This window comes from Chaetodon trifascialis, chromosome 10 (assembly GCF_039877785.1).
Source record: "Chaetodon trifascialis isolate fChaTrf1 chromosome 10, fChaTrf1.hap1, whole genome shotgun sequence".
Taxonomy (NCBI): Eukaryota; Metazoa; Chordata; class Actinopteri; order Chaetodontiformes; family Chaetodontidae; genus Chaetodon; species Chaetodon trifascialis.
In genome coordinates, this window is record NC_092065.1 from 22713480 (window position 1) to 22835375 (window position 121896).

Consider the following 121896-nt stretch of genomic DNA (forward strand, 5'->3'; position numbering starts at 1 on the left):
AATACCAAATTTCAATACTACACCCTTGTCTTTGGGGTCTGTAACTAGTTGATATTATGGACACACTTCCTCATTCCTCAGAGTGTATTTAGATGATATACCCAGCCCTGTAAAGAACTCAATATTTCTCCACCAGAATTTCAAGCAGCATTTAGACTTTCAGGTTAGAACATAAAATGGAAAGATGACCTCAGAGTTTCTGAGATCCTGGCTACGGTCCTGACAGAGGTACAGTAGATAGAAAGTCACCGACAACATCATGAGAACAGATGCTAGATAACAAATAAACAGATAATAAAAAGACTGAGATACAAAACTAAAACTTTCTGTCTGCAATATTAAAAGAAGGCGATGGGGAGAAAAAGCTGACAGGTAGACAGCAGGTAGATTGAGTTATAAGCTGACAGTTAAGATGGACTGAATGGCATACCAACAGAGTGTCAGCCAAACATAGTGACAATGACAAATGCGACCAAGTTTGGACCAACTTCTGTCCAATGACAACACTGGAAAGTGGGAGGACAAGCAGAGGTGAGAAAGCACTATTTTAGACACCCTTAAGTAGAAGAAACAAGTTACTCCAGTGATAAACCACTTTAGTAGAAGTGAATAAGAAACCACTCTGGTGATGAAGTACTTAAGAACTCCTTAGGCAGTGCAGTGTGGGTAGATGTTAATTCATTAGCTTTCAGCTTAGGAGACAGGAGTAGAAAGGCAGGCACAGAGGGATCCACAGGCAGACAGAGATAAATAGAGCAGACGGGTTTCACAAACCACAGCCACAGCTGGGGAGAAAGACCACATTTACTCTACTACCGCTTTAATGTACAAATCTGAGCATTTCATATGAGCTCCACAGCAGGTAAAAGCATTTTGATTCACTGCTCTCAGAGCATTACTTTTGCCCAGCAATTTGAATCTCCATGGTGTGTTTGAGAGGGCTGCAGACCTCTGAGATATTGTGTGATTCCTGGAGCACTGCAAAGACAGCAATAACCCAAGAAAGACCAAAAGGTCAGGCCTGGCAGGATGTTTTGAACGTCTCCCAGCCATCAATATTTCTCTTTTCTTACTGTTTGTCAGCTGAGGTGGTAGATGAGACTCTGAAAGCCAACATCTGTCCCCCTCAAACCACTGAAACAACCCACTGAGTTGAATCATGTCTGGTTTTCAGAGCTCACGTTCAAACCACACTCAGGTCCTGTATAGTCTTCAAGCTGGTATCAGCGATGTCTTTGTGTTGCATTCTGTGGCACCTTTGTTTACAGTATTTGTTTGGGAGGAAATTCTTCAGAAGTACTGAAGACTTCACCATGACAAGAAATCAAGGCATTCATGCCATTGAAGAGGGTTCCTTTAAAACTGGAAATGGCATCTTGCTAAGGTTTGCCAAACCAAATGGCCGTGAACCCTCTATAATAGTAAGAGGTGCAAAATGAGGCACAAGACATAAAAGAGCTGTCAGCTCCAGTGCCCAGTGGACTCTCCTGTCCTGCATACAGTGCACCAGATGACTTATGACTTTTATGGAGGCTCATGAAAGCAGCAAGGACGGAACAAATAAGTCAGGTGGACGCCAACATGAACACTAATACTGAATGCAGTATGCCTGCAGAGGTGTGGCAGCTCATGTGCCTTTTATATATACAAAGACCCATAAAAGATGAGGGCAGCAGCAGGGGGCTGCACCAGTTGCGTAACTTCAAATTCAGTCTAGTTTGAATGTCATTTCTAACTTTATATCCTAATGACATTTTAAGGGTTGCACCACTTCAGGAACAACTGGAATGCAAATGAATTGGTTTGACCAGGCGTCACTGGCTAATGGGAGGCACGTGACAAGCTTATTGCGCGTTTGCGATGATGAAATGAGGAGGGGGGTCACCTACCAAAACTTGCCTATATAACACTGTTTCTGTCAGAATGTGGTCTTGTAGAGCTGCTTGTTGGGCGTCCAGACTCTGCTGAACATTATCCAGCAGCATCTCTCCTTGCAGCTCATCCAGTTTACCACGTTTGTAGTTGTAATGGAAAAGATAGATATAATATCATTGCAACATGCTTGTATTCCACTTGGAATAACATGTTAGTGTACTATTTTATGCCTACAAAGTGGTGTCAGTGACAAAGAGCTGAAATTGAAGACATTTGCTGATGTCCCTGTTACCACGGAAACACACACACAGAGTCCAGGCACGCAGTCAGTGTCAGAGAGAGCCAGTGGCGCTGCTTTACGTTACAGAATCTGACATGTTGGCGAGACAGCGTAAAACAAATGCAGAGTCACATAACAGAGTTGGTTCTAACTACATCATGCATCAGCTGATTGCACCAGATCAGATAATACAAAGAGCTCCCTTACTAAAGTTCACGTGATTTAAAACTTTACACAGCTCTGTATGACATGTCAAACTTGATTAACCTGATCATAATATAACCAGTCAGTAGCTAGTTTCATGGCTGTGGGGAGCTTTGAACACAGCTTCATCGTGACTAAAGTACACATGGCTGTACTGGCCCCACCAGATTTCCGATGTCTGGAGCTGTCATATTTTTTATTTTATTTTATTTTGTATTTCTTCATAATGTGTAGCTACAATTATTTATGAGCCAAGCATTCTATCTATGTCGTAGAGCATACCTCAAAAAGTCACACACACCCTTTCCCGATGGTATTATTTTTTCCCCGAAAGAAGCAGAATGAAATCAGTTCAACAGCAGGTATGCTCACACACACACACACACACACACACACACACACACACACACACACACACACACACACACACACACACACACACACACACACACAGAGCGAGCACTCTGTTGTACATCAGTGCTGGAGCAGATGTAGTCTACATCTTAGCAGTGTGTTGCTGAAGCGGTTAGTGATGTTCTCTAAATAATTTGCATCATTAATATACTGTAGCCTTTTTATAACACTGTTCTCTGTTTATACTATAACAGCGAAAATAAAGGACATGAAAATTGTGTCATTATTTTCCTTTTTCTTCTAAGGATGGATCCCATGCCTCTTGCTCTAACGGTGGCCCCTCAGAATTTTGGCTCTTACATGCCTGCATTCTCCACCAAAACTATGTGGGAAAAATTCAGCTGTATTAGAAGAAAATGCCATTAATAAGATTATTACATGCAACACTGCAATTATTCTCCCAGTGAAGGTTGCTGGCAGCATAATGAAAGCGTACTCTTCTTGATCAGGCGAGAGTATTTAACACACAAATGAACTGTGAAGGCCCTCTGGTAGCTCACCTGGTAGAGCACATTATGTATTAAGGCTGAGTCCTTACCACAGCAGTCTGAGTCTGATTCCAGCCTGGTCCCTTTGCTGCATGTCATCCCATCTCTCCCCTGCCTTTCCTGTCTCTGTCCAGCTGTCACTCTCTAAATAAAGCAGAAATGCAAAACAAACAGACATTGAAAAAGAATTAGCTAAAATTCAGCAGAAAAAAATTATAATTATAATTATAAATGCACCCAGTTAGCAGAAGAGGAAAATGCTACTTGCATGGCTGGAGATGGTGGTGGTTTCTGGTGTTTCAGGTCCAGTTTTGGTTCTGTTACAGCAGTAATGTTGCAGTATGTCTCCTTTGAGAAATCTTCCACTGTTCCATCTCAGAAATCCCATGGAGGAGAGTCCTGGTTGTGAGGCATCAGGTACATCAGGGGTCCCGATCTCAGCGAGTCCTGTGCAGCTTCAAACAGGGTCACTAATTGCTAATCAGTCCTGTCTTCTGTCTCCTCCAGGTGAGCTTTGATCTTCCTAAATGTAAATGCCAGTTGTGGTGCCTGGTAAGAGCTGACCAAATGGTCTCTTACAGCCATAAGACTGGAACTAGCGTCCTTGTTCTGGAGGGGGGTTTAACTTTTAGGCATGTCACATTAAACAGTGCCTGGTTTCTACTCAATGACATATCCACAGACGTCATTAAAAACCTGGTTTAAGTCTGTTTCCAAGTCATACAAGTTGAATTCTCGTTGTATGCATTATATGGTAAAACCAAACAGTTTGGCTCTAATAGAGAGGAGGGGGTGGGGGAAAGAGGGCAGGAATAGTCATGAAAAGACAGGTGGAACTGTAAGAAAAAAGCATTATTTTTGTGGGATGATGATGATGATGCATTTTTGAAATTATCCAACTGTTGCTGATAGTTATGTGAGAATAGGACGTTGAATAGCTTCCTCAACCCAGCAGAAAGTCTGAAAACTGAAAGAGGAGAGGATTTTAGAGAAAACACAGAGTGCACGCAGAGGTCAGTGTTATATTACAGAATGATTATGTCATTTGTTTGGAAATGGCTCACATTTTCTCTTTGGAGTATAATCTTTGAGTTACCTGAGTGTAAATGAGCGGAGAGATTTAAATGAGCTGATGTTTGATTGTGATTGAGTGGAAATCAAACAGTTCAGCACGATCTGTACTCACAGAGGGTGATGCGGATTTTGATCCATTAAAGGGTTAACCGGCATAAGACAAAGCAGCACCATTTAAAAAGAGGAAGTGGGTGCAGGATCACTACTAGGAAGACACAGCAGTGTAGCAGTGAGGATGCAGAGCTCAGACTGACTGAGCCCCAAGTATTTCTTTGCTTAACTGGAGGAATTATGGAATATCTGACTGTAAAATGACAGAAATATAACTTCCAAAATAACTTCTAAGCCATGTTTGATTGATGCCTTCTAAAACTACCCATATTACCATTACCCACATAGTTCATATAAGCATTTTCTGGTGTCTCTCTGGTTCAGGTCTGATTAAATTAGGTGAACTAAAACTACTCAAAAACCTTGTACATCAAATCTTCTTCTCCCAGCTCCTCAAAAGATGCAGCACTTTAGTCCAACAATGTCAAGATACATCTGCTTCTGCTTCTCGGAGTCATGATTTTTTTTTGTGTGAGGTTGCTTGTCTGGAAAACAGGTTGTTTTGGAGGAATAGTACAGATTTGACCAGAGTTAGACGAGAATATTGGCACAACATGCATTTTTCTGTTGCAAAAATGCGTAGCTGGAGGCAGCTGCCTAACTCTGTACAGAGACTGGAAACAGGAATCAGCTCACCTGATCGGTCCAAAGGTAAACAATATCAACCCTCTAGCAAGTCTCAAAAGCACTAATTAACAGGCAATATCTTGTTGGATTCAGTACAAGAACTGAAGTGTAAAAACAACTTTGTTTGGCCAATTAGTCCAGCATGCAGCCTCCCCTAAAATCACAAATCGTCATATTTATTCTTCAGTTTGCGTATGGATTAAACAAATAAGGTATTACAGCCGATGATGAGTTAGTGAGCTTTCAAGGAGCTGATCGATCTTTTCACCTATTTCTCGGCAGGAATGTAAATAAACGTATCCCTCAAAATGTCAAATCATCCCCAGTGTTTTAAGAAATGACCAGCACGCTGGATGTTTGTGGAGAGGACAGTCTCTTGTTGACTTCCCACATGGCTCATGTTCAGTCAGTGCAATATATAACTTGTCATGTGCTGGCAGAGCTGTAAAGCCTTTGACAGCAGCACACGACAACATATAAATGAAAGTGAATTATTCTGCCCCTAAGAGAGCAAACCTGACTGTCGAATGAGGAGTGTTACTGCGTAAGTACATGTCCGGACAGTCATGGTAAACCAGCAATCGGGGAATACTGGTAGATGTAGGCCAGTATATTCTCAGCAAAGACAGTTAGCACCAGTTTAACATTTGACCTAGTATCCTGGCGCAATACTCAGAGGAGTGTTTATTTTCTAGGGCTGTCTGTGCCATGAGAAGATGTATGAGAAGAGGCACGAGAAAGGAAGATGCTTTGGTTCAGCTAGCTATTGGATGAACATAATGTTCAAGGTTTCTTCCATTTTTTCCTGTTTAAAGAGTTTTTTGGGGAAAAACAATCAAGGGTCTGAGGACAGAGGGTGTCGTGTGCTGTACAGATTGTAAAGCCCCTTGAGGCAAATTGTGATACTGGGCTACATAAATAAAATTAATTTGACTTCACTTGAAAAGCCAGTGTAAATCGTATTTTGTGGTGTGCCTTCGTAGCCATATTCCCACCTACGTAAACGAGGGAGTGGAGTATTTGTGGTCCAGGCATCCTCTGAAGGAGCCACCATCCAACATGAGGAGGTGTCAGGTGCATAATTTGGTCAAGCATTTGTCATGAAGTTCCAGGAATAAAGCACTGACTTACCTGTGCTCACCACTCCCTTCAATGTGCCGGCTAATTTTAAAGCGTACCTAATCTCCCCACGGCGAGAAGCGAAGTTTCTGTGGAGCGCTAACAACAGAGCACCATACCTCATGTCCTGTATTTTGGTAAATGTCTGTGCCCGACTCGTCTAAGCACTGGTCATTAGACATTAAAAGCAGCTTATGGGTTCATTACAGGCACAATGATCATGACATAATAATCTTCTGTGCAATTTGCCCAGTGTCTAAAACCTTGAGGCAGCGAGTAGCTTCTGAAGGAAGTGTGTGGGTAACACCCTCATAACACAGTCATTACAGACCCATAATGGATTATGTGATGATGGATTGTATGCATCTTTCAAATGAAATAATGATTAAAGCACAACAGTGCAGTAATAATAAACCAAGGACTTCAGGTCATAGAGGAATATGCAGGTCGCCATAAAGAACTGCTGTTTGGTCAAACACATTTCACTCAACAGGGCAATGATGTGGATTAATTACATCCATGTCACAGAGCATTATGTCCATTAAATGGCAGAAATCCCGATCAGACAGCTCATTTTCCATACACTACATAGGCACATTCACTTACAGCACAATCTACAACTCCAAATGTACATATTTTATAGAGAAGAACATCATGGTTATCAGGTAGGGATATGAAAAATACATAAATTAGGCCTTGTGCTACGATGAAATATGTATAAAAGGTATGTCAGCTATGCTCATGTCAGTGTGTGTTTGCCTGTGTAGTTTGAAATGAAGGAGATGTTGCATGCATTAAAGTACACCCACACATAACTGATCCACACATTAAAAAGTCTTTACAGTAAGCATAATTAGTCTCACACCATTTTCTATAGTCTTTGATGTTATGCCATATTTTCATCTCTGTGTTATGACAGTTTCCTTCATCCACTTAGATTAAAACAGGATCAGTTCTACACAATGATGGAAGGAATGAATACATCCTTTACTTAAGTACAAGTAGCAATACCACAATATAAACATACTCCATTGCAAGTTGTGTTGTGCAATGTACTGAAAATTTACAATTTGTTACAGTTACTTCTCTCAAAAGTAATTGAATTACCTTACTGATTAGAGAATAGAAAAGTAATTTGCTACAAGGGAAAGCAGCTTTTGCATTACTCCTAAATGTCACTTTTCTTATTAATGCATGCATAGTTTTCTTATTTTAGTGTTGATGTGACACAGTGAGTCAACTTTGATCTATCATTGTTCCCATTATCACTACACCAACTACATTAAAGCTCTTAGCCACCAGAGAGCAGAGTAACAGAGTAATAATATTCCCAGTTTGATACTGGTCATGTAAACAGCACATTGCGGTTAGATTTTCAGAATTGGGTCTGATTCTGAATGGAGCATTGTTTGATTAAGTATGCAGATATCATTTAGGTTCTGGGAATTCTTTGGACATGCATAAAGCATGTTTGCAATATACATCTTACACAGCCACAACACAACAAACGAACCAAGTAGCCAACAGTTTGCAAGGCTGGGGGAGAGATACATGCACAAACAAGGGGCCATATTTCTGAATGGAAGGAGAAACAAGCCTACTTTTAATCATTATGGATGGACTATCAGCATGTTTGTGGATATGCACAAATATGGCAAGGAATAACAAAATACATCATTAGAGAAGAAGAGACATACTTTCACTTCACACTTCCACATGCCTTACATGCACATGCCATGCTTCTGTGAAATTAATTCCTCCGCGTTTGACCCATCCTGGTAAGTCCTTCCTCCGCGGCAGACCAGGAGCGGTGGGCTGCCAGCTGACAGCGGCGCCCGGGGACCCAGTTCCTTCCTGTCACCATTGGTCAGGTGGTGATCTTCTTGCATGTTTTTAGTGTTTTTTTTTTATGGAGGATAGCTCAGGTGAACACGGGGAGAACATGCAAACTCCACACAGAAAGGCCCCTTTCCTTGAGCAGCAAGCACTGAGAGCACGGTGGTGGACATGCCCACAGCGCCCCAGATGGGAATCGAACCTGGGACCTTCTAGCTGTGAGGCGACAGTGTTACCCCTGGTCACCAAATGATAAACAATAAAAAATAAATTACATAGAATAATTAGAAATATAATTCCTCCATTGCATTTTCCATAAAAGTGCCTCAGAAGTGTTCTTAAGTACAATAGATGAGTTAATGTGCTTAGCTACTTTCCACCATTAGCAATGTTGGAAATTAGCTTTACTTCCAGATTTAGTTCCATGATTTATTTTCAAATTAGTCATGAATTTAATTCCAAGTTAGAACTAAAAATGTCTTTCACACAAGTACTAAATTTGGCTTTCTGAGACCAGAAGCTTTCAGTCGCTGCATCACACACTGTTTAATTTGCCACTAATTGCATCCAGGGGAGAAGCGAAAGGAAAAATCTGAATATGTGACGGCTGCAGATTCTTTCATATAGGCTATGAATGCATCATGTCAGTACTTGCCTGACCTTTGCTCTCTGTGGTGAATTAGTTCCAGGGTTGATGTTCGCTTCCAGTTAAGCTACACCTGAGACGGTTTGGGTAGCTGCTGGTATTGAGGCAACCTGGAGATTTATGTTTCCAAACAGACACGACCCAGCTGACACACTGGTCCAGCAATAAGAGAGAGCACACGCTGGGGATGGATGAGCAGTGTAACTGTGAATTTTCCAGAAGGGAAAACATGTTGTGACTTTCACTCTTCCCTCCATCCATCAGCAGACGTTCTTCTCTTTCTCCCTCTCTCAAATTTCTCACACTCCTCCTCTACCTCCCTGCTCCCCACCATCTTTCCATAACTTCCTTCCTGCCTTCCCTTGCTCTCCTTCTACCTCTTCACACCGCAGCCCTCTCTCCCCACCTCTCTCTATCTCTCTCACCATCACCCCCTCCTCCCCCTCCCTTTCTATGGATAATTCATCAGTGTTTCTCAGAGCTGCTGTCTGCCTGCCTGCCTACTGTGATTTCCACTGGGACTCTTTCAGGGACCATTCCCACCTCATCCGGGAATTAGAGCCACGGCTATGGAGGGAAATTAATCACAGCCACCTTAGACTAACCCATATACACAAATACATGCACACACATGAAAACACGCACACCCACACAGGAGAATGCTTTTAAATTTTCTTTTTTTCCCTTATCCTTTTGTGCACACACGCGCATGCACGCACACACACTCACACTGCTTTGTAAATTGTCTCTTTTTTCATTCACACATGCTCTTTGGCTTTTTGTTCCCTCTGTCACTTAAAACTGTCACACACACACACTTACGGAGATGCACATATAACCATGCACAGCTTCTCGAACACACATTTCTTTGTTTTACACACTCGTAATCTCAAACACACACAGTCTTTTATCAGTTGTGTCCCCTGTGGTTGAGAAGTATACCTGGACTGTAGCAGTGATCATGAAAACCGTTTTATAATGTCGAATAAATGGCGAATGCTGCCACCTACGGTTCTCCAAGCACAGGAGTGAACACACATACACGCAGCAAGAACACACACACAGACATACTTTCAGACTGAAAGAAGGATGTTCCATTTGACGTGCAGCTATTAGGTCTTTCTTACCAGAACATTTTTGTTCTGCCAGTCATCTATTGATATGATGAAGGGAAAGGGGAGAAAAGGAAGGTGGAGACATTGAGGAGAGGACAGAAAGAGCTGTTAAGATAAAAGAGAAGACAGAGGAGGGACTGAGGCAGAGGGGAACGGAAGGGTTTCACACTTTCACCATTGCAGCTAGATACAGCAGAGTTCAGTGTGTGTGTGTGTGTGTGTGTGTGTGTGTGTGTGTGTGTGTGTGTGTGTGTGTGTGTGTGTGTGTGTGTGTGTGTGTGTGTGTGTATCGGTTTATCGATCAGGGATTGAGTGGCTCCCAGTGCGAGCACCAGAAGAGGTATTGGGAGCACAGTGAATGTCACCACACACACTCATAGCACTAATGTGTGTGTGTGTGTGTGTGTGTGTGTGTGTGTGTAATGCTAAGAGAGAGGTGGGGGGACTAACTACAATGCAGAGCTTTAAGAGAAAGTCTGCTGAGATTTCACTACTTTATACATTTATAGAGCAGCCTGCAACTAAAGCATTGGTTCCCAAACTGGGGGTCATGACCCTCACTAGGGGCCACCAAAGCATTGCAGTGGGTCGTGAGGCCTTTTTGATTTTAAAGGGGGTAAGAAACCCTTTTTTAATACGATACCCAATGACTATATCTCAGCATTTCATTCATTTCTGTGAAGAAAACTAATTAAATTCATTTTCATTTATATAGCACCAGTTCACAACAAAAGTTGTCTCAGGACACTTTGCATATAGAGCAGGTCCAGACCAGACTCTTTAATATGCAGAGACCCAACAATTCCCCCATGAGCAAGCAATGGCAGCGAGCAAACAGTAACAGACAAATAATAATACATGATGGTAGGTAGATAGAAGTATATGGTATGCACATGATAGTATATATATATATATATATATATATGACAGCATATTCATATCTGATATGTATGTACACAATAATAATAACTGGTATACTAATAATAATAGCAGTGGTAGTGTCACGGAGCGGGTTTCGGGCCCTAGTGCAGAACCACCACAACACGAGTAAAGCTTTTATCCACTTTTTAACTCTACGGCAAACAATGTCCAGTAAACCGAAGGCAAGACTCGTGGTCAGGGACAAAAGGCTAAGGCAGTTACTGGGGAACAGGAGAACAGACGTGGTCAGAGACGCGCAGGGCCAGCAACAGGAGCTCAGTCCGAGATTCAGCTGGAGAGTCTTGCATGAGGACAATGACAATCTGGCACCCAGTGAGTGTGCCAGAGCAGCTTATATAGTGCACTGATTGCAATGAGTCTCAGGTATGTGATCAGGTGAGCAGGCAGGTGGGTGCGGCTGAGAGTGGAAAAGTACTGAGGGCACTGGTGAGCAGATGAGGAAACAATGGCAGCAGGTAAGAGCTGTGACAGGTAGTGGGCACAAGCATGATCCACAATCCAGGTTCAGCCTGTAGCAGCATTACAACAAGCTGGCCAACGCAAACCTGAGCCAGACCTAACTGTAAGCTTTATCAAAAAGTAAAGTTTTAAGCTTAGTCTTAAATGTAGAGAGGGTGTCAGCCCCCTGGACCAAGACTGAAGATGGTTTCACAGGAGAGGAGCTTGATAGCTGAAGGTCTCCCATTGTGCTGCTGGAGACTTTAGGAATCAGAGTTAAGCCTGTGTGCTGGGAGCGCAATGTTCTAGTGGGGTAATAGCATCATCACTGACCATTTAGACCTTTGTTGGTATGGAGAAGTATTTTAAGGTCTATTCTAGATTTTACAGGGAGCCAGTGCAGAGAGGATAATATGGGAGAAATATAAAGCTAAATTCAATTGTTACTTTTTAAGTCTAGATGATTATTTAAGATATAAAGGGAATGGTGAAGACCTGAACACAAACTATATTCACAGTCATCACTCTCTGCTAGACAGCCTCATCCTGCATTAGAAAAGTACACAGTTCACAGAAATAAAGAGCCAATAGAACAATAAACAAGTGTCAGGGAGAAGAACTGAATTTGTCAAAAAAGAAGCTTATCAAGTATGTGTGATAAAACACATAATACAGAGAATTGCGTAAAATGGTACTGAAAATATAAAAAATATCACCTCTGATCAAATCCTTCCTCCACACTGCTTTTTTTTTTACACAAGTTATTGTGTTCGCTTGTATTAATTGTACAGTTTATCACTTCTTTTGTACTGTTATTGGTATAAACATAATATGACATATCCATGAGTGTGTCAAGGGTCGTATTCTCATGCACATTTTTAGCAGTTCAACAAAAAGATGAGGCGTATTGTTAAAAGCAAAATGTGCCAAAGTGTAATGGAAACATACTTGGTGAATAAATCATGATTCTTACTTTTAGCCTGTGATAAGCTTCTGCTCCACTGATGAGATGAGCAGCACAGACAGAAACATCAGATAGTGTAATGCTGAACAGACTGTAAACTTCCTGAAATGAATACATGTAACAAACATAAATGCCATATTTCCATCACATTCCCGTCTTTTTCTGTCTCAATGGTTTAATTGAACCTGGCTGGAGATTTAGTGCGACACCACTAGCTGTTTATCTCAATGCACACAGCTCGTTAGCAGTAGTGGGTGGAAATGTACATTAATTGGTTTGGTTCTGAAAGGAAAATCTAATCTAATCTTGGCTGTCGCTCCATTGTTAATGCACAGGCTCATCTAATTCCCTCAGGTGTAGCTGTTCTGGCCCCCATGGGGTCGCCGGACCTGTTCACAGCCATTCTAGACAACGATTATGAATCCACCAGGCGTGCCGCGGCACGTTTCCAAAGTGTCCCAGAGACAGCTCTCCAGAGAATACCTACCTACTCTATTACTGACAGACGTCACATCAAGCTGCACAGAGCAGAGTGAGCCAGGCAGGAAGTCAGACACTGGAACATTATCAAGAATCGGATACATTTTCAAAATAAAACCGCATGTGAATTAACAGTAAACCCAATTAAAACACGTAGCCTACTTACTTACCCATGGAAGAAGCACAGTCACCAAGAAAAAATGACCAAATCAGCAAAATCTGAGCAAGTCAGCAAAGCCAGGCAGGCAATGCTCTGCTTCTGAAGTGCTGTTTGAAACCTGTGGCAGACAGAACAAAATCATGTTGCAGCTGGAAGATGTGCCCGATCGGGTCAAATAACTCTCAGAGGTGAATAAGTGTAAAGGTCTTGTCTCGATATTTTGTAGGTTTTTGGGAAATCTGTGAGGCTTGATGGCTACATGGTGAGCTACGATAGCTGGTGAGCTAATTATGACCTCTCTAGGCAGCCAAGAACATGCTGCTGCATGTCAATCACAAATAGCCCCCCACACTTCTCTGTACTCTGTAGCTTCACCCCCTGCATTTTGTTCTCAGGATTGTACATGATTTCATTCAATTAACAGTTTTATTGGAGACAAACAAGTGCTTTGCTTGGTTGCTAACGGAGCAATGAGCTCAAACTGTATTTAAAAGTTAAACATAACATCGACTCTGTCATCCACGTTGGCTTCAAAGTTAAGCTTGATGAATAGCATGTGAGCCCCAAACAAGCGAGTAACTGGACCTGGAGTTGAGATTGGTTTGTGAAGTGAGTTTAGGATTTTGCAAGGACAAAAATTGAGAATAACGCGAACGAGGCTCTCATGAAAAAACAACCTTTCTTTTGCGCCGCAATTAGTGTCACTGCCTTTCAAAGAGAAGGAATGTGAACTCATTTACCCACGGGGATATAACAAGGTTTAGAGAATAACAAAATACTGGCACAAAAGCTCCACTTGGAAAAGAACGAGCTCTCTCTTCACTACTTTACTGCATCTCAGCACTTTAGCTCCAGAGCTGTTGAGGATTCAAAGTAGTACAGTGCATCTGCTGCAATCACATTCAAGCATCGGTGTATTAATGTGCGTGTGATTAATGGAGTTGTCCGGGTTTTGGAACAGGAATACTGCTCACTGCACTGATGGATGTTGAATTAAGCGGTGTCCCACTTTAAAGGCTTGATTGGAACATGCAGGGAGTGAAGAGGAACATCATCCCCCCTTTAGAGAAGCTTGATAGAAAGGTTAGAGCTCAATTGATTAGAGTCAATTAGTGCAAAGACTGGCCGCAGCTGGGGCAGTGAGGCCACTGTCACTGGGATTACTGCCGCGATAACGCTGCAGAAACAAAGCGCACACGCGCACACACACACACACACACACACACACACACACACACACACACACACACACACACACACACACACACACACACACACACACACACACACACGTTAGTGCTATGTACACCCAAATAGAGACAAAGGAACAGAACTTACATGACCATGACACTCTGTTCAAGCTGAGAAAGCCAACGCCAACACACACACACACACACACACACACACACACACACACACACACACACACACACACACACACACACACAAGACCTGCTGTTTATCTGATTGCTGTTCTGAACATTGGATCAATCCTCCTTATGTGTAATGAGTCTCGTAGACAATTTACTACTCTGTTAGATCACTGACACTGAATATGTGTGCGTGTGTGTGTGTGTGTGTGCGTGTGTGTGTGTGTGTGTGTGTGTGTGTGTGTGTGTGTGTTTCTGCACTTTTGTAAAACGCCTTGAATTACATGTAGCTTCGGATTTGGTCGCTCAAGGTCACACACACACACACACACACACACACACACACACACACACACACACACACACACACAGACCTTCCTTTTTTCTTATAACAAATCGTCTTTCTTTTAACATCCCTTGACACCTGCACATTCTCTTCCTAACCTTCCTCTCCTCTCGTCTTAGCTTTCTTCTCTCTCCTCCTCCTCTTTCTGTCCCCCAGTATAACCATTCATTAGTATAACCTTCACTTTCTTTCTGTTCTTTCTCTCTTTCCCCCGTGTTCACTCCTCCCTTGCATATATCTTCAACATCTGTCCTTCAAGTCCTCGTATCCCCTCAGTATGTCTCCTTCTTGCTCTCCCAGTTTTTCCTTCGCTCTCTTCATCATCACAATCCCCCGTCCGTTCATTCTTCCTTCACTCTCTCTGCTCTACGCACATTCAAACAATAATGTTTTGAAAGCAAATAAACTGAGAGGAATAGGGAAGTTTACAGATTATTCTTATTGATTGTGATTATTTCTACTTCACAGCTGTCTCTTCACTATTTTACTTGCAGTGCTGATGACCAGAGTGATGAAGGTCTTTCTGGAACAATCTGAAGAGATTCCCTTTAAGTTATTGATGTATTAACATGAAAGCAGCCACTGCTTCATATGCTTTTGGGAAGTTTCAAACAAGACTATGTCGAGACTATGAACAAGGAAACTAAAGATGGTTTGATGATCTCAAGGTCGGTGCCTGACTGATACAATGACCCTTGAAACTGTCCATTAAACAAATAAGTGTTAAACAAAGAAAATATTTTTTAAAAGAGTGCCGATATACTTCAGAAATGTACTTAAAACCGTTTTAATCAATATTATTATGCAAACACTGAGTCAGATGTCTGAGTGTCAAGTGAAAGCGGTCAGTCGTGACAAACCTACAGTTAATTATCAGCCAACTTTGCAGCTCCGCAGAGGCTGTCAGCAGGAAGTCGATAGCGTCACAACCGTGCACGATGCAGCTGTGAACGTTTACCGGTGTGTGACATCAACATGAAGGCTGCAGTGTGAGATGGGTGTGGTCTGACCCATAGGTACCACTGACTACACACAGGTGAGACCGTTAAGGTGTTGATGGGTGCTGTGCTGCAGTTTGTGCGATCTCATCACAAGACTGTCTCTAGCTTTTATTTATTACTGCTGTTATTACCTTTTAGACATATGTTAGGTTGGTGATACTCCTTATCAGTCTTATTTTACTTTAATTGTGTGATTGCCATTGTAATTACAGCAGTGAGCATATAAGCAGCAGTGTTAAAAATAGTATTTATATTAATGTGTGTGTGTTGAATAGAAGTAGTTGCACTACCTGTTTCAGTGCTTTGCTTTTACATATATGCACAAGCTCATTCTCATTTTTATAAAAAACAAGGGAGCATTTTATCTAAATTTTGAGGACAATAGCATCTTTGTCTTTTATGAATCACCTGTTGTTTTGTGAACAAAACAGCAGAACAGAGAGGTTCCTCCTGTACACCACGCTATTAATACATTCAACCACTAATTTCTTGGTAACGATCAGATACGTCATGAAGCCTAATAGACCTTTGTGTAATTAGATAAGTTAATTTCATTATCAGATATCCATCAAATCTATACATATATGACTACCATCATCTTACAAAATAATTTTGCATGAAATTGTGAGTAAATTAAAGAAATGTTGTAAGGGTAATTAGTTAGCTTCTTATTTAATGAGTTAATGGTCAAAAATAAATCAAGACGTTTGTGGGTTTGAATCTGTTCGCTGGCTCTTACTTTTTCATGTAGACTTCTAGAGGCAAATAAACATATGGATGAATACCTCAGATTGAAATCCTCTAATTAAATCCCCAGACAGCACATATATATGTACCAAGACCGTTCTTAATTAAAAACTAAATTTATCAATATGAGAAACTGAAATTTTCATCAGATCGATGAGTTTCATCGTGAAGCAGGGGCCTCATTAATGAGAACGGAAGATTTTATATTTAACTACATTTCCTGATCATTCTTTAAACTTGACCGCACAACTAATTCACAAGAAAGGGCAGCGCAGAACGAAGATACTCTGCACTTCATCGTTTACAATACAGGAGTCTGAGTGCGCCTGAACTTGCTTTTAAACCCTCGCAATTAATTGCTGTTACAAAACCGAGTGCTGCATCTTATGTTGGTTTTCATGGTAGGTAATCATGCGCTTCACAGCTGTCTCGTACACATGCAGCAGAGTGTGTTGAACACCTTTGCAGCTCAAGGTTAAGATGAATAAGTAACGCACTTTAACACAGATTTCTACCCACAGTTTTCAGAGCACTAACCTGAGAAGAAGCTTTCTTTATAATTGAGGCCACTGGAGCTGGAGGTTTGCTGCTCGTTGCCTGTTGGAAGCACGGAGCACACCTCAGGAAGGAAAAGGACCTTTGAAGCGGATTGCTGAGTCCAAACCAATATTCTATCACCTGCATACTGTCTGTGTGTGCAGATACAGTTTTTGAATCAGCTTGTATTTGTGTCACTGTCCCGGACCAGCGGAGTGTGTGTTTACACGTGCCTCTGCACTTACTGTGTAAACCCAATGAGGTTTGGGACTTCATCTTCACTCTATAAACTGCTGCTGCTTCTCTGTTTACTGAGGCATCCGGCAGTGATAAAATATTCATCTGCAAAAACCATCCAAATAACTGGGAGCAACTTCTGCATAACATACATGCTTTTCACCTGAGACTCTCGCTCTCGCTCTCTCACACCATACTGTGATGATGGAGTGCAGTGTGGGCAGTGAGGGGCCCCCCTGGAAATAATGTGCAAATATGGATTTCAAATAAGTTAACATGTAGCACATGTACGCTTTGTACATTTTGATAAAAATACACCCATATATTAATGTAAAATGTATGTGTAAAAACAGTAATTTTATGAAATTATGTTATTATATCTAGTATCTATCTATGGTTTGTGTGACACAGAGGTAAAGATAATGCTTTTTTTTTTTTTAGGAAACTGCTGTTTTTTGAATAAAAAGTCATGTATTAAAAGCCACATTTGAAGACAATATAATGCAGCTTTAAATGCATATATTAGCATTTTGGGATATTTGTCTCCTCACATCCTGGTTTTAATGTATGAGCAAGCTGTGTGAATGGTGGGACAGTGGAAACACTGGCGCCTCACAGCTAGAAGGTCCCAGGTTCGATTCCCACCTGGGACACTGTGGGCGCTGGGGGGCGTGTCCTCCACCATGCCTTTGGTGCCTGCTGCCCCTTATCTCGAGGAAAGGGACCTTTCTGTGTGGAGTTTGCATGTTGCATGTTCTCCTCCTCTAAAAAACATGGCAGCCCACCGCTCCTGGTCTGCTGCGGAGGAAGGACTTACCAGGATGGGTTAAAAACGTGGCGTGTGTGTGCATGTGCATGTGGTGTGACTCATAAAGGATGTCTTTCTTTCCAAACAATATACAAATACCTCATATATCAGCATTTATGTTCTGAAAATATACACCTGTATAACTGTAATGTATTATGTGAAATATACGGTATATATGTGTACATATATGCATATTGGTGAAAGATGTGCATGTACACTGCTTGAATTTCTATATGCCCATCCATCAGATTTATGTATGGGTTACAGTATAATCCACATCTTTGGCTCATTGTATGCGAAGAGCAGCTAAAGGTCAGGAGGCAGTGTGCCCAGTGTAGAACTCTTGCCACATTCACACAGGAGATATTTTCTGAGGCCCTGAGGGTAAAGCTATCCCTGTTGTGGCTTTGCATGAACATGAGTCGAGGCAGTGTGAAGCACCCCGAATCATATTTCATATAATGGCCATAATGTGCAAAAATATTGTTCCTGGAATCCACTCCGAAGCACTAACCCGAGGGAAACACGGTAAAACTATGAGTTATTTTCATGAAAAAAGCCCATGTCGTCTTTATGTTGACAGAGAGAAAGCTCACAAAAGGAGCCGGAGAGACAATTCAATCATACTAAAAACAGCTTTTGTAGTCAAATTCAGCTGCAATACAGAAAACAACACAATGTTTCCCCCAAAATTTCATTTGGTGGTGCTCATTACTGGCACATGCTGGAGGTTCACTTCATTCGCTTAATTCCCGACATGTTCAGCCAGAACTCCTTGATGGTGTTTGGTGAAGTAAGACCTCAAAACTCAACTACAAATTATCTGCAAAAACTATTCATCCAAAAAACGTTATCACTACTTGACACAATATCACATGAAAAATGTAGCATGTTTAGAAGAATTAATCATGAAGTGCAGCTGCAACAAAGAAGCAGGTCCGATCTTTATAAATTGTAGCAGGTTCTCCCTGTCTGACTACATAAAATTCTACTATTGGACATGTTGACTTTTCCGGCCACAGGAAATGAAGTCTCAAAATATAAGAGTGAAATTCAACCTGACTCCCACACAGCAGAAAGAGGAGCACTGCGTCCAGAAAAAACTATACTCAGCAATGTAAGACCTTTCCCAGCTTCATTACTTTACTCTCCTTTCGTATAATGCATCACACACAAGATACTGTTCTGCTCACTGATGTCACCTTAGATGATTTCTGATATTGAAGTTCAGGTTGCTCAAACATTTATCTCTTGCAGTCATTTGGAGCTGCAAACATGCCGGATTACCTGGCGATGCTTTAATCTAGAGTCATGAAACTCTTTAGGGATGTCCAAGTCTCAAATCTGTGTTTCAAAATGATGACACAGCAACAGTGTGCATCAGAGCAGTGGGTGAACATTTTTGGGAATATGCTGATTTGCTTTCTTGCTGATAGTCAGTTGAGAAGATTGATATGACTCTCTGTCCATTAAAGTTGGGATCTGCAGTCTCCCTTCTCTTGCCTCCTGTCCTCCTGTGTTTCCCTCCCCTCTGTCTCTCTGGCCCTCATGTGCTCTTGTGATTGGACCTCTCAGACTTGACTGTTAAACGTTATTGGAAAGAACATTGCACTTCTTAACTTTTCCTCCACTCTCTCTCTGTGTCTGACTTACAGCGTTTGGGTCCGCATTCTTGTCAAAACTTAACAATTAACACAACAACTGCAGCTGGTTAAGTAAACATAAAGACTGGAAATGGGGAAATGATTTGCCTGACAATGAAAAAAAATCAACAAAAAGTTAAAAAATGACATGTCACAGTTTTATGAAAGGTTATGTGCTCTGTAACATGCAAATGATTGACTATATGTAAACTGGGTTGTAGATTTTTTTACCCTCTGACAGAGCCTCGCTGTTTCCCTGTTTCCAGTCTATATGCTAAGCTAAGAAAAGCCTATATTAACAGACAGATATGAGTCATATTGATCTTCTGATGTGACTCTTGGCAAGAAAACAAATAAGTGTATTTTCTATTTTTTCTCCCACTGCTGCTTTAACTATGGTAATTTACTGTATGTGAGCCTATTTATCACAAATCCAGTGGGAGAAAGCAGATTCAATGCACTTGCTAACCAGAGATACGCCTACATCTGTCTTTATTTGTGCATTCATTATATAATTTTGGCTGTGTCTATACAGTAGACAAATAAGAAGGTGAATGGCCAATGATAGGAAGTAGTATAATATTATGTAAAGATGGAAACATAACGCCAAAGCACGGCAGGATTAGAAACATGATCAGTGAGATGATTGGAGAGGTTCAAACAAGCCATCAGTTCAGCCAGACTGTCTAAAGCACTTTATTTGGAAGTGAAACTGAGAGCGAGTGCATCCATGACTTTGGTGTTAGTCCCTCATTTCACATTGATTAACTGCGATGGATGTTTAAAACATACTCTTTGGGTAATTATTTTAATTTTACCATTTGTTTTTGTCTATAAGTAAGTCTGGCTACCTTCGGGGCTTCGTTTAAAACCTGCCTGGTTTTCTGTGTTTCTTGGCTGGCTGATTTCTGTTTAGTTATGGCAACGCATTGCCAGATCACGGCAATTAACCAGGTGAGTTTAATGTTATTACCAAAATGATGACCAAAACTATAAACACAGAACCAGATGTTGTGATAAATCAGAATAATCCTTCGAACAGATCGCTGTCACTTTTTATTAAGGTCAAATCCAAAGACTCTGACTCTTCTTAATTTGCATACAAGCAAGGCAGACTGCTTCAGCGCGAGCACACAGCCTTGAAGATACTGAAGGAATCTGCACTGCATCAGTCGTAAATGTAACAACACAATTCTTCATCCAGGCTTAAAACTTGTACTGAAGTCTGAATTTCTGCCCCACTTCCTCTTAAAACTCGTCCTTGCTCTCCAGTGTTAACTTGCAGATGATTTCTGTTTAAGTTTTTCTTGTGCTCTTTAAACAGTTTGCTTGTCAGTGACCTTCCATACTTGGCTTTGTTAGCCAAGTTTTTGATTGTGAGCAAAAATATGAACACTCATGGAAGTAACGTCTGTAGAAAGGATTTAGTCAACACACTTCATACACCTCCAAAATCTCACCACTCCTAATACAACTCAGAAACCTCAGTCACAAACTACTTTGATTTTCAATCCTCTGTTGAGCATTTTTATGAGATGGAATAGAGTTTTTCTTTTTGCAGTGTAACTAACCTTGTTATCACCCTAAGCACTTAATCCCCTACCCAGAAACATTCATTTTATTATTAGCAAGCAATTTGAAGACACGCAATTAGTCAGTCCATCAGTAAGCACCAGTTTAATGATTTTCTATAAAGGTAGCAAAACCTACTACGTATGGATGGATAGAAGGATGGAGGGACAGAAAAACACCTGTAAGAGGAGCAGATTGATGGGACATGAAGGGTGAAGACAGGAGGGAGGAGGAAGAGGAGGGAGACAAGCGGATCGAATGAAAAAGAGCAAAGGACAATTCCAGAAATTCTTCACAAAGTTCTTTTGAAAAGCAGAAAATACTGATGTTTGCACCATTGGAAAAGACTCTTGGCTTAATGTACTAATGTACAACACAGAGCTTTTGTTTCTGTCTGCAGGAAAATGCAGCTATGTGATCTGTATGTGCTTCTGTTGTGCAGCTTCCTGCTTTCATCCCTGGAAAAGTCCATCCTTCATCCATCATCCCAGATGTTTGGATCTTCATTCTGTTTGATGGGAAGCCCAAAGCAGCAACAGCAGGGCCACTTTAAAGCCAGTCCAGACTTTTTTTTTTTAATCTCTCAGCCTCAACACACCTGTTATTCTGTTTCTCGCACATACAAATGCAAAGAAAGCTCAGCACTGCATGCTTTTTCTACAAACAATGTTAGCGAGCGACATTTGGATCGCGGATCGCAGCAGAAAAGCAGTTTAATGAAATGTACAACGTGTTGTGTGAATGGATGATTAATTCAACAAGCTAATTTACACCGCAGTGAGATATTTAATCTCCTGTCTCACACACACGCTTGCACACAACCTTGAACATGGAAAACAATCAGCATCTGCAGCACAAAGACGACAATATAGTGAGAAAAGGACAAACAATCTAGTTACATATCACCATAGACTTTCTGTTGAGTTTCCTTTTTTACAGTTTACTGTGCATTTGGCTGAAGGTGACAGGATTTTGACTTGCTTTAAGACTAGTCATTTAAACAACACAGTACTTGTATGCTGCTGCTTCAGCTATTTACCTTATTCCGAGCCCCATGGTACCATGTGTGGATTATGGAGAACCAATGTGATGTCCTGTCTGGTCTAGGTATCTGTATCATAGTTATTTGATTGTATTCATATCCCAAAAATTAACCAAAACTCTTGATAAATGGATCTTTCCAATTTTTTTGTTGTTATTGCTGCTACCCCTCGACTCACCCATGGCGTTTGATGGTGGTAATAGTGTTTGTTAAATGCCGCCAAAAAAACAGGAATAAAGGCTCTCTTCAAAGGCTGAAGCTTTAATTATGAGTGTAGTTATTGGGATTTTGAATGAGGTTTTCCTACTTCTGGAAAAGAAACAGGAAGTTATGGTATCACATCATCTCTCTATAGGATCAGAATTTAGTTTAGATTTAGTTGGTGCAGCCACGAACAGGGGCGGGGCTTGTGGACAGGCAAGCCAGGCAGTTGCTTGGAGCCCCCGTCCACTAGGGGGGCCCCGGCCACTTATTTACAACAATGTTTATTGATAGGCCTGAGCTTCCAGGGACCCCTGTTGATCCCTGGACCTCACTTTGAGAACCGCTAATCTATTTTTTTCAGCATTCATCTCAAATGTCCCAGAAATTGTGCATTTATGTGTGCAAAAAACAAATTTTTGCCACGTGCACAGGTGGGGTGGGGGCCCCAGGGAGTTCTTGCTTGGAACCCCAAGAGACCCGAGCAACGCCACTGGCCATGAACAGTGCAATTTGTCCCCGAAATCTGTAAAATTTTCTTCAGGTCGTCTTCCCATCCCAGTAGAAGGCAGCTCACAATATTTAATGGATGCATTGCCACATCATTATTTCTCAAAAAGCTCTAGGACAAGAGAAGACACCTGTAGCGCATCACTAGCTCTCACAGACCCTGGCTCAGCAAAAGGAATAACAGCATGTTGTGGCCATAATTCATGCAGGATATCACGGCTTATGGATGGCATGAATAAGGCGTAACACACGACTAATAGAAAATGTTAAAGCTTCAAAAATAGCACTTGCAGGGCAAATATGACATTGTCTATACACATATGAATATATATTACTGCTATATACACTGGTATTCATTGAGCTGTAATTATTCACACTGTACACAGTGATGCCACCTAATCCATTGTCAGGCTGTATGTTTCTTGTCATAAAACATAAAGTGATTTGACTTTCTATATTTAGAAATAGCTGTTTCAATATATTTGAGTGATGTGTGTGTGTGTGTTTGTGTGTGCATGTCACTGAGACAGGAGGCATTTAGATGTACTTAATTATCCTCTCTTTCTTCCATATTAGCAGCAAAGTTCAGATTTCTGTTCTGTCTTCGTCTTATCAGTAACTAAAACTGGGAGGCGTCAGGTTTAAGCTTGGAGTCTGAAAATACAGCTTTGCTTGCAGCCACTTGCTGAAGGCAAGCATATAAAGCTGCTTCCCAGGTCAGAGTTTGTCTGTCTGGCTTGTCTGATCTGTTCCACTTAAACCTCTTGTCAAAATGTCATGCATTTTTCACTATTGCCATCTGCCATGTCTGTCCCAGCCTAAGGTGTGTGTGTGTGTGTGTGTGTGTGTGTGTGTGTGTGTGTGTGTGTGTGTGTGTGTGTGTGTGTTCACAATCAAAGCTGTTGGCTGAAAGTGTTGCGGAGTCCATAAATGGGCAGAATGTTTGATGCCCTCTCGGTGCTTCTTCTTCTCTCTGTTGGTCTGACCACTGCATTAGGGTGTTACGTTCTTTACAGTAAGTGTGCATCAGCTTCAGAAATCTTATTTGCTGTCTTTTTGAGAGCTGGATGAGAAAATCGATAGCTCTCTCACTGCATTCATTAGGTATGAAGGTAACTTATTTTTGATGAGGGGCACAAATGAAACTGCAAGTTGAGCAAGACCGCCAAGTCGTCACGAACTGTGTCATGCTGAATTTCAGGAGTTGTCTTTGGTAAAGGATTTGAAAGGGTTTGAATTCAATAAAATGCAATCAAACCCTCAACTCTAAACATAGCCATCCTCTCCAGTAGAGGAGAAGCAAATGGAGAGTCTTGCGGAGGAGGGAGATACTGGAAGTTGCACAAGGTCTATGTAAAATGTTGTCTTCATGTAAAGAACCATTAGCACTAATTAAACCGCATGAGAATCATCTTTGCCATTTGTTCTCAGTAATAACACCAAATATACTGGACCGTTAATGTGACAATAATGTATAGGTGTTTAAGTATGTTTCCCTTTATCTTGTCCTTTCAGAGTACCGAGCTGTTGCCGGAGGCGAAGAGATGTACAATTCCCTGCTCTGCTCTGGCCAATAACGTCGCATTACCCTGTGGTTTTATTGAAAACCACTCCCAAATTGCATTTGTCCACCTGCCTTACATGAAACTTATCTTCTCATAAAAGATTCTATAAGTGTTTTCGTGTTTTCGAGCACCTCTGCGCAAAGCAGACTTTCTAAAATCTAATCTGAAGCAGTTATTCTCCTGTTAAACAAAGCTATCGGTGAGGTTGTGATGACTGAACTCACTGCAGGCCTGTATTCATACAAACACATCCAGTCTGATTTTCCTATGTATGCCTTAAATTTATGGTTTACTCAGATTTTGCCTCCAGTGACAACATCTTATCTGAGCTCCGTGGAGATGGTTTTCAAATTGCTGCACCTTGGTGAATCAGCCATTGAGGCCTCTAATTGCTAATTCTGTCAGTTTAATTAAAGTTAAAAACTACATCAGCCTCTCGAAACCATCCAAGCATATCTCTGGGCTAAGTCCCTTATGTAAAAAAATAGCTGTGGGCTGATTGGAGTTTTTTCATTCTGAGTGCTCTCTCCATTTCTGCTCGGTCTCTTTAGCCTTAGATTTAGCTCGCAGTGTTTCCCACTGATGGGGTCAATAGCTACCGGGTTTATTCTCTACATTCCGGTGATTTAGATCCAAGGTTAAGATGCAAAATCGGGCAAAGGTTTATTCCTGTTCTAGCTTCTGTGTGGCAAGAGTAAGAAAGTATTTAAATGAAAAGTCTACTTTTGACATTGACATCACAAACACACAAGAAAAAAGTGTCACTATTGTATTTTTTGTGAAGAAAAAGAGACTCTCAACCTAAAGTCTCTTGTGTAAAACACACTGGTGCCAGACAGGTGGATTCAGTCCTCAACAAGGCAGAACAGTGTTTGCTCTCAAGGTGTACTCATCTCTCTGTCTGTGTCTAATCTGATAGTATTTCTGATCCTGGGCCAGACAGAAACAACTGTTACCCACAGTCACTTAGAATAAGAAGCAGCTTCAGCAGGCCTGCAGGGCCAGACTACGACTCTTGGAGCATGAAATACACTTGGCATGCAAGAGGATTGTGATTCTGACTGGAGAACATATTGGTCCCTCACTATACAGTACAGTACGGGATGCCAAGCAGCAGCCCCGGAGGATTTCATACCTGGGCAGGCACCAAATAAAAACAACTCCAGCACACTTCGCTTTAACTTCAGCTCATCGTTTTGCTGCAGCAGCTGCAGAGGAACTTGTCATGCTTCTTGGGCAAATAAGAAATCCGTGACATTTTGTGTCATGTTGATTTTCAAAATAAACAATGTTGCAAAATGTTGCGTTCATTGTTGTTATTTTGTCTCTCAGCAAATATATTTCTAATTGAAATCAACTTTATTTGTGTATATGCCATTGCCTCGTATGGAGTCTAATTTTATAGTGTAAAAGACTTCAGAGAATTTCTTTCCAGTACTGCAGGTGAGACAAATGTTCTTTCATCATCTTTAATTTATCACATTTTTGTGGTCCTATACGATCCTATAGGGCGACAGTACATGTTCAGTATGAAGACAAATTGCTAGTGCCATTATTCCCAGTTTGATCACATTGGTATTTCACATTCCCTAAGATGATTTTGTTTCTCAAAGGCAGCTAAAAAACAATCAGTTTTTCATACCATCCACAACAATGTTACTGTGTCCCAAAGCATTTACAGACAAATCTGTACACCCAAAGCCAATAAATGCTGTGCGTGCCTTAGCTAAGAGCTTGCACTTAGGGAAACATTTAGGACTTTCTGAGCACCCAATAGTTCTTTTATTTGGAAGAGAGTTTTCTGTACTGGCAGTAGTCCTTCTCCATTTTTGTTTCAGGGCCTTGAGCTTCTTCTAGTGACTCCCCGAACGACAAAACTATTTGAACACTATATTGAGCCAGGATTCTTGAGAGAGACTAAATTTAGTTTATATGAATCCTTGAAGGGAGAATTAAAAAAACCTCTGGACTGAGCTCCACAGTCAATTTCTGCTCAGCAAGCGAACAAAGAAAGGTCTCAAAGAACCTTTATTGGTTGTTTAAATCTCATAAACCAATCAAATTCTTTAAGCACACGTCTGAAATGTCAGGAAAAGCATCGTAAGCCTCTGTGCTGTGATGTCCTGTAGTTCTGACTTAAATGAGATGTGCAGGTAGGTCAGGAGGGAGGGAGGGATTTGGAAAAGTGAGAGAGAGTGCTGTTAGCCTTCACCCGCAATTTACTAATCCCTGTTGTTAGATCAGGAAGAGGAGAACAAGGGAGAAATGAATAATTTTCACTGCATCCACACAATTTGGAAATATAAACTTAAATGTTTTTACCAAGCACACACTCCTGCTAACGACTAGGCTCGAGTCATGATGGAAGGGGCTAGCTAACATCCCAAAGCCTGAATTTTTTATTTTTGTATATTTGACAGATTTACAAGAGGAAACTGTAGAGTTAATGCAGGACGATGGAATGAAAAGTTTGAAAATGTATTTGCATTTGACTTTGTCTTTAATTGTGTTCACTTACTGTGTGTATTTGAGGAAAATTTTGCTGCGATTTTAGTTTTAAATTCTCGGAACATTTTCCACAAACATCTGTAAAGCAATCCACAAAATATTTTCCCCTTTGAGCATCCATGTTTTGAGCTCATCGCTGTTGTTGGTCACAGGAGTGACTTCGACAGAGGCGGCTCTGAGAGACCAGAGGAGACAGAAATGAAAGGTTATCCAACAGAGACTTATCGCAGCACTACACAGCCGCTGAAACAGACTGCAAGGTAGCAATCCAGATTCGTCAGATTTACATAATTAACAAATGCTTCACACTATAAAGCTGATGAATGAATGTGTTTAGCTAGCTGTGGCAGCTGGCCTCTTCATCACTTAGTTTCCAGGTTTATTATGTAGGACGTTATTGTTTCTCTCTTACTAAACTCAGGAGGACAGACTCCGCCTGGAACCATCATATATGAGCTCAGACTAACTAAATGTAGAGCGACAGGGGATCAAGCCAGATGACACAAGGCTGCCATACGCATCTCTTTAACTATGTATGTGTTTGCAGGCCGTTTGTACTGTGGTTGTGTATCTCGGTTGAATTTTGTGTGTATTTCCAACTAAGAGACTAATTAAAAGGCAGAGAATATGCATGAAACAGCGCAGGCAGTTTAAAGATACATTATCAAAAAGACTGCTGGGCCTCTGAACATGCAGTTTAGAAATATTCAACCCCTGGCAAAGCAGAGGGGAAAAAAAAACTGTGGAAAGTCTATGGACTCGTGAAAGAAAAAATACACAAAGTTTATATCTATTCACACTAGTCCCATTTCTTTGGGGTATTTATATCCAAAACACCAACAGAAGCAGAGGAGACAGTAGCATGAGAAGGTGGCGGCAGCCTGCCAGATGATCAGCGGCCCCTCGTAGAGACTCCTGGTTGATTTCTTCCTGGTTGGGGGAGCCGTGCGGGGAAACTGTGGCGACCGGGTGGTTGTCGCGGTTGGAGCACATGTCGTACAGGTTCCCGGAGAACTGCATCTTCTTGGACTCCTGGCGGAGAGATTCCCAGACAGCCGCTGCTTCCTCTGGACAGCCGGCCATTGCCACGTTGGCGCAGTCATGGAACTCATCCCACGACCTGAAGAAAAGGAGGAGGATGAGACTGATGAAGAGACATGAGGACACATACCCGAACCAGTAATCTCCTAGAAACACATGACTGAACTATGAATATCTCAGCAGACAGCTCTGAAAATGACAGATCACGAGGTGACAGTGAAGCATCTGTGCTTTCATTGAGAAAATCAGATTCAATCTATTTGTTTGCCCCCTTGACTTGTTTTTGCAGTTGCCAGGAGACCATCTGCTGATCTTCAATGCTCTGAGAGCAAAGGTTGCCCTGTGGGTTAGACTGGAACGTGGAAAAACCTTCATTAGTTCAAGGAATGGGAAAGCTGTCATGAACTGGGTGTTGGTTGAATCACTGCTGTGTTCTATCCATCAGGGGCGAAACGGACTTTTGAAACACTTCCTGAGACCTGACAAGAGTAACAATGAGGACAACAACAAGAAAAGAGTAAAGAAGTGGAGGGAGGGATGATGAAGAGGAGGCAGAATGAAGTAATCTCACAGAGGTCTCTTGGATATAAAGATATTTTTTCCAGCTAAACGAAACATTAAACTTTATTCCAATAACCTTCAAGCTACACACCCAAAGCTGAGTCTGAGTGTCTGACTGTAATTGGCTGCTAATTCTTTCTCTCATCATGAATGTGTTGGCTAAGTTGTCTCTGAGGAAATACTGGCTGAGCGTTAACTAGAAGAGAGATCGCGGGATGGTGGAGAAAGCAGAGTCAGGTGGCTCTGTTTAACATTTATTGACATGAAGAACTTACTTAACACATAAAAAATAAAAGTTCATAGAATCAATACCACACTGAGCCGCGTGCCGCAGAGGAGCCACGCACGCATGTCATCCTGATAGGACACAGCAGGCCTGTATCTTGTACTTGTGAGTATTCTCATTAGAGGAACAGCCTGGCGTACTCTTGTTTGCAGTCTCGCGTCTTGGGACAAACTGCCCATCAGGTCACAGAACCTCTTGCCTTTCATTTCAGCGGCCATGTTTACAGGTTAGAGCAGCCACTTAGCCAACGTGAGCACCGCGGCTGCAGCAGTGTGCCAACCAGAGATTTGCCGTGTCACCTATTTGTCCCATGTGACCCGAGCTGTTCTCAGCAAAAACACCGTGAAAATGATGTGTTGATGAGTTGCACTGACATCATACCAGCAACATTACACCTTTCGCTACAGGTTCAATGTCTGCATCTGTAGAAAAACATCACAGATGTGTTAAACTTAGCACTTCCTGTATTTCTGATTAAGCTAAATATAAATAAAATTTATAATGAAATGAAATGAAACATTTGATGTTTAAATGCACAATGATAAGGAACAGTGGTAACACTGTCGCCTCACAGCCAGAAGGTCCCAGGTACGATTCCCGCCTGGGGCGCTGTGGGCGCTGTGGGGCGTGTGTGCCCTGTCTTGAGGAAAGGGGCCTTTCTGTGTGGAGTTTGCATGTTCTCCCCGTGTTCACCTGGGGTACCCTCCACAAAAAACACTAAAAACATGCAAGAAGATCACCACCTGACTGAATGGTGAATGGTGACCTGTCGGCTGGCAGCCCACCGCTCGTGGTCTGCCGCGGAGGAAGGACTTAACAGGATGGGTCAAATGCGGGGGAACAATTTCACCAAAAAGCATGATATGTTATGTGAGTTGTATTCACCGAAGCGTGGCATGTGATTAATAAAGTATGTATCGTATCTAGGGATGTCCCGATCACGTTTTTTTTTGCCATTTGAGTCATTTGATTTTGAGTATCTGCCGATACCGAGTCCCGATCCGATACTTCTATAAAACATTATGAAACGAACCAGGTAGCTTGAATTACAGTCTCAAGTCAGAACAGAACACAGAAATAAAATAAAATTTTCTTCACATTGGGAATAGTGCAACATTAAGTAAGGGATAATGCCCGACGAGGTGTTCTTTATCAGAAATGAATGGACGACGCGGAGGCGTGAACCGTCCGACGCGAATGAATGGACTTCGCTTTCATTTCTGATAATGGACAGCTCGAAGGGCATTATCCCGCTTATACCATGGTCACTTACGAAAGAAACAAACGGTTACCAAGTAGCGTTTGAGCCAGCGCAACTGTTCTCGTCGTTCACTTTGAAATATTTCCACACACTTGACATAGTAGCTGCATATCACGCACCTCATCTTCAAAACTAGCTGCTGCGTGATGCTGAGTTCCGCGCATGCGCTGTTCAGTGGCGTCTGTCACAGACACAGACCCGGCCTGTAAACGTTGCTAGTTAATAAATCCTCGTTTATTTTTAACCACTAGCCAATATGTTGCAAATGTGATTAGAAATACCAATAAATATACATATACATATGTATATATATTATTTATCCAATACCCGATCGGGACATAACGTCCAATCCGATCAGTCTGCAGTCACGTGATTGGCCCCGATTTCAGATCACGTGATCGGCTCGGGAAAACCTTTGAACTCTTTGAAGTTTTCATGATGGTGTTCTTTGATTTCTTTGTGTTAAAAAGATCAAAGAGGAAAGTCCTGTATAGAACCTATATAGAAACCCACGGACTGGTGCTGGAAAAATTCAGAAGGCGCAAAATTGAATCAACATCTATTAATCTTCTCTTGATTTATAGAGTGCTATACCATATTTGACCATTTCTTTCATTAGCGATTTAATCATTTTTGTGTTCTGGACTGTAAAATAATCAGTTTGACTGTAGTAATTTTCAAACTTTGCATTTCTGTTTAGTTTTCTGGGAGGCTATTGTAAACTTTCAAGCATTTGTGTTTGGTGTTTTTCCCCTCTCAAATTAAGGGTCTAATTGCTCCTTTTTGAATAATTAATTCCATAACTTTGACTATTTGTGTTACCTTTTTGCAAGGACTTGAGCTTGAACTAGAGCTGTGAGATTTTTTTTTACTTTTTTACTTTTTTAAGTAATCTGTTAAAATGGGTCCTGGAATGGAAGCAGTGGACATAGCTGTGGTAGCACTGTATTTTATCCTGGTGCTAGTCATTGGCTTTCTTGCCATGTGGAAAGCCAATCGCAGCACTGTGAGTGGCTACTTCCTGGCCGGGCGCTCCATGACATGGATTGTGATAGGTGCATCACTCTTCGTCAGCAACATTGGCAGTGAACATTTCATAGGCCTGGCTGGGTCAGGAGCAGCAGGTGGCTTTGCTGTTGGAGCATGGGAATTTAATGCACTTCTTCTTCTGCAGCTGCTTGGCTGGGTGTTTGTCCCAGTGTATATCCACTCGGGAGTCTACACCATGCCTGAGTACCTGTCGAAACGCTATGGTGGCAACAGGCTAAAGGTGTACTTTGCTTTCTTGTCTCTGTTACTTTACATTTTTACCAAGCTGTCGGTGAATTTATATGCTGGAGCTCTCTTTATTCAGGAGTCCCTGGGGTGGAACCTTTATTTGTCCATCGTCCTGCTCATCAGTATGACTGCACTGCTTACTGTCACTGGTGGATTGGTGGTAGTAATGTACACAGATGCACTTCAGGCGGTGTTGATGATTGGTGGAGCCCTAATCTTAACCACCATCAGCCTAGTCAAAGTTGGTGGGCTAGAAGGTGTCCGAACTAAGTACATGCAGGCAGTTCCCAATGTTTCTGCTATTACTGCTTCTGGAAACTTCACCTATTCTCCTTCCTGCCACATTGAGCCTAAACCAGACTCACTACGCATCCTTCGAGGTCCCCTGGATGAAGACATGCCATGGCCAGGCTTCATTTTTGGCCAGACCCCTGCATCAATTTGGTACTGGTGTGCAGACCAGGTCATTGTTCAGAGAGTACTAGCAGCTAAAAACATTGCTCACGCTAAGTGCTCTACACTTCTGGCTGGATTTCTCAAGATCCTGCCCATGTTTCTAATCGTCATTCCAGGAATGATCTCCCGCATCTTGTTTGCAGACGAGATTGCCTGCATTGGGCCAGAGCACTGTATGGCTGTGTGTGGTTCTCAGGCTGGCTGCTCAAACATTGCCTACCCACGGCTGGTTATGGCATTGATGCCTGTGGGACTCAGGGGTCTGATGATGGCAGTTATGATCGCTGCCCTGATGAGTGATTTAGACTCAATCTTCAACAGTTCAAGCACCATCTTCACACTGGACATCTATCAGACTTTTCGAAGAGAGGCATCTCAGCGCGAACTGCTGATTGTGGGCCGCATATTTGTTGTGTTGATGGTAGGAATCAGCATTGCCTGGGTCCCTGTTATAATTGAAATGCAAGGTGGACAGATATTCCCCTACATCCAGGAAGTTGCTGGCTACCTCACTCCACCAATTGCTGCCCTCTTCCTGCTAGGTGTGTTCTGGAAACGGTGTAATGAGAGAGGCGCATTCTGGGGAGGCATGACAGGTTTCACACTCGGTACAGTACGACTGATCCTAGCTTTCATTTACCGCCAGCCTCGTTGTGACCAGCCAGATGATAGGCCTGGCTTCATCGTTGACGTCCACTACATGTATTTTGCCATGGTGCTGTTCTGGATTTCGGGATTTGTGGCGGTAGTGGTCAGCCTTTGCACCTCTCCACCAGACGAGGAGCAGGTTCGCACCACCACATTCCGGGGACTCCGCAGCATTGAAATAACTCCCATGAAGGACCAAGTGGAAATGCCCCCAGATGTCAAAAAGGAGACGTGTTTGGATCGGGCGGAAGTCAGACTCCTGATCCCATCCACTGACCATGACCCAGCCACCCCTAGTACAGAGACAACCCCTGCCACCAGCCCTGCAGAACAGTTCGGCAATGGAACGATGGAGGTGATCAGAATGGAGGAAGGCTACCATGGTAACGGGGAGACTGGCAGATGTCTGCGTTTAATGGAGTGGTTCTGTGGATATAAGGAGGGCGCGCAGAGTGCACAGCAGAGAGTAGCACAGGAGGATGAAAGAGTCATTGCAGAGATGCTGTACGAGCCACCTAGAGTGAAACTTCTTCTCAACTTGGGTCTGGTATTCGTCTGCGCTGTGGACATCTTCATGTATATTTATTTCTCACTGTAGCTGAACCATGCACTGAACTATCGGGGACTGGAGTTACAGCTTTTATTAAGTTGGAAGGGGGTTTGGGCTGTTACAGTGGAATCTTCAGAGATTTGAAAAGGGGATCTAATCATATTCTAATCATTTTTGAAATTTTTGAAAAGCTTCAGGCTGCACGGTGGCGCAGCAGGTAGTGCGCGTGCCTCACAATTCCCGGGTCGGGCCTTTCTGTGTGAAGTTTGCATGTTCTTCCCGTGCATGCGTGGGTTCTCTCCGGGTACTCCGGCTTCCTCCCACAGACCAAAAACATGCTCATTAGGTTAATCGGTTACTGTAAAATTGCCCCTCGGTGTGAATGGCGACCAATCCAGGGTGTGGGGATAGGGGGTATAGAAAATGGATGGATGGATTAAAGCTTCTCCATATGAGAAAAATTATACTCTTTTATGACTATGAAGCTTATTTGGCACTGGTGTGGCCATTTTGTACAGCGCTTGTTAGCTAATCCTTGTTAGCTAAGCATTTAGAATATCTACTAGGATTTTTAGAATTGTTCTCAAAGTTTATTTAATATTTGCCTTATATATGCAGTTGTCCTTTTTTTGTATGGTGAATACAAAATATTTACAGTCTGTAAATACTATTCCCAGTACAGCCTTTTGTATATACTTTGTGTTAACTGCATGCACTTTGTCTTTTAATATTCTATTCTGTTATTGATGCTGCTGTGAAATTCGGAATTTCCCCTTGAGGGACAAATAAAGGAATATTGAATTGAATTGAATTGAATTGAATATGTATTCTGTGATTTAAGCTTTTTTCCCTCGACTCTTGTTCAAAGTTTGGTTTAGCCTTGTGAAGGTACTGCATTAAAAAAAAAAAAAAAAAAATTTGTCAAGCTTACAGCAAATATTTGGTATTTAGAATATGTACGTGTTTTGCAGCCCCGGAAATGAAGACAAGAAGCACAAGATTCAAAATAGTTTTACATCCTAAAAGAAAAACTCGAATAATAATAATAATAAATAGTATGGTACTCATTCATTTTTTAAACATTGTGTTTACTGTGTTTTTGTTTGGTTAGTTTTTGTGGCTGTATTCTGTGTTTTATCTCAAAACCAACATGCAGCTTTTTATGCACTACTGTTGTAACAAAAAGCCACAATTACCATTGCTCATCATACTGTATCAATTTATAGTTTATGCATATCTCACTATATTGACTATTACTATTAAACTACTACTACTACTACTACTATACTCACTATTAAATAATATTGCAACAGCAGAAACATTCTTTATTTCATCAGCTTTAATGAAAAGAAAAGTGATTTTTATTCAGACCAGAATAGTTGTAGACTCAACTTTGTGGCTATATTGGTGTTGACATTGACTTCATTTCAAATCCTGAATAACTGCATTATTTGTCAGTGATATTTGCAACATGTTCCTGCATGTGAAGATTGATTGCTTTCAAAACTCTGAGCAGATACAGTACGAGGAAGTTCAGACTGGGCTTGGGTAGTAACAAAATTTTCCTCTCCAGTGTTTCCTATATATTTTGGGGCTTTATGTTATTGTTGACCAGGATTACATTAAACCCCAGTAAGGCTTTATTAATCTGCTCAGAGCCAGAAGAGGATTGGATGATTCCAGACTTCTTTACACAAGATTCGACCAATCAAAAAGCCAGGATCAGTGACTTGCAAATCTCTACTTCTTACCAGTTTAGCTCCATACATTCATTCATCCTCTGCTGACCAAACCTCATGCCTCTGTAACATTCTGTAACTAAGTAAGAGTAGGTTGAAAGTTACCTTGTGAAAAGGGTTATAATGTAATGCTATTTGTTAGGAAATACAGAGGCCAACATGCAAAATGCAAGACTAAGCAATATCATAGCGGTTCATATCATATGTTGACTACACTGTTGAATTCTCTTTTTTTAGTCAGAGGCTGGCTTGTCAGAGAACACCATGAAATGTATTCCTATTTAGACAGTAACTCATATTGTTGATGTCCTGTGACTCCCTGTGGCAGCAAGTTAAAATGTAGCAACCACACTCCAAAGAGGGGTGTGTGGGTGGGTGATGAGAAAAGTTTGAGAAAATGACCTACCGTACCTTGACTAAGGACAGCAAATATTTCAACACTTGTAAGGATGACCTTCATGCAACTCCGCTTGAAGAGAGCTGCACCCCGCTCATGCACGTGCTAAATAAATCATTCACTGAATGCCTTGCAATGTTCCTTCTGAGCCAATCAGACAATACTTTCTTTGTCTCTTAAATGTTATTGCTACTGTCTATCAGTGCATTTATTTTCTGTGATTTATATTTAGTACTGTAGTTTAATGTGGAGCCCTAAAACTGACAAAATGAAGCAAAGGGCTTTCTGAGTGAACATATTTTTTTATTTGAGGAGTTATTTTTTGAGTAGAATTAAAAAGGAATATGGAGTAACATAACACTGAAATGTGCTATACTTGAAATAATCATTAATAATACAAGCATTTCAAAAGTATGGAACCCCAAAACTGACAAAATGTAGTAAAAGGTTGTCAGATGAGGCAAAAATAGAACTGGATGCATCAATAAAATATATTGTCATTTAAATAACAAAGACTTTTGGAGTCTATAGCCATGCTCGCAGCTCTGTGAGGCTGCACTTCCACTAAGCACTGCAGTGCTTTGGACTAAATGCGAACAGATTTTATTATGTTAGCATGCTAACATTTGGTAAGTAGCCTTAAACATGAGCTACAGCCTAAGATGATGGACATGTCATTAGTTTTTCAAGTATTTGATTATGAAAAAGTATTGTATCATCAGTGATAACAATTAATTCTGAGGGAAACACGATTTTTTGTACCGTATTTCATGACAATCCATCTGATAATTGTGAAAGTATTTAACAGTGTGTTTGTATAAAATTTTGTGCCAACCTGTCCAGGAGATATTGAAATATTTCACAGGATAAATGACAACTCTGACCTGCTGATGGCACGAAAGGAAAAGTCAGGTATTTACCACTGTTATTCATCCTCTAGGCGTCATGGATATCAGTACCAAATTTGATGACAGTCAATAGAATAGCTGGTTAGAATTGAGTAAGAAATTCCATACTTACATACATAGTTAGTACATAGTTACTAATACTTACTGTGTAACTGTTAATTTAACCTCCAATTAGTTGGAACAACATTTAACTTTATAAGATTTCAAAACTATTATAAAATAAATTTCTCAGTTGTGAAATATGACAGTTTATGACAGTTAAACTTAGCTAAACTCAACCAGCCAATGCATCATGCATCTTCATAATGAGTACTTTTACTTCTGATACTTTAGCACATTTTGTTGATAATACTTGTACTGAAGACTGAAAACAGGACTTGAAATTTTCATGTTTCAAGTTTTTGATTCCTCCAGTGCCTTTAATACCATCCAACCACCTCTCCTGAGTGAGACGCTGCTCAGGGTGGGTGTCAGCACATCTACTGTGTGCTGGATCGCTGATCAACTGTCTGATTGGTCCCAGTTCATGTGCCTGTGCAGCTCCCTGTCTGATGTGGTGGTTTTCAACACAGGAGCACCTCAGGGGGCTGTCCTCCATCTGTACACCTCACATTTTCAGTAGAACGCTGACACCTGCAGATGTTCTCTGATGGCCCTGTGGTGCTGTGTTGTATTAGGGATCAGGGAACAGGGATCTGTTGGCTAACTTCATGGAGTGGTGAATCATCTGCTCCTAAATGCAAACAAGACCAAGGAGATGATGATCAATTTTAAAACTGCGACCAAGCTCATGAACATCATGGCTGAGGAGATTGGGATTGTTGAGCACTACAAGCACTTGGCTGTCTACTGGAACAACAGACTGGACTGGACCAACACCAGCGCTGTGTTCAAGAAGGGCAGAGCAGACTCTATTATTGAAGAATTTTCTTTCAAGTTCTTATGCAACAAGATGCTGGAAATCTTCTCCCAGTCTGTGCTGGTGAGTGGCATTTCCTGTGCTGTGGTCTGCTGGGGAAGCAACATCAAACCCAGAGATGCCAGCAGGATCAGGAGACTCTGGACACAGGCCAAACAACACACACACCCCTCCCAGATGACAAACTACAGAGACATATTTCGTAGGTCTACTCCTCTAACCATTCTTGAAACTGGCATATAAAGTTAAGATAAAGAGCTAAAAGTCTAACAGACATATCAACTACTGCTAGCACAAATACTGGAAGCTGAAAGAGAACATGCATATGTCTGCTACATATTGTGTATATGTATACATAATGTATAATGCTGCATTCACATGTCAGCAGCGCATCAAAAACAGGAAAATTTCCTGTTACTTTAAGGTGACACATTATTCAAAGATGGTTACCCGACTGCTAGCCTGGTAGTCACACGTGACAAATGGTGTGATTGGTCAATGTAACTGCAAAGATAGCATTGCCAACAACAGTGAGCTGACACTTCTGTCGTTCTCTTCGTCGAGTGAAGGATATCCAGGCTGTGAGACATTCCTGATATCTCCCAAATTGAATTTTCAACTAAGAGGCTGACAGGCATTACTGTCCAATCGGCTGCTTGTACTTACAATCTGAAACTAATATCGAACTTCTCATCATAGTCCACGTTTGAGGACAAAGGAAAGGTACGCAAGAGTGACAAAGATCCAATGTATTGTGGGGGAGTCCAGCAACTGTTAGACTGAATGGAGCAGTTTTGATTTATCACTGTAGTTGGTGAGGGATTGATTACCAGACTATAATTCAGACAAATAAGATAAATCATGATGGAATGGGACCCTCTCCTTCATTGCAGTCCTGCGTTGTGATACCCTGAAGGTTTGTATCATTACTAATCTTGCAAACTGTAGCTGTAATTTTCACCTAAACTGAACTGCTGAATCACAACTGTTACAAAATCCCTTAAAGAAGGAAGAAGCGGCAACATTTTCTCATTCTGGAGGACTTTTCTTATCTGTACTGTATGTCACTTTGAGGACATCTGCTACTGATAAATAAATAAAAAAAATACGGAAATGCAGGCACACACACCTTTGAACAGATTCCATCTTTCCTCTTTGCTGTCACATAGTATACACGAATCTAATTTCTTTAGGCCCATCTTTAGCCTCATATTCAATGAATGTTGTGACTGCGTTGACACAGCGAGGAAAACACACTCATGAACACACCCACATGCAGCTTTGTAAAACCTCCCTCCTTCACTGCTGCAGGCCTGGCCTCCCTTGATGACTCTGCATGTGTGTGTCTGTGTGTGTTTGGCCCGTGTCCAGAGCTTAAACACTCCAGTGGTCCACCTCTGACAGGACACTGCTGGAGGAGGACGGCTGCTTACCTGCTGCTGTGGGAGGAGCAGCTGATGGAGGCGAGGAGAGGGGGCTGCTGCGGGCTGCCAGCATCTGGTTATCATCTGTGTACCTGAGTGTGTGTGCAAGTGTGCTTCTAGGAGACAGCAAGAGGATGACAAAGTCATGTTCAGCGGTGCAGAGTTTATAGTATGCAGGGATTTGTGTGTGTGTATGTTTTTGGATGTAGGTGTGTGGGTCTTTGCTCCAGTCACAGGTGGTGCAGAGACAGCAGAAACGCACTGAGGACACTGATAGACAGACCAGCTGCTTTCATAATAATGAAACCTCTTGAGAGTATGTCTGTTCTGCCGCTAACATGCTGCTGCTGACATCGGAAAACCTTCAAACCCCAGTTCTGGGCTTATTTTTCATTGTTTTTTTGATTTGAAATGAACGTGCGCAGCATTATGGCCATATGGGTGTCCACGGCTCTACGTCACAGGCTGCATTTATGGACACAGGGGCCAACATTTAACACATTTAGCTGAACAGTTGTTTCAGGAAAGGTAATGGAGTGCCAGAGAGAGTAGAGTGAAACACAGCAGAGCAGCACAAATGATATTAGGGAAGAGGAGGAGTAAAAAGGTTCAGTATGTTCAACTCCTGTGACACAGTCTGCACCTTGTACATCTGAGAAGAACGAATTAGAGCACAATTTTTCACCTTGGGTTCAAGACTCGACATGGATATTTAAATTCATGACAGGACAGTTTTATTTTGACATTAGTTAGATAAGCTGACAACAGCTTATATGTGTCCTTAAAACAGTAAAGATTTGATCCCTGTCCAGCCCTGAATTATTTAAGACCACTGTCAGAGGTCACTGGGAATTTGAGCCCTCATTGGAGTGTGACAGGAGACACTACAGAGCAGAAAAATACAGCAGAGAATATGACATTGAGTAAATGATAGGAGAAAAGTATAGAGTATAATATTTTTTTAAATTAGATTATTAATTTACAGTAAATGAAATGAGTACATGCCCAATAAATTGAGATATATAAATAAACTGGAGCCAGCAGGTGCTTCACTTAGCTTACTTCATCATAAAGACTGGACGCAGGGTGAGGCAGCGAGCCTGACTCTGTTCAAAGATAACACAATTCACGCCTCAGTACCTCTAAAGTTCACAAGTGAACATGTTATATGTTGTTAAAAACGAAGGTGTTATGGGGGTTATGTGCTGGACTGGGTTACTTTTGGCTGGGAGCACTGTCTTCCTTACACCTTCAGTGTGTGCCTGGAAACCTCAAGGTGACAAGACGGTTTCTCTCCTTTCCTTCTTTTTGTCAACACTATTGAGGATGCAGTTGTCTTGTCTGAATGAACTTCATTAGAATTGTCAATGAGCAAAACCACCAGGGGATCCCTTACTCACAGTAATGTGAGCAGCTAAATTTTCCAGGTTAATAAAAAGGTAAAGCGCCTTTCCTGCACTGAGGTGTTTTAGGACAGACCCAAGCTACCTGTGTCCCCCTGGTCCCAGTCTTTGTGCTAAGCTAAGCTGACTGTCTGCTGGCTCTAGCTTTATACTGAAAGCACAGACATGAGAGTGGTATCGATCTAATTCTCAGCAAGAACATGAACAAGTGTAAGTCCGAAAAATGCTGAACAATTCCTTTACGTTTTTGGTGATTGGGCACTACATTAAAAATATCACCCTCTAGCCCCAGTATGTCAAACCCTGTGGTGCATGTAGTCCTGTTTGCTTCAGTGTGGTTTAAAGAAAAAGGGAACATATTTAACGCTGGTAGCCTGCTGGTTAGGTCAGTAGCCTTGACAAAACAAGTAGATCTTTTTTTATCCTCATTAATTTTACTGCTATTTTATTACACCATCATTTCAACATACAGTTCAGACTTTCAGAATATAAATATATTGACATTTCCACATATCTGAAATCATCTTTTATGTCAGAGCTGGAAATAACACAACTTGGATGTAAAAGTGATTTCATCTGAAGCATCAGTTATGTGGGTCTTTTATCACATCCTACAAAAACCTCAGAAAACATCGTGACTATTCTGCCCAAGGTTGATGTAAAAAAGGTTAAAAAAAAAAAACAAAAAAAACAAGTCGCAGCCTCTAAGCTGCAGTGAGTTGCAAAAAGCAAAGAAATGAAAAAAAAAAAAAATAAATCTGCTTCTTGAGGAACAGACTGACGAAGCTTTCATATTAAAATCATCACACTTCAACTGCAGTGGCCTTCATCAGGGTTACCGGGTTGCCATGCTTCAAGAAGGCTTCCTTCACCTCGTTGAAGTGGAAAAAAATCTTTTTATTTTCCTTTCACACAAGACTTGATCTATATTTTGCAGATGCAGTATCTCAGCACTAAACGCTTAAGTGGTAAATGACTATTTTTATACATGTTAAATAAAATACTTCACGTGGAGGCTTTTACAGATCTATAATCCCACTTTCTTGTATGTGCCATCTTTTTTGGTAGAAACGAAAAAAAAAAAAAAAAAGCCCCTTTAAATAATTTCTAAATCTACACAATAACCAGAAAGACATGCAGAACTTGGGAATATTATGGCGTCTTTGTTTGGCAGCAGTTGAAATCCTAACTGCTGCATCCTAAATGAGCTGCAGAGCTGAAATCGACTTCAAACCGAGGCAGGAATAGGAATAGAGACGCTACAATGAGATGCAATGAAAGCATGAATGGCCTTATCTAAATCTGTAGAGGATAAATATATAAAGGCAAATGGAAAGGCTTCTGTGAAAGAAGAATGGGTGAGGGGGGGGCAGGGGTCTACTGAGGGAAGGGTTGTGCAGCTTTGCTTGAGGGCCCTCTTCCCCAGTCACTGAGTAAGTATTTTTGCTCATTAACACAGCACAGAAATAAAACATTAAAATCCTTGCAGTCTAGCATGTCATTTTTAATATCGCTTTAAAATATTCATATAGTAACTTGTGATTTTGCTCTGCTGTCTTTACACCTCGTGGCATACCCCCACATTTTCTGAGCATTCATTCCTCATATCATGTAAAAACAGATACAGCTCAGCACTGACTTTATGCTGTTTTTCTCATGTGATATTTGTGTAATATTATAAAGTGTCAGTCTGTGGGTCGTGTCCAGATAAGGGGGGAAACATTTGACTGCCAGTCGAAGGTGCTACTGCAGTCCAGACTGAGCACAGTGGGGGGATTATTCATAAAACATTGACTTCTGGATCACCACACTCCGCCCGGTCACTGGCCTTTACGACTAGTTTACCACCTGAATCATTTTCTATTTCCATCCACCTTTTTGAATTGATTTTTTTTTGCCTTTCAAGATGAGCAAGAACATGTTTTAAAGTATTAATCAGAATGAAATCAAAGGAAAATGTATTGGTCCCCTAGAGACTGTGGGCCTTGGACTGGCCCCCCATCAATAGTGGGTTATATCCACTATTGATTGTGAGAGTTTTCTGATGAAACCTGTTTTAGCTATCGTAGACTCCTGCTATCATTTGTGTGACTGTAGCAAAGGAAACAAAGGCCACATTTTTTACCTTTCTCCTCTTTGTACTTTACAATTACTTCAGCTAAAAGGACAGAATGAGGAGTTTTCTCAGTGTTGTGCTTCAACTGCATCCTGTCATTCAGGTAAGACCTCCCTTCAGACTTTGTAAGATTGAACTTTTTTAATGATCAGCACCATGTCCTTTCCAAAGGCTTTTAAGTGTTTTTTTTTCTTTTCATTGCATAGTTTGTGTGTTGTGAAATGATTGATTTTTTTTTTATATGACTACTGTCAGATGGCAAACTTGGATAAGTCTTTAATCCGTCTGTGGTGATTAGGTATCTTTGACTGAGCCCATCCCACTGAGTATCCGCTCACTCACGGTGTTACTAATTTGTCCCCTGTATTACGCCCAGATCTGTTACATTTTAGCTCCCTTGACACTGACATAAAATCTATATGACTGCCAATCAACAATCTCTTCATGCAACTCTCTGTCTCTCTCCACTAGTGTGAACAACACTGCCTGAACTCTTTACATTGCTAATCTGCTAATCCGTCTTCAAAATGCTGAATATCATAAAATCTGAGAGTGGCACCGCAAACCTCTCAACTCCTGTAGGAAGGCGACGTGTGCTGACAGTAAAGTTACAGAAAAGAGCAATCAGCACAGGCCAAGTAATGCTAGCATTAGCACCTAATGCTACTTTCAACTGCCCCCCAACTCCTCGTGGGCACTCAAGTCAGTTATTTACAGGGACACTTGCACCCACGCAGGATTAGAAATTCAGAGGGGTTATTGAAATATTTGTATTGATTTTTGCATATATTATACACTCAGTGAAAAAACTTTAATACAGTAAGTCTGCAGTTAATGAATAAATAAAATAAAATAGAGCAAAGATACAAATGTCAAATAAAAAAATGTAAAAAGGAGTAGAGGGTAGGGAGTTAAGCTATACTGTATTAATGGAAGGAAACTTGATCTCAAAATAGGGCAGAAATGGCAAACCTTACAATATTTCTAGGTGGAGCTTGGAACTACGGAGCCCCTTAAGTGCCACAAAAAAGAAAAAAAACTATATATGCTCATGAGATACTAAATCTAGCGCACAAGATACTAAAATGTGCGCACAAGATGCTAAAACGTGGGCACACTTTCGCTAAATCGTGCGCTCGATTTAATTAACTGGTTCATTTATACAGACAAGTGGCAACGCATCCCATGTCTCAGGGCAAGAGCATTAGCTGAGTTCTCTCCATTGTATCGCATGTGTGACTGTGACTGTATCTCGAGCCCACGTTTTAGTACCTTGTGCACACGATATAGTTTTTTTTTCTTTTCGTGGCACTCTAGGGGCTCTGTATGGAACAATGTATTTAAGATGTTCACATTTAAGATGGGAGCTGGCACAACTTGAAATAATTACACACCAGTAAATACCTACAGAAACCTACCTGGTGATCGCTGAAGTCTTTCCTTAACTGTTAAAAAGAAATAAAGGACCCTGCCAAAACACGTCCAACACACGCTTCATCCCTCTGCTCCGCCATAATTGAGAGAAATGGAGCAAAATTGATGTTTGCCAGAATATGGGAAGTGATATGAGCTCGTTTATGTTCAGAATGGATCTTAACTGAGGCCACATCCTTGGAGAACCATGACTAATTGAGTCAATCATCCAGTTGCATTTATTTAAGGGTAGTGGGGAACAAATTAAAGAGCAACGTGACACTGCTTTACATAAATGCTGCTCCATAACAGCCCAGACGACTCTTCATCAGATAAATCAGAAACCTAAAACATCATCTTGTGGATGCTGGCTGCCCAATAATAATGTCAATAAATGGGTAAAGACAGACCTCCCTCCCCCTTATGTCTTTCAAAATGTTCTTTCCTTAATAGGGGTATGTTTTTATTCCACATAAAACTTGATGTGCACTTCTTTAACTCCTTAAAAACGGAGACTGATTGTTTGAAACAGAAATAAAAATGTAGGTATGACATGTTTACAGAATTGAACCAGCTCCCAGCGACTGACAAAGGCAGGGTTGACCACTTCTCCATGTCCTGTTTGGCCTTTTTAAGCACTGTTTTAAAGTTATTGTTCAACGGACGCTTGTACTTGTAAGTGACACAAACACCCATCTACGTAAAGCTAGCATTGCCAAATGACATATGACATGCTTTGGTGGCACGGTGGAACAGGTGGCAACACTGTTGCCTCACAGCTAGAAGGTCCCGGATTCGATTCCCACCTGTTGCGCTGTGGGAGTTGGGGGTGTGTCTTCCACCATGCCTTCGGTGCCTGCTGCTCAAGAAAAAGGGGCCTTTCTGTGTGGCGTTTGCATGTTCTCCCCGTGTTCACCTGGGGTATCCTCCATAAAACCCCGAATAAAAGCATGCAAGAGGATCACCACCTGACCAATGGTGACGACAGGGAGTTGGGTACCCGGGCGCCGCCGTCGGCTGGCAGCCCACCGCTCTTGGTCTGCCGCGGAGGAAGGACTACCAGGATGGGTCAAAAGCAGAGAAGAATTTCACAAGAAGGATGGCGTGTGCAGTCCCCCCCCCCAACTCTGCATGTTGTGTTGTGACTAATAAAGGATGTCTTCTTATCATTCATGGGGAAAGGTTTTGGATAAACTGAACCTGTATCCTGACCCCTGCCCAAACTCAGTGATAAGGTCTCAAACAATGGTTATAGTAGCATATGGATCTGACGACGAAGATTATCAGCGATTGAAATGATCCATCCATCCATCCATTATCTATACCGCCTATCCCTTTCGGGGTTGCGGGGGGCTGGAGCCTGTCCCAGCTACAATGGGCGAGAGGCGGGGTACACCCTGAACCGGTCGCCAGCCGATTGCAGGGCCACATGCAAGGACAAACAACCATTCACACTCACACTCACACCTACGGACAATTTAGAGTCACCAATTAACCTAATGAGCATGTTTTTGGTCTGTGGGAGGAAGCCGGAGTACCCGGAGAGAACCCACGCATGCACGGGAAGAACATGCAAACTTCACACAGAAAGGCCCCGTCTGACCCGGGGATCGAACCGGCAACCTTCGTGCTGTGAGGCACGCGCACTACCTGCTGCGCCACCGTGCAGCCGCGATTGAAATGATCTTTTATTTAATTGTTCCCCATTTGCACTCTAACCACACCAGAGTTCCCTCTTAACATCATCTTAGGGGTTCGATGGTGATGTGGAACACGTGAGGGCTCATTGGACACCCTTGTCTCGTGCTGCAGAGAAGCAGACGACCACAAATAGAAAGTACGACCAAAACCAAACTTGTTGAGCGCAGTGAACAGGTTCTTATATTTAATCCTGTCGAATGCTTTTGTGCATCTAAGGAAATCATAATCTCTGGCTCCACATTGTTGTATTGATAGATAACCCTGAAAAGCAGCAAAGATTTCTTTGATAATTGTCTGCCTACAATGGAACCCGTCTCATCTTGATGTATCGTTGCAGACATAATTTTCTGAATAAGATCAGCCATAACCTTGGTCAAAATTTTATAGTCGCAATATAATAGATTAGCCGTGCAATGGGATTCACAAAACAGCTGATCTTTATTCATTTTGAGTAACAATGCGATAAAAGCCTGTGTAGGTGGAGGAAGAGCCTTTTTCTCCAGGACCTCTTCAAATACCTTCGCTGATAATGGCAGTAATTTGGGAGCAAATGTTTTAAAAAGTTCTGCTGGGCACCGATCACAGCCTGGTGCCTTTCCCGACTTCAGTTTTTTAATTGCACTATCAATCTCTGTTAAAGTTCTATGTCTTTCTAAACCAGACTTGTCTGATTCATCCAAGGAGGCCATGTTTTACTTCACTAAAGAAGTCCTCTACTAATTCTTTGTTACTCACTCCTTAAGTATATAAGTTTTCATAGAAAGACTTAAATTGTGTGTTAATGTCCCTTTGGTCTCTAACAGTATTACCATCCCCACCTGTTACTGCAGATATGAGCTGAAGAGCTTAAAGGCATGCTCCTCACATTCATAGAATTAATGACATAATAATTTCAAATGAAGATCTATAACATTATCTATAGTCAGGGAATCAAACTCTGCCTGGAGCGAAGTGCTCGTATACATTCTCAGTGTAATTGGTCAAGCACTTTAATCCAGTCAATCAACTCTTCAGCCCGGGTATTTCCCCCAGCATTACGGGATGTCACGTCCCCTCACATACGCTTTCGTGATTTCCCATAACAAGCAATAACTGATCTCAGGGGACTCATTAGATTTGAGAAATATGTTGATGTGTGTTCATAAAGTCAACAAGTTTTGTTCTAAAAGTAGTCTTAGGTTAAGGTGTCATTTGTGTCAGGGAAGCATATTTTCTGGAAGCATGTAAAAGTACTAGAAATAGTTTTTGAGCTATTAAAAGGTAGTCAATTGTCGGGGAGGTTTGATGTACTGGGAAAAACACGGACACTGTTTGGATGTAGATTATTTGAATCTCCAGGGGCCGATTGCTCCACAGGCTTTAAGAAATGCTCCAGTGCAGCATCCAGATTTACAACGTGTGATGACCTTTGAGCTGCATCAATCAAGAGCGAATCTAAGACACAGCTTAAATCATCCCCTAATATTAAATCATGCAAATCCAGGTCTGGTAAAAGCCAAGACTGGAGGCACACACATTTGCAAGCATTACCAGCCTATTAAACAATTCCCATTGAATGTTTATGTGGTGACTTTTTTCCCTTGTGATGTTAGACTCTCCAAACTGTGCATCTTGGTGCAGGAGAAAAGCCCCCCCCCCTTCGCTTTTAAAGTCAGAGAGGGACACTTACATAAATCCTCTCACGAGTTTTGATTGGTCTTTACTTAATAAATTACTTTCCTGTAAATACACTATTTCAGTTTTTAATTTGCTTAGGTGATTAAATACCCTGCTCCATTTAACCGGATGATTCAATGACCTTACATTCCAGCCCACCAATGTGTTGTCAGCCCTGCCTATATCCTCCAGCGCCATCAAGGCGACCTCTCAAATGATGCCACCGCCTGATCTCTCTTGTTGCCAGTGGTTCTGAAAAGACTGCGCTGGTAATAGAGTTGTAGCCTTAAAAGTAGAAAAAAACATGACATGACGTTGCCTGTTGCTCTTCCAGTCGACCTCTTCTCCCAACATTAACCATGTGAGCTCCACACAGGGATACAGGAAAAATACTGCCCAGTGTAACTCTTATCTCTTCAATTGATCTGGTAATGCTGAATATATTGACGTACATTTCACACTGTGTCTTTAAGTGTCTCGTCTAAGTGTAAGATGACTGTTTCAACTGTTTTAAACATGTTATGCAGCAATACAAACACCTGACCCATTTATTTTCATGCATATTTGTTCATAGCGTAGCTTCCCTCAACTCTATTTTCACTCTTCTTTTGCATGCATTGCCATCAGGAGAACCAGACATATTTCAAATCAACAGTCCTGAACATGTTACAGTACAACAAAATAAATAATACTGTAATGTCCCATGTATTCACACACTTATAATGTCCTTGGGGTAGCTTGCCTCAGTGCTTTCCCACTCTTCTTTGTGCAGGCGTAACAAGAACATCAAAAATATTTCAAATGGACGATTAAACATTCCCGAGCACGTCATAGTACAATGAGATGAAATGTCCCATATATTCATACGCCCACACTGTCTGTGGTACAGCTTGCCTCATTTCTTCTCCAGTCTTCTTTGTGCATTTAAGTGCTGCAGCAAGAATAACAAGTCAAATGGGAAATGCAAGCAAATCTGAACACGTTGTAGTGAAAGAAAAGAAAATCTGCTCTATATATACCCACACATATTGTTCATGGAGTGGGTCACGTGCATTCTTCAGCTCATTGAGAGGTGCGTATCTCAGGTAGGGAAGTCCTTCATAACCCAAAGGTAGGCCCCTCACCTCAGTAATGTCTGCCCATTGTCTACTCACAGCCTGAGTTCAGCCCTGCAGGATTTGGATACGGTCAGCATCGGCAGTTGTTGCTGATTTCATCTCTATGGCCTTCCTCGACAGGGGCTCTTTTTCGGAGAAGAAAATTACATTCGGTGCCCGTGTTGGAAGGTTATTTTGTGTCTATTTTCTTTGGAGAGTCAGTGTACCTTATCGATGGTTGGAGGCTTTTCAAGACCCAGAGATTTTTTTTAACGTTAGCAGTGGCCAGATCTTTCTTCGTACTGCCGACATCTGATTCCACTGAGGTGATTGAGTCTGAATGGCTGCTACCTTCAGCCCCCAGCTCAGATACTTGGCTGCTGGCTGCCTTGATTCTTTTATTAACTTGTCCCACCACATTTTGTTATTACGTCTGAATGTGGACAGCCTGGCCTCGGAGTTCTGCCGACTGAGCTGTTACCTTTTCTTCCATTTTTGCCATTGTTTTGGAGATTTAACTGCCTGTACCACTGTGTTATTGTTATTGGCCATAGTGTTTTCATCTTCTGCTGGGCAAGCATTAACATTAGGGTTAGCCTCAGAGGTCCTCGCCTCAGACTTGTTGCTTTCTTGAGGTTTGTTTGGGGCGTTTTTTTCTTAGCAGTGAAAGGTTATTTACTTAACTTGCTTGTCTAACACATGGGGTTGATTTATGTAACTTTAAAAGAACACTCGTTTGAAATAGTAGTTCCCACGAGAAAAAACTCTTCTTTACATGCTGTCGCCCTAACTGGAAGTCCTCCGACATTCAGAGCAATGATGCTGATCCAGGAACTGAGGCAAACAACCCAGTCAGCAGCATTTTAGAGGAAAAATTATCCTTCTTGGAGATTGGCCATAAGTGCATCACTGTCCCTGTTCACCGTTGTCCATGCAGTAGATGTAATTTTCTAATTTATCAAATATACATGAAATATCAAATTCTTATCAAATCAGCTTTGAACTGCAGTGTATCTTATTGTATCTGATGTACAGTGAATGTAGGGGAGTCGTACTGACAGAAGGACCCCGAACAAAATGCAAATTCATAACCTGGAAACCCAAGCATCATTATTTATTTAAGAACAGTCATTATAACAGCTTCATAAGTTAAAACAGCTTAATGTTACTATTCAAAGCTTTAACATGTGGTTTTAGTTTCCCAAGTGATAACCTATAAACCCTTTATAATGTTGCCTTAATGTAAAGTGGAAACTATTTTTCATCTAAACCACCCCTATTCTTTTTAAAGCTGCAGCAAAAGCTTACTGTTTAATTCTATTGTGCCTAATTCCTCTGTATGTTTAGCTCCAAATATTCCCTTTCACCTCACCTAGTCTGGATCCACAGTGAATGATTGCAACTGCATAATACCTATTGTGAATATAAGGAATAAAAGCAGCGCTGAACTCCTGGGAGCGCTCTGACAATGGAGCAGCCTTGGCCTAGATGCAAATCATAGCCTCTTATTCAGACTACACTGTAGCGTGCATGTGTGTATGTGCGTGTTGGAGTGCGCATGTGCTTGCAGATCTTCAGAGGGGAGTGCCGTGCTACCTCCTCATTAAGTGGCTCGGATGGAAGTGCTAAAACCATGTTCCACAGTGAAAAGAGGGAGCTGAAAAGGAAAACAGAGTTGAGGGATGGAGGGAGGTGAAGGAAGATAAGAGGGAGGGAAAGAGAGAGCAAAGAAAGAGAGAGGGAAGCAAAGAGGGACGAATAGAAAGATAGAAAAATAAGAGAAAGAAGAAGTGAGGCGAGGACATAGAGAGTAGTTTGGGGAGAAGTGTGTATGTCGACGTGGATTGTGTGCGTGTGTGTGTGTGCGTGTGTGTGTGAGCGCTTATGTCCCTGCATTAGGCAACACTCACACTTAGGTGGCTGGGTTGCAGGATTAGTAGTTTAATTGGTACCTCAAGGAACAGAATAGACTAAACAACAGTGGAGTGGTACCACGGGTGGGCTGCAGGGCCATGGTGACACACACGCACGCACAGGCACACACACACACACACACACACACACACACACACACACACACACACACACACACACACACACACAGTGTTGTTATTCCACTTGTGAGGCAATTCTCTTGAACCCTTCTGATACCCTTGTTGTAATCAAAACAGCATTTCTAAATTTTTGAAAAGAATCCTGAACATAAATCCACACACCGATGCCGATCATTGTCACAGGGATAATGACTGTAAGCATGCTCCATCAGAAACCTTCAGACCCTCTTCCCACACCTTTCTACCATTGGAATTGGGGGTCTGTGTCTGTCAACGTCTGTAACTTTCTGAAAGCGACAATCCGCCATTCGCATCCAGTACACGTTGTGATTGGGCTGAGCTGAGACAGGAGCCAGGGTTTGACCCTCTCCCTCAACCTCTATTTTGAGTCTCTGTCTTTTGAATAGTGAGCAACCGAGTGCATGATTTTAAATGCTTTCCTGGACAGACTGTCTGAAAATGTGCACTGCTATTCCTATATTTAAACAGTATCCTCCCTCTCTGTGACAGCTTTCGAGTGTGGCCGGGCTATAAACACTTTTGCCTTCCAGTGAGGTCAGACAACAGATTGGACAAGCTCGCTCTTTTCAAAGTAGTGGTGGTTTGAACTAAATGCTAATTTCCACATGCTAACACGTTCACAGTTACAATGCTAACGTGCTGATAATTAGCAGGTAAAATGCTAACATACTGTCTACTGAAAATGTCACAGTGTACAGTCAGACATAAAGGTTGGCTAATGTTTCATTTTGCTAGATCACAATAAATTAATTACGCATAATTAGCTAATGTTTTGTTCGCATTAACTTAGCACATTAGGCAACCCTAACCCTATCATTAGCTATCATTAACTTCAACTTTGTAATAAGTCACTTCTTTGCCTTTGTGGAGAGCTTCTCTTTATAAGGACATGTGAGACATGTGTATGCTAATATGCTATCCAAAAATGGTGGAGCCGCCTAAGAGTCCTTCAGAATTTCCATTTCCTACATCAATATGCGATATTGTTAATGGAAAAAGACGAGACTACAATGTCTTTCAAAAAATAAAATCTTCCCAAAAATATCTATTATAAAAGACAAGACTTCTTCTGTGCTGCATGTGCCATATTAGGACTACTGGCAACATACAGTGAGCACAGTGTGTGTGTGTGTGTGTGTGTATGTGTGTGTGTGTGCATGCCTGCATGAGAGTCAGTCGATGTGCAAGTGTTGATTATAAGGAGGGGATGCTGACATGAAACTGTAGCGGGGAAAATATGGGAAAACGCTGATGTTTCAGTTACACTGCAGGTTTATTTAAAACAGCAGGAGGAGATTCAGTCTGAAACTAGTGAGCTAACTAGCTAAAAGCCCAACACCTTACAATCAACAACACCAGCCTAGTATGAACCAAACACCTGAGCAGCTGACTCACTAACTGATATATTTGGTGACTTGAACATGTCGCCAAATATATCAGTGAGAACAGAAACTTTCTGCAAAGCTGAACTCTTAATCATTCTGTTTTTGTTTTTATCGGATAAGCTCAAATCTTACGTGAAATAAGTTTGACTACGATGACAGAAAGTTACTGGTTTTGACTAAGGGTGCTTTTCATTACATTTAATTGTGCCTCCTCGTCTCCTCTCTCCTTCGTCGACCCGGAAGTCGTTTCCCCTCCGCCATGATGAAGGATCTTCCAATTGCTTAAATGCACCTGAAGGAGACAAGGAGCGAGGAGAGAGGAGGCTTCTGAAGGAGATCAGAGTGAGGATACACCGGTGTAGCCTACGCCAAAGTCTTTTATTATTTAAAGGGCGTGTCGTATGTGGCACACGTTTGAATCATGGCGGGAGCAGGTCTTCACAAACGTAATCTTGATTCTTGTTTCAACTGTGTCATTTTAACAATTGTATCTGTCGCCAAGAAATTAATGAAAATTCTTGGTATATATTTACGGTTTTTTAAAGCAAGGCTACAAGGCTGTTGGTTTAATCTACGCACAGCCGTCCTCTGTTATGCCTCTAACGGCATATAATTGAAACCTCATCAATAGCAATCAGGAGTAGAACAGTCTGACTGCAGATCTGACCATAATATCACGTTTTACAGCATTTACAGCTGTGCAAACATCATCAGTAATTGACGTCGCTTCGGACTGACGCTGTGGAGCGAGTTTCATTTCCCCCGTCCTCACGTCCCTTCCTCGCGTCCCTCTTTCATGTCCTCGCCGGGCGGAGCTAAGACGCGAGGAGAGGAAGCGAGTGGAGGAGACGAGGAGACCAATTTATGTAATGAAAAGCACCCTAAATCACTGAAAAGCTCAATATAATGTGATGACTAAGAAAACTAAAATGTCAACAGTTTCATTGACTGAAAAAAGACTAAAAAAGTTCGAGTTTTCTTTGACTGAGATAAGACTAAAACATCCACTTTTAGTTGAGTAAATTAACGCGATAAAAACTCATAAGGACATTTGGATTCATTGTAATCCATCCTGTAATTTTGGGGGAAATTTCAGTCTGGACAGCAGATGTGGACTGACTGACTGACTGACTGACTGACTGACTGACACTCCATCTCAAGTGCCGCCAGCATGGTTCAGAAAGGAGGGAAGGACGTAGGAAAGGAAAGGAGGATAGAATGAGAAGGTGCAGTAAAGCTTGGGCCAAGATATCAGTGAGACGACTTATCCTGCAAGAGACTGTAGCACATGCACACACGCATCTCAATAGAAATGTGTTTTGAACAAAAGAAAAGCCCTCACTGGATTCCCTGGAGCTAACTGTGTTTTATATATAGCATGTTTGGTGTCACTGGCTGATCATGCTCTTCAGTTTGAAAAAGCCTCATTCATAATGTAGTGAGAAAAGAGCGCTGGCCACAATTCCTGTTGTGTTGCATTAAATAAATCCTTAAACTGTCAGCTCTGCAGTACAGCAGTGTGATGTCTACTTTGACCTCTGTCGGTCCCAGAATCTGTGTACAGTGTGCTGTGATGGTTATGTCCACTCCAGGAGTTCGTTTTGGCCCTGTACCAAAATCACTCAACAGAGACATCGCTGTAAGATCAGCGATCCTATTCTAAGAGCCATCACACATTATGCTTCCTTTCCCTGGTCAAGAGGATACGACTTCTCAGGAAGATGGATGATAGAGGTATGTATAAATAGAGTGGTGAGATGATGACAGAGAGAGAAGGAAAAATGATGGATAGATACAGGATATGGAGAAATCGAGTGGTGAGAGAAAGAAAAGGTGGAGAAGAGAGATGCTCTGCATCTTTAATCAGAGCCATCAGGCCTCCAGCTAAAACAATGGGAGGCTAAAAAGAGAGCTGCAGAGTGAAGATATGCTGGGAGAAAAGAGAAGAGAAGAGAAGAGAAGAGAAGAGAAGAGAAGAGAAGAGAAGAGAAGAGAAGAGAAGAGAAGAGAAGAGAAGAGAAGAGGCAGCGCTGTTAGGGAGTAAGTGTTAAAATCAAACCAGAATTAAAATTCATTCTTCCTCCTTCCTGTTTGTTTTAACTTGTATGCTTATTTGGTCAAAACTGTCACCAGCAAAGAAATTACCAGACATTTTATTCATTTTTCTGCAGTTACTTCATTCACTATATGTTCTCCTGAAGGCATTTGATTTACTGGTGATTTGATTGGTTCAGGATCTTTGAGTATACATTAATAACAGTCACCAGTTGTCACAAGTTGGGATGCTGTGTGAAATATAATTTTAACAGTAAAAAATTGAATGTTTAAGCTCATCAACTTCATTGATGCTTATTCTTATTCTGAACTTGATGCCAGCAACATGTTTCAAACAAGTTGGTTCAGGAGCAACTAAAGGCTGGGAAAGATGTGGAACGCTCCAAAAACACCTGTTTGGATCATTCCACAGGTAAACAGGTTGATTGGTAACAGGTGATAGTATCATGATTGGGTGTGAAAGGGGCATCCTGGAAAGGCTCAGTCGTTCACAAGCGAGGATGGAGAGAGGTTCAGCGCTTTGTGAACACATGATTGTATGAAGGATGTTAATACATGGGCTCAGAAACACTTCGGAAAACTGATGTTTAACACAATTTGTTTGCAAATGATTGATTCTGTTTTACAGTGTCCAAACCTTTTTAGAAGGAGGGTTGTATGTGTGGGCTGCACGGTGGCGCAGCAGGTAGTGTGCGTGCCTCACAGCAAGAAGGTTGCCGGTTCAATCCCCGGGTCAGGTGGGGCCTTTCTGTGTGAAGTTTGCATGTTCTTCCCGTGCATGCATGGGTTCTCTCCAGGTACTCCAGCTTCCTCCCACAGACCAAAAACATGCTCATTAATTTAATTAATGAGCCATTAATTGATGACTCTAAATTGTCCGTAGGTGTGAGTGTGAGTGTGAATGTTTGTTTGTTCTTTGTTCAATCGGCTGGCGACCGGTTCAGGGTGTACCCCGCCTCTCGCCCATTGTAGCTGGGATAGGCTCCAGCCCCCCGCAACCCCGAAAGGGATAGGCGGTATAGATAGTGGATGGATGGTTGTATGTGTGATGTGAGCACAGCCTACATAACATCGTGACTCCTTATGTTACATCATGTCATGACTCATGAGGGGAGACACTATGTAGAAGTCTTCCTTCACATAATGCAGGACAGACACTAATGAACCGCGGAAAACAAAGCAGGTGTGGAAATAACATGAGCTAAAATCCTTAATGTAACACTCACTGGGGGGGGGGGGGGGGAACACGAGAATGACCATTAATCTGAATAACTAAAGGTTATTCATGCAAAGCTCTTAACTTGTCCAATTTACATTATGTCACATACCAATCCGTATCTGTATCCTATAACCTTCCCAGATGCATTATCCACCGTGCCAAGGCAAAGATTACATTAGCAGGTCACAGTGAAATCTTCCAATCCTACAAATCTGATTCGCATTCCATGTAAGGCAAGCATGTCAGGCCCTGCTTCAACCAGCCTAAAACTATCCCTATTTAATATTAGGTCCCTGTGAACCAAGTCGCTTTGATTTTATAACCTCTTACCAGCTTGATTTTATATTCATATATATAGTGGCTGTCAAAATGTTCCCCACGATTCTTTCCTTTTAAATAACTGCATGGTCATTAATGTACACATAAATAATGTCAGTAACAAATTACACCAAAAATTTGCATTAGATCTGAACCTGCTAAAAAAAAAGAGCTATCAATGGGAGTACCAGAGCGCTTTTATGGAAGCCGAAATGGAATCCGAAACTGCCCCATCTTCAAATAATGTTGATCTACTGAATACTTTCAGATCTAAAATATTGAATGTAAGTGATGTCATTACTCCTGCTACAGTTTAATGGATTGCTAATAAGCAAAAGGCACCGTGGCCGTAAGGGCCCAAAGAAGTGCCAGAAAGCAGAGCCAGCAGATAGATATTAGACACATCAAGGTAGATCAAACCTCCAGATTCACTTTGAACTCTATACAGAAAAATTACATATTAACGGTCTGAACTTGAAAGGTGCTATGGAAACATTTTTCTCTGAGATCACCAACAACACCTGTAACAATTCATATATCTTATTTGGTATCGCTGACTGGCTAACTACCCCTCCAGTTCCAAAATCCCTCCTAGTTACTACTCGAACTTGTTTCCACCATCAAAAATTGAGATTTTGATTCTTTCTAATGACAAAATTCATGGCATCAGACGTGATGTTAACTCATCCCTGCAGCTGTCCAGAAGTAACTTAGTGAATATGACACAATTCAATTGCAATGATGACAAGACACTGTCATCAGTGTCAAATCTTCCACCTGTTGCCTTGATGTTTTACCCACCAGGTTCTTTAAAACAGTTTTAAGGCGCCTGGAGAAAGATCTAATAGTGGTAGTTAACAATTCTCTCTAATCTGACATTTTTCCAAAGGCTTTGAAAACTGCCATTAAATCCTGTCATTAAGTTTCTGCTAAAGAAGAGCGGTCTTGATGCATCTGTAACGGATAACTGCTGACCTATATCAAACTCACTGCTCTTCGCTAAAGTTGGTGAAAAAGTTGTTCATCAATAACTATTGCTTCAATAACTTTCAGCCAGGATTTCAGCCCCATCACAGCACTATATGCTTCCTTCAGGCCAAATCCTACGTAAATCTACACATCACTTACTCCAGGTGACGGGACCCTTCTCTGTGCCACTGCATCGAACAAATCAACGACAGGATGCGGCAAGGTTTTCTCAAACTAAACATAGTTAAGACCGGGATAATTGTCTTTGGGGCGAAGAAGGAAAGGCAGAATGTTGGCCGTCATCTTGACTTCCTGTCCCTCAAACTAACCCTTCCAAGATGTGGTCAACACATCTTTTTCCTACATGGACGTCTCACACATTAGATGTGGTCTCCTTTTAATCTATTCAGCTGCCTCCTCCAGCTACGGCTCGCATCTGCTGCACCTCATGAAGCATTTATTTACACTTCAATTCTATTTAACATTTGATAGTAACATTGATGCTCAATAAAAAGGCACTGAATAAATATACAGTATTTATCTACATCTACATTGTTTTACTTATTTTATTGTTTACTTATGTACCATACCTTGCTTTTTTTAAAGGATGCTTCTTACTATTACGCTATACCCTTAACTGCTGTAACACTGCAAATTTTCCCCGCTGTGGGGTTAATAAAGAATATACTTATCTTATCTTATCTTATCTTACCCTAGCAACTTAGGCTGCAGCAGCACACTTTGCTCTGGTTTGTAGTAACACAGACTTTCCCTTTACTGTTACCCAGCAGTGGGGAAGCAAGACACAGGATTTATTGGATATTGAGGAGCTGAAGTGTGGAAACTGTAATCTACAGGATGCATTTACTGCCACTCGACAACTTCACTGCCTTCCCTCTGCTCTGATTGGCAACACCGGTCTGCTCTGAGCACAGCCACCAGCACTCTCTCTCCCTGTCTCTCGACCACACGCTCACTATGCACACAATCATATGCATCAGTATTAATATAAAAATAGATCGGAATCCATACGCTGCACAGGAACCTTTGCTGCTCAATGCTTTGAAATTTGCTGACGAAATGGAACCAGAATGGACAGTCGCTTCAGTGTCACGTGAACAATGACGTAACGTTTGTGGTCTAGACTCTAGATTGAAATTTCAGAAGGGAATGGGAATGTGATGTCGTCAACAGCATCTCAACGCATTCGACCTGATGTAACTCTGTGAAACTTCACTTGCAACATGGTTGGTCAACACCGTTGTATGGTGGGCTGCAACAGCCAATCACACGACCAACAACCAAAAACAAATTCGATCCTGCTGAGGCGCTGTGAGTGCAGGACCTTTGGACACAGTAAATGTGTGAGTACAACTTTAACATTTTCTCAGTTTAAGATAATTGGAGGATATTTAGGTAGGTAGTGAACAATAGACATGTTACTAGTTACTGTATAGAGGCTACAACATGTTACGTGTCACACAGTCAGAGGATGCAAAAAAATAATAGTTACTGAGGATCTTGGCACATTTGTAACACTGAGAGTGCTAACATCTGTTTACTGTGTGTATAGAAGAAGTGCTGAACTAACAGAAAACACACTTCACATTGATTAAGGTTCAAAACATGAAAGATTGCACTATACAGTCACAAACAAAGGTTGGCTAATGTTGCTTTATTTTGCTACATAACGGTAAATTAGTTACGCATGATTAGCTGATGTTTTGTTAGCATTAAGTTAGCATAACAATAGCTAACCCTAACCCTGTCATTAAATAAGTATCATTACCTTCAGCTGTGTAATATATAACTCCTGTTACTCTGTCGAGAGCTTCTCTTCACATGGACATTTGATTTTTGTGCATACTTAATACATTTCTGCTGATGAACGATTGACAGATGCCACATGAATGGCTGGTGACAGAGACAGATAATGCCTGCCAGTCAAGATGCCCCAGAATGGTCCATGTTTCCCATTCCCTCTATCAACATGCAGTATTAACAAAACAATTGTGTGTGAAAGAGAGCATGTGTGTGTTGGTTATACATTTATAAGCATAGCAAGTATAGCAGATAATGGCAGCTACTATGCTATCCTCCAAAATATGGTAGAGCTGGCCCAGAACGCTCCATGATTCCCAATAGCTACATCAAATCTGTAACTTCCACCTTACTACCATTCAAAAATATTGTCAGAGGAATATTGTCCAAACAGGACCTAGTAGGGCTTATCCATGCCTTCATTTCTAATAGACTGAATTACTGCAATGGTATGTTCACAGGGCTTTAAAAACTTTTTGAAACCAAGTTATGACTTCTAATTTATTCTGATTACTTACTTGATTATAACCTACCCATTCAGAAAGCTGCTGCCAAGGACCTGACAAAAAGGAGTAAATACAACCACATTACAGCAGCTCTGAAATCCTGGCACAGGCCACCAGGCGCCCAGAGAATTGATTTTAAAATCTTGCTGCTTGTTTACAAATCGGCTCTGGACCCAAATACATCTCTGACATGCTTGTGCTGTATGAACCTTCTAGGACCCTTTGGACACCTTGGGGTGGCCTTCTGGCCGTCCCAAGAGTTAGAACAAAACATGGTGAAGCAGCGTTTTGTTATTATGCAGCACAGACCTGGAATAACCTCCCAGATGATGTCAGTCAAGCCCAGATACGGACCACTTTAAGGTCAAAGCTGAAAACTTTCCTATCTTCCACTGCCTGTCATACCCTGGAATGGCTAAAAGCCTATCTTTTCAGCTCAGCTTTTACATTCAGCCTTAAGTCTTTTATCATTTGTATCTGTTACTTACTCTGTAAACCTGAACTGTACAAATAAAGTTGACTTGCCGTGCTCCCACCTTCACACAGTCCTGTTTTCCGTCTATTTTTTTGTCATCCAGAGAAACACTGCGGCAGCTCTGTAGCATCCGCTATTACGTTGGGTTTGCTTGATTAGTCTACTGCTCTGGCGTATACAGCCAGGTCACCGATGTGCTTATTTTACATTAATTTGATGACAAACTCCACCCAGCTGAGGTGACAGCGCGGGGATAGTAATCAAATGGACCCACTTTCACGCTGTGAGTCACAGACAGTTTGTGACTAGAGTCCTGATGTTGGTGGTAGAGTTTTCACAGTCACTTCAAAGTCGCCTGAAAAGTTTAGACGTTTAGATGAAGCGAACACGGAAAGCATTTGGCAGGAGTTTATCCTTGCAAATGAGCACAGGAAGCATGCATTTGGTGGTTTTGAGTAAGGAGATAAGAAAGGACAGTATGGAAGCATTGTTTTGGGTTCATCATAACATGTTTGAAGGGAGAAATTGAGGAGAAAAAAGAAACAACAAAGTTTGATGAAACAATCTCTGCTCGTCTTCAAAATCTTCGACTTGAAAATGTAAAAGTTAAGTATGGATGCATGAAGATGACAATTATGTTACTATATAAGACACTAAAATGAAGATAATGAGATGGTGGCTGTACAATTTTTTTTTTAATTATGATCATTTTAAAAAGTACAAAGGAGCTTTCATTTACAGTGATCTTGATGAAACTATTGACAGTGAATGACTTCTTAAAATATATGGTTCATATTGTTGTTTTGATTGAAGTTGCAGATGGAACATTATCTGTTGATGCTGTCATAAATAATGTGCCACCAGTCCTGTTCTGTGACGTATACTTCTCTTCCTCAATGAATACCACAGCATGTGATGATCAGCAGGATATTGGCTTAAGCAGACAGGGAGTAAGACAGCGAGTTCTGAGCTAAATTTACCTCCTTTCTGGCAGAATAATTAAACCGAGCCAACTTTTGTACTTCCACCTGCCCCACTAAGAGGGCCTGTTGAATCAGTCATCTGAGTCAGGCAGCTCTTCCTTCTTCCTTTGTAAACTGAAGAGGGAAAAAGGTTTTGAATCAACATTTGTATGCTATAGGCCTACAGGGCCATGGCTCTCAAATGTCACCACTGCCACAGAAAACACCCACACAGAGTTTTTTGCAGGTGAATACAGACAAAACAGATTGAAACAGATTTTTTTCATCAGCCCAGTATTAGTCCACATCTTGGGCATCGAGCAGGGAATATAAAACCATGTGTTTAATTAAAATCTGAATTTTGACCATCACATTTAGAGATTAGTTCAGTCTTGAGTTTTGATTCAGAAATGCCTACCTATTGTTTGCAGATGATGTCATGTCACTCTTTTGCTGTGGCGTGAACTGCAGATGGAGAGAAGTGATGTTCTTGCATAGGAAGCACTATAACAAACACTCAAAATGGCTTTGTTTTGCATTGTTTACGGTTGCTCAAACAAGAAGCCATGAGGAGCTTTTATTAACTTTCTCTCATAATTTCCTCTAGACTTAGATTTAAACTTCTTACTTTATTGATCCCAGTTCAGGAAATTATTCTGCTGCAGTAGCAATTTAAACATAAAGACAACCACAAAATATATATAACAAAGAAGAATAAGGATGAGAATGAAAAACTAAGAGAAAAAGAATGTTTTCAAAGAGTCTAACTAAGCGTATAAAATTCTTAAAATATCACTAAGTATATAAACATAGAATAATAGCAATTGCTAAAAATATAACTAAGTATAACTAAATATCTAGTTATATAATATGTATTACAATGTATAATACATATCATATAATATTATAATAATAAAATTAAGATACAGTATAACTGGGTATATAAAGAAGTATTTATAGCAGAAAACTAGCCCAGTAAGAACATGTCAGCTGAGTTTGTACTACATTGTGAAAAATGTCTGAATTTAGTTTGTCTTTGAATTTCTGTTTTGTTTGTCATTTTATTTTTATTGTTGAGAATCTGCTTCCATTTTATAAATTGTATTCTTACTTGCTGTTTTCAAGCTGTGTATGAATGCATCGTTATTATGAACTGTGAAGCACTTCGAAACTACGGCTTGGAAAAATGCTATATAGATAAACAAATAAACAAAGTGAAACCAGCGTATAAAACAAAGGACACACTGAACAAAGTAAACATGTTGTAAGTGGTATCTCCTTCAGCTTCAGCTGACATCTAGTAGAGTAGTGGTAATCCAGCGGACATGCGGCATAAATCACTGTAATATTACTGTTTGTCTAAATGAAGACGCAATATCCCTTTCATATAATTCTTCCCAGTGAAGTCATTTTTTATTTGATCACAGAGATCCTGTGATGTGTGCTTGTTAAAGACACATCACGGGAGGAATTCTCAATGGCAAATGAAAGTTTATTTCGCAACAATGGAGGAAGAAATAGCAAAAACAAGAACCAGAACAAATCTAACTGCAACTCTATCTTCAGTACAGAGTCCACTGTACAGAATTACACGTCCATGTCAAATGTTTCAGTAGTACCTATATACAGTCAGTTAACCCTCTCAGCACAGTTCTCTTGTTTATGTTGGACAGGGTCAGGGAACCTCTGGCCTCCAGCCTGCCAAATACAAATAATCAATTACTTTTTTACAGCAATAAAATATATAATAACAGAAAATAGCAGACACAACACACACGGCATCATGGTGCCTGTCAACAAAACATAGATTGATGCCGGTTGCTCTTTCCAACAGAAATAGACAATTTTTTTTGGTTTTTGTTGTCAAAGTACAGTAAATGACAAACTGGTGTGTTTGTGCTGAAGAAGTCTAATCTCAAGCATCATTACAACTACAAACATGCTAAACCGGATGAGCTCCAGGGATAAATGTCCTTGGATAAAGTTAATGCTCTTCAGTGGATTTTGGATGCCAACAAGCAGCTTCCTTAAGACCACATTCTGACAGTGTCATTGTGGGCAAGCTTTGAGGTGGGCGCGCTCATAGCCAAGAAGCTGAAACCTCACTCAGAAGGCGAAGTTGTGAAGCAGAGCCTTGTTGCTGCTGTGGAGCTGATGGCAGCAGACAAAGTAAAAGTGCTCCAAAGTGCCTGTTTGTCTTCTTGTCCAAGAAGCTCTCAGAGATGAACCTAAAGCTTCAGCAGCTTCTTCAGCTCTCTGCTTCAGATGTAAAATCATTTGAAGTGAAATTAAAGCTGTGGCAACTAGAAAGAGGAAACACTGAGCAGTTTCCTCCTCTGCAAGAACAAAAGCTGCTGTGACAGCTGAATACGCTGCTGAGTGTGAGAACTCTCAGGCATTTGGAGAGATTTTCAAGACATGAAAAGTAAACAAAAGGAACATATTTGCTCACTGTTACATGTAGAACCAGCTGATGTGCTTGACAACCTACAACATGAAATCATTGAGCCGCAAAGCAACAACCTGCTACTGAGACCTGACTCTTGCTGAAGTCTGACTGACCCAAAACCTGGAAAACCAACTGAGAGTATCATCATTATCATGACTGCCATCTGACATCAGATGCCTCACCAAAGAGAAGCAGTTCCAGCCATCGCAGAGGTTAGCGTGATGCATGTGTTCAGTTATAGCACCACTAGTTATGGCCCTCGAAGGATGATCCAAAAACTGGAATGGCCTGTGATAGGAAAAAGGTTCTGCACCCCTGCTGTAGGTATTAACACAGGAGAGTCTAATTTAAAGCATGTAGTATATGTAAACCTTTAGGGTCCCCGTCCATGATTGCACACATTACATACAACCAAAGCACATTCTCCTTTACAACAGTCATACAATTATTTAGCAAATATTATTCTTGTTACATTTGAACTGTGAGGGATTAGGGAGTGAGGGATTAGAGAGCCAAGACTTCGATCTGTGGTATTGTACAGATGTACAGCCAGGACGTGCCCTATTGATATCAGATAGCAGAATGATTGACTTTGTGGAATTGTAAAATGCTTGTCTACACTTTTCTTTCCAAAACCCTTGCATACTCAGTTCCAGCTCAGAGAAGGTCTACTTCTTTCCCCAGAGAGCTTCAGTTTTTGTTTTCCAAACCCTCTTTGCTGAGAGAGAATACTCACTAATACTGACCTAACTGCCCTGTGGGTTTTAGAAATGCATATTTGAATACTGATATTCGGCAGACTTCCTTTTTAACTGACTCAGTGCTTTGGAGTTTTTTCAGAGAGTGTCGATGTGTGTGAATACGCACTGACCTGCAGATAGAGTGTATCTCGTGTGTGTCTTCATCCTTGCGGGCGTTATCCGTCAGACTGTCTCCCAAAGCCATCAGACACTGAGCAAAACCCTTATAGATGGAGTGACACCTTCTGGCTGCAGCAACAGGGCATGGGCTCAGCACTGGAGAACACACACAACACCACACATACACAGAGAAGAGATGAACTGACTGCTGTGTAACATGAAGTGAGACATCACAAATGTCAAAGCAGCATTTGACGATAATCGTATTTCTAGCGGCTGCAGCTGTTGAACAAAACACATGCAGATAAAAAGAGGGTCTGTGCTGTGAGTGACACTAATGTCTTAGCAGCTTGTGGTTTTAGTGATGGACTGAGAGGTTGAGTATTATCCATCATGTGCACACAAAGGTCCAGACAGCTGTGGGTCCGTCTGTAATCCTTTCCCCTCTCACTCATTCAGTGTTTAAAGGCCGCTGCTGATCGATTGCTCACATCAAATATGAGACAGGTGTAAGCTTTTTGAAGTATTTATCAACACATATTTATCCTCAGTGATCACATTCTGTTCAGAACAACGATGCACATAATCATGTTTGAATGCAGCCAAGAACCAAACGAGACATTTCAGTCTAAACAGTAGAAAAGAGCATACTAAGTGAATACAGAGGACAAACTGGACGAAGAAGCTATAATTACTTAATTACTTTGTTGCACCTTTTTCTTCTGCATGAACTAATTTTGACTAATAATTGCATATCTAACGTGGATCAAAAAAGCATTAATTCTCAATTTCCTTTGCCAATTTAGAGAAAAATTGGCAAAGGAAGTTGAGAATTAATGCTTTTGCCATACATATATGTGGAAAGCCAGCGATTAGCACTTCATAAAGTTCTTATGGGGAACGTGTCAGCAAACAGTTGCTTATTAACACGCCCAGCAGACACGCAGTAACATTATCGTTCATTTGGAGTTATGCTTGTGTCCACGTGATGAATGTAAGTCTAACATTCTCTCTCCTTTTGGCTCTGGTTTGGTCTCCACCAATGAGAGAAATATCTGTTTCTTTAGCTGCTAACTGCCTACCTATATTCAGGGGCGGGGCTTGTGGGCAGGCAAGCCAGGCAGTTGCTTGGAGCCCCCCGGCCACTTACTGGACCTCACTTTGAGAACCGCTAATCTATTTTTCAGTATTTGTCTCAAATGTCCCAGAAATTGTGCATTTATGTGTGCAAAAACCAAATTTTTGCGGTGTGTACTGGTGGGGTGGGGGCCCCAGGGATTTCTTGCTTGGAACCCCAAGAGACCCTAGCAACGCCACTGCCCTTGTTCATCAGGTAGTCATTAATGTCGTCCATCTGCCAGATGAGAGGTTTGTTACTACATGCAACCCCTTTCACATTATACATGCGCCATTTGATCCATTGTACATATAAAAGTATTGATTATTGCAGCTTTAGCACACGACAACAACAAAATGTAAATGTGCCTCTAAGCTCTACATGTGCTTGTACAGAAACCCAAACACTCTTTTAGAAAAGGATCCAACCAGGAGCAACAACAACAAATGTCAGATGTCAAGCAGCTCAGGTAGAATCTTGTCAGTTGTCAGCATGGATCGTCAGGACACTCGGTGACAGAGAATAAGAAAGACAAGGTGTTTGCTGTCAGTTCTAAGTATGTATAAAGATAAAGGAAGGAAATCTGTGCTTTGGCAAGAGAGAGAGAAATCAAATCATTTTTAGATTCTAGATGCATTTTAATGGCAGGTGTCAAGAATTTGGAGGTTACATACGCCTACGCTTTCAGGTCTTTTTGTCTTCATAATGTTGCTTGCAATAATTCCTGATTTGAAGTCAACCGTCAAATCCCAACATGACGGATCATTTGTAAATGTAACTCAGTCACAGCATGTGCAGAATCTGCCTACATACAGTCCTAATGCCAAAGAGTAGCATGTCACATCAGACGAAACCAACCACCAACGAACATTAGAGGCCCATTCAAGAAACCGCTTCTTGTTGTTGAAAATGAAACCCCCCATCCAAGCTTCAAAGTTAATGCATGTTTGATGCACGCACAAACACACACCCCCCTGAGAACCCAGTCTTACAAGTCATTTACTTTGTACATACTGTAGCTATTTACAGCATCTCACCAAAGCCCAAAGCTGTTTGTTGAGTCAGACTTGAGGAGGAAAAAAATTCTTCCAGGGAGATGTGTGTTTGGTGGATGAATTCTGAAATAATTATCAGCAATCACTCAGTTGTTTTGTTATTGTACCATCATTTAAAAAGGATTGAAATTACTTAGTTTTCACGCACACACTGCGGGGACACAGATCTCCTCTGGGACATAGGCACCGTTGTTTGATTAAGCTGATCCTTTCTCATCTTTTAAGCAGCCGCAAATGAATGTGAATCGGAGGCCCGAGAAGACTTCGGAGTGTTAAAGTGCCATGAAAACAGAAGATGGAATTGTTCCATCACAGGCATTTACATTTCCAATCTCGCTTCCTTCATTCAACTCAGAGCTTATTCGTCGTTTCTCAACATTGCTAACCTGGTTCCAGATCTTTCAACTGCAGTCCACAACTTTAGATTTCTCAATTATTCAAATAGGTGTAGTGTTGTGCTTATTGACAGCCATTTGTCTGTTTGGAAACCAATTTGGTAACACGCAATTGGAGTTTTGTAGGCAGGATTAAGAATTGGGGTGTCATCATCCTGTGCAGGAGCCAGAAAAATAGCGAGAAACAAATCCTGTTTTCTGGAGGCTACGTTTTTATAACACTAATATGTTTTTCCAATTATGTGTGATTGATTAGTGTTAGTGATAAGGAACTGGGGCTGGGCCTCATATCCCAGTGTCTGGTATGGTTTGGCCAATGTAAGGACTGGTTAAGGTTTTGGGAAATATTGCAATTTTGATCAAAACACTGGTTTTGATACTATTTCTGGTCTGCACTTTTTCTTCATTCAGTGTATTTACCTTCAGCAATTACCTCTCTATAACTTACTTTTTATTGGTAGTGCTGGAGTCCATTCTAGCGCTAGGTTCAGATTGCCTTCCTAGGTACGAGGGATTTGCATGCATATAATCTGACACTGATCTCATTAATGTCAGCCTCAGCGTTTACTGTTCACTCTCTTAAAACGTGGCGGAGCTGTATTGCGGCTCTGCTATTGGAACATCCTACTGCAGCACCCTGATCAGAATCAGGATCTGCTTTATTGGCCAAGTATGAGCACACGTGCATGGAATGAGTCTCCAATAGCCACAAAAAACATCATTTATTTGTCACCAAGTTTAGCACTGACTGCAATGGTTCCGGAAAAATACATCTACAAGGCAAGCCTGGTCATTTTTGGCATTTTTCCATTTGCGGGCCTTTTTTAATTTTAGCAAGGGAGTAATAAAGTAAGAAGCAGCTGGTAGGCAGGGAAGCTGCTCAAAGAATTGTTTGCTGTACTATGTTAGTATTCAATTCTGTACCAAGCTGCCAGAACCTAAACATAGACATAAAAAATTTAATAATATTGTATTTTACCATGAGCAGACATCGGTATTTCAATAGTAGATATTGTAGGAAAATAAATGGAATACACTGTTTTAATGGTATTCAGCATCAACATTTTGCATCTTGCCAGGTGCATTAATTAACACTGTTATGTAATTCAAATGTAATCCAGGCATCTTAAGATTTCTAATTTTGCTAATTTGCAAATTAGCATGATATAACTACAAATTCTAGGAAACAGAGATGAACCGGAAAATGCCATGAACATGGATGAAACTGACTCAGCGGCATTTCTTCAATCCACATCAAAAATGCTGTCCTTACAGCAAATTACTGCTGCAGCTTTGCTGACTGAAAATGATGCTGGCAGGTCAGATACCTCACTTGTTAGTGATGGATTAGACTGAATAAAGCAGTGAGACCAAATGGCAATTCAGTTAGATTTTCAGACAGCAACACTTCCTTGTTAGTCATACTTTTCATCATGATTTTGATATAGATGTGTCAGAAGTGATTAAGTGTCCCACTCTCAATGATAATGTGGAGATAATGTGTGCGACAGGAGAAGTTACCTCAGGTGGAGAAGAGACAGGTGATCCATAAATGGATCATCAGACTGTCTAGAATAACTAAACCAAATAAACTGTCACTTGAGTGGGCCCATTAGAAATTTAAACATTCAATGAACGACTAAAACAAAACTTCTGAAATATACTGGTTTTATGGACAATACACAATCCCTATCGTGTCTTCTTACCTCCATCCTTACTTTGCTTCTCACCTGTGGGACAATTGATGGAGTAGGTGGAGACAAAAGGAGGTGCAGTGAATTGTTTTGGCAGCTTCTTTCTTTTGCCATCTGTTCCCTCTTCCTGTCTTTCATCCATTTAAATTAATCTAGGCTATTTACTCATTCATCTCCAAGCTTCTGCCTCATAACAGGCAATGCACACCAATGACTACCTGCCTATTGAATTACAGTGTTTGAATGGTTATCACTGGATACACTCGAGAGAAGATGATCCAGAGTGGAACTCATTCTCAATGAAAATAGAGCTGATAAAAACTGAGCTCTTAACTCTAAAAACAGATCCATTACACAAACTACAGCTCGATTTAGTTGATTTTTTAAAATCTTTATCTTTAGGATTCACCACAACCCTGTTCACTTGAACTAAGCTATGCAGAGTTTGCTTTGGTACAGTATGACAATGTATTTTTTGTCATGAGAACCGGTCAGATATGAGATATTTAAAAGTGGTCATGAAGATGTAGCTATCCATCCTTGCAACTTTTTTCATAATTGTATCATTATTTTTGTGTTTGGGTTCCTAATAGAACATGGATGCCAATCAGTCTTTAAATATATGGAGAGTGAACCCCAAGAATTTGCTCTCATTTTTTCCAGACAGACTGCTGGAAGAAATCCTGAGTGAGAACATTGTATTGAGTTACAGAGGAACAGAGGATAGACAGGACGTGACTCTCTGTGGGACAGGAAAGAAGAAAAACAATTTCATTTTTAGGAATATTTTCTAATCTTTGTGCTGTAAACACTGAGAACCACTGGTTTGATCTTAAACAATGTTGCATTTTCTAAGCTTATCATATGTGTTAATCTGTAAAATCTCAATTTAAAGTAACAACTGTCAAAATAAATGTGGTGTATAAAAAGGTATGGTATTTCCTCCTAAACTGTTGTGGGTAAAGGTATAAAGTACCATAAAATATAAATTCTTCTGATGGCAATGCCATTGTTAGACTGCTGGGTCTTGTTTTGTAAAGATCAGCAGATCATTGGTTTTATGGCCTGACACCTATCATTTGCATTTTATTTAAAATGTTCTAAAGAAAAAAAGATGCATGGTATCAAGAAAAAAAAAGGAGGGGGGGGGGGGGGGGGGGGAGAGTGTACCACTCTAAGGCGATATGGTCAACTTTAAATTATTTATTTAAAGTGTAATAACAGCAACTTATTTCAGCAGTCAATTGGGAACAACCTGTAAAACACAAAAACAAAATAATAGGAACTAGATGACAAAAGGGTACAGTAGACCATCCTGTGTTTACTGTGTGTTTCTGTATTTGAGGTATTGTGTCCCCTCAGGGTTGCCATAAGGCTGACGTAAGGCAGGAGTTGGTGGTGGTGTTCTGCTGTTGGCACTTGTGAGAGAAAACTAAAGAAGCTGTTGCTGCTGGTCATTGCATTACAGGGGAGGTCTCTGAGGTGGAGGAAGATGGCAGAGCTGCTCTTGGAGCCTGGAATCAGAGAGGGGATGGGATGAAATGAAACAAATACTGGGAGAATGACAAAACCTTTGAACCTTATTTCAACAGATTTTTGATTAGAATTTCTGTCAGACAAAAGAGAAGCTGTGACATTATCTCCCCATGAAGAAACTTGACCTGTCTGCCATCATCATTCGTGTCCAAGTACATTCACATGTGAAATCAGATCAATTTTTGAGCATAAACAGTAAGTGTAGACCATCTCTGCAGCCGGAAAAATGAATTAGTTTACCTAGCTACATAAAAAGTAATGGAGTAATGAGCCTTTCGGTAATGGTAATTTTGGTCCTTAATTTGGAAAGTAATCCAACTAGTTTCTGCCAAAAGTATCTAGGTTACTATGAAATCAAACCTCATGGCCAGCTGGATACAATCCACTCCAAGTCATCATTTATTAACTCGCAAGGTGACCCGACAGATTTCTATGAACAGCCTGTTGTCAGTCCCATCACGTCAAATGTCTTACTATGAAAAAAATGAGGCGGGTGTTTGGATGGGTCAAACACAGGACTTTAAGTCTTTGTTATTTTAAGCCAAACCATGATCTTTTCCTAAACCTTATCAAGTAGTTTTTGTTGCCTAAACCTAAGCAAAGTGCGACCATTTGACAATGTAAACCACGGTTTATTATTGTTCTCAGCAAGCTTTATTTTGAAAGCATAACCGTATGTTGCTAACCCCATTGATTACTGCTAACTTGCCTGTGACATTGCAAAATGATGCTAAAGGTTACCCAGTACATTAAAAAGTAAGTGACCCAGCGCCCAGTGACAAGTCGGGAGTGAAAATATGTTGATGTGACACCTTTACTGTCCCTGTCCAAGTTAACATGCCTGGAAATATTAGCACATGTCCACATGCAACCTCAGCTAAACTTAACATTTTGAACAAAGCAGCCAAGGGTCCACTGCTGGACTAATGAAAATAAAATATTTTAAAATTAAATAAAATTAAATTTGCACCATCAATACAATGAGTCAGTCAGTTTCTTAACTAGCTAACGTGAAGAATGCTAGTGCTGACATTGAATCCTGGTGCAGGCTTCATATGAACTGCAGATTCTGAGTATAACCACAACAGTCTCTGTCACAGTAAAGCTTTTCTTTGGTAAGAGTGTATAACTTTAAACTTGGTACTCGCAGTCAGTGTTAATGCAGATACATGCTAGCACGACATAGCAGCATGTTGTCTGTCTGCCAGTATGCCAGCTGTTAGAGGCTGTGATGTCAACTGCCTCAATAGTGTGACCGATCAAAGCATACGCTGCTCACAGCCAGTCCGCCATCACTTTATGAGGCAGTTTGCTAAATATCTCAAGAATTAAATTTTTTTTATTTTTGAGGCAATTAAAAGGGTTGACTCCTGTAAAAACAAACTAAAGCCCAAACTGCAAATAAGTGTTTTAGGTGACGCAAAAGAGTCCCAAAAGGACGTTCTGATTAGTAACACAAAAAGCTGAGACAATGTGACTAACAGTCAGCTCACCCCTGAGGGGCCTCGTCGTGACTTGTTGAAAGCCTTCTCCCCTGAATGGTAGGATCATTTTGGAGCCCGTAGCGACTTCACTACACTAACATGGCCCCCTTCAAGGGTGTGACAGGCACAGATGCACCATGTCATGATTAGTGTACAAGACGGCGGGGATAATGCTTCTGAAGAGTGTGACTGCCCCAGAAGTGGCTTGTTGTGTTGAGTATAAGTCAGAGTGGAGCCACTGTTGGAGCCTGGCAGGTGAACAGGAGATGCTAATTGGGTCAGACACTGCATCACCACAACTCTTCCCCGTCTCCCCAGAGACCAGCTGTTTAATATTTAATAAACCAGACCTTCTCCCACCTCCCTATTCACTCTATGTTGTTTTTTTTTTTTTTTTTTTTTTTTCCCGAGCAAACCTATTGATTTCAGGCAGGGTTGTTCATGGGGCCTGAAGATTATTGGCTTCACTCGTCTCCATCAAGTTTTCATGAAGACCTGAGGAGAAAAAACTGGCTAGAGAAGGAGAAGCAGGTGTGAGACAAAAAGAAATGAAGATGGAGCAGAGGAGAAAGTGACCAAGAGTGCTGGACTTAGTGATGACAGACAAAGGAGTCACTGAGAGAGATTTAAGAGATAAATGAGGCAAGATATTGTTGAAAAACCAGCAAACACTTTTTTATCAAAAGAGTCAGGTCACTGCCTTATTCACAGGCACCACAATAAGCTGTTTTTAACATAACAAAATCCACCTACCGCCCCTCTTAAGTCAACAAATCAACACACTGTGTCTAATTTGTTTAATCCATTCAAGTGTGAAAATGGAAATTACGTGAAATTATGCCTATATGAAACTAATTAGCAACAGCAAATATGTTTTTAAGGAAATGTAAACCATTGTAAAACCATGTAGACCGAACCATTCGGAATTAACATAATGAAGAAATGTTGTTAATTAACGTTCCTGGCCAGCCACAAAAACATTGATACTGAATGTATGTTTACTGACAATGTATTTCATTTGTTTTCCACCAGAATAGGCAATCCTGCAGTGCACTATCAATAGCATTATTCAACCTTTTTGTGAGTATGTTCGGGCACTGACAGCACTTAATGTTAGGGGGAGATCATGGTCTCTTTACAAAACAAGTCACAGTCTTTGCCTAACCTTAACAGAAGTGCTTTTGATGCCTAACCTGACCACAGGCTGGATTCTGGTGTCACAGTCCAGCACTGCATACACCCACATCCACCCCCACCACCTACCTACTCCATAACATATAATAACATATAAAGAAATAACATACAGTGTTTCATTCACTCAAACAAATGCTGACTTTAAACATAATCCAAGCAGCAATTATATTTGACAGCACAACACAATTATGAATGGAAATTGACAGAATTTCTAGGAGACATAGTTGAAAAATGACCATTTGTGGTATAAGGGGCAGTCAGCTATTTGGTATCCATCTGCCCTGCATTTTATGCAGCTTTTCTTGCTACAGCCTGGGTTGCCAGGTACAGATGAGCATGGGATTTGGCTTAAATCTCAGCACACGCATATACCAAACATGGCAACCACTCTGTGAGGGCAAGACTCTGGGATGCTGTGCATAAACACAGCTCCTGGCTGTTGTTTGTGGAGTCAGATCAGTCTCAGAATTAATGAATTTGCAGATGGATTCACAAATGTACTTGAGGATTTATACATAAATGACTCTCTCCACATAAATATAAAACATAACATAAAAAATATTGATCCTTCTTTTTAAAACAAATCTCTTGTTTTTTGTTTTTTTTTTAAATATAGAAATAAACAAATATGCATGTTAAATTATCATTTAACATAGAGAGATATTCAAAACAATTTTTAGCAAAAGCATACTTGGATGTTGTTAGATTGAACTTACACTGTATTTGTGTGTGCTTTTCTGAGACCCCCCTGATGTGGCTGGATTCACTTCACCAATCACCTGTCAACCCTCTTGTTTCCGAGGGCATCTTATGTTTTTTACCCTTCTCACCAACTGTCCTCCCATCTAAATATTTTCCTGTAAGTCTCTCCTATTTTTAACCGTTTTAAACAAACATAAAATAAGTTGGCTGTGACATTGTCCAGTAACACAGGTGACAGTGAGTAGAGCATAAGCTGAGACGTCTAGTGATAAGAAGTCATTTACTCAAAACGGCACCCACCAATAAAACAAGAAGAAGAAGAAGAAGAAGAAGAAGAAGAAGAAGAAGAAGAAGAAGAAGAAGAAGAAGAAGAAGAAGATGATGATGAGAGGGATGGAGTACCTGCCAAAAAGACTAAAACTTTGTGTAAGTATCTCTCCAAATGGGGGGAGGCTTGCTCAGACTTAATGAAGAGCAATGTTGGTTAAAGTCATGTTTTTTTGTAAAATGTGCCACATGGATTGTAGTGTATTGGAGGGACACAGAAGGAAAAGCAATGTGCGATGAGCCAGCATGACAAATCTGCCAAGCATAAGCATGCCGATGAGGCATGAAACATGCCCCATGAAACATGCCCCACCAATGCCATCCATTTCTCAATCACCCTTCTCTACCAACTGTCTCACTTGCAATTAGACTTTCTCACAATCACAACTGAAGCATACTGTGTAAGTGATGTATATAAACCATCCATCCATCCATTTTCTATACCGCTTATCCCTTTCAGGGTCGCGGGGGGGCCGGAGCCTATCTTGGCTGTCAACGGGCGAGAGGCGGGGTACACCCTGGACCGGTCACAGGGCTCACACCTAGGGGCAATTTAGAGTCACCAATCAACCTAATGAGCATGTTTTTGGTCTGTGGGAGGAAGCCAGAGTACCCGGAGAGAACCCACGCATGCACGGGAAGAACATGCAAACTTCACACAGAAAGGCCCGAATCGGCCCGGGAATCGAACCTGCGACCTTCTTGCTGTGAGGCACGTGCACTACCTGCTGCGCCACCGTGCAGCCCACATGTATTAATGCGGGGATGTTCACAGCATTTCACTTCCAACCAGGTATCTGATTATGCTAAGCTAGGCTAACTACGGGCTGACTCCAGTTAATGTTTAATGCTCAGACATGATGTCAATCTTGTCATCTCATTCTCAGAAATATTTTACTGTTTCTAGCTGGGAATTATTGTAGCAATGTGTATATATGAATTATGTCTAATTAATCCTATTGTATTGACTGAATGTAAATCAAGAGGATATAGGGTAGTCCCCCAATGCACTGGTTTAAATTTCTACATTTCTTTGAAAGCAGCCCTCATAGGGAAAAACGGTTTGATTATCTCCACGAGCCAATATTCAAACTGAAATGAGTTCTGGGGGTGCAGTAGGGAAATCAAGGCAGGGAAGCACATCTGTTCAACTGGCAGGAATTTGTTGTTTCCGATTTGGCTTGTAAACTGATTATCTGTTTTTGAGGCTTAACTGAACCCTGTCCACTTCACACTGAGGTCACTAAGGGGTTGTGACAAGGTGGCAGTTTCAACTCTTATAACTCAGTATTTTATAAATGTGGCCTCATGGCAAGAAGAATCCCCAAGGTCAACAGTGTGGACTTTACTGTACAGAGTTTACACGTATATTTTGCTGATTTATCTGCTATAGGGATCAAATAGTCCCAGGATCTAAATTTAGGAAGTCAAGGTCCCTTGAGTCCCTGGGTTTCTGTTGACTCCAGTTTCCACTGCATCTAAGGAACTTTGGAGTTTTGGCATATTAGACTGATAATAACTAACAAGACTAAGAGTCTACAGTCACACCAGGGACTCTACTAAACCACCACAGTGCATTGAGCTACATAATAACATGTCAGCATGCTAACGTGCTCACACTGACCATGTTGCCAGGCTGCAATAATGTTTACCATGGTCACATTCTAAAACTTGGTAATTAGCACATAACACAAAGTACAGCTGAGGCTGATTGGAATATCATTAGGTTTGCAGGTATTTGGTCATAAAGCAAAGTACTGGAAAAATGTAAAAATCGACTCTCATGCTAGAGCTAGACAAAAAGTAAAGGGACTACCAAAGTTATTACAGTTTATCCTGAGTGGAACATGAATGTCTGTACCAAACTTCATGGCAAGCTGTTCAATACTTATTTAGATATTTCACTCAAAACCACAAAATGTAAACTTCATGGTGGTACGAGAGGAAAAGTACGGGATCAGCAAGGGCATTAGGATACATCACCTCGGAAAAACTCTTGGCCCACCAAATTTTGAGCCAATACATCTAGCAGATCTTGAGAGATTTTTTTTACTGGATAAGTGGATAACTGGTGGCAGAGATAAACTCAAGGGATCAACAAAGTAAGTAGGGCTCATCCTGTGGAGACCATGGATGTTTGTACCGAATTTCATGGGAAATCATTGAATTGTTGTTGTGACGTTTCAGGAAAACCCAAAAATGTCAATATTATGGTGGTGCCACGGGTAAAGTCAGGAAATCGCCAGTGCCAGTGGGTTTCATTCTTGGGGCCATGAATGACTAAACAACGTTTCAGGCAATCCATCCAATAGTAGTAATAGACCAGTAATAGTAATCTGGACCAAAGTGATGGCTTGATGGTGGTGGCCTGTCATTGCCATCTGTTGAGTTGTACTAACTAGCATGGCTGAAAAGCAACAACACAGACATGTACGCACATCAGCTAGACAGTCTTGAGGCACACGTTTAACCAGCCAGTGCTGTTCAGCCCTGCAAACTCAACCCTGAAGCCTAGGCCTTCAAAATGTGCTACCCTCAGAGCAAAAACCTTTTTGGGGTTAAAACCATGGCAGTGGCTATGGGGAGGGGTGGCTTTTTTTTTTTTTAGCCAATAAAATTGTAAAATCATGCAGAAAAGAGCAGTACTGTTTCTAAGTTCTGATTGGGTGGGCAGCCTACAGCCCACCTCCAAAGTCACCCAGTGCCCACCCACTCTTCTGAAGCAAACCAGTCCACTGTATAGAGCAGAGATGAGTAGCAGCTTGCCTTAAGAGTAGATGAGAGCAGCGGATTGCACTTGGGAGTGGTATCAAAAAACATGCCTGAAGTCGAACAGCTCGGAGTTGACTGACTAGACTTGCAAGGGCAGAAATCGCATGCTAGCATGCTAATCCCACTTTCATTGTATGGTTACGATGAACACTGTCTATGGAGATAATACTTTAGTAGACACTTTATTACATATAAGCTATACTTAATGATGAGTACAACGTGAATGTTTAGTGGGATTACTCTTTATCGTACGATTGTAGTGCAAACAGCATTACAATTCCAAGACCGTTTGTAATGATTGATTGTAATGATTTAAATGGAGTTTATGAGAATGAACACCTCACTACAAATGAATGTGATTCATGGGTCTGTTCATTGTAAAACACATAAATATGAGGGACCTGAATGATGCATGTATGAGTGTGAATGAGTTTGAATCTTCTAATTTTGTAAATATTGGCTTTGGTTTTCATGTTATTTGAGAACTAAGCTTATCTCAATGTTTGTTTGTTGTATCATCAATTATCGACCCGCCAACTCAAATATGGGTTTTCTCAATAAATCCTCAGTTAATGTCCTCCCTTGTGCTTAAATACAACAGGTCCATTATATTTCATCAGAACATGATTGACTACACAGATGTATATTACCTTTAATGCATCCTTACTACCTACTACAATAACCCAGAAAGGGTCTGGGGTCCATTTTTCTGGTCTGTTTTACCCTCCACACTACTCAGCCGTCCAACTTCACTGTCTGGATTTGCTCCTATCTCCTTGCAGATCCTTATAAACACTATGTATGTGTTGTATGTGTCCCTCCTCTAGTCTATGTGACAGAATTCCTAAAGGGATTCCTAAAATCCATCTTTCCTGTCTTAGATCCCAGCTTGCTCTCTATTTTCACCCACTCTCTCACCTCCAGGTCCATTCCCTTACTATTTTAAAATTGGCAGTGTTCAGTCACTTCTTCAAAAACCCTCTGTAGACCCAACCTATTTAGAGAGTTACAGACCAATCTCCAAGTCACCTATTTTATTCAAAATCCTTGAAAATATTGTCTCCAACCAACTCCTGCAGTTGGTCAAGTGTCACAAAATCTCTGACAAATTTCAGTCCAGCTTTCATCACAAGCATAGTACCGAGACAGCTTTACTGAGAGTAACTGATGATAATGAAGTAATGTCGTAGTACAGTAGTGAAACAGTAAAAAAATTAATGTAATGAAGTAACCTTATGCATGCAGACAAAGGTTATACTCTCTCTCTGTGTGTGGTGTCCCTCAGGGGTTGCTCCTTGAACCAATCCTTTTTTTTTATTGCACATGCTTCCTCTGGGTCATTTGTTCAGCTACTTTCAAGACATGTTATGTCACTGTTATGCCGATGATACAAGAATCTATTTCTCTGCTAAGCCTGAATCAACTGTCCTCCCTCTATGACTGCTTAGCTACCACCACAAAATGGATGTCTCTTAATTTCCACCACCTAAACCCCGATGAAACAGAAATTCTTTTAATTGGTCCTGATAACTTTTCCACCGCAGTTGATCAGTTTATTGGTCCAATCTACCACTACCACTTAATGTCAAATCTACCACTAAAAATTTTTGTATCTTTGATCAGTACATGACTTTTGACCAACATGTTACTAAGCTTGTCCAGTGCTGTCTTCTTCAGCTAAGAAATATCACAAAAATCAGATGTAAGTTGTTTTCTACAACTCTTAAACTATTAATTAAAACTTTCATTTTCTTCTACCTTGATTGTAATTCCCTCTGCACGTTTCATTGAGGCTACAAATAGTTCAGAATGCAGCCACCAGGCTGTTAACTAGAACTACTCTACGGTTCCACATTAGTCCTGATCTTGCCTCCCTCCACTGGCTTCCTGTAAAATTCAGAATAAACTACAAGATTCTGTTGATTATTTATGAGACTGATCATGACTTTGCCCCAGGTTACATTTCTAATCTCTTTGCTCTGTATTCCACTTCTTGACCACTTCGATCTTCTCATCTTGGGCTTTTATCGATCCCAGAATCCAAATGCAAAACAAAAGGTGATCGTGCCTTTTAGCCCAAACCCTCTGGAATCATCTTCCCATCCATCAGATTTGCTGAATCCTTGAATTATTTCAGTTTCTAAAAACACATTTTATAGACAAGCTTTTCAAAAGGACTCTATTGTGTTTTTACCTTATTTGTTAATTCATTTTTTATCTTTTTGCATGTCTGAAGCACTTTGTGTGTTTTAAAAAGTGCTATATAAATAAAGCATTATTAACTTACAATGAAAAGAATGTTATGGAGCTGATTATGCTGGATGATGTTTCACATTTTATTTTAGGGTAAATCAATCAGCCATCCATTGATTCAAATCATTGGGCAGCAACAAACTTGAAACTTCTGCTTCACTACTTCCCAATTCCCCTGATTCAAATTAGAACATTAGATTAGAAATTACTCCTTTATTAATCTCCATTGGAAATTCATTTTCTGTTTTTAATCCATGCAAACACAAACACACAGTATAAGACAGAGAAGCCTGAGGGCCCAATGGCAGGAGCTTCCATGTTATCTTGACCCTGGCAAGCCTCAAGATACCAGCTGTTATTTTGTCACAGTTTTGTGCAAAATGGCCAGGGATGTAAACCAGCAACCTTCAGGCAATTGGTCAGCTTCTATAACCTCTGGGTTACCTACCACCCACATTGCCCACCTATTGCTACAAGCCCACCCTGGTAGGCTAAAACTGGCCCTGCACAGAACTCAAAACCAGAGCTAAATTCATGCAGTCAAAATGCAGGTAAAGCTCCTAAAACGGTTCCTGGAAAAGCTTTAGGTCAAAATGGGCTGGCAATCTGTTACTCTAGTGATGTATATTCACTGTTCAGGGTCTGACCCTGATTCCTACTTATTGAAAGTGGAATGGGTTCCATTCCCCTTTGAGGGGATAAGCAGGTAAAGAAAATAAATCATTGAATGAGTCGAAGGCCTAGCTAACTCAGAATTTAAATAGTGTGGGTCCACAGAGAATTATAAAAGCTCTTGCAGGACTTTCCCCATTAGTCAGTAGCAAGAAACTGCCAAGGTTAGTGAAGATGTGTGCTCACTGGCCTGAATTTGCATGGACTTCTTTAACATTAGCCGGGTTGAGCTGCACATGGCTGATTTGAATTTTGGAAATGAAACATCACTACTTTCATAATGTTGCTTTATGACATCAAGACATGGGCAAACAAAGGCAGGGATGTTGAGTAGAAAAGAGGCTAAAATGGGGACATACAATAAGTAGAAGAACAATAAAAGAAAGAGAGATGCTTATTAGAAGAATAACTCCAGCTGCATGGGACACATCACTGCTGAGAGGAGCACGCAGATCAATGAAGGGACAGCTGATCAACTGACTCAACCTACCTTGATTAATATTTCATATCTGAAGACTGAGCCCAGGAAGAGAGAGAGCAGTACGACTACAGCAATGGAGTGACTGATTGATATGGACAACGAGAGAAATCTCCAGGCTTTGCACAGACTTGATTGTGATCGGAAACAGATAAAGGAGATAAAAAGAGATGAAGAAATGAAGAAAAGCATTTTTCTGAGGGGGTTAATGAATTGCACTGATAAATAAATGTGATCGGCAGAATTGTTTATGACTCTCAATGTCAGGAGACGTTGCTCTCACTGCACCCAATATAGTGTGCTATAAAATCAATATGACAAATGTTAAAAAATAAGACAGGTATTAGCCAATGTTTTCCTTACTATCAGCAAATCCCATGGAGAGACCAGTAATGTGTTAGTCCAGCATTCAATAGTTTATGACCTCCCTACTCTCCCTGTCCGCACTCATTTATTCATACTGAAGATACAAATCTTTAGGGTAGATGCAAATAGATGCAAATATCTATTTTCATTTTTCAAAAAGGAGAAAATAATGTCCGAAAACAGCTGGGACATTTTCTTTCTTTTTTTTTTTGTATTCCCGTCACTTTGAGGGCAAGTTACTGAAACAGAATTTGGGCACTGCTCAAAAGAAATGCAACACTTAATTTGCAGCATGGCAACATTTCTACTGTAACATCTCAAGCAGTGGGGCAGCGCAAACGAGCTATTGTACTTGCTCAGAAAAAAAGGGCTCCAGAATGATTATGCTACATCCCATCTGTTCTCCCCCGTGTTTGTTTACTATCACCTCTCCGTCTTCTGGTTGAGGAAAGAATCCAGCAGTGGACTGATTTGAACGGATCGGCCATAATCCTATAAATTCTGGTCTGTAAAACGTAAAGCTAAGACCAGAGAATCATGGGTTCTTACAAATTCAGGTTATAGGAAGCATACAAAATTTATAAAGGCCTTAATGACCTGTCTTGAAGAGACTCTCAGTATCAAGATTCACTTCTTAGACTTCTAGTACATTGTATGTTATAATTACATGGTGCATATTCCAACATCAATTTCATCAAAAGAAATTTGCACACGGCATGGTTTGAGCCATGTATTATTCCGCCAGAGCGATATCGTACACAATGCGCAGATGGAGGAATCGGGAGCTACAAGGGATCCAGCAGTAGCTGATTTTTGCCAGGGGCCCCATGAAAGTTAATCTGCCCATGTTGCTGGGGACTATTTTCAGCCATGGATTAATACACACTTGGTATGCTACAGTACTATTTACAGCAGCAGGACAAGCAAGAAGCATGTGTGGAATTATCTGAAAATAAACTACAGTCAGTGTCAATGCAAAAGTGAGGCTCATTGGCGTGTTTTAATAATCAAAACTATTAAAAAACTATGTGTTTTTTATTTTTGGAAACTAATGGAGGGGTACAAGGGAATAAGATAGATCAGACTTACGATACACATACAATACTTATGAATAGGATCGATACATTGTTGGTTTCATGGGATTGTTGACAATTTATCCCTCAATCTGTCAATGGTTTGACAAAAATTAAACCACTGCCTGCCTTATGCATCCTAAAAAGAAAATGCTATGTTAGCTTGTCTATTTATATCAAACATGTGTCTTTTAAAGTGTAATAGTTGCTTTTTACAGTACTGGCCTGAGTGTAACAGGCAAAAGTTTTTTTGGTGTGTGTGTGTATGTGTGTTTGTGTTTTAAAAAGAAAATACTCAGAGAGCAATGCACGTGCCGCATCTTCAAGAACCAAAACTATATCAATCAAATGTCAGTAAACAATCTGCAGTGACACAGTGCACTATGATTCATGTTGTTACCTTGAAAGATGTGACACATTTGTTGAACTTTGTGAGGTGTTCACATTTATTAAGATTGTTTGGGAAATTCAAAGAGACCATTTTAATGTCTTTCATTTGTTGTCTCAGAGCTGCCAGACAGCTCACCTTTTCTCTTTGCATATTCCACTGACACTGGAATTCATCTCCACTTATTAAGAGGAGTTTCTGAGAGTATATTCTTGTCATGATAACATAAAAAGTATATGCTGGCTTCTGCTGTCTCTCCATTTAAGATTGACTCTGACATATCAGTATACACAGTGACTGTGATGGCACTATATGCTTTGCTCATACATGTGATTTAAGGCTTTAAATTAACATTTAACATATTCACTTTCACCACCTGTGGCATGTTGACCCACTTAGCACAGGACGTACCTGGTCAACACCTGTGTGTCGTCAGAGGTGTACTTTCTTGCATCTGTGACCACACCCTACAGTGATATCATTGGCACACCCTGGAGAACACTTCTACAGTGCTGCAGCGAGGTGACCAGCTAAGCCAATAGAAGTCAGCAAAAGCAAGATTTCCAGGGGTCTTTAAAGATCACAGAGGATGTTGACCTCATTCTTGTGGATCATGAGTACTGGAAATGGTTCAATCTACCGTGAACGTGACTGTGCTCTATATATTTCAAGACAATAGACACATAATATTTCAACATTTCTTGTGAACAAATGGGAACTTTTGCTGATGGTGATGCTACAAGAAAGGTCAGAGGGTCACCAAAGTCCTGACTTTCCATCACCTGGGAACCATGAATATCCACAGAAAGGTTCCTGAAAATCTGGCAATGTGGACACCCACTGTCCACATCACCACCCTTCAACCATGTCCCTACCAGGGTAGAATAAAGGTCACAAAAGGTGAAGCTCTAATAATAGCTTTAAATAAAATTTGTTTTCTGTCATTCCATCAAGTAAACTTGTAGGTCGCTGTTGATGTCATTTGCTTATGTACCAAATCAAGCTATAGCGATCAAAGTATGCCTGAAAAACCTTTAACCTGAACTTTTGCTTTCATCTCAAACAAATCAAACGATCAAACAAGCAGCAGCATTTTGTGTTTCACATCAAACTAGGCAGAACAATCCCCCAGTCAACCTGAAAATCAAATTCCAAAAAGTGTGGTGTTTGTAAACTGATTCCACAAAATGATGTCTGACACACTGAAACACACGATGACTTCATTTCACTGCAACTGCTGAACTAATTTACAGCCAACAGACTTACAGAAGTGTTGTTGAGCCATGGCTGAACCTGGAATCTTGACTACTGGGCAATATGGAAAAGTCTACTAATTCTCTGAAGAAATAATAATAATTTAAATTGAGCTGGAGGTGCAGCATGTCGATTCAAAAAGAAAGGCAGCGCAAATACACAAAACACCAATACACAAGGTCACACTGGGTACACAAAGACCATACAGCCGTGGTTTTAAAAGACCTAGATGTTTGTTTGTTTGTTTGTTTGTTTGTTTGTTTGTTTTTAGCAAACTGGAATTTCTTAGATGTTAATGTTATTCATAAAATACATGCTAGCTAGTAAGATAACTAGCAAATATGCTAGCTTGCTAATGGAGTTCCTGCTGGTTCCAGAAGTATTTTTTCACACTGAATTCTCATTTCAGTGATATATTCTCCATTTTTATTAACACAGAAACACAGGAGACGCCTGGAAATGTGACACTACTTAAAATACTTCAATACTAACAATAAAAATATCTCAACTGTTGCTGGGAAATTGTTTTGGTTTGTTTTTGTGTCAGTTGATGGTTCTAAATACTACAATATCCATGATCCTCAGCTGTTGCAGTGAAGAAGAGGATGGACAGAGGTTCAATTTAAATTAGCAATGCTTCACATTGTAGCAGTTGGGAACAAAACACTGTGCCACAGTTGCCGAATGGATCCATAACTGGCCAAGAATCTGAAGTGTGGGGATTTCACCTGCTGAAGTTTATAAGCATAAGCTTTATCTCTTCCTCATGATAGCCACTGAACACAATTATTTTCTTGTTTTAGGTATAAAGGCTTGTATCATTTTTTTTTTTTTTTAATCAAAACAGACACAACTTTCAGTCACCTACCTTTGACATTGCAGAAAATTAACATGACTTTATCAATGGACACTTTATTATCAAGCTAACAAACTAGCTCGTGGTTTATAGTTTCTCAGATTATCTTTTTTAGTGAGTATATGTGGTTCACTGTAAACTGTAGCAAGCTTGGCTACACCACAGCTTTGCCGACAGAAAGCACCTTTGTGCTGTGACATTGCTCATGGAGCTCAGGCTTGGACGACTGAAAGTAAGCTAGCTCGGTGAACCTTTGACGTTCCGCCAACTCCACCAGTGTTTGTGCTATGGGTCGGCATCAGCTCAGGTGTTCTTTACATTTATTCGAGTAGTGAAAAAACATCAAAGCTCTTCTTTTTCCCTCTGCTCCACTAGCAAAGCAGCGTGCTGTGTGAAGTTGACAGAACAAAGTGACTCCCCGCTAACAGCACAGTTTTCAGAGCAGGCAGAGAGATGTTACACACCGAACATATGAGACTGGCTCAGAGTCACCACAATGTCTCCAAGTCTTTGGGAGGACTGAAGATGGCATCCAGACACTGAGACACACAGTAGTACACACACACACAACCTTGCACTGTCACTCCTCATTGACATAATGCATTCCCTGGTCCCTTACCCTAACCTGAACCATCATAACTCAATGCCTAACCCCAACCTAACCCTTAAAACCAAGTGTGAGCCTTCAAACAGACCTCTGAAGCTGTCAGGACCCACCAAAACATCCTCACTTTCCAAAAATGTTCCCACTCTGTTCATTAAAAACTTGTTCAGATCCTCACAACGTCGCTAGTATATGGACACACACACACACACACACACACACACACACACACACACACACACACACACACACACACACACACACACACACACACACACACACACACACACACACAGTACTGATCTATTCATGAGTCTGGTCGTGCAGAGGTTGGCAAGATCACTGCTGACTGGACTGAAATGCTGCTGATGCCTGCTGCTCACCTCACCTGACAAACACACACACAGAGACACACAAACACACACAACCACACACACAGTAGTATCTCAGGGGAACGCATTCAAATTGATTAGACCTGCAGCTATTTTTCTTCAGATGTCAATCCATCCCTGAGTGATGCACATGGCTCCTGGCCCCCCTGCCTCCCCCCGATCCACCTCCACCACATACACACACGCACACACATGCACACACATGCACACACATGCACACACCATACCATATAGCAGTGAGTGTTTTTATATGATGCCATGGTAACATTCACTATGGAAACTTTGGCCTTTGATGTGCCTCCACTCGAAACATACACTGTAAGAAGATCTAATGATGTCTGCTTGGGATGACAGTCCTCATCGTGTGAGAAACAGCATCCCATTGAGACCATGGAGACGTTTACATCTGTGCGTGTCTGTGTATGTGTGCGTGGCTCTGGCTGCCTGTGTGTTCATGGGACCAGAAGCGAACAACAACACCTTATAATTAGCCTTGTCCAGGTCAGGTGACTCTTCAGTGTGACTGGGGAACCTGCTCTACAGTACCTTTCCATTAACACCTCGGTGTGTGTGTGTGTGTGTGTGTGTGTGTGTGTGTGTGTGTGTGTGTGTGTGTGTGTACTTTTCCAGTGTCTATTATCTCTGGGGGGGCAGGAAAGAGCCCAGAATGGAGTGGAAATGAAAGCAAGAAAGAAAAAAAAATGAAAGGAAGAAGAAAGGAAAGAAAGAAAGGCATCCAATCATCCCTTCATTAATGAAGGGCTTTAGGTAACTGACTTGGAAGAGTGTGTAACCTGTGAAAAGGGAGAAAAGAGCACAGAAAGCCTCTGTGGGCAAGTTCAATGCTTGTTAACATGAAAAGATAGCATGAGAGAAAAGAGACAGGGAGGAATGGGTTCTTCATAACCTTAATTTTAGAGTCGTTTGAAGCCTCATTCTGAGGCGCTGAAGTTCCTCCTACACAGGGCTCCTTTTCCTCCTCCTCAGATGACAACTGTTTAAATTAAGGCTCATGTTTTATCCACATAGAAATGTTTCACAGACTTAAAATGAATGTGTTATTCATATAAACTCTGCCAACCTCAGAAGAGCCCTGCTGACGTCACTGAGGCAAACACCTACGATAAAATACATGTTTAAATCCTCAAAGTTTCACTCTGCCACTATCTGACCTTTGTTTTACATGACAATTTTATCTGTGAAGATTTCCTAAAGGTTTGGTATACATTAGTAAATAAACACCTTTACCAGGGAGTGAGTAAAAGTACTGCAGTATAGAAATGCTGTATCACAAGTAAAAGTCCTGCTGCAGTCCTGTGTGGTTTCACTGTGTTCTCTGGAGCTTTGTTTGCTTGCACTGTTTCCCTTCTGTGTTCCTGCCCTCCTTCCCCAGCCTCTTTCTTCCCTCCATACCTGCCCTGCATCAAGTCCTGTTAGCCCTGCCCTGCTGTCCCTGTTTTCCAATCAGCTCCTCATACATTTATTGGTCTCAGCCTAAGTTTACACGTAGCAGGGTATTTTGGAAAATGGATATTTTGGCCCCTCCATTTTCAAAAATAACATCGTGCACGCAACATCGTTTTCAAAAATGTTGTCGTTTACATGAACCCGGATAAATACGCCGTCGAGCGCCAGTGTAAACATAGGTCATTCACATGACGTTAAGTATTCAGTCGCATGTTGTGACATTTCGGAACCTAAAACGCCGTTTAACCCAGTTTACACGGCGACAAATAGCCGGAGTTTTCAGAAATCTCCACTTTGGCCAGAGTTTTTAAAAATGATCGTTTTCCGTGAAAAAAACTCTGCGCGTAAACAAGAGGCCAAACCGCATGAAAACATATGCGTTTTCCCTCAGTGTAAACGGGGTCTAAGTCATTCATTCTCTGCCAGTTTGTCTTTGTTACTGTCGTTTCCCTACCTCATGGTCCTGTAAGCATAGAATAATATTGTTTGTGAAAAAATGATTCACTACGTTTACATGAAGTCAAGTAACCATTTCATAACTGGAATATCCGCAATAACCCAGTTGCGCACGGCCATGTAAACACCAATAACCCTTTTGAAAAAACGGAATATGCTCATATTCCGGTTTCTCCTTTTCTAACCCGAATATTTGGTCATGTATACGGCTATCGGAATATCCCCATCGAACGGAACATTAATTTGTGTTCTGCGCATGTTCTATTGGCAAGGAATCTTGGTCTTGTGAGTGCAGGTAGCATGGATATGGATGGCACAGCTCTGGCTCCATTTCCTATTTCTTCACGTTCTCGCCTTCCATTAATAAAGAAAGTGAGACAGAATAGTGTCAAGTACTTGTGGTGAGTCAGCACCAGCCCCGAGCTGTTCATTATTCGCCGTGCTGCTGTTGTTGTTGTTTTTGGATACTGGAAGAAGAAGCTGAAATGACGCGCATTGCGTCATGACCTTCTCCGTGCGTCGACACGTTGTCCGTGCGTCGCTGTTTTTATTGGGATATCCCAATTGATAACCCTGTTTGCTCACGCATGTAAACAGGTTATTCCTGTTCCTATACCATGTTTCAGAAACCGGAATATTGACCATAACCCGAGTATTGACTGCATGACTGATCCTCACCAGCTCTGTCTCCATCGTCTGCATTGGGTCCTATTCCGTTGTCCTGCTCACAGCATTCATGACACTATGAACTGTCCAGTCATGGACCCAGCAAGGAGGAAGGCCTCTAGTGATGAAAGAAGAGAGGCAAATTTGTCTATGGCACACAGAGAAGTGTCTTCTAAGGAACTCAATAACTGTGTCACAAACTTCTTCAGCACCCCTGATTCCCTGTCTGCAACTCAGCTTGCGAGCATCGAATACACTAGCCTCCAACCTTCACCCTGATCTGCAAGCTTTCAGCCAGCTAGCCTCCAGTCTGCTGTAATGTCTTCCAGCTCCTCATCCTCACCACTGCCCAGCATCATGGAGGTCCCACCTCCCAATGCCCCAGCCAATAACTCACCAGTCCATCCTTATTGATGTTCTGCCAATGCTCCCAGAATTAGCCCATCCAGAGTCCATCCTGCCTCATGCAGTCATGCTGTCTTGTTGCCAGCCTCCAATTCTGAAGACCTGTTGGTGGCCTCCTGTTCAGATCTCCAGCTGCTGGTCTCTGGTCCCAAACTCCAGCCGCAAGACCCCGGTTCATGAAATCCAGCCACATTGCGGTCCTCCAGAGCAGTCGCTCCAATGACAGCAGCCTCCAGATGTGTGTGGACAAATGTAGGCCCTGTTTACACTTGGCATTAAGATGCATAGTGGGTGATCCGATCACAAGTGGACAGCTCAAAGTACAGTTATGAATGTACCCAAGATGCATGGAGGACACACTGAGATCCGATCGCTCAGACCACATTCAGAGATGGTCTGGGACAGATCTGCCACATTCTTTTAACAGTGTGTACGTGAATGTGTGCTGGGCCACACTGAAGGACTGCTTACTCAACTGACGTCCTCCTAAAATGATGAGAGGCATAACTGTTTATTTGATGTGTTTGCTATATTCCTGCCAATAAAACAAGGAGAAGAAGAAAAAAGAAGATGGATGGAGCACCTGCCAAAAAGTCTAACCAAATGGGAGGTGGTTTACCTGTACTTAATGAAGAGCAATGTCAGTCAAAGTCATACTTTTTGTAAAATATGCCACACAGATTTTTGTGTGTCACATGGAGTGAAAAGCGATGTGAGCCAGCATGACGAATCTGCCAAGCATAAGTGTGCCCAAGAGGTGCAGACATATGCTCTGCCAATCACAGCATTTATAACCAGACATGTTTCTGAGGCACATCCAGCAATCAAAGCTGAGCTGAAAATGTCAGTGCTTAGTGACAAAAACGATTTGGGCCTTCAGCTTGTTGAAGACTGTTACGGAAAACAGAACGGCATTGGATAACAGTAACAGTATCCGTTTGTGCTTTAGTGTCTTGTAAAATCAAATCAACCACACTGGTCAAGCTCATAAATAAACTCCTCCTCATAAGGTGCTGAGGAATGCAAAGCTTGCAACCTATGCGTGCAACACACCTCTTGTGGATGCAAGAGACCCCCGTGACAAATAAAACTGTATTCGAAATCTATTTACTCATTCACACTCACCTACCCATTCTCTCACTCGCCCTCTCTCTGCCATCCGTTCTCAGAACCACCCTCTTCAACCATCTCACATGCCAGTAGCCTCTCAAAATCACAAATGAAGGAAAATGTGTAAGTGAGGTGTACAAATCCTTTAAGTAATATATAAATAAAGTGCTGACTTTATAAGAGCCTTTGTGTTTTCATTTAAAAAAATGCAGGGATGTTCACAGAATTTCACTTTCAACCAGGTATCTGACCACCTAAAGGTATTTACTATAGGTGGGATGTGGACACTGGCAAGGGTGATGGGACAGCGCAGCAAAGTGTGCCTTTGTGTTTGGGTCTGGGTTATAGAACTGCACCGTGAAAAGTTGCAATCCAGCAGATTGCAGTAATGCAACAGTTATGGATGCAAACCGCATTAAAACTCAGATGAAGATGAAGAAGGCAGCGACTGTCATTGCTCATGAATGGGAAGACATTTCTTGTCAACCTGCTGTGAGAAAGGACGTGTCGTGGCTTGAAGCTAATGAGCACATCGAAATAAGCTTCAAGATATGTCTTTCATATCCACATCTAGCAGACCCAACAGGTGTGTTTTATACAGGCTGACAGAATTTCAATCATCCATTATTCAAACATGAAAAGAACACAGAGCACAGGAATGTGGCTCAAGCTAAGAAACAAGTTAGTCACAATAAAGCAAGTTGAATGAAGAACAACAGCAAGCTCTGAGTAATGTTTGTCTCTGAGCATTTCACAAAGCTTGCCACACACGTTCTGTGTCTTCCTATGCTGAGCTGCAGTCCATTGAATTTTGTGGTCTGCTCTCTGATGGATCAGAGGACGTCACAAAAACCACCTTTGTAACTTGACAGAGACTCCACAGAGAGAATGAATGTGCTTAAAGCAAGCAGGAAAACGTCTGCCAGCGTCCTCTGAATGCGACTTGGTCCAAACAGGAAATACAAGCGATCCAGACTGTTACTCCAACATCAACAAGGTGGTTCAATTTCTCTTCCACTGCCTTTGAGCAGTGCAGCATGTGAGAGGGCATTCTCACCGCTCAACATCATAAAAACCAAGAACAGATCTCGTCTGTCACAAACTCATCTCTCAGCCCTGATAAGCAGTCGACTGTCAAAGACGACCTCAGAGATGTTTGACCCAAAGCCACCTGTTGACCTGTGGATGGAGACAGCTGATCTGACAGTCAACCAGGGACTGTTGTCACTATATCTTCATCATCTACCATGCAGAAAGCAGAGGACAGTGAAGAAGATTGTGTTTTTTTGAGACCACACTATGTATGGGGTGAGCACCATCTCCTAGTACTCACCTGAGTACCTGACTAAAAAAGTTACGTGCACCCCTGCCTGTAATCTCTGTGACATTTATTTAAGTAAAAGTTTCAGTCAACAGCAGGTTTAATAAATGCCAAATAGAAAAAACTCAAAGAAGGACAGAGGATAAGCTGCATTTTGGACACAAACATTTAATGATGCGGCTTTACCACAAAAAGAAAGAGACACAGACAGATATATAGTGTATATATAGAAGAAACAGGGTTCCCCTCTGCCTTCATGTCACATACCGCTCACTTGAATCCTCACTCTCTCTTCCCTCTATGTCAACCTGTTTTAGCAGTAGGGGTGGGCAAAAATATTGATATGGCAATATATCGCGATACTTTGTCTTCCGATTCAATATCGATATTCAAATATTTAAAATTTTGAATATCGCGATACTTTGTCTTCCGATTCAATATCGATATTCAAATATTTAAAATTTTGAATATCGATATTGAATCGGAAGACAAAGTATCGCGATTCAATATCGCGATTCAATATCGATATTCAAAATTTGAATATCGATATTGAATCGGAAGACAAAGTATCGTGATATATTGCCATATCGATATTTTTGCCCACCCCTGTTTAGCAGTTGTGGTATTCCTGCTGTGGACTTGTTGCATGCATGTTTTTCAAGAAAACATCTAATTATTTCAATGCTTCAGGGTCACTTATGCAAATGTGCATCATTCTTCCATACAGTAACGGGCTGTTTTCCAATCATATGCAAACTCAATGCACACATTCACTCAGTCAGTCTGTCTGGCATCAGGATCATCAGTATGCAAATGACATGTATAGCCGTGCATGCTACTACGATATCATGTTTTGATTAACATAACACCTTATTCACCTGCTTTTGCAAATCTGCTCTACTTCAACTCCAGCTGGTCCAGAATCTGCAGCAAAGCTTTTAACAAGAACAAAACATAAATCCCACATTACTCCAGTTTCAGTTTCTCTGCATTGGCTCCCTGTCACTTACAGGACTGATTTTAAAATGTTACACTTGACATTAAAAGCCTTGCATTGTTCATTGCTCTATACTTGCGGTTGATGTGCCCATTGACCACCAGTATGAGTGATGATCATCAGAACAGAGACTTCTGGCTGTTCCACAGTCAAAAGGAGCTTTTGCTCTTGTAGCTTCCTGCTTCTTTGGGTTTCTCTCTATTTGACACCTTTTCTTTTGAGGGTTGTACTCTTCATTCTGCCTCTTTTATACAGTATATCATCTTCTTTGTCTCCCTCTTTTCCCTTTTCTTTTTCATATAATGCATGTTGTAACGTCTGTTTTCAAAAGCACTTTATAAACAAAGTTCGCTTGCTTGTTTGCCAATGAATGTAAATTCATAGATAGACTTTTATATATATGCAGGCACAAGGGTAAAATTGTCCAAGTATGGACATGAATGCACATATACACACAAATATATACACGTACACACATAAAGACAATATGAAACAAAGGTCAGTAATAACACTGTGTATGTTCCTATGACAGGTGGTCGATTCAACAATTTGCACTGTGGTTTCATCACAGCAACTCTGCACAACACATGATGCTCACACCTTCAAAAATCAATTCCTGTGCTGCAGACTACAGGAGACAGATTGTAAGATAGTAGTACATATGTTTCTACATGTTGTTACAGATACATGTCCGACATGTGTGTCATCTTTTGATAATTCCAAGCACATTTCATGCCATTGGAAAAGTCTGATGAACTGGGTCTTGACATCAGAGAGCAGCATCGTATTTCTTTGTTAGACCTATCTACTGACAAAGGTGTGACAGGAAGACACTAATAAGCAAGCAAAGCAGTCCAAGCTATTAGCACATGCACATGTTGGTCTCATTCACAGCTCCAGAAATCATAGTTTGGATATGGCACAGGTAGGCAATATGTGTAAAAGACATGGCTCAAGGAACTGCAATGTCAGTTGATGGTGTTTGGTCCAGACTGAAATATGTCAACAATGGATTGCCATGAAATACTTAGATTACTAGAGTTTGGTTTATTCCCCAAAATGCAATGAATGACATTTCCATTAGCCTCAGCTGTACTTTGTGTTCAGTGCTAATGTTTGGATGCTACTGCACTGAATTAAACAACATCAGCATGTTAAAACTGTCATTGTGAGCATGTTACCATGCTGGCGTTAGCTCAAAGTACTGTTGTTCCTAAGTACAGCCTCACAGAGCTGCTAGCGTGGCTCAGTTAAGCAGCTCATGGGAAATATTCAGGAAGCCTTTCCTTGTTTTAAACTGATTTAAGTTTAGAATTTGTTGTTATCAAGTACTCTTGGAAGAAAATCTCTAAGGGCAAAATCAGATCAGCTATTTCTAAGCAAATATACTAATCAGTGGCTGAAAGCTTTATCCAAATTTTCCTCTTTTCACCAAAAACATTTTTAGTACTGTACACAGCAGAGAGAATACTTTCTCACCACTGGGCCAATGCTGTATTCACACTAACAAGCCATGAACACTACTCTGTAGAAGTTACTGCACTTGGAGAATGATCCAGCTCTGATCTTAATACGTTTGGTGCATTAGATAGTTGGCAGGGGCAAGATGTTTAATACCAACTAGGTGGACCAGCACAACTTTCCCTCTAAAGCAGAGATGAAATGAAGAGAGTCTCAGAGTTTACGCAGTGCTTTTATGTCTGATGTGGCTTGTGATCAGTGATTAAATTGGCTTAAATAGCAGGGAGGTCTGAGCATGTGTGGGAGCGTGTGTGTTCTCTGGTTTGATATAAATTGGTCAAATTGGCGCTTGTAGATGTATTTTGCAACTCTCCACTCGCTCCTTTGCAGGGCAGGTGCTCATAAAGGAAAAGTATTTGAAAGAAAAACTTGTCTTTTATCCTCTATCAGTCCTCTTCTCCTCATCGCTCAATAAGAGGATGACTTCTCTGCTCTCCACCTCTGGATGCTGTATTAAAGGTGCACAATACAGTATCTCCTCACAATCTGCGAGCTGTTCATTCTGTGTGTTCTAAAAAAATGTGGTGTTTGTACACAGCCCTGGCTCTGTAAATGGGAAACAAACAATGTGGCTCAGACCGAACTACACAACACTATTCCAGCCAAGCAGCAACAGGGGATCCAGTTGCACTCCAACCTCTGCCTCTTCCTCTGCCGGCTACTCTCCCTCTACCATGAAGAACAGAGCTACACCGTGATAGCAATATTCAAGAATGAAAATGTTGATTTCCACTGCGGCCATACAAGCATAATCGAGTGAAATACTAGGAGGCTCTATTAAAAAAAACAAAACAAAAACAATATCATACTTACAGAGGAACAATAATAAAACATGTGCAGGAAGACATACACATAAAAACACAAATTTATATAAAAGTTTGCATAGTGTAACTCTTTTGAATATTGCACAGAGGTTAGATTGCATGTGTGTGTGTTATTTACTCAGTAGTCTTATGACCGGGGGGGAAATACTGTTCCTCAGTCTGCTGGTGCGTATTTGTGAATCCTGTATCTCCTACTAGAGGGTATCAGGGAGAACAGGCTGCCGTATGGATGCGGTGCGTCCTGTATGACCCTCAGGGGCTTCCTGAGGTACCGCTGAGTGTATATCTCCAGCAGGCTAGCCAGGTCACACCCAGTGATGTGCTGTGCCATGTGCACCACCCTCCCAAGGGCTTTGTGGTCCATGCTGGTGCAGTTGCACACCAGGTGGTGAGGCAGCCTGTGAGAAGGCTCTCTACAGTTCACCTGTAGAAGTGCTGAGGATTTAGGGCCTCAGGCCAAAAGTCCTTAGGTGCTTGAGGCTGCACAGACGTTGTTAGGCCTTTTGACTGCAGTCTTCACTGGAGCCGTCAACAGACTGGGGTTGCGCTGCCTCATGCTGTCCGCCGTCTACTGCTGCCCATTGTTTCTTTCCATCTGTCTTTCTTCCATCTTTCCATCTATTTCCATTACAGTTTTCATTTTAAGACTCGGCTTGTAAAGCTTACAGCCTGCCATCATCTTGCTCCTATATTGCTCTGTATACAATGATGCAGCTAAAAAACAAAAGTGTGTTCATTTTGCGAGTCAGCTTGGCGTCTTCTCAACTGATGACTTGAATCATAAACCTTTAGGGGGCAGCCCTCATGTTTACAGCATACTTTAGATCATTTATAGAACCAAGATGGAACTGACAGAAGGGCAGGACTGAGAGAAAAGGTGCAATTACCAATCTGTCTTCTCCTTCAGAACCACGGACAGCGCCATGGATGGTCGGGCCATAGATTCTAACACAAGCCTCAGTCAGATAAAAGATCAATGAGTCAGGCAGACCAGAATAACGTATTCAGCTAAGCAAGCCCTCAGCCTCTGCACTCTCTCTGCGACTAGGGGTTGGAGAGGAGGGATGGCAGGTGAACAAAGGGGATGCATTTTGGTCGTTTTGCTGACAAGGAGAAAGCGCCCCCCTCTCAAATCGCCTAATGGTCGTTGCCTTGGCAATGCGCGTCCATGAGTTTGGGAGCCGTAGCTTCTGAAGCAGCATTGAAGGGCGGGGTGTATTTGTTTGGCTGTTGAGTTCTAATGTCAACAATTTTTCTCCAGAATTGTTTAATCCACTTTCAAGGTGAGGGACAGAACAAAGTATTGGGAACAGTTTTGGCCCCTGCTGGCTGGTGACTGTATGCGAATGAATATTCATTGATACAGCACACATGTGAGATCACAGCTGGAGTTCATCCTAGAATACATAGGCTGCATTCACCCTGCAGTGAAATATGGCTGTTTCTCCTCATTCTCCTCACGGGACGGTTAAATCCTTTACACATGCTAATGAGCCACAGTTACAATCTATTCTACTATCAGGGCAAACATGAAGTGCTGATTCAGATCATTTTGCACCAGAGGAACACTGGACTAGCAGCCTAACATTATAATGCAATGCTGAAATATGACGTAAGCTTGACAATTAAAGCCATTTTATACGCGGAGAGAAAGGCAACAGAAATGCTGAAGAATGTCAGCTTAAAGTTAAAGCAATAAATTACAAAAAAGTCATCTACCATCTTTGGCCTGTAATAAATGTTGCTATGGGCACAGCATGCCATGATCACACTCAATACACTATGTCATCAGAAGACCCATGTCCACTTTATATGCTGCTGTAGTTGTTGCTGCGTGCTCCACAGCAACATTTCCTCAGAAAATCAATTCAGCTCCACATCAGGTCTGCACTCTGACCAGCTACAATGTAACCAGGGGGCTAACAAATGGATTTCTTGCTCACTAAACTAGCATACACAGCACAAATAAGTACATTACAATTACTGCGAAAAGGTCTAAAGGAATATCAGAAGTGGTTGACATGTATTTTACTTGTGTCCACAGTGTTAATTGTGCTCCCAATGGGTTCCAGTAGCATGTAGCAAACAAGTGCCAGCCTCCAGCATCAGCATCTCTGCATGTTACATCTCACAGTGGGTGGCTCACTGTTTCTACACCCTGAATCTCTGTACGAACCGACAAGTTTAGTTGACTTAATTGATTGGTTGCTGCCGTTGGTCAATATTTTTCGGTACAGAGGACTGATATCCTCATCGCTGTGGCTGTTTCCACCCCTCTCTGATCCACTCTGCTGTTCTCCACTGGTAATGAACTGCCTCTCCAATTGCTTTGCTACTGTTTGGTGCTTGTTGTGTAAACTAGGTGTTATTCACAGCCTTCACAGGAGAATGATGAAGGAAACCGCCTAGCTGCTAAACGAGAGAGCTCCTCTCACTCCACTCTGCCATAAAATGTATGTAAAACACATTTTACATTTACATTTACATTCACATTCCTTTCATATCGTTGTCAGTCCCAATCAATGAATGCATTTCTTCTACTCCGACGACAATCAGAGTTTGCACCTTGGCTGCAGGAGATTCTATCTAGTGTATATCGTTGGTTTGTATTAGGACTGGCAATGCTGTGCTAGTCCTAAAGACCACCACAGGTGTTCCTGAACCACCACAGGCTCTTGCTTGAGACAAGGGCCAACAACAAATTAGTAGATTTAGTAGTTGTTACCATGTTGGTGTTTTTTGTAGCTTTGTAACTGTAAGACAGCTTTACTTATCCGTAAAGCTGTCCCAATGTGCCTATTACTGTAGTGCTCTTGAGTAATGCTTATATTAGCTCAGTGGTTCCAAACCTAAGAGTCAGGACTCCCAATAAGGACTGCAGATACATTTGATCGGATTATGAAAGTATAAACAGAGTGGGAAAGCAGAAGAAAACACATTGCTGTGACACAGAATTATGTAGACTTTATTGTTGCTTTTTTGTTTTGTGAAATATTGAAAAATGTTATCGATGACCAGTAGATGCACTGCACCAAGCGACGAGGGGTTGCAAGTAGAAATAGCTTCATTTTAAGGGGTCACATCATGCCAGAAATATTGGGAACTAGTGGGGACTAGTGAGCTGTTTCATTCATTCTTCAGCATCTTTGGCTCATTCATTACCTGTTTGGCTATCAGCTGACAAGTACTGTCCAATCAGATTCATGTATTGTGCATTTTCGTAAGATCTAATGTTCATGTATGTGCATAGGGATTTGCTGTGATTCTCTGAAAGCTTCATCAAAGATTAGATCTGTTCCAACTATTTGCTGTAAAAAAACAAAATGAAATCAATTTATTGACATAGGTGACTGACTGAATTGGATCAAATGTACAACAAATAGAAATGAAATGAAGCCACACTTGCTATTTTTGTGAAATGTGATCCCCTTATTCATCTATCCATTCACAAACCTACCTGCCTGTTTATTCATTCGTTATGTTCAGAAAATGCTCCGTACTAAGGCTGAGTCCACAGAGTCATTAATTTTCCATGGAGCAGCTTCACAAAGTGTCTCTTGATGACATCACAGACAAGGGTTTCTGGTCTCTTCACACAGAAAAGTTGAAATGGCTGTATTTACAAGTGCAGTGCTCCTGGTCTCTGAGCCATTAATGCTGCACTGTGCTGCATTAGTACCGCAACATCTTCCAAACTCTCTGCTCTTACTCTGTGCTTCTCTCAGTTCACCAAGCAAATCTGCTGCATTGAGGCCGTACCCATCCTCTCTGTTCCCAAGAACAAGGTGCCGTTAGCATGCCAGTCCACAGGCCGAGGTGAAATGACTGCAGCACTGTGCTGTGGTGTTCAGTTGCTGGTGGGTATTCTGTTTCTCCACCAGGTTTTAACTCTATATGTCTGTGGCATTTGAATCAATAAGTGAGTGTAAACTGCTGGAGCAAGACGCAGAAGAAAAAGCCTCCACCGCAGCTCTGATCCAAGTTCCCTATTCTTTTGTTCATTAAATTATTGCTTTGTGTATTTAGTGCATACTCTTCTGTATTCAAAACAATTCATAACAACAACATCCTGTATTGTATGTCCCACTAACTATCAGTGGATGAAACCCCAATTTGGTGTGGGATTTACACAGTAAAAGCTGCGTAATAAGGCTTTGTCTTGGCTTTAAGTTGCTGGTGCATAGCCAATTACACTGACTGACTTCTGTATTTCCCACTGACAAACAAACATAGACTGTGATTAAGGTGGGTTGAAGCCCAGACAGGCTGGCACCACAGCTAACAAAGGTGGACAGATCAGAGGGAGTCTGAAATGAACACCAGCCAATACTGCCAGATCCTGGCATAGCGACTGTCTCAGTCAGCTCCTCTGGCAGATAACCAACCAACAAGGTGACTAGTGGAAAAGATTCATTCTCAAAATGTGTTTGAAAGATTGAAGGTACTCCTACCTGATTAAGTATACGGTCCTGGTATAGCCTGTGGACATGTGTTGCAGTTAATCCCCCGATACTTCTCAAAACCTTTTTGCAACTGACACACGCACACAGTGTTGCACACATGTTGCTCAATTAACGATGACCTTCAGCGAGTCATTAAAAAGCAGATGATCACCCAGAGAGAGAACTTTGGCACTTTGATTTATTTATTTATTTATTTTTAATGAAAATGTCCATATTAGTCAGATATTTATTGTTTGATTTAGACATTTCAATTAAAGACATAATGAATGAAATTTTAATCTTACTTGTATCAAGCATGTTTTAATTTTCATGTCTCCTAAGCAGTCAGAAAATCTACAAGTTACTTCACATGACCTCAGGTCATTAATCGTGTACTCAGTCCTACCAATAGCCTCATAAACATCAAAGATCAATGACCAAAAGCAACATCAATGTGAGAGTGTTGCTAACGTTAGCTTAAGTTTTTGCAAATGTCAGCGTGCTGGCCTGCATGTGTTTGTCCCAGCTAATTTCTCCTTACTCCGCTCTTCATGTTCAGTGGGCTTACAGATGAATTCAGTCCAAACCTATTTCTCACATTACATAACTTACGTTACTGGCTAAGACTGCGTGTTACTGAAGCCCAAGATGCTGCTTATTAACAGGCCAAGCAGTGCAGGACACAACTTATCAGGAGCCACATTGTATTATTTTTCAGATACATACAGATCGTGGAATAAGACTTTGCCTTAAAACAGTAAGTAGTTAATTTGTCCATTCCTGGTTATTCCTGGCTTGGTTTTTATTTGTTGAGGTAAAATGAAAAAAGCCAACATTTGTTCCATGTTTTTAAACAGTGAACTTACAGCAGACCTATCAACCCTCCTGTATTTGACCCTCTGTTACAGGCCGAGAATTCAGGCCTGTATTTTATTTTGAAAGTGGCTCAGTCCCTTTGTTGTGCTGATTGCCTGTGTTCATCTGCAGGTGTGTGCAGGGTTTAAAAGCCATGGCTACACCCCCCCCCCCCCCCTTCATTCTCTTTCACAGGTCCGAGCCTGTCAGAGCCTGACACTTAGCTCTTTTTAGTTTGGTCATTTTATAAAGTAAACCTCTTAAAAATCTTCGCCTTGTGGCCATGTGACTCGTTGAGTTGCTTCCCTTTGAGCCAGAGTCATAACACCTTCCTGTCCCACTGTGGCATAATCCCTATTTGATGCGTTTGCTACATTCCCCTCCAGCACAGCAGGTGGCAATATGTAGAACAATAGCTGTGACATCTATTGACAAGACGTCATTCACTCAGAAACATGCTCCACCATTGACTGCAGTTATTCCCTGCCATCCATTTTCAGAACCACCCTCTCCTACCAACCCTCTCACCTGCCAGAAGCCTCTCTCAAAATCACAACTGAAGAACAATCTGTAAGAGATGTGTACAAATCCTTCAATAATACACAAATAAATTAAGTGCTGAGTCTATATGACCTTTTGTGTGTTCACTGATTTAATGCAGGGTTGATATTTTACAGCAAGTGGTTTTCTAGAGCGCACCGAACTTTCTGAGCAGCATCACGTGGTTGAAAGGGGCGCTCGTCGATTGGTCAAAGTAGGAGGGGAAATCCCTCTCTCCCGGCCCGGAAAAACAACAGTAAACATGGAGCATCATGTGAAGTTGGCTGTTTGGGGGATGGTGTTTCTCTTTATGTTTCAAATGCACATGGCTCGGCAAGCGGTGCAATATGGCCGCCTGGTAAGGCAGCGAGGCATGGAGCATTTTGCAGTGTCACAAAAAAAAGAGAGGTGGCACCAGAGGAGAAGACTGAGGAGACTGTTGACAGACTACGGGTTGTTGGTGTTGCCACACAGACAGCAGGGATTGATTCTGTTATTTTTCTAACTTTGACGATCAGATGCACTGTGTATAGCGTCACTACGTACATTTGGTCCTGTGTTTGGTCCACTGAGCTTTCACACTGCATACAAACTGAACCAGGGTTCACTTGCAAGCGAACTGAGACCCACGTTTTCAGGCGGACCAGAGTTCGCTTGTTTGGTTCGGATGAGCTTCCACACCTGCCCAAACGAAGCGGACTATCCGAGGAAACGAACTCTGGTCCGTTTAAAGCGGACCAAACAGCTCTGGTGTGAAAGCGACCTTAGAATATTCTTGAAGATTTAGCTCAGCCTGAAACAGAAACAGATGCCAAATAGAATTCTGCAAATAAAACCTGGGAGTAAAACTTAAAGTTTAGGTGGGCTTACCTTCCACTAAATCTCCTGTGCTGCTCTGTCTTATTTCATCACACCCAGTGGCATGTAACAGCCTAATAAAGTTGGACAGGAACAGATCAGACTCTCTGCATTTTTGGAAATATGCCGAGTTACGTTGATGAATATGTATAAGGCTCAGTTTGAACCGCCACAGCACATGTGTAAAGTGAATTCCTCCAGAGACCGACTCTGATGGGTACAACCTCACTCTCACACAAGACGATCTAACAGCGGCAATCCTCTGAGTGGGAGCGACTGATGCACTTATCTGAGAAACAGAAAGAGAAAGAGGATGCTGGAAAGAATTTTAAGAGAAAAATGTGCGGAAAGTTAGAGGGGGCACTGGGGAAAGTTGGGACGGTGGAGTGAGAAAGAAAGGTTGGTGAGGAGAGACAGAGGAGGGAGGAGGGGGAGGTAGTCGTGGTGGCGAAGGGGAAGAAGTGGAGAGAAGAGGACACCTTGATGAGGAGAAAGAAGTGGAGTGAATGACAGCCAGTGGGGAGAGTGCGGAGGAGAAATGCAGCCACTCAAATTAGGTGTAAGTTTTCTGCCTGGAAGTTAAACTCGACAACGGAGAGGAGAAGGCAGGTGGAAAAGTTCAGCAAGACAGAGAGAAAGCAGATGAAGAAGTGACGGAGGAGAGAGAGCAACGGGAGAGATGGACGGAAAGATACAGGAAATGAGACGGAGACACAGTCGTTCTGCTGTGGCAAATATCTGTCAATCTCTCCTATAAAACAAAGAAGGCAGCGATGTGTGGCCGTGATTGTTCTTGGTGATTTCCCTGCTGGTCTCACACACACGCACGCCATTGTACGTGGTGACAGCACACACACTCCTGCGTCAGACTCAGTCGCCCCAGAGCGACACCGGGGTGATTAAAAAGGTCTTTGAGCAAATGTCGTTCATTGAGGAATGCCTGTTTACCTTTCAGTGTGTGTGCATGCATGCATGTGTGTGTGTGTGTGTGTGTGTGTGTGTGTGTGTGTGTGTGTGTGCAAAGTGGTTGGGGATCCTCCAGGCATTTAAAAGCTGAATGTGTCCCCTGCTGTGCACACACACACACACACACACACACACACACACACACACACACACACACACACACACACACACACACACACACACACACACACACACACACACACACACACACACACACACACCTCAGTGACTGCTGCACCTCAGGAGGTGGAGGATCTAATCATTTTGTCAGGGAGCTTTTAACATCACCGGCACTGTTTTATTCAGCAGACTTGCTCCCATCAGCCCCTCTGTGCATCAGGACTGGGCCTGACAATAAAACGAACGCACCTGGCCGCGCCAGGCGAGAGACGGGAGCCATACGAAGAAGTTTTCTTCTGAAATTCCATAAATACATCAGCTGTGTCTTGGCAAAAGTACATCTCTTCATGGAAGATAGATGACGTCTGGAGCTTATAAGTAAAAACACTTCGGATTAAAATGAATAAAACATCCACCTTTTCATGTTTTAGACTGTTTGGACTTCACAGCCCTCCGTTGCTTGTCCTCTGTCCTTGGTCAGATTAGGCCCAGATGTCAGGTAATTAAAATCAAATTAGTGTGAACTTTCTCTCCAGCTCATTCCAGCTGTTTTCAATCCTCTTGCCTGATGACCATGTCAGCTCCGTGGGTGTTTAACTGCAACCTGCTGAGCAATAAACTTGATTCCTCATGGTGAGGTAAAAAAAATAAATAAATCAGGAGAGACAAATGCTTTCGAAAAACATTTGTTAAAAATGAAAAAATACTGACTGCCCTGTTGACTGACTTTGGCGATATCCAAACACAAAGCTGCTGCCGATGAGCAGAATCACTGCACTTTAGCTGTAATCCTTCATGTCAAACCCTGAGATAATTACCTTGTTTATAATCCACTGTCTGTGGCCGTTTCTGATTCTACTCTAATCTTATGCAAATGTGGCCATGCTCTAAAAATAATTTGCACAGCTTCTGTCAAAATTATGCACACTTACAATGTGTGCTTTATTCATAAGTGCCCATGCAGCATTATGAGGTGTTGTGTGAAAGAATACACAACGTGATGTAACAGAGAGCACTGAAATGGCACAAAGAGCGCTCCAGACTCCACTGCACGGAGAGGAAACCTCATCTGTCGCCGCACAGAACACATTTAGTTTATGTGACAATGACAAAAAGTTTTTCTATATTAAAAGAGAAAATGAATGGTGACTGTTGCTCATTCAGTCATTTTCAAAACAAATACTGAAGCACAAATCTGTACGTTTCATAATGTTCAAACAGCAGCTGACGCAGAGCATCCAGTAGTGCTGCTGTTGTAACGTTTTCTTTATGTTCTTACATTTACAGTGCCTTCAACCACCCAGACAGTGTGTCTGAGACTACAGATTAGCTTTGGCTGTTAAGGTTCAGCCTTAAATAAATTTTAAACTTTTAAAGAACTGGAAAACTGAGGCTGAGAGGCACACCGAGCGGGGCTGAAGACACTGAAACAAAGAGCAAACAGAAGCATCAAGTCCAAAAGTACAACAAAATACCCCACTGGAAACTCCAGGACAGATCTTAATTGTAGGGCTTTTAACGGGTTTCTTAGTCGATTACTCTTAGGAGGGGTAGGATGATCACACGGTAGAGATCAGGACGAACTGGCAGCCACATGTTCAGAAAGCCTCTCCTGACTCCTGACTGGTTTGGCCTCTTGTTTACACGCAAACAGAGTTTTTTTCACGGAAAACGATCATTTTTAAAAACTCCGGCTGAAGTGGAGATTTCTGAAAATGGCGGTTATGTGTTGGCGTGTAAACAGGATTAAAGAGCATTTTAGGTTTGAAACGTTACAACATGCAACTGAAAATACGTCATGTGAGCGACCTGTGTTTACACTCGCGCCCATAGGTTTGGCATAGTTATGATGCGCTCGACGGCATATTTATCCAGGGTCATGTAAACGACAACATTTTTGAAGACGATGTGTGCACGTGCAAGTTATTTTTGAAAACGGAGGGGCTAAGATATCCGTTTTCCAAAATACCCTACTAAATGTAGACGTAGCATAAGTACTGCCAGCACTCAGGCTCTAACACACCTCAGGTGTGCAGGTAATTAGGCAGGGCCAGCAGTGCACGAGGAAGGCCCACCCAGTCTCTGACAGACAGTAGGGAAAAATGGAAAGAGAAAACACTGAGTGAAGACAAAAGTAAATCCTAACATTGACACAGGTTTTGATTCAGCTTTCACCCTGCAAGACCAGGCTGCTGGCTTGCACAGTAACCTGCATGATATGACAACAGTACATTCCCATCATGGGATACTGGAGTTACAACCAGGTAACTTCTTTTTCACTTTGTCTCACGACTAAATAGGAGACTGTTCACCATGTTTAAGTTCCTGTCATTCAGTGTGCTGGAGAGCTGCAGAAAGACTTCTTCAGCTGGCTTCATGTTTCTTCACTACATCATTGCAGACTTGTGGAAGAGAGCTCACAAGCAAGCTGAAGACTGACAGTTTTGGACTCTTATTTTGGGGGTGACATTGTGCTATGGCGTAGCTGCAGCGTGACCTCTTAACAGCTCTAAATTATAAATCCTCAATTATCCAGTCTGGTTAGCTCTTCCTGGGGATTCCCTCGGCATTGCCGAGCCAGCTGGGATTGGTACTTCCCTCCACTACGTTCTGGTTCTGTCCCCGCTGTGTGTGATAGGCTCCTATAACAGAATTGTTCACTACACAACTGAACATCCTATGAAAAAAATGTGTGTATTCATGAGTTCATTTGTTTTAAGCTGATATTACATATAATATTTTCCAGTATCTGAAGAATAGGTCAAACGTAATGTAAAGTGTAATGTGAAAGGTGTGACCTGCAGTGTTGAACACACAGAATTATCATTCGACTCTGCAGTTTCCTGCAGGTCTATGAAGTGTTTTAGTGCCCTTTAGCTCATTTTGCAACTTTACCATTTTGATTCACACTCACTGCTCCCATCAGCATTGTAAAACAGCAGTTGTTTTCGGTGAAAAAGCCATTAAAACTCACTGTACACTACCTGCCCGGCACTGAACAACAAAGTTATCAACTAGCTGGTGAACATACTGTAATGAAGCATTTAGCGGCTTCAAACCACAGACTTTTCTCAGGGATTTGTGAAGACCAAAACAGAGCAAAAAAGGAAAGTGAAAATTAGATTTATACTCATCAGGTGGCCAAAAACATGATGAAAGCTAGTGTTGCAGTGTCTCTGCTTGATGTCTAAATAAGACACTGCTTGCTAGCATGTTAGCCACTTCAACTTTACAAGGTGATAATTAGCTTGATTTTTGAGACACACCAAAAATTGGATTTTAAGGTTCACTGTATTTCCCACACTGGTGAAGGGCAATGTGAGGTCACTTAAGTATGGATCTGTGGCCCAGCTGATCCGTTAACATCTCCATTCACCAGTGCTTTTAAAGGAAGTGTCTTACAATCAATTAGCTAAACATTTAAGGAAAAAAACCCAGGCAGCTGCCTCCCCCCTGCTCGTACCTGTGACCTTATTCATCCTCCCCAGAGTCATTACAGCCACCAAACACTTTTTTTGACCTTTTCCCATAAGGCACAGGGTATTGATTTGCAATAAGCTGACATGTTTGAGGAAACAGATGCTGGTTCCCAATTTAACAGAATATAGATCACAGTGCTGGTTTGTGTCCACTGATGACGAGGAGTCGCATCAACCTCCACACTTTCATTTGATTAGTTAAGTCATTTGAGACAAAATGGTTCACAGTGCCACTCTCTAACAGTTTCAGTCATTTTCTCTACTAAAGTGCCCAACTGTGTACTGTGTACCTGAATGTCCTGCTGGTGTGCCCTTGGGCAAAGCACTTCACCCTACAACCTCCATCCAGGGGCACAGAGCTGACCACAGCAATGCAGCAGCAGTTGGATCAATGGAGTGACGACCCCTCTGCTATGGACATGAATCTGACCAAAAACAATGTCAATCTGATAATACTCACACACACATAAACACACACTTGCATATACACATACAGACACACTCAGCTGATGTTCACAGTCCTGGCCACCAGTCGGTGCATTATTCAGCCTAAAAGCTTGTTAAGCAGACCTCACAACAGAGCTGTAATGAAAGATTGATGTGTAAAAAACAGTTTAGTTAGCCTGTGTTATGTAAAGCAATATAGCAGCAGTAGGAAGAGGGTATGAAAAAGCAGAGGGAGAGAAAGAGACAAGAGCTGAGAGGGAACTGCAACATAGACACAAGACACAGATAAAAACACTGACAAGGAGCAGAAGAAATGAGAAAATGAGTGACAATGAAAAAGAAACAGAATCCTCGAAAACCAGAGAGAATGAGAGAGTAAAAAAAAGCAACTACACAGAGAGTGATAGAGGGAGAGGTCTCAGACGAGTTAATGGACTTCCCCCTGAGGCATGAGCTAACGTCTCCAGTTGAGACACGAGTTACAACCTCATCAGACCAAACATAAGTCAGCAGACCGCAGTGGATTCCAGCACAGGGACAAACAGCAGCCCGCTGCACCAGGATGGACCAGCAAGACCGTCGTCATCCAGATACGCCTGCAGCGTGAGGCTGCCGCTCTGGAGTGAAAAGCATCTGCTCAAAAAAACACAACTGTTCAGCAAGTGAGAAGGTGCTGAAAATAAATCTCACGTTTCCTGTTTTATTTTGAAGGTTGTTTTCAGTTCCTGTTTTGTGTTGTCTTGTGTGGTGTCTTGACTTCCCTGTGTGTGACTGTTCAGTGACTACACCTGAGTCTAATTGTTCCACCCCTCGTGTGTGTATACATACCTGCCCATCCCAGTGTGTCTTTGTCAGATTGTCTGCGTCCTTGTGAGTAGCTTTCCAGCATTTTCTTTGTGTTTGTGATCTCCTCGTGTTTCGACCTGTTTTGTCTCTCGTTGCCTTTTGTCTAGCGTCTTGGTACTTTTGCCCGTCTTACTGATCTTCTGGTTTTTGACTCTTGCCTGTTTTTTTGTGACTCCCGAGTTTGCCTAGTGTTTTTTGTACTGCTGCCTTTTGGGCTGATATTCTGCGTACCGACTCGGACTGTCAATAAACGCCTCTTATCGTCCGCCTGTCTCTGGTCTGCTCTGTGGGTTCTCAGTTTGTCTGACATCACAAAGTTAAGCTTATTGTTTTTGATGGTTTAAAGCTAAAACTTTTGCATGTTCAACACATGAACTGCAGGTCCATGCATGGACCGTTTTCAAAGCATATCACAAGTTTAGAAAACTTATTTCAGGTAAGATAAGATAGACTTTATTTATCCCACAATGGGGGAAATTCACATGTTACAGCAGCAACAAGACAGAGAAGTGACAAGAAGTCAGAGGGCAAGAAGACAAAAAAATATTGCACAAGTGTTATATACCCTATGGTAATTTACAATATATACTATATGTACACACTTAGGTAATTTAAAAGTGATGATTGCACATGAAAACAGAGGAAAAATGTGATCAGGTTATCAGTACAACTTGCATTTGAGTGGATGTCATTGTGCACTGTTATACAGCGCAGTACAGGAAAGACCAGCGGTGGCGCTCCTTCCTGCACTGGGGATGTAAAAGTCTTGTGCTGAAGGAGCTGCTCAGGGTCCCCACAGTGTGGTGCAGGGGGTGGGAGGAGTTGTCCATGATGGATGTCAGCTTGGCTAACATCCTTCTGTCCGCCACCTCCTCGATGGAGTCCAGTGGGCAGCCCAGGACAGAGCTGGCTCTCTTAACCAGTTTGTTCAGTCTCTTCCTGTCTCTGTCTGTGCTGCCCCCTCCCCAGCACACTATGGCATGAAACACTGCAGAGGCCACCACCGTGTCATAGAAAGTCTGGAGCAGTCTCCTCAGCAGGTGACTGAGGTCCTTTGGCGTGTGCAGGGCTCTTTCATGCATTATTTCAGTCAATGGTTCCGTTCAACAGTATGAAAATCAATGTACAGATTTAAGATAAAGATTAAGATTTGAGATAAATAACCCAGCCAATGAAATGGTAATACTAATGGCCTTAACTTGGCATTATTACACTAGCCTGTTAGCCATTTTAATTATTTTTTAGGTGATAATTTGCCTTCACGACAACCGAGAAATTACTTGTTAAGGTTTAACGGTGTTAACTATGCAGCCTGAGAGCTAATGTTAATGTTACACTACTGCTATTAATAGTAATGTAACACTAATGCTGCATTGATGGATATTTTTATGTCAACAGGGGATCAAATGAAAGTTGCTTATATGGCATGTATTTCGATAGCTATGAAATACAGACCTTAGGACACATCTTTTTACAGTTGCATTTGAGTCCCCATCCTCATTAATATGATGTTTTGGTTGTTTTGTCATTTACGTTTATTTATCTAGTTATTTTCATTTCAATGTGTCCTATTTTAAATGTCCCTGTAAAGCAAAAATTGACTTTTTCACAGCAGACAGTCTGACTTGCAGACGGGGCGCAGGTGTTTCTAACATAGAGGATGGCTTAGTCTCCAGCAGTGTTTCAAGAAAGTATGAGTCATGTCAGTGATTAAGACAAATTCTTTAGTAATCAGCTATTATTGATCATATCATTGTTGTTGTTCTTTTTCATTTGTGTGCTTCCATGCTCCACCCTCCACTTCCTCGCTGCCTCTCTCTCTAAAGTCGGAGGAAATGAACCATGTGGTCCCATTGATCCAGCAGCTCACACATGCATGAAGTGCATGAAGAAGACAAAGTGGGAAGTATATTGTGGTGGACGGAGCCACTGACCCCCTTGTTGAGTTAATGAGCTTTTATTGACTCCAGCACCTGAAGCTGCTGCTGTAACTTATCACTGTTAGCACCTCACTCCCCAGACGCACAACACACAGGGGAGCGCGCACACACACACACAAGCAAAAACACACACCATCTGTTTGAGTGTGTAAAGATCCATGGAGACACAGGTACGCACACACACCTTCAGCTCTCAGTGTGTGAACGTGCAGCGGCTCCTGGGATTCAGAAACACAGAAGCGCTCATAAACCAACACGCTTCATAGTCTGAACTTCAAATGACGAACAGCTGAGATGTACAAAAACAACACTTTGACATCATTTGTGTCGTTTCAGATCACTCAGAATGTTCATTTAATGCTGGTTGATTTACACTGAGGCTGTTTACTCTGCAGCGCACTACATTTACTCATGCATGCATTTCATTTTGAGTGTCCAAATCCTGAGTACGACATTTATCCACAATATAGTGCCAAACAAGATTCCCACAGGGGGAATAAAAAAGCAGTGTGTGCGCCATGGCCACTACTTTCTGCCAACAATCCCACAGTGCAATGCAACACATTTTATAGATGCAAAAATGACTGTCGGTACCTGTCAGCGATTAGACAAAATGATGACTTTAAGTATCTGAAATCTCAATTTACTGCTCACTAAAGAGTAAACTGTCAAGTGTCTATTACAGCCTTGATTCCAACAAAGTTTGGACGCTGTGTAAAACGGAATTAAAAGCGGAATGCAATCATTTGCAGACAAATTGTGATTACTGACAACAGTTTAACAAAGTGTTCCTGAGCTCATGTATTAACATCCTTTATCCAATCATGTGTTCACAAAGTGGTGAACCTCTCTCCATCCTTGCTTGTGAATGACTGAGCCTTTCCAGGATGCCCCTTTCATACCCAATCATGACCATCACCTTTTACTAATCAACCTGTTTACCTGTAGAATGATCCAAACAGGTGTTTTTGGAGCATTCCACATCTTTCCCAGTCTTTGGTTGCTCATAGTACATATTTACAAAAATCAATGAAGGTCAAATATCAAATACATTATCTTTCGATTGAGTAGATGTTAAGAAGGATTCGCAAATGATCACACTCAGCGTCCCAGTTTTCAGGATTTTACCTTACTGCAGACTCTTTCTACAGCGCTGGGGGGGCGTGTCCTCCACCATGCCTTTGGTGCCTGCTGCCCTTTATCTCGAGGAAAGGGGCCTTTCTGTGTGTTCACCTGGGGTATCCTCCACAAAAAAACCCACTAAAAACATGCAAGAAGGTCACCACCTGACCGAATGGTGACAAAAGGAACTGGGTCCCCGGGCGCCGCTGTCGGCTGGCAGCCCACCGCTCCTGGTCTGCCACGGAGGAAGGACTTACCAGGATGGTAAGGAAGATGAATAATTTCACCAAAAGCATGGCGTTTGCATGTTGTGTGGTGATTAATAAAGTATGTCTTCTTCTTCTTCTTCTTCTTCTTCTTCTTCTTCTTCTTCTTCTTCTTCTTCTTCTTCTTCTTCTTCTTCTTTCTTTGCCAGGCATTTCTATTACTTTCCTATCAAGGCTGCTGTATGCCACTGCATTCAAGCCACAACAACCCGTTCCTACCTGTATTTGTACGTACACTGCAAGCTTCTACTGCAGACACTTTACATTTGTTGTAATGGGAAAGCCGATACTTTAGCAAGCTAACAAGACTAACTGCCAGCAGCTGCCTGTCCAAACAGAAAACAGGCCAACCCTGCGTCACTCTTCATCTCCATGCTTTTCTTAAGTGCTCACTAGCTGGAGAAAGCCCCCCTACAGAGTCACTCTGGTTTTGGAACAAGCTTTGTCCGCTTGGCGTTTTGCCTCCTTATAATTGCGTTTTTTTGGCGCTGTGTCTGCCATCTTTGTAGCTTTCTAATATTCCATCTAGCACCGTTGTTCCACATGGGGAAGAAAATATTGGAAGCTCTTATTAGCAAATTGTAACCCAATACAACACCGTCACAAAGTATAGCCTAAAGTACTGATCAAAAGCTCTCTGGCACACTCACTATGTACATATTCATATTTTCAAGCTAAAAAATCAGCATCCACACAAACACAGCGATGGAAGGCAAACAGCAACAGGCAAAAGCGCAATGTTGATTGCTGGTTTACATCGAGCCCGTGCTGAGTGAAGCGAGCTATGCTGTTTGTTTAATCTCTTTTTGAAATTATTTCTTTACAGATGATGATGCAAAACATATAGATATCTACTACTACTACTAATAATAATAATGATAAATGACATAAGTAAATAAATTCATTAAAAAGAACAAGAACATGCGAGGGAAAAAGAAAATACTGTGTACGCACATACTGTATGCATAAAATAAATAATTTTAACAGCTTCAGTCTCCAAAAGGACAGCAGCTCAGAGTGAGAATGATCTGCTTCAGCAGGGTGTGTTTCAGTGAGGATTTGTGATGGATGCTCTTCTTTGTCGTCATACTGAGCTAAGAACATCGCAGTTTTACATTTGCTGCCATTGACAGGAAGCGAAACGCAAATCTTTCATCACTAAAGATGAAAGGTGTTCCCTCGCTGACTCCTTGGGTCTGAAGCTTCACCTCTATTCCCTTTAGGCCACATACACTCACGCACACCAGCTCACAAACAAGCTGCTGCCTGAGCACCTCTAATGTACACAGTATGGAAATCTAATCCTACACTTCCTGTCCCAGGGGCCGCATGTGTTGTGCGTTGTTATGGATCCATACAGCAATGTATACGCATGTATTAACTATTACACAAGACTGTGAGCAGATTCTTTTAAATTCTGTGACTCAATAATTAGCTCTGTTTGTATGTGTGTGTGATACTGTTGTGCGATAACCTGGGGACGTGTTGATAAATGTGTTCATTTTCATCCACATTTACATTTCAGAGCACTGACTTATTAGGAGTGAACCTCTGGCTGTGCCACTTTATCAACACATTTGCATATCTGTGTATTTACCGCCATATGTAAGTGTTTCTGAGTGTGCGTACCATATGACCATCTGCAGTGATTCAGCCTGTTAGCTGCTTTGGCCAGTCAGCAGGTTTCTTTCGACTCTGCTGACCAGTGTTTCAAAGAGCGCCTATTACCCTAACATAATGTGACTGTTTGTAGATTGCTTATGTGATTATAGCATCCTTTAAGTTATTGTGATGGCGCAGGTTCTTGTTGGAGACTGAAAATCCCGGTGCAGTCTGTGTGCTGCTTTCGGCTCATTCACTCTGTATCCCTTCCCCGCAGACACCGGCTTTAAAGTTGCCTTCATGCCTACTCTCGTCACAGATGTGTAGCCATTGTAAGGTCTGATCACGACAGCATTCAGTCCAGCAATATGCCATCTAAAAATAGATTCATTTCAATGGAACAGCCAGTTGATGTGCTCACAGGGGTGAAGCTGTTGACTAGTTTAACCACTGCAATAAGATGTGGCAAGAGAAGTTGATGTCCCACAAACATATGCCAAAGCACCGCCCACCCTGGGGCCTCTCTCTATCCTCTGTCTGTCAATACCTCATTCCAGATGTTCTGGATGTGGATCTTCGGCCTCTAGCAGATTCAGTCTTGCCTCTTGTCTCTCTCTCTCTCGTGTGCATGTTGTCCTTGTCTCTCTCGTCCTATGTGTTTTTGTTTCCTTCCTCCTGCCTGTGTGACTGCTCTGCTTGAGTTTGCCTTTTGTGTGTTTTGTGTAGTCTGTCCTCTTCCAGGTCTCATGTCAGCTCTTATCTGTTTGGCAACAAGAACGTCCTCTTGGATACATATTCTCCATTTATGTTGACAATCTATTTATAATTTTCTCATCCTGGTGGTCTGTACTGTTCATTCTTAAATGTTTTTTTGGGGGGGATATAGAGCTACAGTATAGAGATAAAACTGAAAAAACTGATGTTTTGCAGTCATGACATAGGAGTAGACAGTACGAATATGTTGCCTTGAATTAATGCTTGTCATCTGTTGTCTGGTAAGCAAACAGAGAGACAAGTCGATACTATCTCACCAAGCTTCCAGCGACACCTACATGCATTTCACAACGACTCAATTCAACTTCCTGCAGCAAATATGCTACATCACAACAAAGACTACTACAACAAACACATGTCAATACAATGACTCTTATTTTACAAATGAATGAGATGATGATGTCAAAGACGTGATGAGCACCTGGGGAGAAGGCACCATTCAAGGGAAGCTGGAATCAGCTGCAGGGAATCTAGCTGCGTACCAGAAGATATCGCAGTGCTTTTAAACAACTAAGGATGTACCACATGCTCTACAGGTGCAAGGAGATGCTGATGAAACTCAATCAAGGACCATGCTTCTCTTTTGAACTACCTTGCATGTATTTCTAAAGCATATTTGAACATCAGATACAAAGGAAAAGAACTGAGCGCCAAAGCCTCACAAATTCTTAAAAGTTCAGGTTATGTAAAGGACACCAGTTGTTGAATTCTTGCCATGCAAAAACACTATATGTGTCTAAGCGTCTATGTAGGTTGGCTTAGTTGTGAACAACTCAGGCATAGACAAATGTGTCTCCCTCAACCTTCACTTCTTTGAAGAGTTTAGTTTGATTTTCCTGTTGGCTTGTTTTTCTCTTTCCTTTGACTGTGTCTGGTTTAACTGTCTGGTTCTGAAGGAGTCTGCAGTTGATCGTGTTCTTTCTTCTTCTCTTAGGCTCACAGCCATGAACCTGGACGCTGTCCATGTGATGTTCCCCTCCATCCCACAGACATGCAGGCGTTCATGCATGCAAGCACACAAAAGCGAACACACATATGTACACGGGAACAGGTGCAGGCCTGCATATATGCTCATCTGCCGAGGCATGCGCATCTTTTTTTCATGCTCATGTCACTTCACATCCTCACAGGTTTGGAACATTTATTCAAACAACTTCCTCCGTCGTCTATAGCAGGATGCACACAAACAAAAACACAAGAAAAGTACTTTAAATGAAATAAACTGCTCAGGAAGCTGCAACAGAAAAGTTGCTGAATACAAATCAGTAATATGAATCATCTTAATAGAATAGTTCAGTGTTTTCTGAAACAGGGTTATTTGCTGCCCTTCCAAGAGTCAGATGAGAAGGTTGATATCAATCTCTCTTTGGAAAGTATGGAGCCAGAGCAAGGGGCCAATTAGAATAGCTTAGCATAAAGATAAAGTTTGGGGATACAGCCAGTCTAACATGACAGTCTTACATGTCTCATGTTTTTGTTTGTACATATTTTAACTGTGGACAGAGCCAGATGGTTTCAGCTTAAGATAGGCTAACCATATCCTATGTGTGTGTGTATATATATATATATACATATATACACACACACACACACACACACACACACACACACACACACACACACACACATACATATATATATATATATATATATATATATCGCTCACAACTTGTCTTTCAGCAGCAGGCAGCTGTTGTCACTAAACCTACTGCACACTACCTGCTCAGCACCAAATGGCAATCAGACATTCAGTAGTTAGCAACTAGCTGATGAACACACTGGAGCATTTAGCTGATTAATTCCCTCAGAAGTTGGTAGAGACTAAACCTGAGCAAGGAGATGCTAAATGGACTGCATTTAAACCACTCAAAGCACTTTAAAACACGTCACCATTCACCCATTCACCCATTCACACGCACACTGATGGCAGCAGCTGTCTGGTCGCCTTTCTATCCAAAGCATCCCATGATGATGATTCTGTGCTCGCCCGTTCACTCAAACCGCTGACCCTCTGATTAGCGGGTGACCCACTCCACCTCCTGAGCCATGGCTGCTTCACAGGAGAGTGATCATTGAGTTCACATTTGTCAAAAGGCCAGAAACACAGCTCTAAATGAATGCTGATGAATGCTCTGCTGGGTGGTTATATAGGCTGTGTTTGCTAACACATTAGCCATAATAAGTGTTACAGGTGATACATTACTGCAGCTTTAAAACCACACCAGCACACTGTACACTCCAACCAGTCTGCTCCTGCTCACACTCAGGGCCATTTTGCATCAGCAGCTGACTGAAGTGTTGCTGTGAAATGCTCTGCCCATCAGGGATAAAATGAGACGATTATCAATCTAAAGATGCTACATAATCTGGCCATTTATTACACTAACAGGCTTTATCACATTTTCAGCCCATTTAGAGGGATGCCTGATTACATTTTGAATAATGACGACATCAACGGTTGCTACATGCCCCCTTGTCTTTGTTTACACTGCTGATGCACTCAGAGAAGTCTTCCCTTGAACCTGTGTGAGAAACAGATTTCCACCTTGTTCGTCCTTCACAAAACAGCAGCTTTTCTGTGTACTCTCTCTCTCTTTTTCATTTCTGTCTTTCTGTATCTCCCCGGTGATTTTATTCAAAGTTTCCAGAGTTGGAGGAGCTTCAGCAGGATCTCTTTTGTTGACTTCAGATCTTATTAAATTGAATTGTCCGGAGGCTGTGGTCAGTGATCCATGATGGTTCGCCTTTTTCTGACAGGCCTGATAAATACAGGTCCTGATCTCTCTCAATGTCTCTATTCTTCCCTCCTCCTCCTTCTCTCCATCTTGTTCTCGCCATCCTCTCTCTCCACTTGCCCTCTGCCTCTCTTACTCACCTCCATAACACTTCTCTTACTTCTCTGCTGTATTGTGTTCCTGTAAACTACATTGCTTTTTTCACTTTTATCTCTTTCTCTTGCTTCCCTCAGACTGAAAGCTAATGCTCTCTGCACTCCTTCCCTATAGAATTGTGTATTTGTGTGAGTGTGTGTGCGTGAGCTCCACTGACCTTGGACACACAGTGCTGCCCTCCTTGCAAATAACCTTCCTATATGCCCTCTGCACACACTGGGGTATGAAGAGTGTTTGCATGTGCGTGTGCATGCGTGTGTGGTATACACACACACCCACCTATATATGCAAATTACATGCACTTGGATTAAAACTTTGGTTTCATAAGCTACATGCCAGCATACACACACACAACCACACAGTGAGAACAGGATATGAATTAAATTACACTGATTATAATAGAGGACAGTGACTCCCTCATACAGTATATATGTGGATGCATGCAATACAGCATCTTAAAACTGTGTGTGTTCCCTGTAATGTAAATCCTTGAATTTTAGAGTGTAGACTTGGGTTAAGGTTAGTGTAAGGGGTAGATTAGGCCAGTTGTGGTTATGGTTATGGTTAGGCCAAGCCCCCAAGACATGAATGTAAGTCTATGAAATGTCCGTAAAAGCAAAGGAAATACGACTGCGTGTGTGTGAATATTCATGCTCAGTGTAGTTTGGGGATGAGGAGAAGAGAGTCATGCTCTGCTGGTGTTTTCTTACTCAGTATTTGTTAGAGGAACACTGATACACACACACACACACACACACACACACACACACACACACACACACACACACACACACACACACACACACACACACACACAGCTTGTTTAAATGGTCTTAATCCAAACCTTTCTTCGTGTGACATGTGTACACATAGAAACTGTCACCCTTTATTTACATGTGCGCGCGCGCACACACACACACGCACACACACACCCCTACATCAACAATCCCCTTTGAGGAGATCAAGAAGAAAGTGCAGGTACAGAAAAAAATGGAGAACACTAATGTGTGCATGTTACATGTGTGCATATGCTGTTGATGTATGTGCTCATTGTGTTTGTTGGTTAAAGATTCAAGCGTGTCCTCGGATAGGTTGAGTACTTGTGAAAGATTTAAGACCCACTGACTGTTTGCAAAATCTGCGTGTGTGTACGTGGTTACATATCACTCTCCTAACCACACATATCTCGACAGGAAAGGAGAGCTGAACATTACAGCAAACGTACAAGGACACGGAGGAGGAGACGGGGGAGAGGATGGCTACATCACAGGCAGACGGTGTGTGAAGAGGACGAAAGACAGGCTGAAAGAGCAAAACAGCAAGAAAAGATAAAACATGGAAGCAATGCGGAAATTGGGAAAAGAGGTGGAAATTTGGAAAGACTCCGCTGATTGTTTGATTCCAGCATAAGAATGACAGACTCCACCACTACCAATAGAAACTACTGCAAAGAGAAATAAATATTGAATGTCAGTGCATTGAATGGCTATTACTGACAAAATTCCAACCATAAATAGCATTACAAATGGGATTTGGGATTATTCCTTTAAAGCAGCTAAACCGAACAATCACACTACAGTATGAAAGGGGTTGCTTGTAGAGATGAACCTGCAGAGAATTACCATCAGCAGCTTTAATGTACTTTATTATGAGTCTCACCTCGATGTTTTGCTGTCCAGCCAAAAACTTTACTGTTTTGGTTCACTCTCATGGCTCTCATAGCATGGTTTTTGGGCCACAGCAAGAAAAAAAAGAAAAAAAAAAGAAAGAAAGACATAAAGTCATATTATGTTGTGACGTGAAGAAATTCATATGTTGGAAAAGTTAAAATCAAAGATCTAAGAAAGAAACCTCACTACACGCTAACTGCTTAGCACCAAACAGCAGACAGACACAGTTAGTGACCAGCTACTGAATATAGTGGAGCATTTAGCAGCTAAAGAGCCAGATATTTCCCTCAGGAGTTGTGAGAGACCAAAAACAGAGCTTAAAGAGAGTGAATTTTAAATTCACTTTCATTCGGAGGCCAGAAAAACAACTCAAAATGAACAGCAACATTGCTTCATAATTGCTGGATGCGTAAATAAGCAACAATTGTTATGTTCATTTTAAGGTTCATGCTTTTATTTTGGAGTCTACTACATGCTCCGAAAAGTCCAGAAGCTCTGACTGGTCAGCTCTGGCAGGCCTGAGCAGGCGTTACCCATCAGCACAGCTGTTTTTACAACAGCAGCTGTGCTGGGGGGCGTGGCTGAGGGCGGTGACTGTATAGTGACATCACAACCTTATGGAAGTCCTAACAGCTCATTTAAAGGCGCCATTTTTGAATAAGAGCTATATGCATTCCTCAGTGGATTGATATATGATATGTATCTATACAGCACCTTGACCTGCTTCATGTTTTCTACAACATGGGACCTTTAAACCCGGAATTACCATACTGGCTATCACATCTAAGCTGACAGCAGTGCTTTCAGTCCCCAGGGAGCAGAACTCCGACGCAGTGAGCTGCTGATTTGGTAAGTGACACTGATGATTCAGTCCACTAATGTTCACCTTAAGGATTGATCAGGCTGAAGTGAAGTAAGGAGATGACACGTGCAGCTGCTACCTGCTTCATCTTGTAAAATCAGGACATACAGCGTACATCGTCATGGTGATCTGAGTTCAAACCAAAAGTTATAATGGTGCCAGTGAATATAGAAACTGTACAGTTACTGGGTGATGATCGAGGTTAAACTATCATTATCACCATTTTCTACAGCTCAGCATCTTTTTTACGGAGACATATCAACATTAGGTTCAACAAAAAAAACAATGAATCCTGGAAATAAAGCAGCTCTGTTTTAATTTGAAACATGTGACATAGCATGTGTGCTATCAGATTTATCAACAGTTGTGAATCTCTGTTGAAGAAGATGAAGGGAGGACGGAGAAGAGTGAAAAAAGAGTTGGAGGAGATGATGAAAGAGGCAGAAGCAGAGAAATGAGGGATGGAGCAAGTTTAAAATAAAAAGGAACAGGAGTGATGGCATAGAGATGAAAATGACTGCAGAGACACGAGAAGTAAGAGAAGAGGAAACGAGGTTTGCTGCAAGTGAGGAAGGAAAGACGACGGCGATGGAGGAAGTAGGAGGGAAACGGGAAGGAAGAAGGGGATGGAAATAGTGCGCAGTGTGGTGGACATAGCTGTGTGTGTGTTTGAGGTGTGTGTGTTCGGTAGTAGAGACTGCGATCTTTGAGAGATGGATGGGGAGGAAAGAAGAGAGGAAGGAAGGATGAGGAGAGGAAGCACAGGCAGTTTTCCATGAGACTTTTAAAACCTATTTTAATGAGGAATCTTCCACTTCATGTGTCTGCGCTGCAGTTTAAAAAAAAAAAAAAAAAAAACACCTCGAAATCACTGCAGTCAAACCACTGAGAGGGAACTTAGAGAGAGAAGTTAGCAAGCGTTTCCTGAGGAGAACAATTAAAAGCTGAATCTAATCTCCCTCTCGCCCATGGACTGCTTTTAATGTGATTATTGGGGCGCTGATGACGCAGAGCGGAGACTAGCACCCAGGGGACCCTCTCCGTGTCTCTGGTCCTCATGCTTGCAGCTTTTCGAGCAGAGACAGAGGAGACAAACAGAAAACTGATACACAACTGGAGAGAAGACTACGAGGCTCCCTGCGTTCTAATAAGAAATACAGCACGTTTGATACTATGACTCTGAGGTGGAGTTAAAGGAACAGTTGGACATTTTGGGAAATGTGCTTACTCACTTTCTTGCTGAGAAAGTGAGAGATGAGAATTTGATATCACTCTCATGTCTAAACAGAAAATATGTTACTCTGTGAGGTAACTTTGGCCTAAGTGAAGGAAAACGACAAGGCAACTACGCGACCGATTCACCTCATCTGTCGGACGAGCCAAGTACGAATTCTATCTGCGTGCCACGACTGGAAATCTGAATAAACCCCTGAAATTCTGGACAGTTATCAAATCTATTTCACTGGACTGTTTTAATGAGCACTTCATTGCCTCTGGTTCCCTGTTTAACCAGTTCCTACCTTTGAAAACTCTGCCTTCTTCAGACATGACTATAGATAGTATTTTCGATGGTCAGCCCTGTTATTTTGTTCCTTTCTCTGATGAACTTCAGAGAGTTCTCACATTGCAAACAACTATAGGCCTATTTTCAACTTAACAGCCTTGTTGAAGGTCCTTGAGGGATTTGTAAATGGTCCACCAGAGAAGCTCCTGAGTGCTAATAACATTCTTTCACTGTAACACTCTGGCTCCAGGAAACAACATAGTACTATCGCGACATGCCTTAAGGTTGGTAACAAAATAAATGATGTACCGCTCCTTTCATCAGTCTCTCAAAGGCCTTCAGTACAGTCGACCATCTTACCACCTGCTCAACATTGACTCAGATTTGATGGCATGTCCTCCAGTGTGTGACAGGTTGCTTTTGTTAACTATCTCTGTTAACTTGGACTTGAACTTTTAATTTATTGATCCCAATTTGGGAAATTCTTTAAACAGCCTGGGTCAAAAGGTTGCTCATGCAGTTTCGCGTTTACCCTGATGAAACTGTGATTTACAGCTGTGCTGGTGCCATTGCTCAAAAAATTGCCTTTCGTATTGTTGAATCATGGTTGTCTGAAGGCATTAGCTGCTCTTCCTAACTGTAACCTTACAAGGCAGATCAGATCAGATTACAAGAACCTCGTAATAGGTGGCACAGTGGAATTGTGGTAACATTGTCGCCTCACAGCTAGAAGGTCCCGGGTTCGATTCCCGCTGTGGGCGCCGGGGGCGTGTCCCGAGGAAAGGGGGCCTTTCTGTGTGGAGTTTGCATGTTCTCCCCGTGTTCAGCTGGGGTATCCTCCATAAAATATACCCCCACTAAAAACATGCAAGAAGATCACCACCTGACCAATGGTTACGAAGAGCTGGGTCCCCGGGCGCTGCTGTTGGCTGGCAGCCCACCGCTCCTGGTCTGCCGCGGAGGAAGGACGGACCAAGGATGGGTTAAACACAGAGAAAATAATTTCACGGAAAGCATGCCGTGTGCAACTAACTGTGTGATGTGATAATAAAAGTATGCTTCTTCTTCTTCTCTCTAATGACACTGAAGCTCAGCTTAGTTCTGTTTTATCTTGGTTGAGGTTACGTTTATTCTCTTGCTTGACAACAGTGATCCGTTGTGCATGCACACCTCAGAGCTCATTGGCCTTCACTGGCCTTGCATAGACTCACTCACCGGTACATATCTATTTACAAATCCATCCTTGCACTGCTCCCCCCTTAATTCGTGGGTATATCTCAATTAAAACTAGCAAGGAGTGCTTAGGCTCAAATGATACCCTCTTACTCTGCGTCTGGAATGGGAAAACAGGCCTTTATGTTCTCTGCCCCTGCAGCCTGGAACCGCTTGCAGACACATCTGCAGCAAGATCCCAATTAGGGCATTCAGAAATGTAGTGAAGTGCTTGGTGGCATAATTCAATTGGAATTTGCAATTGCTTCCTTAGCTTGATCTTCCTCCTCCTGTCTGTCTTCTTAGGCGTGTGATTCTGTGAGCTGATACTGCATGTTTGGGGTTGTTGGAGTTTTTGTTTCCGTGTGTTTGGTTTGGAAAAATGTAATGTATATTTTGTTTTGTGTGTTTTTAATGTTTGCCTGTAAGCTCCTTGAAATACTGTAATGCAGCCAGGGCTCAATGGGACCTACCTGGTGAAATAAGGCTTTAGTAATAATAATGAAAGAGACATGTAAAGACAACCTTAAACCTGAGAGCACAGCTGCCATTCAACCGTGTTTTTTGTCCTTTTAAGTGCCTGTTTTGGTGCACATATTCAGCAGATTAAACGTTCTCATGGCTCTGCATCAAAGCATTTCTTTTCCCTTTGAGAGACTTTAAGAAAAATATCTTTTTGTAACATTCGCGTAAATATCAATAGTGAGAAATTCATCTCGCAAGACCGAGTGCAGACCTAAAAGACACACTGGGAAGACTTCCTCTACACTGATGCACCCCTGCATGACACATAGGAATAGAAGCTCTGTGCTGTAAAGATCCATAGTGATCAAAGGCAGCTATAAAAACTGCAGCAGTAAATAAGAAGAAAATCTAAAGTATAGGATTTTATTCATCTTTGCCAATTTTAATAGCTGTCTGTCTCTTTCTGATAGCTTTTTGATCTTCACACAAGGTATTTGAGGAATTTCTGACTGAGGACTGAGTCAAAGGTGACGAGAAGAACTACTCACGGACACACCAACCCACACATCAACACACTCTCTCTCTCACACACATGCACAACTAGATAGGAACAAAGAAGGAGCTTCATGTAAAAATATCAGCCCATATTAATACATAACAAGCCTATTCTTTCGCTGTGTCAGTAGCATGAGGGACAGAGTGAGTGCATGGAGGAGATGACAGACATCATCATCATCAGCTGCAGCTGCAGCAGCAGCAGCAGCAGCAGCAGCAGCAGCAGCAGCAGCGTTTCTTCATCAGGTTCAGACGCAGGGCTGAAAGGAGTCTCCAGAGACTCTGCTGAGCAGAGGAGGGGGACAGATGCGATTCATTCATCATTTATCTCCATCGGTGGGGCAGCTTTTTCTTTCCCCCTGATGGTGTCACTCCCCCATGGGACCACCCATCCACCGCCTCATCTTCATCGCTCTGACATCAGCAGGGGTGATGATCAATGATGATAAAGATGATGATGATGATTTCAAACATATACTATAGTTTAAAGTAACGCAGCATGTTTGTTCATTTAATGAGCCACTCACCAATTTTACACATCACGTTCAGCTTACTCGTCAAGAAGCTCGTGAGAACTGTTTTGTAATTATCTTCTGTGGCTCTGATGGGAGCTTTCCAAAGCAGTGTGGTGTAATGGTGATGTAGTCTGGTTATTGCAGCCTGACTTTGAAACTATTAGAATTTTAACAGTCTTTTTTTACAAGCATGTTGGCATTTACCATCTAATTTAAGTCACATTATGGGAAATGTAGGATCTTTTTTCATTTGTTCGTGTGACCCATTCTAGGGTCTAAAGGTCAGGATATCTCAGTTCTCAATTCTGGTCCTCGGGCCCCCCTGCCCTCCATGCTTTGGATGTTTAGATTCAAATGAGGCCACTGCAGAGCTTGGTGATAACGAGCCACTCATTTGAATCAGGTGTGGTGGAGGAGGGAAACATCTAAAGCATGCAGGGCGTGGGGTGGGGGGGGGGGGGATCTAAAACTCTGGTGCATTGATTTTGACCATTCTATCTTCAAACCATCTCTTGAGGCTGGAGTGTCCTTTTAACCTAGCATAGATCACTTCGATAAACTTGAAAGATGATAGGTGGGAACCACAAGATGAACCTCTACTATCAGCTTGCTTATCTAACTTGAACGCATCTGCCACTGCTGCACTCTTCCTGTCATGTAGAAGTTACCTGACCGAGCTAAGATATTACAGGCTCAGGGGAAATGATCTTTCATTCCCCTCCAGCTGCTTGTCAGCAGCACTTCGTCGCGTGTGTGTGAAGAGAGAGATGCAGCCAGGTCGCACTCAACGAAACTCATGACGACAGTTTGCGTAATGATCCGGTAACCAACTTTGGGAGCAGATACACTCCCACAGGAGCACTCAGCGTGCTGCATCCACCACCTTCAGGGTGTTTTTGTTTTTTTTTATCACCTCTCCCTGCTCGGATCGCTCCTGCAGCGGCAGCACATGTTCCGCGGATGCTGGACATTAATGTTGGAAGCTACGGGACCCTCTAAGTTAGAGTGCACAGAGGTGCAAGTCTGGGAGACTGGGGGTCGGAGTCTATTGCAGAGGAGTATCTGTATAGTTAAAGAGCAGGCATAGTAAAGCACTAATGGTCCAGATCTGCATCGTTACGCACAACTACTCGCAGCCAAAACTACTTTAAAAATTCCCGTTACTGCAGTGGAGGCTGTGCACTGTTCAGAAATACGAGTTCCAATCAAATCACTGTGTTTCCGGTACTTACTCAGCAGCAGAGCAACAGGCAAGAAGAGGAAGCACGCAGAGTTCATCAGAGATGCCATGCTGACCCGACAAGTCGTCCTCCTTCCCTCACAAATTTCAGCTTTGCGCCGGAATTCCCAAGTTGTCCTTACCGAAGAAGAAAAGGCAGGCCACACTGTCCCGCTCGCCAGTGCTGGTCAAAGTGTTTCCCTGCTGTCCTCAGCTCAGCTCTGTACTCCAGTGTGAGAGCATCCACAGCGCGCTCACCCGCTCCTCATCCAGGGGAGGGCGCGTGCGTGCCGAGGAGGAGGAGGAGGAGGAGGAAGGAAGGAGGAGGAGGAGAGTCCACGGTGAGCTGCACATGTGCCCAGGCGTGGTGTGGATGGACAGGTGGATGCTGGGGATCTGGAGAAGCAATCAGGTGCTTTCGTCTAATCAGCAAAATATACTCTGCAGAACAAACGCCCCAGTGGTTAATATACGACATTATCAGATGGTTGTAGCTGGTGACCAAACTACTTTCTTGGCTGTTAGGCAGTCTGGAGAGGCGCTTGAGAGGAAAGAAGCC

General features: G+C 41.7%; 2 protein-coding genes across 2 annotated transcripts; one reads left to right on the top strand and one right to left on the bottom strand.

Annotated features, from left to right (window-relative positions):
* Nucleotides 1-25739: 25739 nt before the first annotated feature.
* On the bottom strand, nt 25740-121607 carry nrn1la (neuritin 1-like a). The gene is made up of 3 exons (XM_070972157.1): nt 121351-121607; nt 62820-62964; nt 25740-27980 (listed from the first exon to the last, which is right to left on the bottom strand). Exons 1-3 carry the CDS (start codon nt 121406-121408, stop codon nt 27683-27685), a joined length of 501 nt encoding a protein of 166 aa, XP_070828258.1. The 5' UTR covers nt 121409-121607; the 3' UTR covers nt 25740-27682.
* On the top strand, nt 30911-32989 carry LOC139337532 (sodium/myo-inositol cotransporter-like). Its single transcript, XM_070972156.1, has one exon. It carries the CDS (start codon nt 30911-30913, stop codon nt 32987-32989), a length of 2079 nt encoding a protein of 692 aa, XP_070828257.1.
* Nucleotides 121608-121896: the final 289 nt, after the last annotated feature.

What these genes read in the sequence shown, in the direction of transcription:
- nrn1la (XM_070972157.1), bottom strand. Translation starts at nt 121,408, where the DNA reads ATGGCATCTCTGATGAACTCTGCGTGCTTCCTCTTCTTGCCTGTTGCT. An exon ending in GCCTGTTGCTCTGCTGCTGA is followed by an intron (nt 62,965 to 121,350) that starts GTAAGTACCGGA and finishes TGTGTTCTCCAG; the next exon opens with TGCTGAGCCCATGCCCTGTT. An exon ending in GAGATACACTCTATCTGCAG is followed by an intron (nt 27,981 to 62,819) that starts GTCAGTGCGTAT and finishes CCTTTTCTTCAG; the next exon opens with GTCGTGGGATGAGTTCCATG.
- LOC139337532 (XM_070972156.1), top strand. Translation starts at nt 30,911, where the DNA reads ATGGGTCCTGGAATGGAAGCAGTGGACATAGCTGTGGTAGCACTGTAT.